Consider the following 128,137-nt stretch of genomic DNA (forward strand, 5'->3'; position numbering starts at 1 on the left):
AGTATTTAAAAGCAACTATCAAATATATCTATATACATTTCCCCATTAATGTATGAGGTTAACTTTATATAAACATTATTTAACAGTAATTACAAGCAACTCCCCAATATATCTACAGACATTTCACATTAATATATGGAGTTCTGAATGTACAAAAGCCAGAAGGTCTATGTAAAACCACCACTTATAAGAGATGAAAAAAGAGAATCAACTGATAGATATCATTATTTATGTTTCTCTTAACTTTCCCCTAAACTCCGAAGTGGAAGCTGTGAATCGGAAGCTGATGTCATTGTCTTTCTGTGTTTAAAATGTGTGGTCTACAGCTCCTCTTCAATCCCTTTATTCCTGTTTGGCTCCTTGATGAAGGTGTTAGCTGAAACGTTGGGCTTTGATTCAGCATAATGCTCTTTGAATAAAGAAGAAGATGATGAAATTGTTGTGATGTGTCAAGTGCCATGTAATTAATAAAGGCTTTTTCCTTATTATTCCATGTACTCCTTCCCCTCTGTTGTGATTGCTGAATTTTGTTCTTTTTCTTTTCTTTTTTTTTTTTGCCCATGTTTGAAGAAAAAGTCATATTGATACCTCCACCTTTATGAAAATACATTGTTTACCAAAAATAGTTTAACAGTTTTCTTTCCTCCATTATAAGTTTCATACAGGTGACTTTTTCAGGTGTCCAATTTTCAAATGATTCCCAAAACATTCTCTAGTGCAAACACATGAAAACAAATAAATGCTGTAATGTTTCAATATTAGTGTCCCAGAATTAGAGGTAGTTTCTTATTTTTTAACACCATTTTTATTGTGCTTTTAACAATTGGAACTTGGAAAAAACACAACTTTCTACATACAAAATATAAATTTTAAAATCATACATTTAGAATAAACAATACATGTCATACAACATAAATATATAATGCACAGAGAGATTTTAAGACATAACAGTAGAGAAAAAGAAAACAATAATGAATTTAAAAAGGTTAAATAATGATAAAAAAAATAGAATAAAGTGAAAAGTAAACTAATAAAAAGGGGTGGTCGTCTATATCCTTTGTCAATGAACTAATTGGTGTATCTATAGAGGGTCTGTCTGTTTCTGTAAATGGGTAATTAATAGTAAAGATGGTGGTAATCATATTAATTAATATTTCTGGTCTGGTTAAAGTTATTTATTAATGATACCGTATCTTATAAATGTATTGTTATTTATATCCGTTCCTTCAAAAATCAGTATTGTTTAGTTAAATATTGAACTAACTGGTTTGTTTTCTTTGAAGTTGTCATTCTCGCGACATCTTGTGGCTCTAGATGGGCAACGCAACCGTTAGGACAACCAACTCTCGCGATACTTGTTCTCGTTCCAAAGGTTTACCGCAGCCCCACTAGTGTTTCCACTCAAAACAAACTGCGGTCGGAAATGTTGGTCATGATGTTAGAAACCTGCTTTTTCTCCCGGTAAGAGACTTTGACATGCTGTTATTCGTGTTAAAATGTTAGATTTTATTCACTTTATTTCATATGAAGCAACTAAAGTCAAATTCAATGTTATTTTTGGAAGGTTTTTCGCTCGAGTCAACGAACTAACGTTAATGCATCTAAGTTACTGTAACTTAGGTGACTAATTGTTCACTTAATGTAACTAATGTACAAGCGTATTTACTCACTACTGTAAATTAAAGTAAGTAATCTTGAGGTACTTGTACTTTACTTGAGTATTTCCATGTGATGCTACTTTATACTTCCACTCCACTACATTTCAGAGGGAAATATTATACTTTCTACTCCACTACATTTATTTGACAGCTTTAGTTACTTTTCAGATGAAGATTTGACACAATGGATAATATAACAAGCTTTTAAAATACAACATATTGTTACAGATGAAAGTCAGGGTCACATTTCACATGTCTATGAGTTGTTAACAGCTCCACCAAATAGTGATTTTTCCCTCCAAACTTCTCACATGCTTTCATTTCAATAAATGTTCAAATGGTCCAATATTTCAGCAAAAATCAAAGATTAGAGAAAAAGTCTAAAAGCTGTATTTCAGAACTTTGTTTTTTCTTCTTTCCTCTCCCATTAATCATCTCACGACCCCTCAGATTTATCTGCTGACCCTTTGGAGGGGCCCGACCCCTTGGTTGGGAACCACTGGACTAAACTAGCTAACTGTATATAAAGTAGTGTAAACTAGCTCCACCTCCAGCAGCTACAACAGTAACATGCTGCTCTAACACTGATGCTTCACTATTAATAATCTAATGATGTCATATATAATAATATATCAGTCAGAGGGACCAAACCACTACTTTTACTGCAATACTTTAACTACATCAAGCTCATAATACTTATGTACTTTTACTGCAATACTTGAACTACATCAAGCTCATAATACTTATGTACTTTTACTGCAATACTTGAACTACATCAAGCTCATAATACTTATGTACTTTTACTGCAATACTTTAACTACATCAAGCTCATAATACTTATGTACTTTTACTGCAATACTTTAACTACATCAAGCTCATAATACTTATGTACTTTTACTGCAATACTTTAACTACATCAAGCTCATAATACTTATGTACTTTTACTGCAATACTTTAACTACATCAAGCTCATAATACTTATGTACTTTTACTGCAATACTTTAACTACATCAAGCTCATAATACTTATGTACTTTTACTGCAATACTTTAACTACATCAAGCTCATAATACTTATGTGCTTTTAAGTAGGATTGTTCATTCTTTTACTTGTAATGGAGTATTTTTACATTGTTGTATTGGTAAGTAACAGATCTGAATACTTCTTCTACTGTATATTTGTTGTCTATGTTCACTTCTCAGCTATTGTAATCATCACCAATATTATATAGTTAAAACAGCAACACAATATGCTCATAATTATGTTATACACAGAGAAGATGCAATGATAGACGCCAAAATATATATATATATATATGTATATATATATATATATATATAGTCATTTACATATTCATGGTTCTCTTTGTATTTGTATTTATTTAGACAGTGATGAACATCACACCCTGATGAAGATGATGATGATGGTGACAGAAAACAGTTGATGTGTTGTGAGGAGGAGGAGGAGGAGGAGGATGAAGTTGAGGGCGAACCGCAAGCAGCTGCTGTTTCTATCCAGAGAAACATCTGGAAACTTCCAGAAAGAAGGAACGCTGCAAGTTGGACGACAGGAGAAGAGAGGTCTGATTCTTTTCTCCTCCGTTCTGTTTCTTTTTTCTCGTCTTCTGTTCGGTTCCTTTCTGTTCTCTCATGTTCTGTCTCCCTCTCTTCTCTTTCCCTCCTCCCTCTCTCTCTCTCAGCTGCCTTGCTCAGCGACTCCTCGGCAGCCGTCTTTATCTATTTCCATTGCCTGACTCACTCTGACTTTACTTCCCGGAACGTCTGTGTGTCCAACAGTAGAATTACTTCCTGTATGTTTAAAAAACATGTTAAACAGAGTTTAACAGGGCATTAAATATGTTTTTCTGAGCCAATGCTTTTATCTTCTCAGCTCTCACTGACAGGTTTTGTCGGCTGAGGGGAAACCTGCTGTTCATCATGAAGAAACAGGTGAGAGACGGAGAGACGGGAACGAGTTTCTTCTACTTTAATCTGAACATGAGAGAAATATTAACCCTAAATGTGTGTGTGCAGGATGGTGAGCTAGAAGAGGTGTTGCTGTTGGAGAGATGCGAGGTTTTGAAGCTTCCAGAGGATGACAGACGACTGGCTGTCAGTACGTAACACACACACACACACACACACACACACACACACACACACACACACACACACACACACTTTTAATTATCAGTTAGTCTACCGATTGTTTTCTGTATTAATTATTTGGTTTATAATGTCCAGAAAACAGTGAAAATTATCTGTCAGAGTTTCCTAAAGTGTGATACAATACAATACGATCAACAGCTAGGGGTAATTTGTTTGGTGCATCTTGTACACACAACACAATAACATACAAACAAACAAGTAAATAATACAATATTCAACACACAAAAGGAATCAAATACACCAGCGAGCTGTATGTTGAATAAGAATCCATAAATACGATCGATAAATAAGCTTGATAAACAAAATAAAAAGATCAGATAAAGACAACAGTGATGATGGTGGCGACGCCTGTTTAGTTCAACCAACAGTCCAAAATCCAAAAATAAAGATTTTTAATCACATAAGATGTAAGAAAAACAACAAATCCTCACAAATGACAAGCTGGAACAGGGGAATTTTTTTCATTTTTACCTTAAATAATGACTTAAAAGTGAATCAGTTATCAAAATAGTTGCAGATTATTTTTCTTTTCTACGGTTATTTATGCTCACAGTTAAGTAAAAGCAGTAAAATGTGTGTATTCAGGCTTTGAGAGCGGCGACCCTCCTGTGCTGCTGCAGTTTAGCAGCTGTTCAGATTGTGAGTCCTGGCTGGCGGCACTGAGGGACGCCAACACTGACACACTGAGGCGACGCATCACGCAGCTCTACGCACTCATAAACAAACACGCACGACTGCACGACGCGCCGGAGGAGACAGAAAGGCTGGAAGACGATGGAAGAGCAGGTGAGTGTTTATCATTTAAAACATATTTAAAGTATTATTAAAGCCCCAAACTGCATTTTTTACCATGTTAATTGCTGTTATATCCACATATATAACCAAAGAGTTCACCAGCAGATCATTAGTTTTCTTCTTTCATTAAGAATTTAGGTTTAGTTGTCATCCAGTGTTATTATTTTACTTTAATACCTGAATTTGGGAGTGATGGCGGGTTTAAATCCCTCAGCAAACTTGAGTCGATTGAGCCATTTTGCCTCTAACTTTCCCAACCTGTAAAAACTCAGAAGGACAAAGTGAAAAGTCTTTGTCAGCTGTAGATAAGAGTTAATAAGTTAGCAGATGACAGCGTTAACAACAGCAACACTCGTTAAATATATGACTTTTTCAGCATAAATGTTCATCCCTGATCTTGGAAACTGTAAAAAAAGAAAGGTAAAAGGGGGAAATCCACTGAATTTCCACATGGGGTGTTTCCAGATGTTGGGGAGAACTGCTGCAATCTGGAAACAAAAGTAGTATAAAGCTGTTTGTGACTCAATCACAGGGAGGGAGCCGTGTGAAGTCTGATAAATTACCTGATGGAAACTCTGTCATCTTGTGGTTTTGTAAAGTTACTGAAAAGTACCTTAACCCTTTCATGCATGAATTATGATAACCTCAGTCAGGATGTTTCTATTCCTCTTTAGGCATGAAAAAAAATACATTTTTTTTAAACACGCATTTTTCAAGGAGTTTGTCCAACTTAGTGGACAGATGATTAATTGTCATTTTCTTCCAACATAAAATCAATACTTGGAAATTTTAACAGTTGTATTACTCCTTAGTTGTGACTTGATGTTACAAAATTTTATTTACCTGTGAGGGTCTATTACTATAGAAGGATTGGCAAGATATCCCTGAGCGGTTGAGTATTTCCGGCCGGCAGGCGGCCATCTTGGTTGTGAGAAATTTGTGTTGCACTTACAAAGGCTGGCCAATGGATGGCAGCGTATGGGATGACACACTAGAGTCCACTGTGTTGGCTGATGTGCAACTATACCATTAAAACACCATGCATATATAAGAAAATGGCTTTTGAACAGTTGTCCACTGTAGTGACCACTATAAATGAAAGGGTTAAATGTAGAGAAAAAAACACCACACGCTTAATTTCAGATTTCAAAACTTTACATCGATCTTTGTTGAAGTAAACACACAAAACAAGAAAAGCTACTTCCAGAGAAAGCAGCCCTGAGCAGAGCTGAGGTTTCTTGATGTCGGCGTCTCTGAGACTCACCAACCAGGACGTGAAACAACAAGATATACAGTTTATATATTTATAGTTTATATATGAGCTCAACAGATGAGGCAAATGATGGCAAACGCCTGGGTTAAGTCCAGAATCAGCAGCCTGGATTAGCGGTCATGACAGTTTTGAATTCAAACCACTATTATTGAAAGATAACAGATATTATTTTACATCATTGTAATGTGAAAACAGTAAGACTCCAGTTTTAATGACATGATATTAAAAAGTAAAGCTGTAATGTATGACAGGACAACATCGTCACCTGATTGGCAGGTTTACACTCAAGAAAATGAACATTTTGCATATTACTAAAAGTGATGATCATATGTGACCTGTGGTTCAAGTTAATCTTACACGTATTTATTTATTAAATGTCTTAAATGTCTTGGGTTTAAAGGGGACATATGCTGCGTTTTGTGGTTTTTACACTGTTACGATATCGGATGTTAAACAGGGTCAAAGTTCCAAATCTTGAGGTGAACATTCATAGAAATGCTCCCTGCAAGTCAAAATCCAGGGCTTCAACCTGCTCTGAACGCTTTGTTAGCAAAATTACCTTCACTTCCTCCTTGTGATGACGTTAAATTGGTCACACATGCCCACAAATGGCTGTCCGTATTGTAGTCATTCTTGCTAAAGTTGTTCTGTTTTCCACTCTAATATTTCAGATCCAGCTCCAAAATGTACAGATGTATTTGAGTTTATATTTTGAGTGAAGAACGAGAAAAAGAAGTGAAATCCTGCTACTATAGTTTGCTTACGTAGCCTCCTGAGCTGGAGTAAGCTTCCTGAAGCTGACCAATCAGAACAGAGTGGGCTCATCAGGAGGCGGGGCCTTAAAGAGACAGGAGCTAAAACGGCCTGTTTCAGACAGAGGCTGAACTGAGGGGCTGCATGAAGGACCAGTAGAAGATAAATAAGGAGTTTTTAACTGGAAATCATGCAACGATATTCCAGTAGAGCCCCAGAATATTAATATAGAGCTGGAAATGTGCTGAATATGTGTCCTTTAATATAGCTGAGTTTGTGGTTTTGATGTCCACTGAGTGATGTAATGTTGTTTTGTGGCCACAAGGTGGAGCCGCACCTGCTGCTAAAGTCTCTCCACTGCACCTGACTGTCGGTATGTAACACACACACACACATAAACACACACAAACACACACAAACACACACAAACACACACAAACACACACAAACACACTGCTGTTTCATCACATTCCTTTCTTTCCCTTTCTCTCAGAGTGTCGAGGTGTTGTTGCCGTGGCAGCCAGAGTTCAGGTTCAAGTGTGTGTGATCGACATGCACACCCACACACTCAGGAAACACTGCTGCACCGAGATAGCGGAGGTACTCGCGCACACACACACACACACACACACAAACACACACTTTATAACACACTTATCAGGCTGTATTTGAAAGTGTGTGCGTGTGTTTCAGGGACCGGATGACTCTGTGTTTCGAACATCTGTGTGTTTCCGTGGCGACTACCCTCTCGACCATAACAGCAGGATCAAAGTCAACGTTTACAATGCGGAGGAGCCGATGACACACACTACAGTAAGTGTGTATGTATGTGTGTGTGTGTGTTTCTGTATAGTTTTGTATGTGTGTTTAGATGTGTCAGAGTGCGTGTGTGTGTGTGTTTAAGAGGATTAGGGCAGAGGATGTGTACATGTGTAACACCACTGGTGGTAGCTTTTCAACACACACACACACACACACACACAGAGAGAGAGAGAGAGAGGGAGGCGGTTGGGAGGGTGAAACGAGGACGGCCACAGTGAGGAAAGTGAGATTTTTAGATGAATAGATGTTTCCGTTTTTTCGGGCTTTTTTCTCTTTTTCCGTTCTGCCAAACTCAACGCCGACCGGCCCACCAGGCGCTCCGCTAATCTGCATATTACCCATGATGCCGATGGGTTTTTTTTAATCTCGTCAGCCATCACGAAAGAGGAGGAGGAGGAGGAGGAGGAAGAGGAGGGGGGGAAGAGGAGGAGGTGATAGAGAGACCGGAGAGACACTCTGCCCGATGTGTGTGTTCGTCTTTTCAGCTGAGATAAAGAGACATAAAATCACACAGAAACAGCAGACGAGGAAACCGAAGAGGGATTTTAAGTCGATTTTTCACGACTGACTGACGGATTTCCTCCTGTTTCTGGGTTAATGGACGCTCTCTGCTCTTCTTCCTCTTCATCTCTATTTAATTTTCTCTGTTTTTTTTTTTTTATTTTAATGTCTGTAAATGCATCATGTGGCAGGAAGAGAAGAGAAATAGTCTCTTAGCTGCTGCTGCTGCTGCTTCACAGTCAGTCAGTTATTTGTCTCTATGATGCTGAATTCAATAGTACAGTAAGCTTTAATTTCAATGATGCATTCAGGTACAAGTGGGAAAGTGTCGGAGTTATTGTAGTTACTCAGATTGCAACGAGTAACTTTGCTCAGAAAACTCAAATTTCAGTAGAAACTTCAGTACTTTTTGGTATCGACTGAAAATTTGCTTGTAAAATATCAAAAACTGCCAAAGAATATCAGGTCAGATTCATAGTTTAATTAAATTATTCTTCAGTCAGACAGTTTAAGATTGTTTTATGGTCAAAGTTCTTGTAGTGCAGCTTGTGTTTTGATTAAAATATATTAGATATAATCTGTTTTCTTCTATATTGGCACCAAAACTACAGTATCATATTGGCAATAATATCAAAATACAAAGTCCTATTAATTGTCTTTGTTTTCAAGAATTTAGTTTTTTGGTTTTTTTTTTTTACATAGAAAGCAACCAGCAGAAGGAGATCACAGGCCAGAGGTCAGAGGTCACAGCATCCTGACGACAGACAGGATAAAACCCTGAAAAATATCAGGACTTTTAGAGAGACAGGTGGATAAAATGTTATTTGTATACAAGAATAAAGACGTCAAAGAATAATTTCTCAGTTGGAATTTCTTGTATTTAAAAGCACAGCTGCACTTTGTAGGAAAGATTTAAATTATACAGATAACTTGATACTATTTAAAGCTCTTTGACACTTTAGTAGCTCAATAAATGTTCTTGATAGTATTAAATAAACACTTTATATTGTAACTTTTTACTATTTTTACTCTGGTAGGTGAGCGTGCAGCAGAGAGTGAGACACGTTTAAGTTTTTGTTTTCGGGGTGAAGAAGTGGACATCAGCTGGTAATTAAAGTCTCCGGCTGATGTAAGAAAACAGGAAGTACAAACGAGCAGGAAGTAAACAAAGAAGAAGAGCAGAAACAGATAGGAAGAAGAAGGGGTTGTTGTTGTCGTTTCTTTTTTTTCTGGGGGATGCAGAGACAGATGATGAAGTGTTTCTGTCCATCAAGAGACAACAGCTCCTCTGCTGGACAGGTAGGGGAGTGCACACACACACACATACACACACACACACACACACACACACACACACACACACACACACACACAAACACACAGACTGAAAATATGACAGAATTGTTTGAGTTGTCAGTTTAGTTTGTGTTTGTTTCTGGATTTAATGGGGATTAGCTTGTAATCTTAAAAGCCTCTTGTTTTTATCCAGGAACTCAATGATTAGCTCAGTGTGTGTTTGTGTGTGTGTGTGTGTGTGTGTGTGTGTGTGTTTGTGTGTGTGTGTGTTATTGCTTAAAACCACAGTTGCAAACTAGGAAATGTAGCAACAGTTTGCTAATAATGTCTCAATATCCTGTTTGTTTGTTTCTGTCTGTTGCTCTCTCTGTTAGTGGTTCTGTTTTCAGCGACTTTTCAAGAATTTGCATTTATTGCTTCCAGGCAGCCGTTCGTTTCAGTGCCGAAGTAGTCGATTCATCAATTAATGAATAAACAACCAACCACTTAAATAATAAAACGTGTTAGTTCCAGTTTTTTCAAATTTTATAAACCAACGGTTAACTGAAAATTAACTGCAGCTGTAATTGTTCTCACTTTGTGTGAAAATCAAACTGTAAAGACCTGAAACTCACTGCAGATGAATAAACCATCATTACTATGTTTAGTCAGCTTTCAGTCAGCTGACAAACAGCATTAAAAAAAAAAAAACCCCTCCAAAATAACCATCTTGCATCGTCACAAAGTTCATGTTTAGTTCTCTTTCAACATAGTTCATCAGTATTTTGCTTGTCAGTGTGTCAAGTGTCAATTTTTGGACTTCCTTGATCCTTCCAGATATCACTTCTTAGTCATAGACTTGTTTTAAATGCAACTGTTCTCTACATCCACATGTCTCTGGCTACCATTATATATAGAAATTCATACAAATTCTTCGGAATTTTTGGACAGCAGACTCATCATTCAAGATTCATAGTCAGCCTAGTTAGTCAACATCTAACTAGGTTTATTGTCTTACCTAAAACTGTTATTCAGTCAACTTTTATGGCTGCTAAGTTGGGCTGTAATCAACCAAAGAAAATTTTGGTCGACCAAAATCATAAATAATCTTCAATTAATCGATTAGTCGAACATTTTTCCATTCTCTATTTCTCTGTTTAGCGTCTTCAGGTTATGCTAACCCATTGTTGCTAACTTTGGAGCTAACCCCCTTCACTTTTCCAGCACTTGGGGAAACAACAGACTTTTTAGCATTTATTAACTGACACACTGTAGTCTGTACTGTACATTTACTGCCAGACTGACAACTTACTACTAACCTTTTCCTCTGCCCCGCTCGTATCCACCGTCACTTTCTAGCAGCTCGCTCTTTCCCACTCGCTACGCAAACATACTAATGTTAAGCACTGTCCTATTCCTGAACAGTTACACTACCGATAGTGTCTCAGGCAACAGCAGTTGACTCACGTACCGAACTCAACTCCCAAACGCTATTGATTTCCGAATGAATGGATATTTGGTGTTAATTTTGGCATTAAAAATATTTTTTTGGTTTAGTTGGACGAGAGCATATCAACCAACTAACCGACCAGTCGACCGGGAGACTACAGCCCTACTGCTGAGATATTCTCTGCTGTTACGCTTCCCTTATTATCACTTCAACAAGTAAACCCTGCTAATCACAGTGCGTTACACTTCATCACTGACAGATTTCATACTCATCACTGCTCTCTGTATCACAAAGTTTGATAGATTATTTCATTATTGACAGGATCACGATCTATAAAACTCTACTGCTAAAGCTTCCAAACTACCTCATATCAATAAACTCATATATGCCTCATGTACGCACTAATCTTGGCTAATTAGTTTCTCTAATAATCGGCCAACAACCCAAAGATATTTAGTTTATTGTCACAGAACACTGAAGAAGCCAGAAGAAGAAGCTGGAACCAAAGAAGTTTGGCTTTTTTTTTTCTCAAAACGATTATCGGAATAGGTTGTGATTCATTTTCTCCTGATTGACTAATCGGTTAATCAGCTCTAAAATAATAATCCACAAACTGCCCTCAGACTAAATTCTTTCTCTGTTTATGACTGTAAATGTTTCTCTGGAAAAACAGATCTTGATCTCTGAAAAATTATATTCTCTTAAATATTCATCTGATGATTCAAATCCTCCATTATTATCATTCGACAGGAATAGAATACAGTAGAATCAAATGGGAATACAAGAATGAAAAACATTAAAAAAATATCAAGAAACAACTTTTAGATTTCATTTTATTTCATATATTTAGTTTTACTTCCAAGTAAATGTACTGTTCATAGGTGTGTGTGTGTGTGTGTGTGTGTGAATGTTTCAGCGTGTGTTGGATGATTTGAGTGCTTTCGCTCGTCAAGGTAATCCTCTGAGCTTCTGATTATCGTCATAGCAACAGAGTGATTTTAATGCCGTTGCAATGAGGACTTTTGGTACATGGCCTTGACCTTCTAGTGACAAGTGTGTGTGTGTGTGTGTGTGGATGCCAGACAGAATGGGCCATTTATTAATTAATATTACAGTACATTAGGAAGCAGCTTAAAACAGTGCAACAGGCCTTTATGTAACTTTGAGCACAACACGTCCTGCATATAATTCAGGGCTGTTTAGGAAATGATGAGCTAAAACTTAGAGAGCAAAAATACTGCAGATTTTCAAACAAGATGAGGTTTCAACCAGCAGAAACCAATCTCTAACCAAAGGGAAGAAGTTGAGGCTGCATGAAAGACTTTAGGTACATCCAGTCGGGTAGTTAACTAAATAAAGTCATCAAAGCTAACCCTAACCCTAACCCTAACCCTAATCTCTAACCCTAACCCTAACCCTAACCCTAACCCTAATCTCTAACCCTAATCTCTAACCCTAACCCTAACCCTAACCCTAATCTCTAACCCTAACCCTAACCCTAACCCTAATCTCTAACCCTAACCCTAACCCTAACCCTAATCTCTAACCCTAATCTCGAACCATAACCCTAATCTCTAACCAAAGGGAGGAAGTTGAGGCTGCATGAAGACTTTAAGTACATCCAGTTGGGTAGTTAACTAAATAAAGTCATCATTCCTTATAATATCAACGTCAACAACTTGAACAGGTTTCTACTTTTTTCATCCCTCCTCTTCATGCTGCACATTAAAATATCTCACGCTCTGTCTCTCTCTCTTTAAATCTTCGAGCTTGTGTGGCTTGAATGATAATGATATTGATATTGAATGATATCGAGGGCAAAATCTTCAGTCAGACATCGGGGGGGGGGGGGGATCAAGTAGGTTTGAGGTTTTAGGCTTATCTCTGACTTTTAGCTACTTAAATAAAAATGTCTGAGAGCTCTGATGGAGCTCAGGATTCATCCGTAGGGGCTGTTTTATTACAGACAATTCCACCGTATAAACCTGAATCTGTGCATAACAGCTGATCTGTATAGATGTGTAGCAGAACACAGAGCGTCAATTCGTTTCAGCTGCTGTGTGATGCTGCAGCCAGCTGTGGGCAACGAACAGAACATCGGTACTGATGTTTCTGCAAAATCCTGGATACATTCATTGACACCTGAACAACATTATTGTAAGATTCAGACATTAACACGTTTCAGACCTGCCTGAGTCACATTAATTAATAGCTGTAGTCTATTCTGAGGGACATATCAGCAGATTATGTTATAGATGCGAAATACTAGAAAAAAGCAAAACACATGAAAATTGTCTTGTGATTGTGGAGAGCTCTGTTAATTAAAGACATGCAATTTTATGCTCTCTGCAGTTTTCATTATGGACCGATCTGTGTGCTGCAATGTGGAGAAAAACCTGAAACACTGGAGATCGCTCTGCTCACTCAAACAGATGCAAAATGGGCAAAAAAAGGGCAAATTGCACTCAGCTGCAAAACTTTATGGGGGTGTTCGCGCCGTCGTATCTTGAACAAAACATATTTTGTGAATAGGACCTTAAAACGGGGCAGATTACGGTGCTATTAGCAGGCGCAATCCATTCTTACAGTACAGAGCCTCCATTCAGGAAAAGGTGGGCGATGCATTAATATACAGGTACTATCATTGTTTTTTAATGAGTATACTGTAGATGTCATTAAGGGTTTGTTAAAAAACTTAGTCTCATATCTGCATCAAAGTTAAATGATGCAATTTAGCTGTATCATACCTCAAAAATATGTCAGTATTTCATCATGTACATCCGTGTTTGTGCATTGATGTTGACAGAAACCTCCAGCCTCCAAAGCAAGTCAGGAACATTTTGCCCAGAACTGAGCTACTTATGGCAGTACATCCTACTCAAGCTGTTTACACAGATGTTTCAGTCAAAACCTTTTTAGGTTATACAGGGTGCAGGTCTTTGAGTCCTAACTCTACCTTGGACACTAACCTCAGGGCAAAGTCCCCCTGGCTTTCCGCCAAGCAGAAATGTAAAAACACATCACTTCCTGTGCATTTCTCTCAAACAACAAGTGAGAAACCACCTATGAATTCAAATATAGCTTCGATCACTGCTTGGTTAGAACAATACAAACCTACAGAAAGTGTTAAAACAGACTCTCTCTCTCTCTCTCTCTCTCTCTTAGAGGAGCTTTCTAGGTTTCACCTCCTTCTCAATCAGAGATCTGCTCAGGTCGAAGGAGCCTCACATCTCTCTCAGCCTCAGGTAAACACACCTTCAGTTCTCCTGTATTCACCTGTTCTCATTCATGCATCATCAAAAGACACGTGTTTCCTTAAATTCTCTCTTCAACCTAACTTTATCAACATCCCACGTATTTTGTCTCCTATTTTAGTGTCACCTTGTCTCAGTCTATCCCTGAACATACTGTTACTCCTCAAAATCTAATTACCATTAAACTCAACTTAAAGTTTAAACTCAACTGAAACAAAAAACAAATCCTAAATCCACCTTAAAGTCATTTAAAATCCCCAACCACTCAAAAATGTTTTCACATCCTGGTCCAGTATTCGACTTACACAAGTGTGATGTGGAAACTTGAAGCCTAAAGTGCACTCAGAGTAGACTTTTTATGAAGTAAGAGACAAATATTGTGAAGCAGTTAGAAGTCTGAAATGAAATATATTTAGGCCTACATATTTACAGATTCTGGATTTGGGTTAGGGTTAGAGTTAGGGTTACCATATCAGACAAATTATTATTCAAAGAAAAGTGTTTTATATATATCTTGAAACATGTCTGGAGGAGATCTGTAAACTAATTTCAAGGTTTCTTTAAGTTTTACTGTACACACCTTTAACCACCATACATATTCGCTGTGCCACATTTTTTCATTTGCATTTTTTTTTCATTTTCATTTCATGTTAAAGAAACATTTGCAGGGAATGAAATGCATGTCACTAAGCCGTCACAGAGGTCCAGGAGTTGTCATCTGATTGGCTGTTGCCAGGATACCTGTAGCCAGAGGAGGAAGTGAGAAGGGTACAGTGTGGCTCCACCCCCGTAGAGAGTAGAAAATTGCAATCTCTTCCTGTTTTTAAATCACAATATCTTCAGAGAGAGAGCATTAGGCCACAGAGTAAGACAGGGAAAAAAAAGAAAGGACTGAAAGACACTAACAAAGAGGGAGAGAGTGAGTGGAAGAGAGGGTGAATGCCAGGTATAAGCAGGTAGTGTACAGAAGGTGTGTCATGGCATGTTGCATCCAGGTGTGTTTGATTACTAACACATACCAGGCACAGCTTGGCAGATCTTTGTGCAGCTGCTTGGTGTTTTTCACAGTTGGAGAGACATGTGAGCTTTGTCTTTCTGATTATTTTTTCTTTATGGTTTGCCTTTCTAATTATCTTTTTACATGAACATGTTAGCTTTGTCTAGCTAATTTAGTTATTTTATTCATGTTTAGCTTTGCTTTGTCAGTTATCTTGTTTTTAGTTAGCTTTGTCTTGCAAGCAAATGATCTTGTTTCTAGTTAACTTTATCTTGCAAGTTGATTATCATGTTTCTAGTTATCGTTGTCTTTCTAGTTATATTGTTTCCTGTTAACTTGTTTTTACTAGTTATCTTGTTTCTAGTCAACTGTCTTGCTAGTTTTCTTGTTTCTACTTAAGTTTATCTTGCTAGTTAGTTATCTTGTTTCTAGTCAACTTTAGCTTGCTTGTTAGTTATGTTGTTTCTAGTTAACTTTTTCTTGCAAGTTGATTATCATGTTTCTAGTTATCGTCTTGCTATTTATCTTGTTTCTAGTTAACTTTTTTTACTAGTTATCTTGTTTCTAGTCAAATGTCTTGCTAGTTTTCTTGTTTCTACTTAACTTAATCTTGCTAATTATCTTGTTTCTAGTTAGCTTTATCTTGCTAGTTTACCTTGTTTCTAGTCAACTTTAGCTTGCTCGCTAGTTATCTTGTTTCTAGTTAACTTTATCTTTCAAGTTAGTTATCTTGTTTCTTGTTAGCTTTATCTTGCTAGTTATTGTGTTACCAGTTAGCTTTTCTCATTAGTTATCTGGTCTTCTTTTCTTGTTAGTCGTCTTGCTTGCTATCTTGCTCCTGTTGTTATCTGCTTTTCGATTTAGCATTTTACTGCTAATTATCTTGTTTCTAGTCACCTTATTTATTGTTTATTTCCAGTTCAATTTGTGTTGCTAGTTATTTTGTTTGCAGTTAGATTTTTTTTGTTATCTTGTTTCTGGTTAACATTGTCTTTCTAGTTATCTTGTTCTTAGTTAACTTTGTCTTGCTAGTCATCTTATTTCTAGTTAGCTTTGTCTTGATAACTGCTTAGGCAGGCTAGCTTTGTCAGACTGACTGACTGATTCATTTTCAGCATAGTTTCTCTTCTAAGTAATCTTTTAAAAAAGTTGCATAAGCTATCTAGCTTTGTCTTGCTAGTTATCCCCAATATTTTTAAAAGCTGCATAAGATAGCCAGCTGTGTCTCACTAGTTATCTTTTATTTGGTTTGTTAACTTTTTGTGGTATTTATAGTTCCCTAATTATTCCCTAATTTATCCTGATAGTTATTTCTTTCTCAGAGAAGCCAGACATCTATCTTAGGTAGCTAGTAAGGTCGGGTTGGGTTAATAAGGTTGGGAATGGGTTGCCCTGACGTCTGTCAACTTTACCTGTATGCGAATTCTTTTCCTCAAGTTTAGTGTATTTTCGCCCTGCCAGTTTCCAAACATGGAACTGAACTGAGCTGAAAGATGGATAGGGAGAAGAAGTGAAAGGTCAGGAGAGTTTGTCTTAAATATATTTAATTAAATAACAGCAATTTACCACAGAGGATAATTTTTCTGCCCTCTTGAAGGTTAACCTCTTCCTTAACACTCACTTATTTTTATGTATGAACATCAAAAGTCTCTTTCTTTCTTCATCAGGACGATGGATGGAGTAAACGAGGTCGGGGAGGTGAAGGTGTCCCGTCTGCAGATGGAGGGAGAGAGCGACGATAAAACTCCTCCTGAACACAAGGTAAAGGAAGAAAAATACTGTACGTTGTTTTCCGTTTGTTCCCTTCACCCTCAACTGTCCTCTTGCTTATTGTACATGTTTAACATAGAAGTGTCACAATTCAATACTTTGCTCTGTGGTTATATTTAGGTTTAGTTGGGTTTCATTGATGTATATGTACAGTTGTGTCTTTTATCTCCATTTCACTCACTTTTTGCCTTCTGTCTCTCACTCCAGTGTCCTGCGCTGTGTGATTGTCTTCACGGCTCTGTCCACGACAGAGAAAACAGTCCAATGATGAGAGCGGGTGAGAAACATGCACACAGCAGTTTCGTACAACATTATATAGCCTATTGTAGAGGTTCAGATTAACATGTACATTTCTATGCCTTTATATGACTTTTTCCTCTTTATGTGTGTTCAGTGCTGTGTGCTCAGGTGTGTAAGGTGTACAGGTTTCAGACGGAGGATCAGAGGTGGCTGCTGGTCAGGGAACAGATGTCGGAAACGCCGCTTTCTTTCTCTTTACCCAAACAGCTTCTGAAAACGCTCATACACCAGCACACAAGCAGGTGTGTGTGTGTGTGTGTTACTATATTCAGTTCAACAAACTGAATCTGAGAGCTCTTTGTTGTCGTGCAGAAAGTGATCGGTTTGATTTTCCTACTTAAAAAATGATTTAATAAACTAAAGATAACTCTCTCTCAGGGTCCAAGAGGTGAAGGAGCTCGGTGACCTTTCACCTCACTGGGATGGGCTCCGCCATGATGTCATCAACCACTGCAACCATCTGCTTGGTTGTTATCAGGAAACACTCACCGAGCTTGACAAACTCTCAGGTGAGGTCAATTAAACGGCCACACAATCAGATTTTAGCTTTTACACAGATACTCATCATCCCTTAAAGGAATAGTTTGACATTTTAGGAAATATGCTTTTGTTTTCTTGTCAAGAGTTAGATGTCTGTCTCTCATGTCTGTACGGTAAATATGAAGCTACAGCCAGCTGCCGGTTAGCTTAGTGCAGCATAAAGACACAAACAGCTAGTGTGGCTCTGTCCAAAGGTAGTTAAATCCACCTAACAGCACCTCTGAAGCCAAATAATTATCATATCTCATATCATATCATGTCATGTTTTTTTTAAATCAGTGCAAAACCAAAGTGTAAAATTGATGCAGGACTATTTCTTGGCCAGGGGCAGAGATTTCCTGGAGTCCTGGAGTCATTATGAGGTTGACAGGCAACCAGTGTTGACTCCAGGAAGTCAAGCCCAAAACTATTCCTTTAAAAATATTGCCAATAGAATTGTTATTTTACCTTGTTGTATTGTCAGGGAATATTTTTCCCCCATTTTTTTAATCATGTTTTTCATTTTTCAAACAGTCTCGTCCTGTTTTAAGTCAAGCACCAGTAAGTCAGTCAGACACCTTCAGTTTGTTCCAACCAACCTGCACTCACAGAGGATGGAGGTCACCTGCCCAGGCAGCACAGGTACATTCAGGAGCTGTTTTTGTGTTGTTTTTTGTATTGTTTAGTCTTTTTTTCTCCTGCCTGATTTCACTTTCATTCATTTCTTTTTCTCCATTTTCCTTTTTTCTTCTGCATTGTATAGATGCCTTCATTATCTCATCTCTCTCTCTCCAGGTGTGTGGTATGACGTTATAACATTTGGTGCTCCAACTGATCACCATCAGGCCTTCAAACATGGAGGATTGAAGAGACTGCTCAACAAACACACAAACCACAGGGACAGGTGTGTGTCATTTAGAGGTTTCCTTTCACATAACATCTGTGAGACTTAATTAGTTTAGTGATCATTATTAATAATTTACAGATTAATTGATTAGATGCTGATATTTCTGGATTTTTATTCTCTTCTTCTGGTCTAATGAGAAACAAAAAAGCCTTTGTACTCCTCTCTCTCTTCTCTCTCCATTCATCCCTCCATCTGTGTTATACTGTGTATCTTTTCTATTCATACTCTCTTCCTCTCCATCCATCTCTTTATATTGTTGTCTGTTGGTTAATCTCTATAATCTCAGCTCTTTCAGGATTAGTGACGCCGCATTGCAGATTAACACACAAATACGTTGCATTTTGTTGAGTTATTTTGACTCAGTCTACATACAACAGCTATAAGATGAAAAAAGGAAAAGATAATGCTCTCAAATTGCCTTTTCGGTGAGAATTCAAGTCATATGTGGCTTGGATCCTATAGATTTTAGAGATATTGTTTAATATATTTGTTTTCTTGTCTAAAACTGCATGGTTTTCACAGATCTTAAAAGTAATACTCCACTCAAAATGTATGTTCAGAAACACTCCTGTACTGGAAAAGTTTACTCTTTCACAGCTTGGTTTCACAGTGGACATAATAGATTCCAACAATGATTTCATCCAAAAAAACCCTTTTGAATTTGTGTGTTCACACATGAAAAAACTTTTCACACAGCTTCGCTCACCTTTAACAACAGCTGGTTGACAGAACCATGATTGGATTTATTTCTGTTGAATTGTTTTGTCCTGCTGTGGCCTCTTCTATTATTCATCTGGTGTTAACATCATTTAAAGCAACATACCAGTGTTCCTGCAAGGTTCAACTCCATAACTACAAATCATGTGTACTTTACATTTCTGGAGATCATTTTCAAATGCATGCTGTACAGCTTTAGATTTTTTAAAATGTATTTTTCCTTCAGTTCCAGACAGACATTGGTTTCTGTTCCACAAATCCATTTGCAGACCTTCAAAACCTGCCAGTTTACACCGCTGCAACTTTTCCCTGCAACATTCTAAGTAATTTAAAGGTTAAATCATAGACTGTAAAAAATATGGACGTATCACCCATTGGTTTGTGGACTGCAGTTTTGAAGCCTCGAGTTGTTAGCGATTTCTCCATGGCTATCTTGGATTTCACCGTCGCCATGTTTGATTTTTGGAGCCAGAAGTAACCATATTTGTATGAGAGGGTGGAGCTGACCATAGTGCTAGCTGCTAGCTTGGTTAGCACAGTGCATTCATGACAATCTATGGTTAACAGCTATAATACTAATGTTAATGCTAATTTTCACTAGCCAAAAAGGGGCCTAAAACCATTAAAACAAAATATGCTTACTGGGAAAACTGAACATCTGACTCATTGGTGGGTCTTTTATTACAACCAAACGCTGAAACAATACTTTTTTTAGGTGACCAAAATGTTACAATTAACTTTCATGAACTGAAAACATGCTGTGAAATAGTAGCAGCTACACTTATATGCCATGGTTACATTACATAATCAATGTTGTCACCGTGGTAGTGACCGTGTGTCAGTTACAACATAGCCACGCCCTAAAGCATACGCTGCTTCAGTTTTGTAATCCTTCAGTGAACATCAGCAAGTTTTTGCTGGACTTTAATAGTTGTAACCCACAGAAGACAATCTACAAATGTGTACCATGATTATCAAATATTTCACTATCCACAAACATATATTTTTTTATTTGTGTTGTGTAAAGTCATATCCACAAAAATACAGAGTAATTTGCAAATATGCATAACTTACTAAACACGTATTTTAACGTACATAAAAATGACATAGGTTTTACAAATGTAAATAGTTTCACCCCAAAAATACACGTAAAGTAATATTTACGCATTTGTGGATTCATTTGTACATGTGAAACAGGTTTTGCACATTTGTGGATCGCTTCCTGTCAGTTTGTGGGCCATGTGACATTTGTGACTTCCCTGCTATTTGTTTGGATTTTTGTCCCATTTGTACTGCAGCAGAACTGTAGAAAAAAATCCACAAATGTGAGGTATGCAGTTACTAGCCACACCAGCAGGTGGTGACATTCCCGCACATGAGCTGACGGAACTACAGTCTGTACTGGAGGAAGGCTAAAACAAGAGTCTACCTAGCATCTGCAAAAAGGAGACAACAAGGAGAAGAACAGCAGCCTGGCTTCAATCACAAGGTGAAATACAAAGTGTCGTGATTCAAGATCGAGTTCATCATATTGTCATCTCCAGGTGAGTGTGCTGTGCTGTGCTTGCTTAATGATGTTACCTACAGTTTGCTAACTTAGTGTTAGCTGTGGTAGTTTTGTACAAGCTAGCTCATGTTAGATCATTTAGTTCAGGTAAGCAGCAATAGATGCTGACAACTGTAAACTTGCATGGCCTATGTTATTGTATGGCCAGTTTAGACCAAAGATTCACTTCAAGATGAGTTGAAACTAGCAGCTACATGCAATGCGCCAGTCTGCAATCTTCGGAAACCTGCCAGTTTACACTGCTGCAACTTTTCCCTGCAACATTCTAAGTAATTTAAAGGTTAAATCATAGACTGTAAAAAATATGGACGTATCACCCATTGGTTTGTGGACTGCAGTTTTGAAGCCTCGAGTTGTTAGCGATTTCTCCATGGCTATCTTGGATTTCACCGTCGCCATGTTTGATTTTTGGAGCCAGAAGTAACCATATTTGTATGAGAGGGTGGAGCTGACCATAGTGCTAGCTGCTAGCTTGGTTAGCACAGTGCATTCATGACAATCTATGGTTAACAGCTATAATACTAATGTTAATGCTAATTTTCACTAGCCAAAAAGGGGCCTAAAACCATTAAAACAAAATATGCTTACCGGGAAAACTGAGAATCTGACTCATTGGTGGGTCTTTTATTACAACCAAACGCTGAAACAATACTTTTTTTAGGCGACCAAAATGTTACAATTAACTTTCATGAACTGAAAACATGCTGTGAAATAGTAGCAGCTACACTTATATGCCATGGTTACATTACATAATCAATGTTGTCACCGTGGTAGTGACCGTGTGTCAGTTACAACATAGCCACGCCCTAAAGCATACGCTGCTTTATCGTCTATGAGACCATAAACTCATTAGGAAAGTGTTTACTGAGGCAATAAATCAAGAGAGAAGTAAGGTCATTTTCTCATACAATCGGACTTCTTTTTGCAGCCGGTGGAAACTTAGTTATTGTTTAAATATTTTAGAAATGAAATTTGCCATCCCTTTTTTTTCCCTCCCCGTCCTCTCAACATCCTGATCTCTCCTGTCCCAGATGTTACCATCAGTGGACTCCAAGCCAACATCAACACTGCATTGTGCTGCTGCTGATTTTTGACACTTCGACATGTGGACTGGAGGAGCCGGGAATGAAACCGCTGATCTTCCAAGTAGTGGATGACCCGGTCCACCTCCTGAGCCACAGTCACCCACATATGATACATTTGTAATCCATAATACATTAAACATTGCAACTCAAATACTAGTCTACTGCATATTGATTTACTTTTTATAACTGCAAATTAATACTACTTGATTAGAAGTCACTTTAAGTTTATTCAATCATAGTACTTAAAAGTGAACCACAATAAATTCAAAGTGCAATACTATTGTATTTATTTACATTATGCTTAGTAAAACAGATATTTGTATTACATACAAATATAGATCGTTAGATTGATAGATTGTCTATCAAGAGTATTTAAAGAAAACTTTGTAAAAGTGCATTCCAGTGTACTTATAGCATACTTTTACGTAAAATTATTATAGTGCGCATAAAGGTATTGCACTTGTACACTTTTTGGTATTAAAAAGTAATACACTCAATGAATACATTAAAGAATAACTATAAAGGTACTGTATATGAATGTACTTATTATAAGAGCAGTTAAATACAACTTGAAGAAAGTCAACTTTAAGACAGAACATTAAAACACAAAGTAAATACGCCTTTTTCCATATTTAAATTTAAAACAAAAAGTAATAATGTGCTTTAAATGCACTTTCGGCTGTTTACATTTTAAGTACACTTAAGTGTATTTTTAAATTTACAAGGGAAAAGTTGAGGATGAGTCAACAAACAACTTTTTTTTGTTGTTTTATTGTTTTTTTATTGTTGAAGCCAGGCTGCTGTCTTTCTCCTTGTCTCCTTGTTGCACATATCAGGTAGTCTCTTGTTCTTCAGTGTTCTTCCATCAGCTCATATGGGGGAATGTCACCACCTGCTGGTGTAACTAGTAACTGCACCTCATGTTTGTGGATTTTTTTCTACAGTTCTGCAGTACAAATGGGACAAAAATCAACAAAGAAATAGGAGGGAGGTCACAAATGTCACATGGCCCACAAACTGACAGGAAGCAATCTACAAATGTGCAAAACCCGTTTCACATGTACAAATGGATCCACAAACACATAAATGTTTGTAGAAGAAGTTATGTGTATTTTTTAATTGCTCTGTTTTTTTGTGGATATGACTTTACACAACACAAATAAAAAAAATACATGTTTGTGGATAGTGAAATATAATATATTGTGAATTTTGTGGGTTACAACTATTAAAGTCCAATAAAAACTTCCATGAACATCAAGTCGGCATTCGTCTCTGTCAAAGTTACTGCAGGTTTTTCTGTTATTTTAAAAGTATTATTTTCTATGAATATATCCAGCCATAAATTAAGTTTGATTTTAACACAGAACTACAAATGATAATTCATGTAATTGTAGGGATGGGAAAATATATTGAAATTTGATATATTGTGATACAAAACATGACTATACGTATAATTTTGTCTCTCTATACCAGCTACTTTTCACTGTGCTGCTATGATAACAGAGAAGAAGTCACAAGCCAGCCATTAGCAACTCTACATGATTCCTGTCACCCATTACGTACTTTAGGAAAAAAGGAAGGAAAATCCGTTACATGCAGCCGTTTTGCTGTGTTGTTTTGGTTGTTTGAGGGATGGAAGCATTGCTGTTGAGTGATTTGTAAGAAATGAATAGAAACCAATGGCTGCTTGAAATGGTAGGAAAAATACATCCTCTAATTTAAAACACATCAGCATAGTTTGAAGAATGGTTCGCTGTGATGTAAAGTATACAGGATTTGTAGAAAATGAGGTAAAACATAGAAAACCACTGGTACAGTCCTTTTAAACATGACCTGGAGCTGCTCACAGTTGATAGCAGTTCAACAGCTTTCATGAACACTCTTAAGTGAAGGTTTGTTTACAGTACACTTTATTCCTCTCTCTTCTCTCCAGCTCTATCTCTTACTCTCAGGAGGAAAGCTCCAGAGCGAGGGAGCTGCTGGCCAGCGTGGCCCAGCTGCAGCCTCTGGTCTTCGGGCTCGCTGAGGAGCTGCTGTCCGTCTCTCTGGAGCTGAACACCAGCCGGCTGCTGCAGGTCCTGGACAGCCTGGCTCAACAGGTGAGGAGGGCACAAACACATAAATAACACATTGTGCACAGACGGGTCAACATTAAGTCTTCACTTCTTCTTCCTCCCCCTCCTTCTCACCCAGACAGAGCAGTTTGTTCATGCGCTCAAAGACGAGCTGGTGAAAAACGCCCTGCTGGCTATCCACAAACAATACTCAGCCCACTGCAACAACAGCAGCCACGTCCACAGCAACGGGCTACTCTGTGACAACTCACCAGCCAATCAGGAGGGACGGCCTTCACTACATAAGGCGGAGTACGACGAGGAGGAGTGGGTAAGTTGGAGCGTGTGTGTGAAAGAGATCTCAACTCGCTTTAGACATTTTTGTTTTCATAAATGTGTGTGTTTGTGTAGGACAGGACGTGGGCGAATGTCGCCAAGAGCCTCAACTGCATCTTCGCCATGGTTGACCGGATAAAGGGACGAGAGGACCGCCCCCCGGAGATGACATCATCAGAGCAGCAGGAAGCCACGGGGGACACAAACTCTCAGAACACTGGTGGGACAATTATTTCAGGTTTCTGCACTTTTTAAACAAAGTCTACAAATAGTCAGAGCAGTTTATTTTTTTAACTGAAGTGTTGCTGTGCTAGAAAATATCTCGTCATCATGAAATCAGGAGTGAACAGATCATCAGTTCGTCCTTTACACACAAAATCTCAAGTTCAGTTGAATGAAACCTCAAAAAATGGTTCTTCTTCACTTCATTCTGGAGTTATTTTACTGATTAGCCTGATCGGATCGCAACACTTTTGATTTATTGATGAAAAATACAGCAGAGAAACTAAAGTTATGAACTTGTCTGTGTCCTCCAGCCTCCTCCTCTTCCCCCTCTACGCCCTCCTGGCAGGAGGAGCTGCTCCCCCTGGTGGTCACTCTCAGGGATTGTGTGCGCGAGGCGGTGGGGAAGGCCCGAGCCGCCATGACCTTTGTGGTCCTGCAGGGGGCGGTGGCTGCGACTATTGCCCAGGGGCCTGTGCAGCTCGTCCAGAGACGCCACGCCGTCTTCAGCCAGGCGGTGAGAGACAGAGAGAGAGATGCTGTGTGAATCAAGTCATTATTTTTATATTCATATTAAAATAATTAAAGGATCCAACAGTGTTTTGGTGTTTATAGAAATCACTGGTGTTTTCATCAGTGATGTTTTTGCCATTATATAGGGGTTCCAGCAGAGAAATATCCAACTTCTCTCTAGAAATGCAGTCAGTTCATTTTTAGTCTCAGCTCTATTTTGGGGTTTTCACCATGACTTATCAGAGGAGATAAGTTCCTTAGCTTTAAACTAATTAACTTAAACTCAATTCAGAATGTATTGGGGAAAAAAGTTTGTCCAGCAGGTGATCATCCAGGTGTTTGAGCGTCAGTGATGCTTGCGCTGCTCTGCTTCTGGGGTGACTTTTTCTTTACCACCTAATTGTGACTGATGGAGCCGTTTCTCTCTACTTTTCCCAACTTTCTTTTTTCCTCCAAGTTGTTTTTATTTCTCAAAATACACAGAATTTATAAGAGTGAGTTTATTTCAGCGTCTGGATCCTCTCTATTCATGACACTTCAGTCTGTAGAACAGACAAACATTGGTACCCTTCCACCTTGTTTCAAAAAAACTAAATTTTCTCTGCATTAAGTTGAAACTGATGGAAGTATGTGGTATCCATCATTCTTTATTTAACAGTGAATATAACTGAAAGTTTGCTTTTGATTTACAACTTAACATTTTATTTATTATCAGACCGAATGGATCAAATTCTGATCATGTAGAGTCGTTTCGCAGGGGTTGTCACACTCAAATAATATATCCACCATTTTACAGCCACTCCGTTTCCCATGATTGTGCAGGAAAAAAGGTTTTTGAGCCCCCGTCGGACCAGGAAGTTGTAAGTCCACGGTTTGGCCACTATGTCAAATTGGCTTCAAAGTCCAGCACACTTCCTAGGGGGCTTGGTTCCATGTGGGACCCCATCTTTTTTTTCAAAGTTTACTTCCACTACTTTGTAAGTGGACGAGCAGCAGAGATGAAAGCTGTCATTGTGAGCCAATGAAGTGCTACCAGGTCTCAACCACAATCCAGAACTCTTGTGTCCGGTGCTTTCTTCTCTCCACACAACACCCCATCACACACCAAGAAACACAACACAGAGTCCCAGGGTGTGTAGAGAGGCCTCAGCATGCGTGGGTTACATATACATGAAGGGAAGCAAAATATTGTTCCTCAGGGATGCTCTGGTACCTCCTGCTGGATGGTAGGAGGTTGAGGAGGCTGTGGCAGGAGTGGGTGGGGTCCTTCATGATGCTGAGGGCCCTGTGGGTACATTGTGCTTCATAAGTGTGTTGTATGGAGGGGAGAAAAGGAGAGAGGGACAGGATTTCAGGCCTAAGTCGGAAAAAGCCTATTTTTCTATGCAGATGACATCCCTCTCTCTCTCTCTCTCTCTCTCTCTCTCTCTCTCTCTCTCTCTCTCTCTCTCTCTCTCTCTCTCTCTCTCTTTCAGCTCTCAGCAGTAGTTTGTGGTTTCTTGTTGAAGCTGTATGGAGGTCTTGAGGATTCAGAGTTTCTGCAGCAGCTTCACACTGCAGGAGTCCTGGTTCAGTTTGAAGCCCTGCTCAGCACCTACGGTACTCAAACACACACACACACACACACACACACATATAGACAAGATCACACACTACACAATACTGTATGTTCATGGTGTGTACGTGTGCGTCAGGTGACGAGGTGGGGATGCTGGAGGACATGGAGGTGGGCGTGGCCGACCTGAGCAGAGTTGTGTTTACTGTCACGGAAGCAAAAACAGAACAACCGGACGACCTGCTGCCGAAGCTACACGGAACATGGTAGGAAACACACACACACACACACACACACAGACACACACACACACACACACACACACACACACACACACACACACACACAGAAGAGAACTCCCTCAGCACTGATTGTGTCCATCTCCATCCAGGGGCAGTTTGGTCGTCGAGGTCCCGTTGCCCCCAGAAACGTTCACGTTGTTGCCACAGGAACTAAAAGATGGTTGTTTGATACAAATTCACCCTGTTCTCTTCAATATTGGAATAAACCAACAGCAGAGTCTGGCTGAGAGGTACACACACACACACACACACACAAACTGAAAAAACTGAAAACAAACTGAAGTTTATCTGTATCACATGATCATTTTCTGGCGGCAAACATGTTTCATCTGTCCAGTCCTGCCAATATTTGACTTACTGTAGATGAGACATCTTTATGTCTTTTAGGTGTAAGTATTAGCCAAACATATGGTGGGAAAATATCAGATATGGAAATCTTTTTAAAGTGTAACGTCACCACCAGGTCTGAGCATAACTCCACCCACTGTCGACTACGTCAGCATTGGCTCCGCCTTTTTTCAGGGCTGATTTTAAACAGCAGATGACAGTTTTAGCCATTTACAACCCATGAAATGTTGATTTTTATAAATCAGGTGTCGATGTGAACACCAGCATTATTGCGTTTCATCACAGTATGCAGTACCTCTTTAAAAAAATGGTGTCTCATTACTAATCTGAACCTTTTTTACTCAACAATCCTTAAACTAAATTTTCTTATATTTGGAGCTTTTACAGATTATTAAAATATCTCCGTGGCAGCTAATAGAAGTCTTTTGTTTTCACTATAAATGAAAACTGAGTATCTGCAGGTATTAAAGTCTTAAAAAGTATTGAATGCAGTTTCCTCAAAAAAAAAAAAAAAGGCCTAAGAAGGTATTAAAGCCTTAAATTTCATTTGCTTGAATGTTTTCTCTTGCCTGTTGTAGACAATAACATTAGTTATAAAATGTTTTTGTATCTGATTGAAGTTGAAAAACTTAAATTGATTGATTCTTTTCTATTAGTTAATCTATCCATCGGTTTAGGTCCAGGTGACATTAATTAAATTAATTATATGATATGGGATTATTATCATACAGCTGTGAAGTACTGATAGAAATGGTTCCAGGCTCTTGTTCCTACTGGTTTTCCATCATACTCTCATACATTTGCCAGATATTAAAATACATTCTAGGGAGTATTAAAAAGTAAAAAAAAAGTATTAAAAGTCTTAAATTTAACTTTGTGAACTTGCAGAAACTCTGGATTTTCTGAGGTCCAATCTGCCTGCCATCAACTTGGCTAAACACAGCAGGACATCAGTTTATTTCCTGCTAAACATTTTATTCTGTTGAGTCAGAAACAGGCTGATTTTGTTCTCATATGATTTTCTAAACGGCCCTTTAAAGGTGTAAACAAAGTTTTCAGTATGAAATCGATCGTCTTTAGGCTGAGAAACATCTTGTCAGTTTTGGTGGAATTATTCACTAGTTGACACTAACTTTGTGTTTGTGTGTTTCAGGTTTGGTGACAGCTCCCTGCAGGAGAGAGTGAACCAACAGAGCTGTGAGCGTCTTAAAGCTTACTGTTACACACTGAGAGACAGACTGCCTGAGATGGGTAAAACTCTGAGAGCTGCTGTCATTTTAAAGATTTTATACTTAACTACATCTCAACTCATTACCTTTATTTTGCCGCTTGAGACAGCGAGTTTGTTATCTATATGTTCGTCTGTGGATTTCATTAACTTCTGTTCCATAATCATCGCCTTCATGACACACAAACAGAATGACGACATGAAGAAGACATCAGGACAATTTTACTGTAGTCAGAGCGTGACAACCGATCCGAACTGGTCTCTCTCTCTCTCTCTCTCTCCAGCTGGTGTCCAGTCGCTGTCAGACTTGTTGTCGTCTCTGGATCGCAGCGTCGAAGCCAGGAAGAGGAAGAACGTGGAGGTTCTGTGGATCGCTGCCATGGTGAGACTGTCTGTGAAATAAAATCTGTAGAAAATAAAACTAGGATATTTAAGAATAACGAAAGGTTGGACTCTAACATCTAAATGTGTTGCCACCTTGTTAAGATGTGATTTTTAAGTCCTTTGAATTTCTTCAAACAAGACGTTAAAGCAGGACATGTGTGTGTGTGTGTGTGTTTTTGTGTGCAGGTGTGTCGGAAAGTGAACGGCGTGCGTCTGACCAGCTGTAAAAGTGCGAAGGACCGCACGGCAATGTCGGTGACACTGGAGCAGTGTGTGTTACTGCGAGAGCGACACGCGCTCAGCCAACAGCACTTCAGCACTGCACTGGACTGCATGAGGAGGTGTGTGTGTCCTTGCTATAAAAACTTGACCTCTACCTCACGTCTTCGTCTTTTCTTTCCTTTGTCTATTATTCTTTCCTTTTATTTTTATGTTGCAGAACATTTTCAGTTTAACTTCTTTTTCTCTTTTCTTTTTCTTTTCATTCATTCTTCAATTTTTTCCCCACATTTCTTGCTTTCTACTTTGCTTTCTTTCTTGTTTTTGGATCATCTGTTCTCTATTTTTCTCTTCTTTCCATCCTTCTTCTGTCACCTTCTATTCACACACACACACACACACACACACTCACACCTCCACCTCTAGGTCTCGTCTGTCCTGGGGGCAGATGCTGGGCTGTTATTCCCCATCAGGGCTCACTGTTTCTGGGTTAGATGCAGGGGAGCAGCCCTCAGGTCTCCAGAGCTCCTGGCTCCCGCAGTCTTTGGCCCCTAAAGCTCCCAGACGACACCTGTACCCAGTGGCCTTCCTCCTGGTGACCTCTCACCTCCTGGTTCTTTGGCTCATCCTCAGCCTGGTCATACTGCTGGCCAAATACCAGTAGACCAACACAGACAGACAGGGAACACTGGGCATAAAGTGGGCTACTTTACTGGGGAATTTGTATTTATACATGGTTCTTGGACTCTGGTATTTGTTTGTATTGCTGCTTGTGATCAATCACACTGTTCATTTGTGTGCATGTGTATTTCTGCGATGTTGTGTGTGTGCAGGGAGGGCTGCAGGATGGAGAACGTGCAGAAGAACGTGGGCAACAGGAGGTTCGCCTTCAGCAGCGTCCAGCTCCTCACCTTCCCCAAACTGTACAGACCTCCAGACGGCAGCTACGGATAGAAACACTCACAGAGCGTTTTGTTTGTTTTATACAGATTTTTTTTTTATCATAAGATTGTTTGATGTTTTATGTAAAGTGTATGTTGTGTTATTTACAAATGTAAATGTTTTTCTGTTAATAATGACCCCTATGTGCTGTCAAATGTGGCTGCAGATGTTTCATTCACAAACATGTTTCTGCAATAAATTAATACTTGAGAGCTACCTGATTATTTTCTGTCAATTATAAAATAAATCAAACCGAACAGAGAATAATACTTAACTATTGCAGGGTCAAATCCAGGGCTGCAACTAACAGTTAGTCATTATTGATTCATAATTTTATCTATAAAATGTCAAAAAATAGAGAAAAATGCATGTTGCCTGTTGCAACCAACAGTCCAAAACTCATATACAATTTACTATCATGTATGAAAAAGTAAAAGTAAATTTTTACTTTAAAGAATGATTAAAATGAGTATTTGATTATCAAAATAGTTGTAGATTTATTTTCTGTTGATCAACAAATCAATGAATTCACTAATTTTTGCAACTCTAGTCAGAATAATCTCTTTAACAACACACATTCTCCCCAGTTTTTCCAGAAATCAACCAGTGTTCATACACTGGGACAATACCAGGGTCAACTACCCTGGTATTATCCTCAGTTTGTAATCATCAGTGATCAAACAAATACTTGTTTAAGAATATGCACCATGTAATAAAAATGTCTTCATCACATATTCAAGACACCTTAACCTTATGATTGGGTTATCCAGGTAATTCAACTCAAACAAAAGAAGGTGAAACTGAAGTTTCTTGGTGATAACATAATAAGGTATAATAATAAAATTTGATGGATTTGTATTATTCCTTGTGTGCAGCAGCTGTTTTTCTGCTGGACGGCAGGGTGTCACTGCCCGGGATTAATGCACACACACACTAACACACACACACTCAGTCAGACTGAATGAGACATAATAAGACAAAGTCAAACCAGAGATTAAATGTTTTGTCCTTGAAAATAAACAAACATATAAGGGATATTAAGGACTCAGTGTGCTTCAATTAAAGTACTCGTCAGGTCGGGTTAGGGTCGCACCTCACACCTGTCTGACCTCAGTTGGTGAATCCAACAATTCAACTATTTCTGGAACTTTGTGAAACTCTGTGTCACATGACAGTAAACTTAATTATTTTCTGTTTTTTTTAGATGATCAGATGAAACAAGACATTAAAATACATCAGCTTGGACTCTAAGAAATAAGCATTTTTCACTATTTCGGATTAATGGATAATGAAAATGATCATTTGTTGCAAGCTGCTGTAGTGGTTAAAAAAACGTTGATATCTAATCAGACACAATCAAATCAAATCAAACATGAGTGAGTTTTATTTCCAGGTCAATGTTTTGAATAAAACAGAATAACAAAGCTGGCTCATGCGGAACTGTTTTGTTTTTAATTTGTAATGAACATAAATGGACATTAATATTCCACATAATTAAAAGAGGCAACAGCTAGCTTAGTATATCTCAGTAGCTGCTATGTCAGATTTTGACTTTACAATTTACAATTACAATTTACAAATTCACTCAGTAGAGCTGATACAACACAAACAGGGATCTGGACAGGAGGGAACAACACTAGTAAGTGCCATAAAGCTAAGTTTAAGTCCAATAAGACATAGGTGCCAACAGACAGAGGGTGCACAGTTTTTCTTTTTTTTTTTGTTTCCTCTACCTTCAGTCCATCAAATGCAGAGGCATTCATGAAAGAGCTGTGTCTTTAGTCTTAGTCTTTTCTTAAAGATTGAGAGGGACTCTGCAGATCGAACAGAGTTTGGTAACTTGTTCCACCACCGGGGAACTACAGAGGAGAAGAGTCTAGCTAGCAACTTGGGGCCCTGTTGTGGTGGTGGTACCAGGTGCCTTTGATTGGCAGAGCATAGTGAGCAGGAGGGAGTGTAGACCTGAATCAGGTAGGTGGGAGCTGTTTTAGTTGCTGTTTTGTAAGCGAGAGTCGGGGTTTAGAATGTGATGTGGGCAGCAACTGGGAGCCAGTGGAGGGATATCAACAGCGGGGTGACGTGCTGTTTTGGTCTGGTTGAAGACCAGTCGTGCCGCCGCATTCTAGATCATCTGTAGAGGTTTGAATTCATTTGAGGGAAAGGCCTCCCCGCAAGTAGTGCAGTAGGAGTTGCAGTAGTCAATGTGTGATATTATGCGAACCTGTACCAGGAGTTGTGCTGCATGCTCAGATAGGTAGGGTCTGATCTTCCTGATGTTGTACAGGGCAAACTGACACGACCGAGCAATTGAGGCCACGTGAACCTTTAAGGTTAGTTGGTCATCGATCATGACACCCAAGTTTCGGGCAGACTTTGTGTGTGAGTTGGGTTGGTTCAAACTGGATGCTGATGTGTTGTTGTATAAAGGAACTGGCTGGGATGACAGCATATGTGGTCTTCCAGTGGGAAAGATAGGAAGCGCTGGGTATCGTCAGCATAGCAATGGTATGAGAAACCATGGGAGCGGGTGATTTCGCCAAGTGAGGTGGTGTGTATTGAGAAAAAAGGGGACCAAGCACTGACACTTGAGGAACCCCTGTGGATAAGCCATGCGGTTTGGACACTTCTCCCCTTCAAGATACTCCAAAATATCTCCCTGAGAGATAGGACATGAACCAGCGGAGGGTGGATCCTGAGATACCAAGCTCAGTGAGTGTGGAGAGGAGGATTTGGTGGTTAATGGTGTCAAAGGCAGCTGACAGATCTAGAAGCAACAGAGCTGAGGATTGACCAGCAGCTCTAGCTGAATGTAGTGATACCATAACCAACATGAGTGCAGTCTCGGGCGAGTGCCCCTGCTTAAAGCTAGACTGATTGGGGTTATACAAGTTGTTCTCAGAAAGCAATTCAGAGATTTGGTGAAAGACCAAAGAGACCACCCTCTCTCTTTCTCTCTCAACCCAACCGGTCAAAGCAGATGGCCGCCCACCAAGAGCCTGGTTCTGCTTGAGGTTTCTACTCGTTAAAGGGGAGTTTTTCCTTACTGTTGTCGCTAAGTGCTTGCTCATGGGGGAATTGTTGGGTCTCTCTCTCTGTAAATTGAAGAGTATGGTCTAGACCTGCTCTATGTGAAAAGTGCTTGAGATCACTTTTGTTGTGATTTGGCGCTATATAAATAAAAATTGATTGACTGATTGATTGATTAAGTAAGGAAACAGGAAAAGAGAAGTGAACTATGACCACCACTGAGCTTTGGTCACATGGGCGCTAACTGATTCTCAATTTAGGACTGGCAGCCCTCAGTTTGTAAAGAAACTCAAGTTTAAACAACACTGTTATTAAATGCTGTTCAATTACCCCCATTAACGATGTTACACTACTCATACTCTCAGCAATTCTATGACTTAGATCAACATGGAACTCAAGGCAAAAAATGAAAAACTTCCAGAGTAGAAGTGAACTATGACCAATCACTGAGCTTAAAATTTGGTCACATGGACTGCTAGTGGCAAGATGCTTGATTTACAAACATGTTTCTGCTATAAATGACCAGCACCCTCTGGCTTAAAAGCTAGCGTATGGAAGCATTTTAGCTTCCATGAAGTTGAAGGGAAAAGTGACCTGGACAAGAGCCACACTGTTTGCAAGCTGTATCTGACTAAACTTTAGATATTTTGGGAGCACGAGAAACAGGAGAAACCACATTTCACATTTCCACCCGGAGCTGGAGGTAAAACAGCCGGGTGTAGTTGCTGCCAACCAGAGAATAATTGAACAACTGATAACAAAGTTTCCACCCTATTCGGAAAGGGCGAAGCCAATCACAAACTCGATCGCAACTTTTATTGCCAAGGATTTGCCCTAACCCTTACTCAGTCAGAGAACCAGGACTTTTGTGCGACGTGGCACACTTTGTAGCTAAGCTACAACATCCCATTTCGACAGTCTTTTACTGACACAGCGATACTCCAACTCTACAAGACAGTTACAGTTAGTGCCCATGCTTGACTGAACTTGTGGAGGATGTCCAGGCTCTGCTGTAAGGCCTCTTTGGAGGGAGACAGGAGAACCAGGTCATCAGCAAACATCAGACATTTGACCGCTGTGTCCTGCAGAGTCACACCAGGAGCTGTGGATGTTTGCAGTTGTTCTGCAAATGTATTTATATATATGTTGAAGAAGGTTGGGCTCAAATTGCAGCCCTGTTTCACCCCACGATACTATTTGATGGTTCTTTTGCTTCCATTGTAGGATAAAGTCCCTGCATGTTTTGAAGGCAGACAGCGCAAGCCTCAAACAACAGACGAGCTCTTTCTTCAACACCCCAGGAATGCTGGCCAATAAAGTGAGAGTCACAAACTCCTCACTGACCAGACCATCTAAACAACCTCCTGTAAACAGAAAGGATCAGATAAGGAACCCCCATCTCCTGCATGGTCACCAAACCAGGCCACTGACCCAAACCATCTTTGATCCTTCAAGCTACAAGAGCCAGCAAGATAGGAAGACCAATTCAAAACACGGTGTGAATTGATAGTACCATTTGGATAAAAGAACCCCACCATTAGTTATCATAACTCACCTCTAAGAGCCAGTCTCACATAGAGATGAACTTGCACCAACTTTAATCCCAGTGTGGATTTTGATTTTGAGGACTTGAGCGACCAAACCAAGAACTGATCACTGGGCAAACCAGCATAAGGCACAAGACATGCTGCACAATACGCCATGCCCCAGTGACATACAGACACTCACAGACATTTACCTGAACACAAACACACACACACACACACCCTCAAATGGCATGGACCCCTGCCGTTTGCTGTCAGACCAAAGACCAGAGGACTGTAAAACTCATGGATTAGTTTTAGATTTTGACTAAGGACAATTATTGTTGTATGTTGATAAGGTTTTTATCATATATGTGTCGTTATGTACTTTGGTTTGACTTCCACTGCCTTAAAGCCAAGACACGTACCACTAACATAATCCCATCATCCATGATAACACTATCATGTTTAGAACCATTCTGCTTGTTTCACTCTCAGAACACTAAAGCAACTATCCAAATTGCAAAAATTAGGATCATGCAATTGTTAAATTGTAAATACTTTGATTAATGGAGTAAGCGTATTCAGGAACTGTACCCGCCTGTCCATGAACAGGAGGGGACTGACTCTGCTCCCCCAGAACTCTATAACCCCTGGGATTGGCTAGGATGCACCTTCTGGGCAGGCAGACTGAAACTTTAAACTCTTATCTGAGACTCTGGGCTGTTTTTGGGCTGCTTGATGCTGGTTGCTGGTTCTTCCTGCTTTCTGCCATGCCAGTGGAAAGCTTGCAGTTTGCTAGTCTGAAGATGTGACTCAGAGCATCTTCTGAATCTGGAGTCATGAGTTGAGAATCAAGCCTAGGAGAGCATGAAAGCATAAACCAGGAGCTCTCTTCCAATGGAACCTTTTCAAAGCCGGACTGGCCGACTCCCTCATTACTACCAGATCCAGACTCCAGCTCCTCACCCCAGCACATCGGACTCCATTCTGCGCAAGAAGCCACCTCAGGGAGCAAGCAAGTATTCGTACAAAACCTTCATCAACTTGCTCAAACCCTGGTGCTTTCATGATTTGTAACTTCAATTGGCAATTTAGAACTAAGCTGTTGTACCGTTGATCTGACTCGCTGCTTCTCAGTCAACAGTCAGCTCATCTGTTTATCAGGTTTTTTCATACTCATAACTGCGCAATAAATAACTCTGCATCATGCATTTCAGTCATTCACTAGCCATAGCCTTGTGTACCAGTTTCCCTTTCCCTCTTGTGTCTTGTTTGTAAAATGTTGAAGTGTTTAGTACTTGTAGCTGTAGTATTAGAAATAAACATACATGTAACTAAAGTGAACTTGTTTGTGTTTTCTAGTGCTTGCATCTCAGTCACTTGACATTAAAAGACCTATACCCTTGAAAAATCATAATTAAGATAAATAACAATCATAATTCTAATTGACCTCTCTTGTGTGTCCAACAAGGAGGACTATTCCCCTATTATTATACCTACTCTAATATGAGTTATGTCACTGGACAAATAATTTAATGATGGAGTTGTACACAATAATAATTCATAATTCACGCCATAAAATCGTTAAGATATTTGAGTGCACAAATTCCTACATCATTTTAATTGCACATTTGTTATTCAAATACATTATTTTAATTAAATCATAGGTTTTACCCCCTATACCACTCCCTAATAATCAACAAAAGAGCCCATCATGCCAAATACAGTCAAAGGCCTTTTTGAAATCTAAAAACCATGAATACATTTTATTTTTATTTTGGTACACGTGTGTTAAACACAGCACACATACATTAACCAATCTAACCCCTACTCCTACTCTAAAGGTCAGAGGTCACGTAACTCCCATGAACACTTTACACAGCGCTCATGTTCCTGTCCAAAAGTTTTTTAAAATCTATTTTAAGTTCATCAATCTGTGCACTCAGTTTATGATTTTGTTTGCAGAGTAAGGAAACAAGAAGCTGTTGTTTTTTTATGAGCTAGCGCCACCAGCAGGAAACAAACATGACCAAAACAGATATCAAACAGCTGATTTATTCATCTGACTCATAGAATAATGTTTTAACAATGATTACATTTTAAAGGTTTTGAAATAAACAACAGTGAAATGTAAACTCATTAAAGCTTCACTTGAACAGCTGAAGAAGAAGAAGTGAATATTTAAACAAGTCAAAAGAAAAACCTGTCAAACATCTGGTTGCAGAAAAAGCTCATGCTTGGTCCTAGCAGCTGTGGTTGCCATGACGACACATCATCATACAGTCTCTGCTGATGGAAAGCTCACAATTTTAAAAAAACAGGATATGTGGTGGCTGTGATGGGAAACCTGCTGGGTCATCCATCACTGTAGGACTGATTAAAATACAGTTTGTCTGGAATCCCAGTCTGACCTCTGACATCATTGGCACCAAAGACATCACAGCGCTGAAGTGGCTCTGTGTTTAAACTTCCAATTAACATAATTAAAATAGTAATAATGAAAAAGAAAGTAATGACCTGTCTGCTTAATGGAAAGGCAAAGTCATGATGGAAGGATGAAAGATAAACTAATTTTTTGTTGTTTCCTAAAAGTTTGGGAAAAGTTTTTTTTTTTGTTCTAACAGCGGAGGATGCTCCTTATTATGCATCATCACAAAACGTTAAGACACATTCAGATGAATTTCATTGGTATCAGCTTATTTTCAAATGCATTCATCTTAATCTTCCTTGTTGCTTAAAACAATTCCTTGTTTCGCTCTAATCAGATCCTCTTTATGAATCTCTTTGTCTCCTTGGGAGTTGGTAACAATTTATGTTTCAGGCTCTTTCTGATTGGAATAATTTACCTGTATTTGTTTGTTGTCATTAAGTGGTTGATTTAAATATGATTGTTCTCTTAACACAAATAGCACGTTTTCAAAATCTAATTACCATTAAATTAAATTCAATTGTCTGTAAAACCACCAAAAACAAATCCTGAATCCACCTTAAACTCATTTAAACTAGTTTCAAGCTTTCTTTGAGTTACTTTAAATGCTGTTACTTTTCCCCCATTGATGATGTTACGCTACTCACACTTTCAGCAATTCTATGACGTGGATCAACATGAAACTCAAGTTGAAAAATGAAAACGCTTCCAGGGTAGAAGTAATCTACAACCAAGCACTGAGCTTAAAAATTGGTCACATGGGCCGCTAATGGCAAAGACACTGATTCTAAAGTTACAGCTGGCAGACCTCAGTTTGTAGAGAAACTCAGGATAGAACAACACTGTTATTAAAGGCATGAAGAGACGGGGGACACCACTGATCTGCCTCTAAAATATGTTCAACACAATGTTGAGTGACTGCATCGGTGGGATTTTAAGGACCTACCATGAGCAAAAGTTTTCCCACATTATTCACACCAGTACGGCTTCTCTCCAGTGTGCATGCGTTGGTGCCGTTTTAGATTACTGTCTTGAGAGAAAGTTTTCCCACATTGCTCACACCAGTACGGCTTCTCTCCAGTGTGAATGCGTTGGTGCCTTTTTAGAGTACTGTCTGTAGTGAAAGTTCTCCCACATTGCTCACACCAGTACGGCTTCTCTCCAGTGTGAATGCGTTGGTGCCTTTTTAGATTACTGTCTGTAGTGAAAGTTCTCCCACAGTGTTCACACCAGTACGGCTTCTCTCCAGTGTGAATACGTTGGTGGCTTATTAGATTACTGTCTTTAGTAAAAGTTTTCCCACATAGTTCACACCGGTACGGCTTCTCTCCAGTGTGGATACGTAGGTGGACTATCAGATGACTGACTGTAGTGAAAGTGTTCCCACACTGCTCACAGCTGTACGGCTTTTCTCCAGTATGAATGTATTGGTGGCTTTTTAGATTACTGTATTCAGAGAAAGTTTTCCCACATTGTTCACACCGGTACGGCTTCTCTCCAGTGTGAATGCGTTGGTGGCTTTTTAGATGAGTGACTGTATTGAAAGCTTTCCCACACTGGTCACAGCTTGGACGTTTCTCTCCTGTATGAACTTTCTGATGAATCTTTAAATATTTCGATGTCGTGAAGGCTTTGTTACAGTGCTGACAGCAGTGATGTTTGAGTCTCTGTCTTCTTGTTTGTTTCTATGACAACAGACAAACACACAGAGTAAGAGAGAGAGAGAGAGATGACATGGTGGAGCGTGTGATCTAAAACCATAAATAGAGTTGCATTATGGTAAATGTAGGACCCAGAGACAATCTGTGAAACTTCACTTCTTCTTTCCCGTTTGTTTCATAATTTGTAATACATTTTTTCGTAATAAATACCTGCCCAATCATATTTAAGAGAAAGATGATTGACGTGGCTATCTGGCCAAGCTGACTTCACAATACTTACTCTCCCCCATGAGAAAACAATGCACTGCACTTTGCTTTTAGCTAGAATGAGAATTCAAATTAGCCTGATATGGTTTGAAAGTTACTAATAATTAGCAGACTTGGGTACACCATCCAAATCTGTATTAATCACGGAGTGGATAAGTAGCTCAAAAGTGTAGCATAGCAATGCCAATGCTAACCGTTTCATGTAAGTAAATGAAAGATGCCAAAGCACTTAGTTTCGTAGTCTGGAAGGTATAGTTCAATAAAAACAGATATGTGTGGTCTACTCTAGTCTGCTAGTTAGCCAATTAGTCAAGATAACTAGTAGACCACTGGGGTAATTGATAATAAGCTCAAAAGTATTGAATAGAAAAGCTAATGCTAACCATGTCATGTAAGTGCATGGAAGACGCTAAAATGATTAGCATCATACTCCGGGAGGTATAGTTAAATAAAAACACAGATTTGGGTGGTCTAACTTGTTTTGCTAGTTAGTCGATTAGCCAAGCTTTCTAACCAAGTAGGGTCTATTTGATACATTTGGTATTTTATTCCATATCAGCAAAACATTTTACTGAATGAATAGAAAATAAAGTGGTACTTAAGCTGAAAGTGAACTGACAATCAAACGTGATCTGAGCACGCCCAAGCAGTCCTGAGAAATTGTTTGAGCAGCCAAATGAGCTGTTTTTGAGCTAAGTTTTCTAATTAGTTATGAATGTTAATTTTCATTCAGATTTTTGTGGATGCTTAATGAGACACTCAACTTTGATATCATATATGTATTTTTGTGATTTTTTTGTCTTTTGTTGTGCGCGCTCCCACAAGAGGCGGGCTTTTACACATATGATGTGCTGCGCATGCGCTGTGAAGGGAACCGCAAAAGTCTTTGAACATAAAGTAAACATTACAGCATTATTTTCTAACTTTGTTAATATTACTCAACAAGGTGAGACCAGGAAAAACTGACGAGGCTGAAGTTGGCTTCCGATTCACAGCCTCCGATTGTAATTTTCCGGTCCACCTTAACAGTGGCATAACACCTGTAGATGGCGTTGTTCGGTCATTTTCGAGCTAATTCATGAAGTGAATAACGTAACAAATAGTGGGGGAATAAAATGAGGATGATTAGTAGACTGTAATTGTCCTAATTTCTGATCATTTTAACTGTAGCATATTTTTCTTTTTGCCTTTACTCAGGGTAAACTGCTTTTCAGTCTTATTGCTATCTCTGCCTATTTGCTGTGGTCTTATCTGCTCAATATTAAAACGCCTAAACAAAGTAATACTCCAGTATGACAGGAGATGTCAAAGGGTATCACAATCCTGAGTTTCATTCATTTTTACTGTAGTATTTTCTCTTAATGATCTCAAACCCTTTGTGATATTTGTGAAAATGCAAAAAATTGCGATTTCACTGCTTTTTTCCCCCATCCAGACCACATTAGACCAGGTCCAGATCAAAAACCACTAGACTTTGACCTGTCAAACCTGGACTAGATTATCATGGAGACTCCAGAGACTCATTAAAACACAGTTTCGGATTTGTGAAACTTTTATTCTATTCGTGAAAATGCAAAAAGGGGCGATTTCACTGATTTTCTCCCATCCAGGCCACATTAGACCAGGTCCAGATCACAAACCACTATACTTAGACCTGTCAAAGCTGTGCATCGGAAGCCAACTTTCGTAGTCTTTACACCCGATGAACTACGTGAAGACAAAGCCTAGAACTGTTTTAGTTTCCTTTTCTTCAGACTTTCTTTCAAACAACAAAATGAGACACACGGACCCTCGGGACTCGTCCTCGTGTCTTTAGGCTCGTTATGAAGCCGTTTAATCAAGAAAGTGAGCATCAAGTGAGTTGCTAGATTTACGAGCCCCACTCGCATTTACATGCCCCGTGCAATCGGGCTAGCCTTATTGTTGAACCATGCAAGTTTCAATCTTGTGCTTTGACTTTTATTAGTGGTGGTGCCCTTTGGTGTACATTTAGATAACATATTTAAAGATATTTACCAGAACAGGAACCCCGGGATTCCACCGGGCGTTCCGGCTCCGACGCGGTTTTGCTCCGTCCTCTGCACAGCGCCCTATTCCACCAGGAGCGTGTCAGAAGCGGAGCGTCTTCTCTATGGGGAGGTCTTCCGCCGTTTAAAGTCAGTTGCACTCCTACTACAGTAATTACAACAGCTTAGTCAAGGCTGATAAAGTAACTTAAGGCTACCGTAATTACTGCAGTAGCAGGGCAACTAAACTGCTCAAATTTAACTTGCTCAGCTTTCGTTGATTTGGTAATTTTCCTTGATTTTTGTGCTTCTACTGTGGTTAAGTAGGCTACGTATTTAATGGTTTCTTTGTTCGTCTGTTTTAATTGCGTTTATTGTTGATATACGACTAGGAGTCTGCACGGGGTGTTTCATTTTGAAAATTTACCGGATGCTCAATGCCGCTTCGGTGTCTGACTTCCTGCCCAACTCGATCCGCTCTGTGCTGCTTGTCGCGGCCTCCGTAAGAACCAGTCTAGGCACCCATCTTCAGCTCAGCGGAGCGGAGAGCCGCTTCTGAATTTAGGGGTAAGTCATCTAGATACAGCTGTACGTTCCTTACCAGTTGACATGAGGCCGGTTTTATACGAAGTCATGAACACTGACCTGTTCATTGGTGGTAGCACAGGGTGAGCCTGATTCTTCCATTTTAACGGGGTTGTTGGTAAGGTGCTCCAGGTTCTGGTTCTCCTCCATTCTGCTCTTGTGGTCGCCCTGAACGTAGAAATCCAGCAGGACTCTGACTGAGGGACTGCGTTCCTGTTCAGTTATAAATATCACCTCCGTGTTCTCGCGATCTCACAGCATCTCGCGGTCATTTGAACTTAGTTTGAGACGAACTGCATAGTTACCGTTACTAAGGTGGCGGATTAAAAAAAAAAAAGAAAAGAAAAAATCAAAATGGCTCTTTGATTTCCTTCAGATAAATCATACTGGACTGCAGCTTTGGGACAAAAGAATAATACAGAATAATGAGGTAAAAGAAGTTTCTTATAAACTAATTTCTCAGAATACACCCTGTAAAAACATATGTTGTAGAAAGATTTGAAGTTTAACAGGATGTAATGTGTTTTTTGTAATTCCTGCCCTGAAAAACGTGAATTTTGGAAACTTCCCGTGAACTAAAAAAATCTTAAAATGTGAATTTAAGGAATTTAAAGGACTTGCCTTCTACTCTAATGACACTAGAAATAATGAAATGGTTTAATGTGTCCTTTTATTTGACTGGGAAAACGTTTTACCCATAAAAGTAAATATTCAGCAAACAAACCCTCATTTATTTATTTAAAAAAAATCAGCTAAACACATCAGAAACCTATTGAAATAAAGTCAAAAGAACAATTCATACCTTAACATTTTATTTGTATTGCTTGTCTTTTCTATTCATGTATGAATGTTTATGAACACTTAAACTAGAATAAAAGTACAGAAGTATTTGTTGCAAAATATACTTAAAAAGTCAAAAGTGCTTATTATACAAAGTGGTTTTCTAATATTTATTATTAGTGCTGATTCATTGCAGCATTTTAATATGGTGAATGCAGAACTAATTTTAAAGATTTATACTGTACAAGTATACAAGTATTTGTTACAAATTTCTTTACTGTGATCGACAGAAAACGATCCTTTAATGTCACAGTGAAAACAGATCTATACAAAGTGATCTAAATTCATTACAAATATAAAGAATATATGTAAAATACATGTAGTGGGGTAGAAAATACAACATTTCCCTCTGAAATATGGTGCAGTAGAAGTAACAAAAATTATAAATACTCAAGTAAAGTACTTTTAAATTGTAGTTAAATGCAATACTTGAGTACATGTGCTTATTTACATTTGTGCACTGAAGCAGAACAATGAGGAAATGTGGACCACTCAGACTGTAATGATCTAAACCTGTTTACCATCTCTGCTGCTGAGTGAACAAAGATCAGAAAGATCAGGGACATTAAAGTCCAAGTGTGCTTCAAACAAAGTATTTATCAGTAAACAGTAACAGGAAACTGACAGAAGAGAATTATTTGGACTGTTGATCAGACAAAACAAGACATATTTATATTTTCTGACATTTTATGAACAACTAATTTCCTCAAAACTTATAATACTGATAGTGAACTATGCTGACATTGTTCAGTGTCAGATTTAACAGGCTGTGCAGATCTCTGCAGCTTTATACCAGGATGTTCTTTTTTATGCACCATCACAAAATGTTGGACACATTCAGATGAATTTCATTGGCATCAGCTTATTTTCAAATACATTTATCTTAATTTTCCTTGTTATTTAAAACAATTCTATGTTTCGCTGTGATCAGATCCTCTTTATGATTGTCTTCGTCTCCTAGGAAGTTGGTGAAAAAGCGCTAATGTTTCAGGCTCTTTCTGATTGGAATAATTTAACTGTAAATATTGTTCGCTGTCATTAAGTGGTTGATTTAAAAATATTTTGTTCTCTTGAAACAAATTGCACGTTTTCAAAATCTAATTACTATTAAACTGAACTCAATCGTCTGAACAACCACCAGAACGAAATCCTGAATCCACCTTAAACTCATTTAAACTAATTTGAAGCTTTCTTTAAGTTACTTTAAATGCTGTTACTTTTCCCCCATTAACAATGTTACGCTACTCACACTTTCAGCAATTCTATGACTTGGATCAACATGAAACTCAAGTTGAAAAATGAAAAAACTCCCAGAGTAGAAGTGAGCTATGACCAACCACTGTGCTTAAAATTTGGTCACATGGGCCGCTAATGGCATAGATGCTGGTTCTTAAGTTAGAGTTGGCATCTCTCAGTTTGTAGAGAAACTCAGGATAAAACAACACCGTTATTAAAGGCATGAAGAGACGAGTGGACACCACTGATCTGCCTCTAAAACATGTTCAACACGATGCTGAGTGACTGCATCTGTGTTTTTTTAAGGAACTACCACGAGTGAAAGTTTTCCCACATTGCCCACACCAGTATGGCTTCTCTCCAGTGTGAATGCGTTGGTGCCTTTTTAGAGTGCTGTCGTGAGAGAAAGTTTTCCCACATTGTCCACACCAGTATGGCTTCTGTCCAGTGTGAATGCGTTGGTGGCTTTTTAGCCATCTGTCTGTAGTGAAAGTTTTCCCACATTGGTCACAGTTGTATGGTTTCTCTCCAGTGTGAATGCGTTGGTGCCGTTTTAGATTACCTTCTATAGTGAAAGTTTTCCCACATTCATCACAGTAGTGCGGTTTCTCTCCAGTGTGAATGCGTTGGTGGATTTTTAGACCACTGCCTGTAGTGAAAGTTCTACCACATTGCTCACAGCTGTACGGTTTCTCTCCAGTATGAATGCATTGGTGCCGTTTTAGATTACCTTCTATAGTGAAAGTTTTCCCACATTGGTCACAGTAGTGCGGTTTCTCTCCAGTGTGAATGCGTTGGTGGATTTTTAGATTACTGCCTGTAGTGAAAGTTCTCCCACATTGCTCACAGCTGTACGGCTTCTCTCCAGTGTGAATATGTTGGTGGATTTTTAGACTACTATCGTGAGAGAAAGTTTTCCCACATTTCTCACACCAGTACGGCTTCTCTCCAGTGTGAATGCGTTGGTGGATTTTTAGATCACTGCCTGTAGTGAAAGTTCTCCCACATTGCTCACAGCTGTACGGCTTCTCTCCAGTGTGAATACGTTGGTGGATTTTTAGACTACTATCGTGAGAGAAAGTTTTCCCACATTTCTCACACCAGTACGGCTTCTCTCCATTGTGAATACGTTGGTGGACTTTTAGATGACTGACTGTATTGAAAGCTTTCCCACACTGGTCACAGCTTGGACGTTTCTCTCCTGTATGAACTTTCTGATGAATCTTTAAATGTCTTGATGTCGTGAAGGCTTTGTCACAGTGCTGACAGCAGTGATGTTTGAGTCCTTTTCTTCCTGTTTGTTTCTATGACAACAGACAAACACACAGAGAAAGAGAGAGAGAGATGACATGGTGGAGCAAGTGATCTAAAACTATAAAATGTTACATTAATGGTAAATGTAGGACCCACAGTGTTTGAAGCTTGCCACAGACTAAGTCAGGATATCTAAACCTCTCCTGACCTTTGTGTAAACAGTATTAGTTTTTCCCCATTCAGTAAAATGAAATGTGAACATTGACAGTCAAAAAAATGAGAAAAACAAAACAATCAGACAATTGCAGACAGATTGATAAATAGATCTAGGACAGCTAACATCAGAATTTGAGTACATTTTTGCCATTTTTTTCTGGAGTGAAGTAGAGACGACTAATAAATGTAAAGCGCTGCAAATGGAGGAGTAAATGCGATCAATAATGAGATCCTACATAGTGTCCACACATGTCAACATTGGGCTTTGAAAATAACGGTGACTTTCTTGGACCCCACCTGACCATCATTTTTGAATTATGAAAAGGGTTTCCTCTCTTGGCTTTTTGTAGGTGTCTCATCCGTTTCGTTAAGGTACAATTACTGAGGTCAACATTTTAACAGCTTAAGAAATCATCATGTTAATTAAAGCTGCAAGCAGCGATGAACGGGCCTTCGCACCCTTGCACACGTCAGTGCGTGGCGAAGTTGAAGGGCTTCTGTCACAGGCATCTAGATGTTTTCAGACCTGGGCTGACAGGTCGGACTTAAACATGTTAAGTTTGGTGCAGACTGGAGCATTTACAATAAAGTTATAGCAACTTCTTCTGTCATGGCGAAACATCAAATCTCAACAGTGCGAGGATGAGAATTTTCTGCTGGGTGAGACATGTCTGTCTCGCTCACACCTGTGTCAAAATGATGCAAGTTTTGGGCCCATTCACTTGAATATCAATTAGGAAATTGAAAACTCTTGATGAGTTTGTGTGTAAAACAAATTAATTTCCTAATTGTCATCAAGTCTATTTTTAGAAAAGACTTTTAACCCACATGACCTGGTCAAAGTTTGATTGACATGTGTACTGTCAGGTGTGTAGAGACAATAAGTAACTGCAGCTGGACACAGAAAAATACTCATATATTTGAATGGAGAGTGTGAGTGAACCGCTAGGTGCTTGGACCCTAATAAAGGAAAAACTGCAGTACAGAGCTACAAATTTTAGTTTTGATGGTATTTTTCTACAGCACTTCATCACTAAACTGTCACCCTAACTCCATTGAATTATAAATATAAGACCTATAATTATTGTAAAATAAATGATAATAACACCAAACTTCATACAAAGTTTGTATTTAATGTACTGTGTGTACATAGACCTTTCTGCTGTATCCTACAAAAATGAGCTGCATTCAACCTCCACACCAGTGGCGGCTGGTGACTCAAAAAATTGGGGAGAACAGGAGGAAAACCAACATACTGCATCAAACTATATCATTGTCACCCACCTGATGAAATCGGAGGGGTGGGGGGAAATTTTATATGCCAATAAAACAATTTGCTTGAGTGGTGTAGAGGCTGCTTCTTTAAAGACATTTAGCATTTAGGCAACATATTGTTTCTAAACAAAGAAGTGCTCATTTTACCAACAAAGTGAAATTCAAATTCAAATTTAATCTTTATTTAAGTAAATGAAAAGGAACAAAGACACAGAGTGTCATAGAAGAGAAGCAACAAACATCCTTGTATACCGCAACTGGTTTTGACCGATCCCGTATATTTCACCGAACACCATTCTTTTCATCAGCCCAGTTTCTTTCAAATAATGGAAAAATAAATAAACAAACAACAATATTTCACTAAACACTAGTTTCTTTCATAATGGAATAGACTGCCTAAGCTGATCTCAAATACATTTTTCAGACTCAGTTGTTCCACCTCAAAGCTTCCCTCTTTTCCTCTAATGATTCTCGTTGTCTACAGTATTCTTGACAGTGACAAATTATATGCGGCACTGATTTCTCTATTTGAGTGCTCACATAATCCTGACGGATGTTTGCCTATTAGCTAGAGTTTTACTTAGTTTGGTGTGTCCAACTCTCAGTCTTGTTAAAGTGCAATGTACGACATTCAGCCCCACTAGATGTTGCATTAGAGCAACAGCATCTCAGACAAAAACAAATGTACGTGTGGTTTATTTAATAAAGGAAAGAAGAAAGCGGCATCTGAACACACAGCTCACAAAACTGCGATCAAACTGTCAAACTAGGCAGTGCTGATCAAATATGGATCAAGATTCTGTTCCTCCTTTTTCATATTTTAGTGTACTCTTTAGCTGTAATATGAGAAACTTTGTGACCCGGCCGCAGGGAGGACAGAGAGGGTTACACATGCGCTAACATGCCGGCTCATTCATTAACATACACGCGCAACGGGACCGGCTTCCAGATCAAAGAACAGAGAAGCGTGGATAACAACACACATGGAGGGAGTGTGACTTCATTCTCTGCTCAGGACACCACTACTTCACTATATCTTTACATAGCAAATATTTGTTTGCTGACATTTAGTGGGGCTAAATATCATGTTTATGCTTACTGAGCCCATTTCTGGCTGCACTGCATAAAAGGTGTCATCCTGTTTGCTGTATCCCAACTGTGCTGCCACTCTTCAGTGATCTTTCTTTTGATTATTCCTTTTGCTTCAGATTTACTGAGTGTACTGATATCCACATAAAATGGATATCATAAAATTCATATTTTCAAATATGCACAGCATTTCATATATCTGAATATCTATAGTCTCCCTACTGTGAGGTGTAAATGACTGCTGTGACATTAATGCAGAACACACATCTGTACACAGAATAACCTTCTTACTTGTAACTCATCTATCCACTGTAATGCTGTTGCTAGTGCCATCCTCTCGACTGTGAAAACTGACAAATGATCCGATGTTCTTCTTTTAACAGAAAATTGTAAGGCCGGTATACTAAAAGCAAACCTGTGCTCCCTGTATTCGGATCCTTGGATCCATCTGTAGATACTGGGACTGCTAATGTACTTTTACTTGAGTAGGATTTTTCATGCAGAAGTTTTACTTGTAATTGGGTATTTTTATATTGTTGTATTGGTACTTTTACTTAAGTGAAGGATCTGAATACTTCTTCCAACACTACAGATATGTTTGAAACATGGACTACATGCCACCTGTTAGCAGCGCTTAAGGCACAGTGAAGCTTAGTATCTGACATTAACTAGAAATCCTGTTCAGGAACATTTAAGATGTCTGATTTCAGTTTGTCTTTTGTTGTGTGCGCTCCCACGAAAGGCGGGATTTTACATACGATGTACTGCGCATGCGCCATGCGCTGCGCGGGCGACCGCGAACATAAAGAAAACATTACAATATTATTTTCTAACTTTGTTCATATTACTCGCAACAAGGTGAAACCAGGAAACACTCAGACTTTTGTAGTTTTTACGCCCGAAAACTCCATGAAAACAAAGCCTGGAAGTGTTTTAGTTTCCTTTTTTTCAGACTTTATTTCAAACAAGATTGAGACACACGGACCCTCAAGACTCGTCCTCGTGTCTTTAGCCTCGTTACGAAGCCGTTTTATCATGAAATCATGAACACTGACCTGTTTATCGTTGGCAGTACAGGGTGAGCCTGATTCTTCCCTTTTAACGGGGTTGTCGGTTAGGTGCTCCGGGTTCTGGTTCACCTCCATTCTGCTCTTGTGGTCTTGTGGCGTCTCGCGGTCATTTGAACTTCGTTTGAGATGAACTGAGCCTTCGCTAAGCCCCGCCCTGCATGGTAACCGTTACTAAGGTGGCGGATTAAAAAAAAACAACAAAAAACAAAAGGGCTCCTTGATTTCCTTCACATAAATTATACTAGACTGCAGCTTTGGGACAAATGAATAATAAAGAATAATGAAGTAAAAGAAGTTTCTTAATAATAAAGTAAAAAACTAATCTCTCAGAATACACCCTGTAAAACATATATTGTAAAGAGATTTGAAGTTTAACAGGATGTAATGTGTGTTTTTTTGTAATTCCTGCCCTAAAACACTTTGAATTTTGGAAACTTCTTGTGGACTAAAAAAAAAAAGTGAATTTAAAGGACTTACCTTCTACTCTACTGACACCAGAAATAATGAAATGGTTTAATGTCAGTCCTTTCATTTTACTGGGAAAATGTTTTATTCATAAATAAATGTTCAGCAAACAAACCACTATTTATTTCAAAAATGAACTAAAAACATCAGAAACCTATTGGGTAAAAAAGTCAAAAGAACAATTCATACCTTAAGATTTAATTGTATTGCTTGTCTTTTCTATTAATTTATGAATGTTTATGTACACTTACATTAGAATGAAAGTACAGAAGTATTTGTTGCAAAGTGTACTTAAAATGTCAAAAGTACTCATGGATTTTCTAATATTTATTATATATTATTGGAATATTAGTACTGAGTCATTGCAGCATTTTACTATGGTGAATGCAGAGCTAATTTTAAAGATTTATACTGTTGCATAGTCTCAATTAGTGTTTTACATTTAAAATGTTAATCTGAAAAGTGGCTAAAGCTGTGAAAGAAATGCAGTGGAGTAAAAATACAATAACACAATACAATACATAGAATTTGTTACAAAATTTAAAGAACTAATAGTAAAAAGGAACTCATCCTAGAGAATGGCTCTACTCAGGGTTTTATTTTATATCTTTTATGGTTTATTGTTTTACAACATTGAATTAAAGGATATTCGATGTGGATTTTTTTTTTACTGTGATCAACAGAAAAAGATCATTTAAGGACACAGTGAAAACAGATCTCTACAAAGTGATCTAAATTCATGACAAATGTAAAATACATGTAGTGGAGTAGAAAATACAACATTTCCCTCTGAAATATGGTGCAGAAGTCACAAAAATTGGAAATACTCAAGTACCTTTAAATTGTAGTTAAATGCAGTACCTGAGTACATGCACTTATTTACATTTGAACACTGAAGCTGAACAATGAGGAGATGTGGACGACCCAGACTGTAATGATCTAAACCTGTTTACCGTCTCTGCTGCTGAGTGAACAAAGATCAGAAAGATCAGGGACATTAAAGTCTAAGTGTGCTTCAAACAAAGTACTTGTCAGGTCGTCACACAGAGTCTGAAAACTCCCCTAACATTTCACACCTTTCTGACCTCACAGTCGTTGAATCCAACAATTCAACTATTTCTGGAACCTTTGAAGCTTTTCTGTGTCACATGACAGTAAACTGAATTATTTGGGGATTTTGGACTGTTGATCAGACAAAACAAGACATTTGAAGACGACACCTTAAACTGCAAGAAATAAACATTTTTCAGTATTTTCACATTTTCTTACATTTTATGAACAACTAGTTGCCTCAAAACCTATATTACTGATAGTGAACTATGCTGATATTGCTAAACGTCAGATTTAACAGGCTGTGCAGATCTCCGCAGATTTGTATCAGGATGTTTCTTTTTTATGCACCACCACAAAATGTTGGACATTTTCAGATGAATTTCATTGGCATCAGCTTATTTTCAAATGTATTTATTTGAACTTTCCTCGTTGCTTAAAACAATTCTATGTTTCGCTCTGATCAGATCCTCTTTATGATTGTCTTTGTCTCCTAGGAAGTTGGTGAAAAAGCGCTAATGTTTCAGGCTCTTTCTGATTGGAATAATTTAACTGTAAATATTGTTCGCTGTCATTAAGTGGTTGATTTAAAAATATTTTGTTCTCTTGAAACAAATTGCACATTTTCAAAATCTAATTACTATTAAACTGAACTCAATCGTCTGAACAACCACCAGAACGAAATCCTGAATCCACCTTAAACTCATTTAAACTAATTTCAAGCTTTCTTTAAGTTACTTTAAATGCTGTTACTTTTCCCCCATTAACAATGTTACGCTACTCACACTTTCAGCAATACTATGACTTGGATCAACATGAAACTCAAGTTGAAAAATGAAAAAAATTTGGTCACATGGGCAGCTAATGGCATAGATGCTGGTTCTTAAGTTAGAGTTGGCATCTTTCAGTTTGTAGAGAAACTCAGGATAAAACAACACCGTTATTAAAGGCATGAAGAGACAGGTGGACACCACTGATCTGCCTCTAAAACATGTTCAACACGATGCTGAGTGACTGCATCTGTGTTTTTTTAAGGAACTACCACGAGTGAAAGTTTTCCCACATTGCCCACACCAGTATGGCTTCTGTCCAGTGTGAATGCGTTGGTGGCTTTTTAGATTACTGTCTGTACTGAAAGTTTTCCCACATTGGTCACAGTTGTATGGTTTCTCTCCAGTGTGAATGCGTTGATGGATTTTTAGATCACTGCCTGTAGTGAAGAATTTTCCACATTGGTCACACCAGTATGGCTTCTCTCCAGTGTGAATGCGTTGGTGCCTTTTTAGAGTGCTGTCGTGAGAGAAAGTTTTCCCACATTGCCCACACCAGTACGGCTTCTCTCCAGTGTGAATGCGTTGGTGCCTTTTTAGAGTGCTGTCTTGAGAGAAAGTTTTCCCACATTGTTCACACCAGTATGGCTTCTCTCCAGTGTGAATGCGTTGGTGGTCTTTTAGATAACCGTCTTGAGAGAAAGTTTTCCCACATTGTTCACACCAGTAAGGCTTCTCTCCAGTGTGAATGCGTTGGTGACTTTTTAGATAACTTTTTCTAGTGAAAGTTTTCCCACATTGCTCACAGTTGTACGGTTTCTCTCCAGTGTGAATGCGTTGGTGCCTTTTTAGAGTGCTGTCTTGAGAGAAAGTTTTCCCACATTGTTCACACCAGTATGGCTTCTCTCCAGTGTGAATGCGTTGGTGGTCTTTTAGATAACCGTCTTGAGAGAAAGTTTTCCCACATTGTTCACACCAGTATGGCTTCTCTCCAGTGTGAATGCGTTGGTGACTTTTTAGATAACTTTTTCTAGTGAAAGTTTTCCCACATTGCTCACAGTTGTACGGTTTCTCTCCAGTGTGAATACGTTGGTGGACTTTTAGATGAATGACTGTATTGAAAGCTTTCCCACACTGGTCACAGCTTGGACGTTTCTGTCCTGTATGAACTCTCTGATGAATCTTTAAATATTTCGATGTCGAGAAGGCTTTGTCACAGTGCTGACAGCAGTGATGTTTGAGTCTCTGTCTTCCTGTTTGTTTCTATGACAACAGACAAACACACAGAGAAAGAGAGAGAGATGACATGGTGGAACGAGTGATCTAAAACCATAAATAGAGTTGCATTATGGTAAATGTAGGACCCAGAGACAATCTGTGAAACTTCACTTCTTCTTTCCCGTTTGTTTCATTGACAGCTGTACAGACTGGTGGAGCAGGTGGTGAATTGATGAATGATGAAAGCAGCTAAATGTAGCAGGCAACTATTGTTTGTTTGATTTTGTCATTTGAAGTATGAATTGAAGTTATTATTTGAAGTTTTGCACTTGGCAGTTTATCTTTGCAATCGTTTTTATATTTGTATTAAGTATTCATTTTAACCTTTGTCTTAGTAAAGAGAGACAGTTCAGAGTAGTAAATGTTTACATTCGATTCAGTATGATTTTTTTTCTCCTTGAGACCTTAAGTGTCTATTGCAGTCAAATGGAAAGAGTAACTAAAAACAGCAATCTAGAATCAGATCTATGTATGTATTGAACTGAGAACTGATTATGATTCAAAAATCGGTTGTGAATAAAATCGTGACCCCGATAATTGGAATCAAATTGAAATGTGAAATTTCCTGAATGGTGCACCTCTAATAACTATATCCCGCCTACTGTGAGGTGTAACTGACGGCAGTGACATTAATGCAGAAGACAAAACGGTACACAGAATAATCTTTTTACTTGTAACTCACCTGTACACTGTAATGCTGTTGCAACTACCATCCTGACGACTGTGAAAACTGACAAATGATCTGATGTCCTTCTTTAAACAGAAACGTGTAAAGCCGGTATACTAAAAGCAAAACCTGTGCTCCCTGTGTTCAGATCCATCTGTATGGGACCAATAATGTACTTTTACTTAAGTAGGGTTTTCCATGCAGGAGTTTTACTTGTAATTGAGTATTTTTACATTGCTGTATTGGTATTTTTACTTAGGTAAAGGATCTGAATACTTCTTCCAACACTACAGATATGTTTGAAACATGGACTACATGCCACCTGTTAGCAGCGCTTAAGGCACAGTGAAGCTTAGTATCTGACATTAACTAGAAATCCTGTTCAGGAACATTTAAGATGTCTGATTTCAGTTTGTCTTTTGTTGTGTGCGCTCCCGCGAAAGGCGGGATTTTACATACGATGTATTGCGCATGCGCCATGCGCTGCGCGGGCGACCGCGAACATAAAGAAAACATTACAATATTATTTTCTAACTTTGTTCATATTACTCGCAACAAGGTGAAACCAGGAAACACTCAGACTTTTGTAGTTTTTACGCCCGAAAACTCCATGAAAACAAAGCCTGGAAGTGTTTTAGTTTCCTTTTTTTCAGACTTTATTTCAAACAAGATTGAGACACACGGACCCTCAAGACTCGTCCTCGTGTCTTTAGCCTCGTTACGAAGCCGTTTTATCATGAAATCATGAACACTGACCTGTTTCTCGTTGGTAGTACACGGTGAGCTTGATTCTTCCCCTTTAACGGGGTTGCCGGTTAGGTGCTCCGGGTTCTGGTTCACCTCCATTCTGCTCTTGTGGTCTTGTGGCGTCTCGCGGTTATTTGAACTTCGTTTGAGATGAACTGAGCCTTCGCTAAGCCCCGCCCTGCATGGTTACCGTTACTAAGGTGGCGGATTTAAAAAAAAACAAAAAACAAAAGGGCTCCTTGATTTCCTTCACATAAATTATACTAGACTGCAGCTTTGGGACAAATGAATAATAAAGAATAATGAAGTAAAAGAAGTTTCTTAATAAAATAAAAAACTAATTTCTCAGAATACACCCTGTAAAACATATATTGTAAAGAGATTTGAAGTTTAACAGGATGTAATGTGTGTTTTTTGTAATTCCTGCCCTAAAACACTTTGAATTTTGGAAACTTCTTGTGGACTAAAAAAAAAGTGAATTTAAAGGACTTACCTTCTACTCTACTGACACCAGAAATAATGAAATGGTTTAATGTCAGTCCTTTCATTTTACTGGGAAAATGTTTTATTCATTGAAATAAATGTTCAGCAAACAAACCACTATTTATTTCAAAAATGAACTAAAAACATCAGAAACCTATTGGGTAAAAAAGTCAAAAGAACAATTCATACCTTAAGATTTAATTGTATTGCTTGTCTTTTCTATTAATTTATGAATGTTTATGTACACTTACATTAGAATGAAAGTACAGAAGTATTTGTTGCAAAGTGTACTTAAAATGTCAAAAGTACTCATGGATTTTCTAATATTTATTATATATTATTGGAATATTAGTACTGAGTCATTGCAGCATTTTACTATGGTGAATGCAGAGCTAATTTTAAAGATTTATACTGTTGCATAGTCTCAATTAGTGTTTTACATTTAAAATGTTAATCTGAAAAGTGGCTAAAGATGTGAAAGAAATGCAGTGGAGTAAAAATACAATAACACAATACAATACATAGAATTTGTTACAAAATGAAAACAGATCTCTACAAAGTGATCTAAATTCATTACAAATGTAAAATACATGTAGTGGAGTAGAAAATACAACATTTCCCTCTGAAATATGGTGCAGAAGTCACAAAAATTGGAAATACTCAAGTACCTTTAAATTGTAGTTAAATGCAGTACCTGAGTACATGCACTTATTTACATTTGAACACTGAAGCTGAACAATGAGGAGATGTGGACGACCCAGACTGTAATGATCTAAACCTGTTTACCGTCTCTGCTGCTGACTGAACAAAGATCAGAAAGATCAGGGACATTAAAGTCTAAGTGTGCTTCAAACAAAGTACTTGTCAGGTCGTCACACAGAGTCTGAAAACTCCTCTAACATTTCACACCTTTCTGACCTCATAGTCGTTGAATCCAACAATTCAACTATTTCTGGAACCTTTGAAGCTCTTTATGATTCTCTTCGTCTCCTAGGAAGTTGGTGAAAAAGCGCTAATGTTTCAGGCTCTTTCTGATTGGAATAATTTAACTGTATATTGTTCGCTGTCATTAAGTGGTTGATTTAAAAATATTTTGTTCTCTTGAAACAAATTGCACATTTTCAAAATCTAATTACTATTAAACTGAACTCAATCGTCTGAACAACCACCTGAACGAAATCCTGAATCCACCTTAAACTCATTTAAACTAATTTGAAGCTTTCTTTAAGTTACTTTAAATGCTGTTACTTTTCCCCCATTAACAATGTTACGCTACTCACACTTTCAGCAATTCTATGACTTGGATCAACATGAAACTCAAGTTGAAAAATGAAAAAACTCCCAGAGTAGAAGTGAGCTATGACCAATCACTGTGCTTAAAATTTGGTGACATGGGCCGCTAATGGCATAGATGCTGGTTCTTAAGTTAAAGTTGGCATCTCTCAGTTTGTAGAGAAACTCAGGATAGAACAACACCGTTATTAAAGGCATGAAAAGACGAGTGGACACCACTGATCTGCCTCTAAAACATGTTCAACACGATGCTGAGTGACTGCATCTGTGTTTTTTTAAGGAACTACCACGAGTGAAAGTTTGCCCACATTGGTCACACCAGTACGGCTTCTCTCCAGTGTGAATGCGTTGGTGGCTTTTTAGAGTGCTGTCTTGAGAGAAAGTTTTCCCACATTGCCCACACCAGTACGGCTTCTCTCCAGTGTGAATGCGTTGGTGCCTTTTTAGAGTGCTGTCTTGAGAGAAAGTTTTCCCACATTGTTCACACCAGTACGGCTTCTCTCCAGTGTGAATGCGTTGGTGCCTTTTTAGAGTGCTGTCTTGAGAGAAATTTTTCCCACATTGTTTACACCAGTATGGCTTCTCTCCAGTGTGAATGCGTTGGTGGTCTTTTAGATTACCGTCTTTAGAGAAAGTTTTCCCACATTGTTCACACCAGTACGGCTTCTCTCCAGTGTGAATGCGTTGGTGGATTTTTAGATGATTTTTTCCAGTGAAAGCTTTCCCACATTGCTCACAGCTGTATGGATTCTCTCCATTGTGAATGCGTTGGTGCCTTTTTAGATTACTTTTTCTGGTGAAAGCTTTCCCACATTGCTCACAGTTGTACGGCTTCTCTCCAGTGTGAATGTGTCGATGGATATTTAGATGAGTGACTGTATTGAAAGTTTTCCCACATTGCTCACAGTTGTATGGTTTCTCTCTAGTATGAATACGTTGGTGGACTTTTAGATGAATGACTGTATTGAAAGCTTTCCCACACTGGTCACAGCTTGGACGTTTCTCTCCTGTATGAACTCTCTGATGAATCTTTAAATATTTCGATGTCGTGAAGGCTTTGTCACAGTGCTGACAGCAGTGATGTTTGAGTCTCTGTCTTCCTGTTTGTTTCTATGACAACAGACAAACACACAGAGAAAGAGAGAGAGATGACATGGTGGAGCGAGTGATCTAAAACCATAAATAGAGTTGCATTATGGTAAATGTAGGACCCAGAGACAATCTGTGAAACTTCACTTCTTCTTTCCCCTTTGTTTCATTGACAGCTGTACAGACTGGTGGAGCAGGTGGCGAATTGATGAATGATGAAAGCAGCTAAATGTAGCAGGCAACTATTGTTTGTTTGATTTTGTCATTTGAAGTATGAATTGAATTTATTATTTGAAGTTTTGCACTTGGCAGTTTATCTTTGCAATCATTTTTATATTTGTATTAGGTATTCATTTTAACCTTTGTCTTAGTAGAGAGAGACAGTTCAGAGTAGTAAATGTTTACATTTGATTCAGTATGATTTTTTTTTTCCTTGAGACCTTAAGTGTCTATTGCAGTCAAATGGAAAGAGTAACTAAAAACAGCAATCTAGAATCAGATCTATGTATGTATTGAACTGAGAACTGATTATGATCCAAAAATCGGTTGTGAATCAAATCGTGACCCCGATAATTGGAATCAAATTGAAATGTGAAATTTCCTGAATGGTGCACCTCTAATAACTATATCCCGCCTACTGTGAGGTGTAACTGACGGCAGTGACATTAATGCAGAAGACAAAACTGTACACAGAATAATCTTTTTACTTGTAACTCACCTGTACACTGTAATGCTGTTGCAACTACCATCCTGATGACTGTGAAAACTGACAAATGATCTGATGTCCTTCTTTAAACAGAAACGTGTAAGGCCGGTATACTAAAAGCAAAACCTGTGCTCCCTGTGTTCAGATCCATCTGTATGGGACCGATGATGTACTTTTATTTAAGTAGGGTTTTTCATGCAGGAGTTTTACTTGTAATTGAGTATTTTTACATTGCTGTATTGGTACTTTTACTTAGGTAAAGGATCTCTATCCTTCTTCCAACATTGCAGATACGTTTGAAACATGGACTATCTACCACGTGTTAGCAGCGCTGAAGGCACAGTGAAGCTCAGTATCTGTCATTAACGAGAAATCCTGTTCAGAAACATTTAAAATGTCTTATTACAATTTGTCTTTTGTTGTGCACGTAAAAGTCCTCAAACCTAGAACATTATTTTCTAACTTTGTTCATATTACTCACAACAAGGTGAAACCAGAAAACACTGAGACCTTTTGTAGTTTTTACGCCCGACAAACTCCGTGAACACAAAGCCCGGAAGTGTTTTAGTTTTCTATTTTTTTCTTTCAAACAACAGAATGAGACACATGGACCCTCGTGACTCGTTCTCGTGTCTTTGGTCTCATCATGAAGTCATGAACACTGACCTGTTTATCGGTGGTAGCACAGGGTGATCCTGATTCTTCCCTTTTAACAGGGTTGTTGGTAAGGTGCTCTGGGTTCTGGTTCTCCTCCATTCTGCTCTTGTGGTGGCCCTGGACGTAGAAATTCAGCAGGACTGTCTCTGACTGAGGGGCTGCTTCTCTGTCCAGTCAAAAATATCACCTCCGTGTTCTCGCGATATCACAGCGTCTCGCGGTCACTTGGAGCTCGTGTGAGATGAACTGAACCTTCGCTAAGCCCCGCCCTGCATAGTTACCGTTACTAAGGTGGCGGATTTTTTTAAAAATCAAAATGGCTTCTTGATTTCCTTCAGATAAATTATACTGGACTGCAGCGTTGGGACAAATGAATAATAAACAATAATGAGGTAAAAGAAGTTTCATATAAACTAATTTCTCAGAATACACCCTGTAAAAACATATGTTGCACAAAGATTTGAAGTTTAACAGCATGTAATGTGTGCTTTTTGTAATTGCTGACTTGGAAAAACTTGAATTTTGAAAACTTCCTGTGGACTAAAAAAACTTTTACTGTGAATTTAAAGAACTTAAAAGGACTTACCTTCTACTCTACTGACACTAGAAACAACAACATATTTAATATTTTACTCATAAAAGTAAATGTTCAGCAAATAAAACTACTATTTATTTATTTAAATAATGAACTAAAAACATCAGAAACTTATTGAAAAACAGTCAAAAGAACAATTCATACCTTAAAATGTTATTTGTATTGCTTGTCTTTTCTGTTAATGTATGAATGCTTATGTACACATACATTAGAATAAAAGTACAGAAATATCTGTTGCAAAATGTACTAAACATATCAAAAGTAAAAGTACTCATTATACAAAATGGTTTTGTAATATTTATTTTTCAGTAATAGATCCAATACTCCAAAACTTGAATATTAGTACTGATTCATTGCAGCATTTTAATATAGTGAATGCACAGCTAATTTTAAAGATTTATACTTTTGCATCGTCTCAATTAATGTTTTACATTTAAAATATTGACCTGAAAAGCAGCTACAGCTGTGACATGAATTTAGTGGAGTAAAAATACAATAACACAATACAATAAAAAGTGTTTGTTACAAAATTGAAAGCTTTAAAAGTAAAAGTGCTCATTCTTGAGAATGACTCCACTCAGTGTTTCACTATATATCTTTTATAGTATTGCCTTCTTGCCTTCTCTTTCAGCTCATTCAGAGCCATCCCAAAATGTCCCGTGGAATTGATATTCAAGCCTAAATATGTCAAATGTTTTGTATGCTCAATTTATATATTTCCTAATGTGAATTTATTTTTCAGGGAATTGGTTTGTTTTTCAAAGGTCAATATTTTGGTCTTCTCCATTTTTACAGTTAGTGCCCATGCTTGACTGAACTTGTGGAGGATGTCCAGGCTCTGCTGTAAGGCCTCTTTGGAGGGAGACAAGAGAACCAGGTCATCAGCAAACATCAGACATTTGACCTCTGTGTCCTGCAGAGTCACACCAGGAGCTGTGGATGTTTGCAGTTGTTCTGCAAATGTATTTATATATATGTTGAAGAAGGTTGGGCTCAAATTGCAGCCCTGTTTCACCCCATGATACTATTTGATGGCTCTTTTGTTTCCATTGTAGGATAAAGTCCCTGCATGTTTTGAAGGCAGACAGCACAAGCCTCAAACAACAGATGAGCTCTTTCTTCAACGCCCCAGGAATGCTGGCCAATAAAGTGAGAGTCACAAACTCCTCACTGACCAGACCATCTAAACAACCTCCTGTAAACAGAAAGGATCAGATAAGGAACCCCCATCTCCTGGATGGTCACCAAACCAGGCCACTGACCCAAACCATCTTTGATCCTTCAAGCTACAAGAGCCAGCAAGATAGGAAGACCAATTCAAACCACGGTGTGAATTGATAGTACCATTTGGATAAAAGAACCCCACCATTAGTTATTATAACTCACCTCTAAGAGCCAGTCTCACATAGAGATGAACTGGCACCAACTTTAATCCCACTTGGATTTTGATTTTGAGGACTTGAGTGACCAAGCCAAGAACTGATCACTGGGCAAACCAGCATAAGGCACAAGACATGCTGCACAGTATGCCATGCCCCAGTGACATACAGACACTCACAGACATTTACCTGAACACACACACACACACACCCTCAAATGGCATGGGCCCCTGCCGTTTGCTGTCAGACCAAAGAGCATTAAAATACAGTTTGTATGGAATCCCAGTCTGACCTCTGACATCATTGGCACCAAAGACATCACAGCCTCCTTCAGCTCTGTCCAACCTCTTGTTTAGATTAAATTAATTAAAATGAAACCATAACCTCCTTGTTGTTAGTGATTTCATGATGCGTTTGACTTCTTCAGTCTGAAGTGGCTCCGTGTTTAAACTTCCAATTAACATAATTAAAATAGTAATAATGAAAAAGAAAGTAATGACCTGTCTGCTTAATGGAAAGGCAAACTCATGATGGAAGGATGAAAGATAAACTAATTTTTTGTTGTTTCCTAAAAGTTTGGGAAAAGTTTTTTTTTGTTCTAACAGCGGAGGATGCTCTTTATTATGCATCATCACAAAACGTTAAGACACATTCAGATGAATTTCATTGGTATCAGTTTATTTTCAAATGCATTCATCTTAATCTTCCTTGTTGCTTAAAACAATTCCTTGTTTCGCTCTAATCAGATCCTCTTTATGAATCTCTTTGTCTCCTTGGGAGTTGGTAACAATTTATGTTTCAGGCTCTTTCTGATTGGAATAATTTACCTGTATTTGTTTGTTGTCATTAAGTGGTTGATTTAAATATGATTGTTCTCTTAACACAAATAGCATGTTTTCAAAATCTAATTGCCATTAAATTGAATTCAATTGTCTGTAAAACCACCAAAAACAAATCCTGAATCCACCTTAAACTCATTTAAACTAGTTTCAAGCTTTCTTTGAGTTACTTTAAATGCTGTTACTTTTCCCCCATTGACGATGTTACGCTACTCACACTTTCAGCAATTCCATGACTTGGATCAACATGAAACTCAAGTTGAAAAATGAAAACGCTTCCAGAGTAGAAATAATCTACAACTAAGCACTGAGCTTAAAAATTGGTCACATGGGCCGCTAATGGCAAAGACACTGATTCTAAAGTTACAGCTGGCAGACCTCAGTTTGTAGAGAAACTCAGGATAGAACAACACTGTTATTAAAGGCATGAAGAGACGGGTGGACACCACTGATCTGCCTCTAAAATATGTTCAACACGATGTTGAGTGACTGCATCGGTGGGATTTTAAGGACCTACCATGAGCAAAATTTTTCCCACATTATTCACACCAGTACGGCTTCTCTCCAGAGTGAATGCGTTGGTGCCTTTTTAGAGTACTGTCTGTAGTGAAAGTTCTCCCACATTTCCCCCATTCCCCACATAAATTAATACTAGACTGCAGGTTTGGGACAAATGAATAATAAAGAATAATGAAGTAAAAGAAGTTTCTTAATAAAATAAAAAAACTAATCTCTCAGAATACACCCTGTAAAACATATATTGTAAAGAGATTTGAAGTTTAACAGGATGTAATGTGTGTTTTTTGTAATTCCTGCCCTAAAACACTTTGAATTTTGGAAACTTCTTGTGGACTAAAAAAAAGTGAATTTAAAGGACTTACCTTCTACTCTACTGACACCAGAAATAATGAAATGGTTTAATGTCAGTCCTTTCATTTTACTGGGAAAATGTTTTATTCATTGAAATAAATGTTCAGCAAACAAACCACTATTTATTTCAAAAATGAACTAAAAACATCAGAAACCTATTGGGTAAAAAAGTCAAAAGAACAATTCATACCTTAAGATTTAATTGTATTGCTTGTCTTTTCTATTAATTTATGAATGTTTATGTACACTTACATTAGAATGAAAGTACAGAAGTATTTGTTGCAAAGTGTACTTAAAATGTCAAAAGTACTCATGGATTTTCTAATATTTATTATATATTATTGGAATATTAGTACTGAGTCATTGCAGCATTTTACTATGGTGAATGCAGAGCTAATTTTAAAGATTTATACTGTTGCATAGTCTCAATGAGTGTTTTACATTTAAAATGTTAATCTGAAAAGTGACTAAAGCTGTGAAAGAAATGCAGTGGAGTAAAAATACAGTAACACAATACAACACATAGAATTTGTTACAAAATTTAAAGAACTAATAGTAAAAAGGAACTCATCCTAGAGAATGGCTCTACTCAGGGTTTTATTTTATATCTTTTATGGTTTATTGTTTTACAACATTGAATTAAAGGATATTCGATGTGGATTTTTTTTTTACTGTGATCAACAGAAAAAGATCATTTAAGGACACAGTGAAAACAGATCTCTACAAAGTGATCTAAATTCATTACAAATGTAAAATACATGTAGTGGAGTAGAAAATACAACATTTCCCTCTGAAATATGGTGCAGAAGTCACAAAAATTGGAAATACTCAAGTACCTTTAAATTGTAGTTAAATGCAGTACCTGAGTACATGCGCTTATTTACATTTGAACATTGAAGCTGAACAATGAGGAGATGTGGACGACCCAGACTGTAATGATCTAAACCTGTTTACCATCTCTGCTGCTGACTGAACAAAGATCAGAAAGATCAGGGACATTAAAGTCCAAGTGTGCTTCGAACAAAGTACTTGTCAGGTCGTCACACAGAGTCTGAAAACTCCTCTAACATTTCACACCTTTCTGACCTCACAGTCGTTGAATCCAACAATTCAACTATTTCTGGAACCTTTGAAGCTTTTCTGTGTCACATGACAGTAAACTGAATTATTTGGGGATTTTGGACTGTTGATCAGACAAAACAAGACATTTGAAGACGACACCTTAAACTGCAAGAAATAAACATTTTTCAGTATTTTCATATTTTCTTACATTCTATGAACAACTAGTTGCCTCAAAACCTATATTACTGATAGTGAACTATGCTGATATTGCTAAACGTCAGATTTAACAAGCTGTGCAGATCTCCGCAGATTTGTATCAGGATGTTTCTTTTTTATGCACCACCACAAAATGTTGGACATTTTCAGATGAATTTCATTGGCATCAGCTTATTTTCAAATGTATTTATTTGAACTTTCCTCATTGCTTAAAACAATTCTATGTTTCGCTGTGATCAGATCCTCTTTATGATTCTCTTCGTCTCCTAGGAAGTTGTTGAAAAAGCGCTAATGTTTCAGGCTCTTTCTGATTGGAATAATTTAACTGTAAATATTGTTCGCTGTCATTAAGTGGTTGATTTAAAAATATTTTGTTCTCTTGAAACAAATTGCACATTTTCAAAATCTAATTACTATTAAACTGAACTCAATCGTCTGAACAACCACCTGAACGAAATCCTGAATCCACCTTAAACTCATTTAAACTAATTTGAAGCTTTCTTTAAGTTACTTTAAATGCTGTTACTTTTCCCCCATTAACAATGTTTCGCTACTCACACTTTCAGCAATTCTATGACTTGGATCAACATGAAACTCAAATTGAAAAATGAAAAAACTCCCAGAGTAGAAGTGAGCTATGACCAATCACTGTGCTTAAACTTTGGTCACATGGGCAGCTAATGGCAAAGATGCTGATTCTTAAGTTAAAGTTGGCATCTCTCAGTTTGTAGAGAAACTCAGGATAGAACAACACCGTTATTAAAGGCATGAAGAGACGGGTGGACACCACTGATCTGCCTCTAAAACATGTTCAACACGATGCTGAGTGACTGCATCTGTGTTTTTTTAAGGAACTACCATGAGTGAAAATTTTCCCACATTGCCCACACCAGTATGGCTTCTCTCCAGTGTGAATGCGTTGGTGGCTTTTTAGAGTGCTGTCTTGAGAGAAAGTTTTCCCACATTGTTCACACCAGTATGGCTTCTCTCCAGTGTGAATGCGTTGGTGCCTTTTTAGAGTACCGTCTTGAGAGAAAGTTTTCCCACATTGTTCACACCAGTAAGGCTTCTCTCCAGTGTGAATGCGTTGGTGGATTTTTAGAGTACTGTCTGTAGTGAAAGTTCTCCCGCATTGTTCACACCAGTATGGCTGCTCTCCAGTGTGAATGCGTTGGTGCCTTTTTAGAGTGCTTTCGTGAGAGAAAGTTTTCCCACATTGCCCACACCAGTACGGCTTCTCTCCAGTGTGAATGTGTCGATGGATATTTAGATGAGTGACTGTATTGAAAGTTTTCCCACATTGTTCACACCAGTATGGCTTCTCTCCAGTGTGAATGCGTTGGTGCCTTTTTAGATTACCGTCTTGAGAGAAAGTTTTCCCACATTGTTCACACCAGTAAGGCTTCTCTCCAGTGTGAATGCGTTGGTGGATTTTTCGATGATTTTTTCCAGTGAAAGCTTTCCCACATTGCTCACAGCTGTATGGATTCTCTCCAGTGTGAATGCGTTGGTGCCTTTTTAGATTACTTTTTCTGGTGAAAGCTTTCCCACATTGCTCACAGTTGTACGGCTTCTCTCCAGTGTGAATGCGTTGGTGGCTTTTTAGAGTGCTGTCTTGAGAGAAAGTTTTCCCACATTGTTCACACCAGTATGGCTTCTCTCCAGTGTGAATGCGTTGGTGCCTTTTTAGAGTACCGTCTTGAGAGAAAGTTTTCCCACATTGTTCACACCAGTAAGGCTTCTCTCCAGTGTGAATGCGTTGGTGGATTTTTAGAGTACTGTCTGTAGTGAAAGTTCTCCCGCATTGTTCACACCAGTATGGCTGCTCTCCAGTGTGAATGCGTTGGTGCCTTTTTAGAGTGCTTTCGTGAGAGAAAGTTTTCCCACATTGCCCACACCAGTACGGCTTCTCTCCAGTGTGAATGTGTCGATGGATATTTAGATGAGTGACTGTATTGAAAGTTTTCCCACATTGTTCACACCAGTATGGCTTCTCTCCAGTGTGAATGCGTTGGTGCCTTTTTAGATTACCGTCTTGAGAGAAAGTTTTCCCACATTGTTCACACCAGTAAGGCTTCTCTCCAGTGTGAATGCGTTGGTGGATTTTTAGATGATTTTTTCCAGTGAAAGCTTTCCCACATTGCTCACAGCTGTATGGATTCTCTCCAGTGTGAATGCGTTGGTGCCTTTTTAGATTACTTTTTCTGGTGAAAGCTTTCCCACATTGCTCACAGTTGTACGGCTTCTCTCCAGTGTGAATGTGTCGATGGATATTTAGATGAGTGACTGTATTGAAAGTTTTCCCACATTGCTCACAGTTGTACAGTTTCTCTCTAGTGTGAATACGTTGGTGGACTTTTAGATGAATGACTGTATTGAAAGCTATACCACACTGGTCACAGCTTGGACGTTTCTGTCCTGTATGGACTCTCTGATGAATCTTTAAATATTTCGATGTCGTGAAGGCTTTGTCACAGTGCTGACAGCAGTGATGTTTGAGTCTCTGTCTTCCTGTTTGTTTCTATGACAACAGACAAACACACAGAGAAAGAGAGAGAGATGACATGGTGGAGCGAGTGATCTAAAACCATAAATAGAGTTGCATTATGGTAAATGTAGGACCCAGAGACAATCTGTGACACTTCACTTCTTCTTTCCCGTTTGTTTCATTGACAGCTGTACAGACTGGTGGAGCAGGTGGTGAATTGATGAATGATGAAAGCAGCTGAATGTAGCAGGCAACTATTGTTTGTTTGATTTTGTCATTTGAAGTATGAATTGAATTTATTATTTGAAATTTTGCACTTGGCAGTTTATCTTTGCAATCATTTTTATATTTGTATTAAGTATTCATTTTAACCTTTGTCTTAGTAGAGAGAGACAGTTCAGAGTAGTAAATGTTTACATTTGATTCAGTATGATTTTTTTTCCTTGAGACCTTAAGTGTCTATTGCAGTCAAATGGAAAGAGTAACTAAAAACAGCAATTTAGAATCAGATCTATGTATGTATTGAACTGAGAACTGATTATGATTCAAAAATCGGTTGTGAATCAAATCGTGACCCTGATAATTGGAACCAAATTGAAATGTGAAATTTCCTGAATGGTGCACCTCTAATAACTATATCCCGCCTACTGTGAGGTGTAACTGACGGCAGTGACATTAATGCAGAAGACAAAACTGTACACAGAATAATCTTTTCACTTGTAACTCACCTGTACACTGTAATGCTGTTGCAACTACCATCCTGACGACTGTGAAAACTGACAAATGATCTGATGCCCTTCTTTAAACAGAAACTTGTAAGGCCGGTATACTAAAAGCAAAACCTGTGCTCCCTGTGTTCAGATCCATCTGTATGGGACCGATGATGTACTTTTATTTAAGTAGGGTTTTTCATGCAGGAGTTTTACTTGTAATTGAGTATTTTTACATTGCTGTATTGGTACTTTTACTTAGGTAAAGGATCTCTATCCTTCTTCCAACATTGCAGATACGTTTGAAACATGGACTATCTACCACGTGTTAGCAACGCTGAAGGCACATTGAAGCTCAGTATCTGTCATTTACGAGAAATCCTGTTAAGAAACATTTAAAATGTCTTATTACAGTTTGTCTTTTGTTGTGCGCGCTGTCTGATTTTACTACGATGTACTGCGCGTGCGCAACGCGGGGGAACGTAAAAGTCCTCAAACCTAGAACATTATTTTCTAACTTTGTTCATATTACTCGCAACAAGGTGAAACCAGAAAACACCGAGACCTTTTGTAGTTTTTACGCCCGACAAACTCCGTGAACACAAAGCCCGGAAGTGTTTTAGTTTTCTATTTTTTTCTTTCAAACAACAGAATGAGACACATGGACCCTCGTGACTCGTTCTCGTGTCTTTGGTCTCATCATGAAGTCATGAACACTGACCTGTTTATCGGTGGTAGCACAGGGTGATCCTGATTCTTCCCTTTTAACAGGGTTGTTGGTAAGGTGCTCTGGGTTCTGGTTCTCCTCCATTCTGCTCTTGTGGTGGCCCTGGACGTAGAAATTCAGCAGGACTGTCTCTGACTGAGGGGCTGCTTCTCTGTCCAGTCAAAAATATCACCTCCGTGTTCTCGCGATATCACAGCGTCTCGCGGTCACTTGGAGCTCGTGTGAGATGAACTGAACCTTCGCTAAGCCCCGCCCTGCATAGTTACCGTTACTAAGGTGGCGGATTTTTAAAAAAATCAAAATGGCTTCTTGATTTCCTTCAGATAAATTATACTGGACTGCAGCGTTGGGACAAATGAATAATAAACAATAATGAGGTAAAAGAAGTTTCTTATAAACTAATTTCTCAGAATACACCCTGTAAAAACATATGTTGCACAAAGATTTGAAGTTTAACAGCATGTAATGTGTGCTTTTTGTAATTGCTGACTTGGAAAAACTTGAATTTTGAAAACTTCCTGTGGACTAAAAAAACTTTTACTGTGAATTTAAAGAACTTAAAAGGACTTACCTTCTACTCTACTGACACTAGAAACAACAACATATTTAATATTTTACTCATAAAAGTAAATGTTCAGCAAATAAAACAACTATTTATTTATTTAAATAATGAACTAAAAACATCAGAAACTTATTGAAAAACAGTCAAAAGAACAATTCATACCTTAAAATGTTATTTGTATTGCTTGTCTTTTCTGTTAATGTATGAATGCTTATGTACACATACATTAGAATAAAAGTACAGAAATATCTGTTGTAAAATGTACTAAACATATCAAAAGTAAAAGTACTCATTATACAAAATGGTTTTCTAATATTTATTTTTCAGTAATAGATCCAATACTCCAAAACTTGAATATTAGTACTGATTCATTGCAGCATTTAGATATAGTGAATGCAGAGCTAATTTTAAAGATTTATACTGTTCCATAGTCTCAATTAATGTTTTACATTTAAAATATTGACCTGAAAAGCAGCTACAGCTGTGACATAAATTTAGTGGAGTAAAAATACAATAACACAATACAATAAAAAGTGTTTGTTACAAAATTGAAAGCTTTAAAAGTAAAAGTACTCATTCTTGAGAATGGCTCCACTCAGTGTTTCACTATATATCTTTTATAGTATTGCCTTCTTGCCTTCTCTTTCAGCTCATTCAGAGCCATCCCAAAATGTCCCGTGGAATTGATATTCAAGCCTAAATATGTCAAATGTTTTGTATGCTCAATTTGTATATTTCCTAATGTGAATTTATTTTTCAGGGAATTGGTTTGTTTTTCAAAGGTCAATATTTTGGTCTTCTCCATTTTTACAGTTAGTGCCCATGCTTGACTGAACTTGTGGAGGATGTCCAGGCTCTGCTGTAAGGCCTCTTTGGAGGGAGACAAGAGAACCAGGTCATCAGCAAACATCAGACATTTGACCTCTGTGTCCTGCAGAGTCACACCAGGAGCTGTGGATGTTTGCAGTTGTTCTGCAAATGTATTTATATATATGTTGAAGAAGGTTGGGCTCAAATTGCAGCCCTGTTTCACCCCATGATACTATTTGATGGCTCTTTTGTTTCCATTGTAGGATAAAGTCCCTGCATGTTTTGAAGGCAGACAGCACAAGCCTCAAACAACAGATGAGCTCTTTCTTCAACGCCCCAGGAATGCTGGCCAATAAAGTGAGAGTCCCAAACTCCTCACTGACCAGACCATCTAAACAACCTCCTGTAAACAGAAAGGATCAGATAAGGAACCCCCATCTCCTGGATGGTCACCAAACCAGGCCACTGACCCAAACCATCTTTGATCCTTCAAGCTACAAGAGCCAGCAAGATAGGAAGACCAATTCAAACCACGGTGTGAATTGATAGTACCATTTGGATAAAAGAACCCCACCATTAGTTATCATAACTCACCTCTAAGAGCCAGTCTCACATAGAGATGAACTGGCACCAACTTTAATCCCACTTGGATTTTGATTTTGAGGACTTGAGTGACCAAGCCAAGAACTGATCACTGGGCAAACCGGCATAAGGCACAAGACATGCTGCACAGTATGCCATGCCCCAGTGACATACAGACACTCACAGACATTTACCTGAACACACACACACACACACCCTCAAATGGCATGGGCCCCTGCCGTTTGCTGTCAGACCAAAGAGCATTAAAATACAGTTTGTATGGAATCCCAGTCTGACCTCTGACATCATTGGCACCAAAGACATCACAGCCTCCTTCAGCTCTGTCCAACCTCTTGTTTAGATTAAATTAATTAAAATGAAACCATAACCTCCTTGTTAGTGATTTCATGATGCGTTTGACTTCTTCAGTCTGAAGTGGCTCCGTGTTTAAACTTCCAATTAACATAATTAAAATAGTAATAATGAAAAAGAAAGTAATGACCTGTCTGCTTAATGGAAAGGCAAACTCATGATGGAAGGATGAAAGATAAACTAATTTTTTGTTGTTTCCTAAAAGTTTGGGAAAAGTTTTTTTTTGTTCTAACAGCGGAGGATGCTCTTTATTATGCATCATCACAAAACGTTAAGACACATTCAGATGAATTTCATTGGTATCAGTTTATTTTCAAATGCATTCATCTTAATCTTCCTTGTTGCTTAAAACAATTCCTTGTTTCGCTCTAATCAGATCCTCTTTATGAATCTCTTTGTCTCCTTGGGAGTTGGTAACAATTTATGTTTCAGGCTCTTTCTGATTGGAATAATTTACCTGTATTTGTTTGTTGTCATTAAGTGGTTGATTTAAATATGATTGTTCTCTTAACACAAATAGCATGTTTTCAAAATCTAATTGCCATTAAATTGAATTCAATTGTCTGTAAAACCACCAAAAACAAATCCTGAATCCACCTTAAACTCATTTAAACTAGTTTCAAGCTTTCTTTGAGTTACTTTAAATGCTGTTACTTTTCCCCCATTGACGATGTTACGCTACTCACACTTTCAGCAATTCCATGACTTGGATCAACATGAAACTCAAGTTGAAAAATGAAAACGCTTCCAGAGTAGAAATAATCTACAACTAAGCACTGAGCTTAAAAATTGGTCACATGGGCCGCTAATGGCAAAGACACTGATTCTAAAGTTACAGCTGGCAGACCTCAGTTTGTAGAGAAACTCAGGATAGAACAACACTGTTATTAAAGGCATGAAGAGACGGGTGGACACCACTGATCTGCCTCTAAAATATGTTCAACACGATGTTGAGTGACTGCATCGGTGGGATTTTAAGGACCTACCATGAGCAAAATTTTTCCCACATTATTCACACCAGTACGGCTTCTCTCCAGAGTGAATGCGTTGGTGCCTTTTTAGAGTACTGTCTGTAGTGAAAGTTCTCCCACATTTCCCCCATTCCCCACATAAATTAATACTAGACTGCAGGTTTGGGACAAATGAATAATAAAGAATAATGAAGTAAAAGAAGTTTCTTAATAAAATAAAAAAACTAATCTCTCAGAATACACCCTGTAAAACATATATTGTAAAGAGATTTGAAGTTTAACAGGATGTAATGTGTGTTTTTTGTAATTCCTGCCCTAAAACACTTTGAATTTTGGAAACTTCTTGTGGACTAAAAAAAAGTGAATTTAAAGGACTTACCTTCTACTCTACTGACACCAGAAATAATGAAATGGTTTAATGTCAGTCCTTTCATTTTACTGGGAAAATGTTTTATTCATTGAAATAAATGTTCAGCAAACAAACCACTATTTATTTCAAAAATGAACTAAAAACATCAGAAACCTATTGGGTAAAAAAGTCAAAAGAACAATTCATACCTTAAGATTTAATTGTATTGCTTGTCTTTTCTATTAATTTATGAATGTTTATGTACACTTACATTAGAATGAAAGTACAGAAGTATTTGTTGCAAAGTGTACTTAAAATGTCAAAAGTACTCATGGATTTTCTAATATTTATTATATATTATTGGAATATTAGTACTGAGTCATTGCAGCATTTTACTATGGTGAATGCAGAGCTAATTTTAAAGATTTATACTGTTGCATAGTCTCAATGAGTGTTTTACATTTAAAATGTTAATCTGAAAAGTGGCTAAAGCTGTGAAAGAAATGCAGTGGAGTAAAAATACAGTAACACAATACAACACATAGAATTTGTTACAAAATTTAAAGAACTAATAGTAAAAAGGAACTCATCCTAGAGAATGGCTCTACTCAGGGTTTTATTTTATATCTTTTATGGTTTATTGTTTTACAACATTGAATTAAAGGATATTCGATGTGGATTTTTTTTTTACTGTGATCAACAGAAAAAGATCATTTAAGGACACAGTGAAAACAGATCTCTACAAAGTGATCTAAATTCATTACAAATGTAAAATACATGTAGTGGAGTAGAAAATACAACATTTCCCTCTGAAATATGGTGCAGAAGTCACAAAAATTGGAAATACTCAAGTACCTTTAAATTGTAGTTAAATGCAGTACCTGAGTACATGCGCTTATTTACATTTGAACATTGAAGCTGAACAATGAGGAGATGTGGACGACCCAGACTGTAATGATCTAAACCTGTTTACCATCTCTGCTGCTGACTGAACAAAGATCAGAAAGATCAGGGACATTAAAGTCCAAGTGTGCTTCAAACAAAGTACTTGTCAGGTCGTCACACAGAGTCTGAAAACTCCTCTAACATTTCACACCTTTCTGACCTCACAGTCGTTGAATCCAACAATTCAACTATTTCTGGAACCTTTGAAGCTTTTCTGTGTCACATGACAGTAAACTGAATTATTTGGGGATTTTGGACTGTTGATCAGACAAAACAAGACATTTGAAGACGACACCTTAAACTGCAAGAAATAAACATTTTTCAGTATTTTCATATTTTCTTACATTCTATGAACAACTAGTTGCCTCAAAACCTATATTACTGATAGTGAACTATGCTGATATTGCTAAACGTCAGATTTAACAAGCTGTGCAGATCTCCGCAGATTTGTATCAGGATGTTTCTTTTTTATGCACCACCACAAAATGTTGGACATTTTCAGATGAATTTCATTGGCATCAGCTTATTTTCAAATGTATTTATTTGAACTTTCCTCATTGCTTAAAACAATTCTATGTTTCGCTGTGATCAGATCCTCTTTATGATTCTCTTCGTCTCCTAGGAAGTTGTTGAAAAAGCGCTAATGTTTCAGGCTCTTTCTGATTGGAATAATTTAACTGTAAATATTGTTCGCTGTCATTAAGTGGTTGATTTAAAAATATTTTGTTCTCTTGAAACAAATTGCACATTTTCAAAATCTAATTACTATTAAACTGAACTCAATCGTCTGAACAACCACCTGAACGAAATCCTGAATCCACCTTAAACTCATTTAAACTAATTTCAAGCTTTCTTTAAGTTACTTTAAATGCTGTTACTTTTCCCCCATTAACAATGTTACGCTACTCACACTTTCAGCAATTCTATGACTTGGATCAACATGAAACTCAAGTTGAAAAATGAAAAAACTCCCAGAGTAGAAGTGAGCTATGACCAATCACTGTGCTTAAACTTTGGTCACATGGGCAGCTAATGGCAAAGATGCTGATTCTTAAGTTAAAGTTGGCATCTCTCAGTTTGTAGAGAAACTCAGGATAGAACAACACCGTTATTAAAGGCATGAAGAGACGGGTGGACACCACTGATCTGCCTCTAAAACATGTTCAACACGATGCTGAGTGACTGCATCTGTGTTTTTTTAAGGAACTACCATGAGTGAAAATTTTCCCACATTGCCCACACCAGTATGGCTTCTCTCCAGTGTGAATGCGTTGGTGGCTTTTTAGAGTGCTGTCTTGAGAGAAAGTTTTCCCACATTGTTCACACCAGTATGGCTTCTCTCCAGTGTGAATGCGTTGGTGCCTTTTTAGAGTACCGTCTTGAGAGAAAGTTTTCCCACATTGTTCACACCAGTAAGGCTTCTCTCCAGTGTGAATGCGTTGGTGGATTTTTAGAGTACTGTCTGTAGTGAAAGTTCTCCCGCATTGTTCACACCAGTATGGCTGCTCTCCAGTGTGAATGCGTTGGTGCCTTTTTAGAGTGCTTTCGTGAGAGAAAGTTTTCCCACATTGCCCACACCAGTACGGCTTCTCTCCAGTGTGAATGTGTCGATGCATATTTAGATGAGTGACTGTATTGAAAGTTTTCCCACATTGTTCACACCAGTATGGCTTCTCTCCAGTGTGAATGCGTTGGTGCCTTTTTAGATTACCGTCTTGAGAGAAAGTTTTCCCACATTGTTCACACCAGTAAGGCTTCTCTCCAGTGTGAATGCGTTGGTGGATTTTTCGATGATTTTTTCCAGTGAAAGCTTTCCCACATTGCTCACAGCTGTATGGATTCTCTCCAGTGTGAATGCGTTGGTGCCTTTTTAGATTACTTTTTCTGGTGAAAGCTTTCCCACATTGCTCACAGTTGTACGGCTTCTCTCCAGTGTGAATGCGTTGGTGGCTTTTTAGAGTGCTGTCTTGAGAGAAAGTTTTCCCACATTGTTCACACCAGTATGGCTCCTCTCCAGTGTGAATGCGTTGGTGCCTTTTTAGAGTACCGTCTTGAGAGAAAGTTTTCCCACATTGTTCACACCAGTAAGGCTTCTCTCCAGTGTGAATGCGTTGGTGGATTTTTAGAGTACTGTCTGTAGTGAAAGTTCTCCCGCATTGTTCACACCAGTATGGCTGCTCTCCAGTGTGAATGCGTTGGTGCCTTTTTAGAGTGCTTTCGTGAGAGAAAGTTTTCCCACATTGCCCACACCAGTACGGCTTCTCTCCAGTATGAATGTGTCGATGGATATTTAGATGAGTGACTGTATTGAAAGTTTTCCCACATTGTTCACACCAGTATGGCTTCTCTCCAGTGTGAATGCGTTGGTGCCTTTTTAGATTACCGTCTTGAGAGAAAGTTTTCCCACATTGTTCACACCAGTAAGGCTTCTCTCCAGTGTGAATGCGTTGGTGGATTTTTAGATGATTTTTTCCAGTGAAAGCTTTCCCACATTGCTCACAGCTGTATGGATTCTCTCCAGTGTGAATGCGTTGGTGCCTTTTTAGATTACTTTTTCTGGTGAAAGCTTTCCCACATTGCTCACAGTTGTACGGCTTCTCTCCAGTGTGAATGTGTCGATGGATATTTAGATGAGTGACTGTATTGAAAGTTTTCCCACATTGCTCACAGTTGTACAGTTTCTCTCTAGTGTGAATACGTTGGTGGACTTTTAGATGAATGACTGTATTGAAAGCTATACCACACTGGTCACAGCTTGGACGTTTCTGTCCTGTATGGACTCTCTGATGAATCTTTAAATATTTCGATGTCGTGAAGGCTTTGTCACAGTGCTGACAGCAGTGATGTTTGAGTCTCTGTCTTCCTGTTTGTTTCTATGACAACAGACAAACACACAGAGAAAGAGAGAGAGATGACATGGTGGAGCGAGTGATCTAAAACCATAAATAGAGTTGCATTATGGTAAATGTAGGACCCAGAGACAATCTGTGACACTTCACTTCTTCTTTCCCGTTTGTTTCATTGACAGCTGTACAGACTGGTGGAGCAGGTGGTGAATTGATGAATGATGAAAGCAGCTGAATGTAGCAGGCAACTATTGTTTGTTTGATTTTGTCATTTGAAGTATGAATTGAATTTATTATTTGAAATTTTGCACTTGGCAGTTTATCTTTGCAATCATTTTTATATTTGTATTAAGTATTCATTTTAACCTTTGTCTTAGTAGAGAGAGACAGTTCAGAGTAGTAAATGTTTACATTTGATTCAGTATGATTTTTTTTCCTTGAGACCTTAAGTGTCTATTGCAGTCAAATGGAAAGAGTAACTAAAAACAGCAATTTAGAATCAGATCTATGTATGTATTGAACTGAGAACTGATTATGATTCAAAAATCGGTTGTGAATCAAATCGTGACCCCGATAATTGGAACCAAATTGAAATGTGAAATTTCCTGAATGGTGCACCTCTAATAACTATATCCCGCCTACTGTGAGGTGTAACTGACGGCAGTGACATTAATGCAGAAGACAAAACTGTACACAGAATAATCTTTTCACTTGTAACTCACCTGTACACTGTAATGCTGTTGCAACTACCATCCTGACGACTGTGAAAACTGACAAATGATCTGATGCCCTTCTTTAAACAGAAACTTGTAAGGCCGGTATACTAAAAGCAAAACCTGTGCTCCCTGTGTTCAGATCCATCTGTATGGGACCGATGATGTACTTTTATTTAAGTAGGGTTTTTCATGCAGGAGTTTTACTTGTAATTGAGTATTTTTACATTGCTGTATTGGTACTTTTACTTAGGTAAAGGATCTCTATCCTTCTTCCAACATTGCAGATACGTTTGAAACATGGACTATCTACCACGTGTTAGCAACGCTGAAGGCACATTGAAGCTCAGTATCTGTCATTTACGAGAAATCCTGTTAAGAAACATTTAAAATGTCTTATTACAGTTTGTCTTTTGTTGTGCGCGCTGTCTGATTTTACTACGATGTACTGCGCGTGCGCAACGCGGGGGAACGTAAAAGTCCTCAAACCTAGAACATTATTTTCTAACTTTGTTCATATTACTCGCAACAAGGTGAAACCAGAAAACACCGAGACCTTTTGTAGTTTTTACGCCCGACAAACTCCGTGAACACAAAGCCCGGAAGTGTTTTAGTTTTCTATTTTTTTCTTTCAAACAACAGAATGAGACACATGGACCCTCGTGACTCGTTCTCGTGTCTTTGGTCTCATCATGAAGTCATGAACACTGACCTGTTTATCGGTGGTAGCACAGGGTGATCCTGATTCTTCCCTTTTAACAGGGTTGTTGGTAAGGTGCTCTGGGTTCTGGTTCTCCTCCATTCTGCTCTTGTGGTGGCCCTGGACGTAGAAATTCAGCAGGACTGTCTCTGACTGAGGGGCTGCTTCTCTGTCCAGTCAAAAATATCACCTCCGTGTTCTCGCGATACCACAGCGTCTCGCGGTCACTTGGAGCTCGTGTGAGATGAACTGAACCTTCGCTAAGCCCCGCCCTGCATAGTTACCGTTACTAAGGTGGCGGATTTTTAAAAAAATCAAAATGGCTTCTTGATTTCCTTCAGATAAATTATACTGGACTGCAGCGTTGGGACAAATGAATAATAAACAATAATGAGGTAAAAGAAGTTTCTTATAAACTAATTTCTCAGAATACACCCTGTAAAAACATATGTTGCACAAAGATTTGAAGTTTAACAGCATGTAATGTGTGCTTTTTGTAATTGCTGACTTGGAAAAACTTGAATTTTGAAAACTTCCTGTGGACTAAAAAAACTTTTACTGTGAATTTAAAGAACTTAAAAGGACTTACCTTCTACTCTACTGACACTAGAAACAACAACATATTTAATATTTTACTCATAAAAGTAAATGTTCAGCAAATAAAACAACTATTTATTTATTTAAATAATGAACTAAAAACATCAGAAACTTATTGAAAAACAGTCAAAAGAACAATTCATACCTTAAAATGTTATTTGTATTGCTTGTCTTTTCTGTTAATGTATGAATGCTTATGTACACATACATTAGAATAAAAGTACAGAAATATCTGTTGCAAAATGTACTAAACATATCAAAAGTAAAAGTACTCATTATACAAAATGGTTTTCTAATATTTATTTTTCAGTAATAGATCCAATACTCCAAAACTTGAATATTAGTACTGATTCATTGCAGCATTTAGATATAGTGAATGCAGAGCTAATTTTAAAGATTTATACTGTTCCATAGTCTCAATTAATGTTTTACATTTAAAATATTGACCTGAAAAGCAGCTACAGCTGTGACATAAATTTAGTGGAGTAAAAATACAATAACACAATACAATAAAAAGTGTTTGTTACAAAATTGAAAGCTTTAAAAGTAAAAGTACTCATTCTTGAGAATGGCTCCACTCAGTGTTTCACTATATATCTTTTATAGTATTGCCTTCTTGCCTTCTCTTTCAGCTCATTCAGAGCCATCCCAAAATGTCCCGTGGAATTGATATTCAAGCCTAAATATGTCAAATGTTTTGTATGCTCAATTTGTATATTTCCTAATGTGAATTTATTTTTCAGGGAATTGGTTTGTTTTTCAAAGGTCAATATTTTGGTCTTCTCCATTTTTACAGTTAGTGCCCATGCTTGACTGAACTTGTGGAGGATGTCCAGGCTCTGCTGTAAGGCCTCTTTGGAGGGAGACAAGAGAACCAGGTCATCAGCAAACATCAGACATTTGACCTCTGTGTCCTGCAGAGTCACACCAGGAGCTGTGGATGTTTGCAGTTGTTCTGCAAATGTATTTATATATATGTTGAAGAAGGTTGGGCTCAAATTGCAGCCCTGTTTCACCCCATGATACTATTTGATGGCTCTTTTGTTTCCATTGTAGGATAAAGTCCCTGCATGTTTTGAAGGCAGACAGCACAAGCCTCAAACAACAGATGAGCTCTTTCTTCAACGCCCCAGGAATGCTGGCCAATAAAGTGAGAGTCCCAAACTCCTCACTGACCAGACCATCTAAACAACCTCCTGTAAACAGAAAGGATCAGATAAGGAACCCCCATCTCCTGGATGGTCACCAAACCAGGCCACTGACCCAAACCATCTTTGATCCTTCAAGCTACAAGAGCCAGCAAGATAGGAAGACCAATTCAAACCACGGTGTGAATTGATAGTACCATTTGGATAAAAGAACCCCACCATTAGTTATCATAACTCACCTCTAAGAGCCAGTCTCACATAGAGATGAACTGGCACCAACTTTAATCCCACTTGGATTTTGATTTTGAGGACTTGAGTGACCAAGCCAAGAACTGATCACTGGGCAAACCAGCATAAGGCACAAGACATGCTGCACAGTATGCCATGCCCCAGTGACATACAGACACTCACAGACATTTACCTGAACACACACACACACACACACCCTCAAATGGCATGGACCCCTGCCGTTTGCAGTCAGACCAAAGAGGATTAAAATACAGTTTGTATGGAATCCCAGTCTGACCTCTGACATCATTGGCACCAAAGACATCACAGCCTCCTTCAGCTCTGTCCAACCTCTTGTTTAGATTAAATTAATTAAAATGAAACCATAACCTCCTTGTTGTTAGTGATTTCATGATGCGTTTGACTTCTTCAGTCTGAAGTGGCTCCGTGTTTAAACTTCCAATTAACATAATTAAAATAGTAATAATGAAAAAGAAAGTAATGACCTGTCTGCTTAATGGAAAGGCAAACTCATGATGGAAGGATGAAAGATAAACTAATTTTTTGTTGTTTCCTAAAAGTTTGGGAAAAGTTTTTTTTTGTTCTAACAGCGGAGGATGCTCTTTATTATGCATCATCACAAAACGTTAAGACACATTCAGATGAATTTCATTGGTATCAGTTTATTTTCAAATGCATTCATCTTAATCTTCCTTGTTGCTTAAAACAATTCCTTGTTTCGCTCTAATCAGATCCTCTTTATGAATCTCTTTGTCTCCTTGGGAGTTGGTAACAATTTATGTTTCAGGCTCTTTCTGATTGGAATAATTTACCTGTATTTGTTTGTTGTCATTAAGTGGTTGATTTAAATATGATTGTTCTCTTAACACAAATAGCATGTTTTCAAAATCTAATTGCCATTAAATTGAATTCAATTGTCTGTAAAACCACCAAAAACAAATCCTGAATCCACCTTAAACTCATTTAAACTAGTTTCAAGCTTTCTTTGAGTTACTTTAAATGCTGTTACTTTTCCCCCATTGACGATGTTACGCTACTCACACTTTCAGCAATTCCATGACTTGGATCAACATGAAACTCAAGTTGAAAAATGAAAACGCTTCCAGAGTAGAAATAATCTACAACTAAGCACTGAGCTTAAAAATTGGTCACATGGGCCGCTAATGGCAAAGACACTGATTCTAAAGTTACAGCTGGCAGACCTCAGTTTGTAGAGAAACTCAGGATAGAACAACACTGTTATTAAAGGCATGAAGAGACGGGTGGACACCACTGATCTGCCTCTAAAATATGTTCAACACGATGTTGAGTGACTGCATCGGTGGGATTTTAAGGACCTACCATGAGCAAAATTTTTCCCACATTATTCACACCAGTACGGCTTCTCTCCAGAGTGAATGCGTTGGTGCCTTTTTAGAGTACTGTCTGTAGTGAAAGTTCTCCCACATTTCCCCCATTCCCCACATAAATTAATACTAGACTGCAGGTTTGGGACAAATGAATAATAAAGAATAATGAAGTAAAAGAAGTTTCTTAATAAAATAAAAAAACTAATCTCTCAGAATACACCCTGTAAAACATATATTGTAAAGAGATTTGAAGTTTAACAGGATGTAATGTGTGTTTTTTGTAATTCCTGCCCTAAAACACTTTGAATTTTGGAAACTTCTTGTGGACTAAAAAAAAGTGAATTTAAAGGACTTACCTTCTACTCTACTGACACCAGAAATAATGAAATGGTTTAATGTCAGTCCTTTCATTTTACTGGGAAAATGTTTTATTCATTGAAATAAATGTTCAGCAAACAAACCACTATTTATTTCAAAAATGAACTAAAAACATCAGAAACCTATTGGGTAAAAAAGTCAAAAGAACAATTCATACCTTAAGATTTAATTGTATTGCTTGTCTTTTCTATTAATTTATGAATGTTTATGTACACTTACATTAGAATGAAAGTACAGAAGTATTTGTTGCAAAGTGTACTTAAAATGTCAAAAGTACTCATGGATTTTCTAATATTTATTATATATTATTGGAATATTAGTACTGAGTCATTGCAGCATTTTACTATGGTGAATGCAGAGCTAATTTTAAAGATTTATACTGTTGCATAGTCTCAATGAGTGTTTTACATTTAAAATGTTAATCTGAAAAGTGGCTAAAGCTGTGAAAGAAATGCAGTGGAGTAAAAATACAGTAACACAATACAACACATAGAATTTGTTACAAAATTTAAAGAACTAATAGTAAAAAGGAACTCATCCTAGAGAATGGCTCTACTCAGGGTTTTATTTTATATCTTTTATGGTTTATTGTTTTACAACACTGAATTAAAGGATATTCGATGTGGATTTTTTTTTTACTGTGATCAACAGAAAAAGATCATTTAAGGACACAGTGAAAACAGATCTCTACAAAGTGATCTAAATTCATTACAAATGTAAAATACATGTAGTGGAGTAGAAAATACAACATTTCCCTCTGAAATATGGTGCAGAAGTCACAAAAATTGGAAATACTCAAGTACCTTTAAATTGTAGTTAAATGCAGTACCTGAGTACATGCGCTTATTTACATTTGAACATTGAAGCTGAACAATGAGGAGATGTGGACGACCCAGACTGTAATGATCTAAACCTGTTTACCATCTCTGCTGCTGACTGAACAAAGATCAGAAAGATCAGGGACATTAAAGTCCAAGTGTGCTTCGAACAAAGTACTTGTCAGGTCGTCACACAGAGTCTGAAAACTCCTCTAACATTTCACACCTTTCTGACCTCACAGTCGTTGAATCCAACAATTCAACTATTTCTGGAACCTTTGAAGCTTTTCTGTGTCACATGACAGTAAACTGAATTATTTGGGGATTTTGGACTGTTGATCAGACAAAACAAGACATTTGAAGACAACACCTTAAACTGCAAGAAATAAACATTTTTCAGTATTTTCATATTTTCTTACATTCTATGAACAACTAGTTGCCTCAAAACCTATATTACTGATAGTGAACTATGCTGATATTGCTAAACGTCAGATTTAACAAGCTGTGCAGATCTCCGCAGATTTGTATCAGGATGTTTCTTTTTTATGCACCACCACAAAATGTTGGACATTTTCAGATGAATTTCATTGGCATCAGCTTATTTTCAAATGTATTTATTTGAACTTTCCTCATTGCTTAAAACAATTCTATGTTTCGCTGTGATCAGATCCTCTTTATGATTCTCTTCGTCTCCTAGGAAGTTGTTGAAAAAGCGCTAATGTTTCAGGCTCTTTCTGATTGGAATAATTTAACTGTAAATATTGTTCGCTGTCATTAAGTGGTTGATTTAAAAATATTTTGTTCTCTTGAAACAAATTGCACATTTTCAAAATCTAATTACTATTAAACTGAACTCAATCGTCTGAACAACCACCTGAACGAAATCCTGAATCCACCTTAAACTCATTTAAACTAATTTGAAGCTTTCTTTAAGTTACTTTAAATGCTGTTACTTTTCCCCCATTAACAATGTTTCGCTACTCACACTTTCAGCAATTCTATGACTTGGATCAACATGAAACTCAAATTGAAAAATGAAAAAACTCCCAGAGTAGAAGTGAGCTATGACCAATCACTGTGCTTAAACTTTGGTCACATGGGCAGCTAATGGCAAAGATGCTGATTCTTAAGTTAAAGTTGGCATCTCTCAGTTTGTAGAGAAACTCAGGATAGAACAACACCGTTATTAAAGGCATGAAGAGACGGGTGGACACCACTGATCTGCCTCTAAAACATGTTCAACACGATGCTGAGTGACTGCATCTGTGTTTTTTTAAGGAACTACCATGAGTGAAAATTTTCCCACATTGCCCACACCAGTATGGCTTCTCTCCAGTGTGAATGCGTTGGTGGCTTTTTAGAGTGCTGTCTTGAGAGAAAGTTTTCCCACATTGTTCACACCAGTATGGCTTCTCTCCAGTGTGAATGCGTTGGTGCCTTTTTAGAGTACCGTCTTGAGAGAAAGTTTTCCCACATTGTTCACACCAGTAAGGCTTCTCTCCAGTGTGAATGCGTTGGTGGATTTTTAGAGTACTGTCTGTAGTGAAAGTTCTCCCGCATTGTTCACACCAGTATGGCTGCTCTCCAGTGTGAATGCGTTGGTGCCTTTTTAGAGTGCTTTCGTGAGAGAAAGTTTTCCCACATTGCCCACACCAGTACGGCTTCTCTCCAGTGTGAATGTGTCGATGCATATTTAGATGAGTGACTGTATTGAAAGTTTTCCCACATTGTTCACACCAGTATGGCTTCTCTCCAGTGTGAATGCGTTGGTGCCTTTTTAGATTACCGTCTTGAGAGAAAGTTTTCCCACATTGTTCACACCAGTAAGGCTTCTCTCCAGTGTGAATGCGTTGGTGGATTTTTCGATGATTTTTTCCAGTGAAAGCTTTCCCACATTGCGTTGGTGCCTTTTTAGATGACTTTTTCTAGTGAAAGCTTTCCCACATTGCTCACAGTTGTACGGCTTCTCTCCAGTGTGAATGTGTCGATGGATATTTAGATGAATGACTGTATTGAAAGTTTTCCCACATTGCTCACAGTTGTACGGTTTCTCTCCAGTGTGAATACGTTGGTGGACTTTTAGATGAATGACTGTATTGAAAGCTTTCCCACACTGGTCACAGCTTGGACGTTTCTCTCCTGTATGAACTCTCTGATGAATCTTTAAATATTTCGATGTCGTGAAGGCTTTGTCACAGTGCTGACAGCAGTGATGTTTGAGTCTCTGTCTTCCTGTTTGTTTCTATGACAACAGAGAAAGAGAGAGAGAGAGAGATGACATGGTGGTGCGAGTGATCTAAAACCATAAATAGAGTTGCATTATGGTAAATGTAGAGACAATCTGTGACACTTCACTTCTTCTTTCCCCTTTGTTTCATTGACAGCTGTACAGACTGGTGGAGCAGGTGGCGAATTGATGAATGATGAAAGCAGCTAAATGTAGCAGGCAACTATTGTTTGTTTGATTTTGTCATTTGAAGTATGGATTGAATTTATTATTTGACGTTTTGCACTTGGCAGTTTATCTTTGCAATCATTTTTATATTTGTATTAAGTATTCATTTTAACCTTTGTCTTAGTAGAGAGAGACAGTTCAGAGTAGTAAATGTTTACATTTGATTCAGTATGATTTTTAGAATTCTAGAATCAGATCTATGTATGTATTGAATTGAGAACTGATTATGATTCAAAAATCGTTTTGAATCACAAATCGGTTGTGAATCAAATCGTGACCCCGATAATTGGCATCAAATTGAAATGTGAAATTTCCTGAATGGTGCACCTCTAATAACTATATCCAGCCTACTGTGAGGTGTAACTGACGGCAGTGACATTAATGCAGAAGACAAAACTGTACGCAGAATAATCTTTTCACTTGTAACTCACCTGTACACTGTAATACTGTTGCAACTACCATCCTGATGACTGTGAAAACTGACAAATGATCTGATGTCCTTCTTTAAACAGAAATGTGTAAGGCCGGTATACTAAAAGCAAAACCTGTGCTCCCTGTGTTCAGATCCATCTGTATGGGACCGATAATGTACTTTTATTTAAGTAGGGTTTTTCATGCAGGAGTTTTACTTGTAATTGAGTATTTTTACATTGCTGTATTGGTACTTTTACTTAGGTACAGGATCTCTATCCTTCTTCCAACACTGCAGATATATTTGAAACATGGACTATCTACCACGTGTTAGCAGCGCTGAAGGCACAGTGAAGCTCAGTATCTGTCATTAACGAGAAATCCTGTTCAGAAACATTTAAAATGTCTTATTACAATTTGTCTTTTGTTGTGCGCGCTCCTGCGAAAGGCGGGATTTTACTACGATGTACTGCGCGTGCGCAACGCGGGGGAACGTAAAAGTCCTCAAACCTAGAACATTATTTTCTAACTTTGTTCATATTACTCGCAACAAGGTGAAACCAGAAAACACTGAGACCTTTTGTAGTTTTTACGCCCGACAAACTCCGTGAACACAAAGCCCGGAAGTGTTTTAGTTTTCCATTTTTTTCTTTCAAACAACAGAATGAGACACATGGACCCTCGTGACTCGTTCTCGTGTCTTTGGTCTCATCATGAAGTCATGAACACTGACCTGTTTATCGGTGGTAGCACAGGGTGATCCTGATTCTTCCCTTTTAACAGGGTTGTTGGTAAGGTGCTCTGGGTTCTGGTTCTCCTCCATTCTGCTCTTGTGGTGGCCCTGGACGTAGAAATTCAGCAGGACTGTCTCTGACTGAGGGGCTGCTTCTCTGTCCAGTCAAAAATATCACCTCCGTGTTCTCGCGATATCACAGCGTCTCGCGGTCACTTGGAGCTCGTGTGAGATGAACTGAACCTTCGCTAAGCCCCGCCCTGCATAGTTACCGTTACTAAGGTGGCGGATTTTTTTAAAAATCAAAATGGCTTCTTGATTTCCTTCAGATAAATTATACTGGACTGCAGCGTTGGGACAAATGAATAATAAACAATAATGAGGTAAAAGAAGTTTCATATAAACTAATTTCTCAGAATACACCCTGTAAAAACATATGTTGCACAAAGATTTGAAGTTTAACAGCATGTAATGTGTGCTTTTTGTAATTCCTGACTTGGAAAAACTTGAATTTTGAAAACTTCCTGTGGACTAAAAAAACTTTTACTGTGAATTTAAAGAACTTAAAAGGACTTACCTTCTACTCTACTGACACTAGAAACAACAACATATTTAATATTTTACTCATAAAAGTAAATGTTCAGCAAATAAAACAACTATTTATTTATTTAAATAATGAACTAAAAACATCAGAAACTTATTGAAAAACAGTCAAAAGAACAACTCATACCTAAATTTTATTTGTATTGCTTGTCTTTTCTGTTAATGTATGAATGCTTATGTACACATACATTAGAATAAAAGTACAGAAATATCTGTTGCAAAATGTACTAAACATATCAAAAGCAAAAGTACTCATTGTACAAAATGGTTTTGTAATATTTATTTTTCAGTAATAGATCCAATACTCCAAAACTTGAATATTAGTACTGATTCATTGCAGCATTTTAATATAGTGAATGCACAGCTAATTTTAAAGATTTATACTTTTGCATCGTCTCAATTAATGTTTTACATTTAAAATATTGACCTGAAAAGCAGCTACAGCTGTGACATAAATTTAGTGGAGTAAAAATACAATAACACAATACAATAAAAAGTGTTTGTTACAAAATTGAAAGCTTTAAAAGTAAAAGTGCTCATTCTTGAGAATGACTCCACTCAGTGTTTCACTTTATATCTTTTATAGTATTGCCTTCTTGCCTTCTCTTTCAGCTCATTCAGAGCCATCCCAAAATGTCCCGTGGAATTGATATTCAAGCCTAAATATGTCAAATGTTTTGTATGCTCAATTTGTATATTTCCTAATGTGAATTTATTTTTCAGGGAATTGGTTTGTTTTTCAAAGGTCAATATTTTGGTCTTCTCCATTTTTACAGTTAGTGCCCATGCTTGACTGAACTTGTGGAGGATGTCCAGGCTCTGCTGTAAGGCCTCTTTGGAGGGAGACAAGAGAACCAGGTCATCAGCAAACATCAGACATTTGACCTCTGTGTCCTGCAGAGTCACACCAGGAGCTGTGGATGTTTGCAGTTGTTCTGCAAATGTATTTATATATATGTTGAAGAAGGTTGGGCTCAAATTGCAGCCCTGTTTCACCCCACGATACTATTTGATGGTTCTTTTGTTTCCATTGTAGGATAAAGTCCCTGCATGTTTTGAAGGCAGACAGCACAAGCCTCAAACAACAGATGAGCTCTTTCTTCAACGCCCCAGGAATGCTGGCCAATAAAGTGAGAGTCCCAAACTCCTCACTGACCAGACCATCTAAACAACCTCCTGTAAACAGAAAGGATCAGATAAGGAACCCCCATCTCCTGCATGGTCACCAAACCAGGCCACTGACCCAAACCATCTTTGATCCTTCAAGCTACAAGAGCAAGATAGGAAGACCAATTCAAACCCTGGTGTGAATTGATAGAACCATTTGGATAAAAGAACCCCACCATTGGTTATCATAACTCACCTCTAAGAGCCAGTCTCACATAGAGATGAACTGGCACCAGCTTTAATCCCACTGTGGATTTTGATTTTGAGGACTTGAGTGACCAAGCCAAGAACTGATCACTGGGCAAACCAGCATAAGGCACAAGACATGCTGCACAGTATGCCATGCCCCAGTGACATACAGACACTCACAGACATTTACCTGAACACAAACACACACACACACACACACACACCCTCAAATGGCATGGACCCCTGCCGTTTGAAGTCAGACCAAAGAGGATTAAAATACAGTTTGTATGGAATCCTAGTCTGACCTCTGACATCATTGGCACCAAAGACATCACAGCCTCCTTCAGCTCTCTCCAACCTCTTGTTTAGATTAAATTAATTAAAATGAAACCATAACCTCCTTGTTAGTGATTTCATGATGCGTTTGACTTCTTCAGTCTGAAGTGGTTCCGTGTTTAAACTTCCAATTAACATAATTAAAATAGTAATAATGAAAAAGAAAGTAATAACCTGTCTGCTTAATGGAAAGGCAAAGTCATGATGGAAGGATGAAAGATAAACTAATTTTTTGTTGTTTCCTAAAAGTTTGGGAAAAGTTTTTTTTTGTCCTAACAGCGGAGGATGCTCTTTATTATGCATCATCACAAAACGTTAAGACACATTCAGATGAATGTCATTGGTATCAGTTTATTTTCAAATGCATTCATCTTAATCTTCCTTGTTGCTTAAAACAATTCTTTGTTTCGCTCTAATCAGATCCTCTTTATGAATCTCTTTGTCTCCTTGGGAGTTGGTAACAATTTATGTTTCAGGCTCTTTCTGATTGGAATAATTTACCTGTATTTGTTCGTTCCTGTTCATCACATCCGTGTTCTCGCGACCTCACAGCATCTCGCGGTCATTTGAATTTAGTTTGAGATGAACTGCATAGTTACCGTTACTAAGGTGGCGGATTAAAAAAAAAAAAAGAAAAGAAAAAATCAAAATGGCTCTTTGATTTCCTTCAGATAAATCATACTGGACTGCAGCTTTGGGACAAAAGAATAATACAGAATAATGAGGTAAAAGAAGTTTCTTATAAACTAATTTCTCAGAATACACCCTGTACAAACATATGTTGTAGAAAGATTTGAAGTTTAACAGGATGTTATGTGTTTTTTGTAATTCCTGCCCTGAAAAACGTGAATTTTGGAAACTTCCCGTGAACTAAAAAAATCTTAAAATGTGAATTTGAGGAATTTAAAGGACTTGCCTTCTACTCTAATGACACTAGAAATAATGAAATGGTTTAATGTGTCCTTTTATTTGACTGGGAAAACGTTTTACTCATAAAAGTAAATATTCAGCAAACAAACCCTCATTTATTTATTTAAAAAAAAATCAGCTAAACACATCAGAAACCTATTGAAATAAAGTCAATAGAACAATTCATACCTTAACATTTTATTTGTATTGCTTGTCTTTTCTATTCATGTATGAATGTTTATGAACACTTAAACTAGAATAAAAGTACAGAAGTATTTGTTGCAAAATATACTTAAAAAGTCAAAAGTGCTTATTATACAAAGTGGTTTTCTAATATTTATTATTAGTGCTGATTCATTGCAGCATTTTAATATGGTGAATGCAGAACTAATTTTAAAGATTTATACTGTACAAGTATACAAGTATTTGTTACAAATTTCTTTACTGTGATCGACAGAAAACGATCCTTTAATGTCACAGTGAAAACAGATCTATACAAAGTGATCTAAATTCATTACAAATATAAAGAATATATGTAAAATACATGTAGTGGGGTAGAAAATACAACATTTCCCTCTGAAATATGGTGCAGTAGAAGTAACAAAAATTAGAAATACTCAAGTAAAGTACTTTTAAATTGTAGTTAAATGCAGTACTTGAGTACATGTGCTTATTTACATTTGTGCACTGAAGCAGAACAATGAGGAGATGTGGACCACTCAGACTGTAATGATCTAAACCTGTTTGCCATCTCTGCTGCTGAGTGAACAAAGATCAGAAAGATCAGGGACATTAAAGTCCAAGTGTGCTTCAAACAAAGTATTTATCAGTAAACAGTAACAGGAAACTGACAGAAGAGAATTATTTGGACTGTTGATCAGACAAAACAAGACATATTTATATTTTCTGACATTTTATGAACAACTAATTTCCTCAAAACTTATAATACTGATAGTGAACTATGCTGACATTGTTCAGTGTCAGATTTAACAGGCTGTGCAGATCTCTGCAGCTTTATACCAGGATGTTCTTTTTTATGCACCATCACAAAATGTTGGACACATTCAGATGAATTTCATTGGCATCAGCTTATTTTCAAATACATTCATCTTAATTTTCCTTGTTATTTAAAACAATTCTATGTTTCACTCTGATCAGATCCTCTTTATGATTGTCTTCGTCTCCTAGGAAGTTGTTGAAAAAGCGCTAATGGTTCAGGCTCTTTCTGATTGGAATAATTTAACTGTAAATATTGTTCGCTGTCATTAAGTGGTTGATTTAAAAATATTTTGTTCTCTTGAAACAAATTGCACGTTTTCAAAATCTAATTACTATTAAACTGAACTCAATCGTCTGAACAACCACCATAAAGAAATCCTGAATCCACCTTAAACTCATTTAAACTAATTTCAAGCTTTCTTTAAGTTACTTTAAATGCTGTTACTTTTCCCCCATTAACAATGTTTCGCTACTCACATTTTCAGCAATTCTATGACTTGGATCAACATGAAACTCAAGTTGAAAAATGAAAAAACTCCCAGAGTAGAAGTGAGCTATGACCAATCACTGTGCTTAAAAATTGGTCACATGGGCCGCTAATGGCATAGATGCTGATTCTTAAGTTAAAGTTGGCATCTCTCAGTTTGTAGAGAAACTCAGGATAAAACAACACCGTTATTAAAGGCATGAAGAGACGAGTGGACACCACTGATCTGCCTCTAAAACATGTTCAACACGATGCTGAGTGACTGCATCTGTGTTTTTTTAAGGAACTACCATGAGTGAAAGTTTTCCCACATTGCTCACACTCGTACGGCTTCTCTCCAGTGTGAATGCGTTGGTGGCTTTTTAGCCATCTGTCTGTAGTGAAAGTTTTCCCACATCGGTCACAGTTGTATGGTTTCTCTCCAGTGTGAATGCGTTGGTGGATTTTTAGATCACTGCCTGTAGTGAAAGTTCTCCCACATTGCTCACAGCTGTATGGTTTCTCTCCAGTATGAATGCGTTGGTGCCGTTTTAGATTACCTTCTATAGTGAAAGTTTTCCCACATTCATCACAGTAGTGCGGTTTCTCTCCAGTGTGAATGCGTTGGTGGATTTTTAGATGACTGCCTCTAGTGAAGAATTTCCCACATTGGTCACACCAGTACGGCTTCTCTCCAGTGTGAATGCGTTGGTGGATTTCTAGACCACTGCCTGTAGTGAAAGTTCTCCCACATTGCTCACAGCTGTATGGTTTCTCTCCAGTATGAATGCGTTGGTGCCGTTTTAGATTACCCTCTATAGTGAAAGTTTTCCCACATTCATCACAGTAGTGCGGTTTCTCTCCAGTGTGAATGCGTTGGTGGCTTTTTAGATGACTGCCTCTAGTGAAGAATTTCCCACACTGGTCACACCAGTACGGCTTCTCTCCAGTGTGAATGCGTTGGTGGATTTTTAGACCACTGCCTGTAGTGAAAGTTCTCCCACATTGCTCACAGCTGTACGGTTTCTCTCCGGTGTGAATGCGTTGGTGGATTTTTAGATCACTGCCTGTAGTGAAAGTTCTTCCACATTGCTCACAGCTGTACGGTTTCTCTCCATTGTGAATGCGTTGGTGCCGTTTTAGATTACTGTCTGTAGTGAAAGCTTTCCCACATTTGTCACAGCTGTACGGCTTCTCTCCAGTGTGAATATGTTGGTGGATTTTTAGACTACTATCGTTAGAGAAAGTTTTCCCACATTTCTCACACCAGTACGGCTTCTCTCCAGTGTGAATACGTTGGTGGACTTTTAGATGACTGACTGTATTGAAAGCTTTCCCACACTGGTCACAGCTTGGACGTTTCTCTCCTGTATGAACTTTCTGATGAATCTTTAAATGTCTTGATGTCGTGAAGGCTTTGTCACAGTGCTGACAGCAGTGATGTTTGAGTCCTTTTCTTCCTGTTTGTTTCTATGACAACAGACAAACACACAGAGAAAGAGAGAGAGAGATGACATGGTGGAGCAAGTGATCTAAAACTATAAAATGTTACATTAATGGTAAATGTAGGACCCACAGTGTTTGAAGCTTGCCACAGACTAAGTCAGGATATCTAGACCTCTCCTGACCTTTGTGTAAACAGTATTAGTTTTTCCCCATTCAGTAAAATGAAACATGAACATTGACAGTCAAAAAAATGAGAAAAACAAAACAATCAGACAATTGCAGACAGATTGATAAATAGATCTAGTACAGCTAACATCAGAATTTGAGTACATTTTTGCCATTTTTTTCTGGAGTGAAGTAGAGACGACTAATAAATGTAAAGCGCTGCAAATGGAGGAGTAAATGCAATCAATAATGAGATCCTACATAGTGTCCATACATGTCAACATTGGGCTTTGAAAATAACGGTGACTTTCTTGGACCCCACCTGACCATCATTTTTGAATTATGAAAAGAGTTTCCTCTCTTGGCTTTTTGTAGGTGTCTCATTCATTTCGTTAAGGTACAATTACTGAGGTCAACATTTTAACAGCTTAAGAAATCATCATGTTAATTAAAGCTGCAAGCAGCGATGAACGGGCCTTCGCACCCTTGCGCACGTCAGGGCGTGGCGAAGTTGAAGGGCTTCTGTCACAGGCATCTAGATGTTTTCAGACCTGGGAGCATTTACAATAAAGTTATAGCAACTTCTTCTGTCTTGGCGAAACATCAAATCTCAACAGTGCGAGGATGAGAATTTTCTGCAGGGTGAGACATGTCTGTCTCGCTCACACCTGTGTCAAAATGATGTTTCTTTTGATTATTCCTTTTGCTTCAGATTTACTGAGTGTACTGATATCCACATACATGTTATCATAAAATTCATATTTTCAAATATGCACAGCATTTCATATATCTGAATATCTATAGTCTCCCTACTGTGAGGTGTAAATGACTGCTGTAACATTAATGCAGAACACAAATCTGTACACAGAATAACCTTCTTACTTGTAACTCATCTATCCACTGTAATGCTGTTGCTAGTGCCATCCTCTCGACTGTGAAAACTGACAAATGATCCGATGTTCTTCTTTTAACAGAAAATTGTAAGGCCGGTATACTAAAAGCAAACCTGTGCTCCCTGTATTCGGATCCTTGGATCCATCTGTAGATACTGGGACTGCTAATGTACTTTTACTTGAGTAGGATTTTTCATGCAGAAGTTTTACTTGTAATTGGGTATTTTTATATTGTTGTATTGGTACTTTTACTTAAGTGAAGGATCTGAATACTTCTTCCAACTCTACAGATATGTTTGAAACATGGACTACATGCCACCTGTTAGCAGCACTTAAGGCACAGTGAAGCTTAGTATCTGACATTAACTAGAAATCCTGTTCAGGAACATTTAAGATGTCTGATTTCAGTTTGTCTTTTGTTGTGTGCGCTCCCGCGAAAGGCGGGATTTTACATACGATGTATTGCGCATGCGCCATGCGCTGCGCGGGGGACCGCAAACATAAAGAAAACATTACAATATTATTTTCTAACTTTGTTCATATTACTCGCAACAAGGTGAAACCAGGAAACACTCAGACTTTTGTAGTTTTTACGCCCGAAAACTCCATGAAAACAAAGCCTGGAAGTGTTTTAGTTTCCTTTTTTTCAGACTTTATTTCAAACAAGATTGAGACACGCGGACCCTCAAGACTCGTCCTCGTGTCTTTAGCCTCGTTACGAAGCCGTTTTATCATGAAATCATGAACACTGACCTGTTTATCGTTGGTAGTACACGGTGAGCTTGATTCTTCCCTTTTAACGGGGTTGCCGGTTAGGTGCTCCGGGTTCTGGTTCACCTCCATTCTGCTCTTGTGGTCTTGTGGCGTCTCGCGGTCATTTGAACTTCGTTTGAGATGAACTGAGCCTTCGCTAAGCCCCGCCCTGCATGGTTACCGTTACTAAGGTGGCGGATTTAAAAAAAAACAAAAAACAAAAGGGCTCCTTGATTTCCTTCACATAAATTATACTAGACTGCAGCTTTGGGACAAATGAATAATAAGGAATAATGAAGTAAAAGAAGTTTCTTAATAAAATAAAAAACTAATCTCTCAGAATACACCCTGTAAAACATGTAAAGAGATTTGAAGTTTAACAGGATGTAATGTGTGTTTTTTGTAATTCCTGCCCTAAAACACTTTGAATTTTGGAAACTTCTTGTGGACTAAAAAAAAAAGTGAATTTAAAGGACTTACCTTCTACTCTACTGACACCAGAAATAATGAAATGGTTTAATGTCAGTCCTTTCATTTTACTGGGAAAATGTTTTATTCATTGAAATAAATATTCAGCAAACAAACCACTATTTATTTCAAAAATGAACTAAAAACATCAGAAACCTATTGGGTAAAAAAGTCAAAAGAACAATTCATACCTTAAGATTTAATTGTATTGCTTGTCTTTTCTATTAATTTATGAATGTTTATGTACACTTACATTAGAATGAAAGTACAGAAGTATTTGTTGCAAAGTGTACTTAAAATGTCAAAAGTACTCATACAAAATGGATTTTCTAATATTTATTATATATTATTGGAATATTAGTACTGAGTCATTGCAGCATTTTACTATGGTGAATGCAGAGCTAATTTTAAAGATTTATACTGTTGCATAGTATCAATTAGTGTTTTACATTTAAAATGTTAATCTGAAAAGTGGCTAAAGCTGTGAAAGAAATGCAGTGGAGTAAAAATACAATAACACAATACAATACATAGAATTTGTTACAAAATGAAAACAGATCTCTACAAAGTGATCTAAATTCATTACAAATGTAAAATACATGTAGTGGAGTAGAAAATACAACATTTCCCTCTGAAATATGGTGCAGAAGTCACAAAAATTGGAAATACTCAAGTACCTTTAAATTGTAGTTAAATGCAGTACCTGAGTACATGCGCTTATTTACATTTGAACATTGAAGCTGAACAATGAGGAGATGTGGACGACCCAGACTGTAATGATCTAAACCTGTTTACCATCTCTGCTGCTGACTGAACAAAGATCAGAAAGATCAGGGACATTAAAGTCTAAGTGTGCTTCAAACAAAGTACTTGTCAGGTCGTCACACAGAGTCTGAAAACTCCCCTAACATTTCACACCTTTCTGACCTCACAGTCGTTGAATCCAACAATTCAACTATTTCTGGAACCTTTGAAGCTTTTCTGTGTCACATGACAGTAAACTGAATTATTTGTGGATTTTGGACTGTTGATCAGACAAAACAAGACATTTGAAGACGACACCTTAAACTGCAAGAAATAAACATTTTTCAGTATTTTCATATTTTCTTACATTTTATGAACAACTAGTTGCCTCAAAACCTATATTACTGATAGTGAACTATGCTGATATTGCTAAACGTCAGATTTAACAGGCTGTGCAGATCTCCGCAGATTTGTATCAGGATATTTCTTTTTTATGCACCACCACAAAATGTTGGACATTTTCAGATGAATTTCATTGGCATCAGCTTATTTTCAAATGTATTTATTTGAACTTTCCTCGTTGCTTAAAACAATTCTATGTTTCGCTCTGATCAGATCCTCTTTATGATTGTCTTCGTCTCCTAGGAAGTTGTTGAAAAAGCGCTAATGTTTCAGGCTCTTTCTGATTGGAATAATTTAACTGTAAATATTGTTCGCTGTCATTAAGTGGTTGATTTAAAAATATTTTGTTCTCTTGAAACAAATTGCACATTTTCAAAATCTAATTACTATTAAACTGAACTCAATCGTCTGAACAACCACCTGAACGAAATCCTGAATCCACCTTAAACTCATTTAAACTAATTTCAAGCTTTCTTTAAGTTACTTTAAATGCTGTTACTTTTCCCCCATTAACAATGTTACGCTACTCACACTTTCAGCAATTCTATGACTTGGATCAACATGAAACTCAAGTTGAAAAATGAAAAAACTCCCAGAGTAGAAGTGAGCTATGACCAACCACTGTGCTTAAAATTTGGTGACATGGGCCGCTAATGGCATAGATGCTGGTTCTTAAGTTAAAGTTGGCATCTCTCAGTAAGAAACTCAGGATAGAACAACACCGTTATTAAAGGCATGAAAAGACGAGTGGACACCACTGATCTGCCTCTAAAACATGTTCAACACAATGCTGAGTGACTGCATCTGTGTCTTTTTAAGGAACTACCACGAGTGAAAGTTTTCCCACATTGCCCACACCAGTATGGCTTCTGTCCAGTGTGAATGCGTTGGTGGATTATTAGATTATTAGCGTGAGTGAAAGTTTTCCCACATTGCTCACACTCGTATGGCTTCTGTCCAGTGTGAATGCGTTGGTGGCTTTTTAGCCATCTGTCTGTAGTGAAAGTTTTCCCACATTGGTCACAGTTGTATGGTTTCTCTCCAGTGTGAATGCGTTGGTGGATTTTTAGATCACTGCCTGTAGTGAAGAATTTTCCACATTGGTCACACCAGTACGGCTTCTCTCCAGTGTGAATGCGTTGGTGCCGTTTTAGATTACTGTCTATAGTGAAAGCTTTCCCACATTCGTCACAGTGGTACAGTTTCTCTCCAGTGTGAATGCGTTGGTGCCGTTGTAGATCACTGCCTGTAGTGAAAGTTCTCCCACATTGCTCACAGCTGTACGGTTTCTCTCCAGTGTGAATGCGTTGGTGCTGTTTTAGATCACTGCCTGTAGTGAAAGTTCTCCCACATTGCTCACAGTTGTACGGCTTCTCTCCAGTGTGAATGCGTTGGTGGATTTTTAGACTACTATCGTGAGAGAAAGTTTTCCCACATTTCTCACACCAGTACGGCTTCTCTCCAGTGTGAGTGCGTTGGTGGACTTTTAGATGACTGACTGTATTGAAAGCTTTCCCACACTGGTCACAGCTTGGACGTTTCTCTCCTGTATGAACTTTCTGATGAATCTTTAAATATTTCGATGTCGTGAAGGCTTTGTCACAGTGCTGACAGCAGTGATGTTTGAGTCTCTGTCTTCCTGTTTGTTTCTATGACAACAGACAAACACACAGAGAAAGAGAGAGAGATGACATGGTGGAGCGAGTGATGAAAGCAGCTAAATGTAGCAGGCAACTATTGTTTGTTTGATTTTGTCATTTGAAGTATGAATTGAATTTATTATTTGAAGTTTTGCACTTGGCAGTTTATCTTTGCAATCATTTTTATATCTGTATTAAGTATTCATTTTACCCTTTGTCTTAGTAGAGAGAGACAGTTCAGAGTAGTAAATGTTTACATTCGATTCAGTATGATTTTTTTTTTCCTTGAGACCTTAAGTGTCTATTGCAGTCAAATGGAAAGAGTAACTAAAAACAGCAATCTAGAATCAGATCTATGTATGTATTGAACTGAGAACTGATTATGATCCAAAAATCGGTTGTGAATCAAATCGTGACCCCGATAATTGGAATCAAATTGAAATGTGAAATTTCCTGAATGGTGCACCTCTAATAACTATATCCCGCCTACTGTGAGGTGTAACTGACGGCAGTGACATTAATGCAGAAGACAGAACTGTACACAGAATAATCTTTTTACTTGTAACTCACCTGTACACTGTAATACTGTTGCAACTACCATCCTGTCAACTGTGAAAACTGACAAATGATCTGATGTCCTTCTTTAAACAGAAACTTGTAAGGCCGGTATACTAAAAGCAAAACCTGTGCTCCCTGTGTTCAGATCCATCTGTATGGGACCGATAATGTACTTTTACTTAAGTAGGGTTTTTCGTGCAGGAGTTTTACTTGTAATTGAGTATTTTTACATTGCTGTATTGGTACTTTTACTTAGGTAAAGGATCTCTATCCTTCTTCCAACATTGCAGATACGTTTGAAACATGGACTATCTACCACGTGTTAGCAACGCTGAAGGCACATTGAAGCTCAGTATCTGTCATTTACGAGAAATCCTGTTCAGAAACATTTAAAATGTCTTATTACAGTTTGTCTTTTGTTGTGCGCGCTGTCTGATTTCACTACGGTGTACTGCGCGTGCGCAACGCGGGGGAACGTAAAAGTCCTCAAACCTAGAACATTATTTTCTAACTTTGTTCATATTACTCACAACAAGGTGAAACCAGAAAACACCGAGACCTTTTGTAGTTTTTACGCCCGACAAACTCCGTGAACACAAAGCCCGGAAGTGTTTTAGTTTTCTATTTTTTTCTTTCAAACAACAGAATGAGACACATGGACCCTCGTGACTCGTTCTCGTGTCTTTGGTCTCATCATGAAGTCATGAACACTGACCTGTTTATCGGTGGTAGCACAGGGTGAGCCTGATTCTTCCCTTTTAACAGGATTGTTGGTAAGGTGCTCTGGGTTCTGGTTCTCCTCCATTCTGCTCTTGTGGTCGCCCTGGACGTAGAAATCCAGCAGGACTGTCTCTGACTGAGGGACTGCTTCTCTGTCCAGTCAAAAATATCACCTCCGTGTTCTCGCGATATTACAGCGTCTCGCGATCACTTGGAGCTTGTGTGAGATGAACTGAACCTTCGCTAAGCCCCGCCCTGCATAGTTACCGTTACTAAGGTGGCGGATTTTTAAAAAAATCAAAATGGCTTCTTGATTTCCTTCAGATAAATTATACTGGACTGCAGCGTTGGGACAAATGAATAATAAACAATAATGAGGTAAAAGAAGTTTCTTATAAACTAATTTCTCAGAATACACCCTGTAAAAACATATGTTGCACAAAGATTTGAAGTTTAACAGCATGTAATGTGTGCTTTTTGTAATTCCTGACCTGAAAAACTTGAATTTTGGAAACTTCCGGTGGACTAAAAAAACTTTTACTGTGAATTTAAAGAACTTAAAAGGACTTACCTTCTACTCTACTGACACTAGAAACAACAACGTTTTAATGTCAGTCTTTTTATTGTACTGTGACAATATTTTACTCATAAAAGTGAATGTTGAGCAAATAAAACAACTATTTATTTATTTAAATAATGAACTAAAAACATCAGAAACTTATTGAAAAACAGTCAAAAGAACAACTCATACCTAAATTTTATTTGTATTGCTTGTCTTTTCTGTTAATGTATGAATGCTTATGTACACATACATTAGAATAAAAGTACAGAAGTATCTGTTGCTAAATGTACTAAACGTATCAAAAGTAAAAGTACTCATTATACAAAATGGTTTTGTAATATTTATTTTTCAGTAATAGATCCAATACTCCAAAACTTGAATATTAGTACTGATTCATTGCAGCATTTTAATATAGTGAATGCAGAGCTAATTTTAAAGATTTATACTGTTGCATAGTCTCAATTAATGTTTTACATTTAAAATATTGACCTGAAAAGCAGCTACAGCTGTGACATAAATTTAGTGGAGTAAAAATACAATAACACAATACAATAAAAAGTGTTTGTTACAAAATTGAAAGCTTTAAAAGTAAAAGTGCTCATTCTTGAGAATGGCTCCACTCAGTGTTTCACTATATATCTTTTATAGTATTGCCTTCTTGCCTTCTCTTTCAGCTCATTCAGAGCCATCCCAAAATGTCCCGTGGAATTGATATTCAAGCCTAAATATGTCAAATGTTTTGTATGCTCAATTTGTATATTTCCTAATGTGAATTTATTTTTCAGGGAATTGGTTTGTTTTTCAAAGGTCAATATTTTGGTCTTCTCCATTTTTACAGTTAGTGCCCATGCTTGACTGAACTTGTGGAGGATGTCCAGGCTCTGCTGTAAGGCCTCTTTGGAGGGAGACAAGAGAACCAGGTCATCAGCAAACATCAGACATTTGACCTCTGTGTCCTGCAGAGTCACACCAGGAGCTGTGAATGTTTGCAGTTGTTCTGCAAATGTATTTATATATATGTTGAAGAAAGTTGGGCTCAAATTGCAGCCCTGTTTCACCCCATGATACTATTTGATGGCTCTTTTGTTTCCATTGTAGGATAAAGTCCCTGCATGTTTTGAAGGCAGACAGCACAAGCCTCAAACAACAGATGAGCTCTTTCTTCAACACCCCAGGAATGCTGGCCAATAAAGTGAGAGTCCCAAACTCCTCACTGACCAGACCATCTAAACAACCTCCTGCAAACAGAAAGGATCAGATAAGGAACCCCCATCTCCTGGATGGTCACCAAACCAGGCCACTGACCCAAACCATCTTTGATCCTTCAAGCTACAAGAGCCAGCAAGATAGGAAGACCAATTCAAACCACGGTGTGAATTGATAGTACCATTTGGATAAAAGAACCCCACCATTAGTTATTATAACTCACCTCTAAGAGCCAGTCTCACATAAAGACGAACTGGCACCAACTTTAATCCCACTGTGGATTTTGATTTTGAGGACTTGAGTGACCAAGCCAAGAACTGATCACTGGGCAAACCAGCAAAAGGCACAAGACATGCTGCACAATATGCCATGCCCCAGTAACATACAGACACTCACAGACATTTACCTGAACACACACACACACACACACACACACACACACACACACACACCCTCAAATGGCATGGACCCCTGCCCTTTGCTGTCAGACCAAAGACCAGAGGAGTGTAAAACTCATGGATTAGTTTTAGATTTTGACTAAGGACAATTATTGTTGTATGTTGATAAGGTGTTTATTAGACTTTTATTCCACTGCCTTAAAGCCAAGACACGTACCACTAACATAATCCCATCATCCATGATAACACTATCATGTTTAGTACTGTTCTGCTTGTTTCACTCTCAGAACTCTAAAGCAACTATCCAAATTGCAAAAATTAGGATCATGCAATTGTTAAATTGTAAATACTTTGATTAATGGAGTAAGTGTATTCAGGAACTGTACCCGCCTGTCCATGAACAGGAGGGGACTGACTCTGCTCCCCCAGAACTCTATAACCCCTGGCATTGGCTAGGATGCACCTTCTGGGCAGGCAGACTGAAACTTAAAACTCTTATCTGAGACTCTGGGCTGTTTTTGAGCTGCTGTTTGCTGTTTTAGGCTGTGTTTTAAGCTGTTTCTAGGCAGCTCTTTTGGGCTGCTTGATGCTGGTTCTTCCTGCTTTCTGCCATGCCAGTGGAAAGCTTTCAGTTTGCTAGTCCGAAGATGTGACTCAGAGCATCTTCTGAATCTGGAGTCATGAGTTGAGAATCAAGCCTAGGAGAGCATGAGAGCATAAACCAGGAGCATTCTTCCAATGGAACCTTTTCAAAGCCGGACCGGCCGACTCACTCATCACTACCAGATCCACACTCCAGCTCCTCACCCCAGCACATCGGACTCCATTCTCTGCAAGAAGCCACCTCAGGGAGCAAGCAAGTATTCGCACAAAACCTTCATCAACTTGCTTAAACCCTGGTGCTTTCATGATTTGTAACTTCAATTGGCAATTTAGAACTAAGCTGTACCGTTGATCTGACTCGCTGCTTCTCAGTCAACAGTCAGCTCATCTGTTTATCAGGTTTTTTCATACTCATAACTGCACAATAAATAACTCTGCATCATGCATTTCAGTCATTCACTAGCCATAGCCTTGTGTACCAGTTTCCCTTTCCCTCTTGTGTCTTGTTTGTAAAATGTTGAAGTGTTTAGTACTTGTAGCTGTAGTATTAGAAATAAACGTATATATAAAAGTGAACTTGTGTTTTCTTGTGCTGGCATCTCACTTGACATTAAAAGACCTATACCCTTGAAAAATCATAATTAAGAAAAATAACAATCATAATTCTAATTGACCTCTCTTGTGTGTCCAAAAAGGAGGACTATTCCCCTATTATTATACCTACTCTAATATGAGTTATGTCACTGGACAGATAATTTCATGGTGGAGTTGTGCACAATAATAATTCATAATTCACACCATAAAATCATTAAGATATTTGAGTGCACAAATTCCTACACCATTTTAATTGCACATTTGTTATTCAAATACATTATTTTAATTAAATCATAGGTTTTACCCCCTATACCACTCCCTAATAATCAACAAAAGAGCCCATCATGCCAAATACAGTCAAAGGCCTTTTTGAAATCTAAAAACCATGAATACATTTTATTTTTATTTTGGTACACGTGTGTTAAACACAGCACACATACATTAACCAATCTAACCCCTACTCCTACTCTAAAGGTCAGAGGTCACGTAACTCCCATGAACACTTTACACAGCACTCATGTTCCTGTCCAAAAGTTTTTTAAAATCTATTTTAAGTTCATCAATCTGTGCACTCAGTTTATGATTTTGTTTGCAGAGTAAGGAAACAAGAAGCTGTTGTTTTTTTATGAGCTAGTGCCACCAGCAGGAAACAAACATGACCAAAACAGATATCAAACAGCTGATTTATTCATCTGACTCATAGAATAATGTTTTAACAATGATTACATTTTAAAGGTTTTGAAATAAACAGTGAAATGTAAACTCATTAAAGCTTCACTTGAACAGCTGAAGAAGAAGAAGAAGAAGAAGAAGAAGAAGAAGAAGAAGAAGAAGAAGTGAATATTTCTCATTTCAGGTCAAACTGAAAACAAGTCAAAAGAAAAACCTGTCAAACATCTGGTTAGAGAAAAAGCTCATGCTCAGTCCTAGCAGCTGTGGTTGCCATGAAGACGCATCATCATATAGTCTCTGCTGATGGAAGTTTGGGAAACGTTCTTTTTTTCGTCCTAACAGCAGAACAAAGTTTCAACACGTTGGCTAAAAGCGACAAGTGTTGTTCACTACAAACATATAAAAAATATATAAAATTACATCATGTCTTATTCATTAAAGGTAGATCTGAACAGTACAGTACTTGACTACACATAGTTATATTCCAGCACTGAAGTAGAACAATGAGGAGGTGTGGACGACTCAGACTGTAATGATCTAAACCTGTTTACCAACTCTGCTGCTGACTGAACAAAGATCAGAAAGATTAGGGATATTAAAGTCTCAGTGTGCTTCAAACAAAGTATTTGTCAGGTCATTACACTGAGTCTGAAAACTCCCCTAACATCTCACAACTGTCTGACCTCACAGTTGTTGAATCCAACAATTCAACTAGGGTAGGGAACTAGGGAATCCAACTGGGCTGCTTATGGCAAAGACACTGATTCTAAAGTTACAGCTGGCAGACCTCAGTTTGTAGAGAAACTCAGGATAGAACAACACTGTTATAAAGGGCATGAAGAGACGGGGGACACCACTGATCTGCCTCTAAAATATGTTCAACACGATGTTGAGTGACTGCATCGGTGGGATTTTAAGGACCTACCATGAGCATAAGTTTTCCCACATTGTTCACACCAGTACAGCTTCTCTCCAGTGTGCATGCGTTGGTGCCGTTTTAGATTACTGTCTGTAGTGAAAGCTTTCCCACATTGTTCACACCAGTACGGCTTCTCTCCAGTGTGAATGCGTTGGTGCCTTTTTAGATTACTGTCTTGAGAGAAAGTTTTCCCACATTGTTCACACCAGTATGGCTTCTCTCCAGTGTGAATGCGTTGGTGGCTTTTTAGAGTACTGTCTGTAGTGAAAGTTCTCCCACAGTGTTCACACCAGTATGGCTTCTCTCCAGTGTGAATGCGTTGGTGGCTTTTTAGATTACTGTCTGTAGTGAAAGTTCTCCCACAGTGTTCACACCAGTACGGCTTCTCTCCAGTGTGAATGTGTTGGTGGATTGTCAGGTGTCTGGCTGTGGTGAAATTTTTCCCACACTGCTGACAGTTGTATGGCTTCTCTCCAGTGTGAATGCCTTGGTGGCTTTTTAGATTACTGTCTGTAGTGAAAGTTCTCCCACAGTGTTCACACCAGTACGGCTTCTCTCCAGTGTGAATGCGTTGGTGGTTTTTTAGATTACTATATTGAGAGAAAGTTTTCCCACATTGTTCACACCAGTATGGTTTCTCTCCAGTGTGAATGCGTTGGTGGATTTTTAGACAACTGTAATCAGTGAACGTTTTCCCACATTGCTCACATGAGTATGGCTTCTCTCCAGTGTGAATGCGTTGGTGGTTTTTCAGACAACTGTCTCTAGTAAAAGCTTTCCCACATTGCTCACAGCTGTATGGCTTCTCTCCAGTGTGAATGCGTTGGTGCCTTTTTAGATGACTTTTTCTAGTGAAAGCTTTCCCACATTGCTCACAGTTGTACGGCTTCTCTCCAGTGTGAATGTGTCGATGGATATTTAGATGAGTGACTGTATTGAACGTTTTCCCACATTGCTCACAGTTGTACGGCTTCTCTCCAGTGTGAATACGTTGGTGGACTTTTAGATGAGTGACTGTATTGAAAGTTTTCCCACACTGGTCACAGCTTGGACGTTTCTGTCCTGTATGAACTTTCTGATGAATCTTTAAATATTTCGATGTCGTGAAGGCTTTGTCACAGTGCTGACAGCAGTGATGTTTGAGTCTCTGTCTTCCTGTTTGTTTCTATGACAACAGACAAACACACAGAGAAAGAGAGAGAGAGATGACATGGTAAAGCGAGTGATCTAAAACCATAAATAGAGTTGCATTATAGTAAATTTATATGACTGATAGTGAACTATGCTGACATTGTTCAATGTGAGATGTAACAGGCTGTGCAGATCGCTGCAGATTTGTACCTGGATGCTCCTTATTATGCATCATCATGAAATGTTAAGACACATTCAAATGAATGTCATTGGTATCAGCTTATTTTCAAATGCATTTATCTTAATCTTCTTTGTTGCTTAAAACAATTCCTTGTTTCGCTCTGATCAGATCCTCTTTATGAATCTCTTTGTCTCCTTGGGAGTTGGTAACAATTTATGTTTCAGACTCTTTCTGATTGGAATAATTAACCTGTATTTGTTCGTTGTCATTAACTGGTTGATTTAAAAATGATTGTTCTCTTAAAACAAATAGCATATTTTCAAAATCTGTGGGAAATCTCAAAAACACACAGAGAAAGAGAGAGAGAGATGACATGGTAAAGCGAGTGATCTAAAACCATAAATAGAGTTGCATTATGGTAAATGTAGGACCCAGAGACAATCTGTGAAACTTCACTTCTTCTTTCCCCTTTGTTTCATTGACAGCTGTACAGACTGGTGGAGCAGGTGGTGAATTGATGAATGATGAAAGCAGCTAAATGTAGCAGGCAACTATTGTTTGTTTGATTTTGTCATTTGAAGTATGAATTGAAGCTATTATTTGAAGTTTTGCACTTGGCAGTTTATCTTTGCAATCGTTTTTATATTTGTATTAAGTATTCATTTTACCCTTTGTCTTAGTAGAGAGAGACAGTTCAGAGTAGTAAATGTTTACATTCGATTCAGTATGATTTTTTTTCCTTGAGACCTTAAGTGTCTACTGCAGTCAAATGGAAAGAGTAACTAAAAACAGCAATTTAGAATCAAATCTATGAATGTATTGAATTGAGAACTGATTTTGAATCAAAAATCGTTTAGAACCGCAAATTGTTCATGAATCGAATTGTGACCCCAAGAAACGGAATGAAATTGAGTTGTGAGATTCCCTGAATCATGCAACCCTAATAACTATATCCTGCATACTATGAGGTGTAACTGACGGCAGTGACATTAATACAGAACATGAATCTGTACACAGAATAATCTTTTTACTTGTAACTCACCTGTATACAGTAATACTGTTGCAACTGCCATCCTGTCAACTGTGAAAACTGACAAATGATCTGATGTCCTTCTTTAAACAGAAACTTGTAAGGCCAGTATACTAAAAGCAAAACCTGTGCTCCCTGTGTGCAGATCCATCTGTATGGGACCGATAATATACTTTTACTTAAGTAGGGTTTTCCATACAGGACTTTTACGTGTAATTGAGCATTTTTGCACTGTATTGTTTGTATTATATTTTAATATCATATTGATGTTTTAATTTAAGTTAAGGATCTGAACACTTCTTCGAACACTGCAGATATGTTTGAAACATGGACTACATGTCCCCTGTTAGCAGCGCTGAAGGCACAGTGAAGCTCAGTATCTGACATTAACTAGAAATCCTGTTCAGAAACATTTAAAATGTCTTATTACAGTTTGTCTTTTGTTGTGCGCGCTCCCGCGAAAGGCGGGATTTTACTACGATGTACTGCGTATGCGCAAATCTAAAGTAAACAACAGAACATTATTTTCTAACTTTGTTCATATTACTCGCAACAAGGTGAAACCAGAAAACACTGAGACCTTTTGTAGTTTTTACGCCCGACAAACTCCGTGAACACAAAGCCCGGAAGTGTTTTAGTTTTCTATTTTTTTCTTTCAAACAACAGAATGAGACACATGGACCCTCGTGACTCGTTCTCGTGTCTTTGGTCTCATCATGAAGTCATGAACACTGACCTGTTTATCGGTGGTAGCACAGGGTGAGCCTGATTCCTCCCTTTTAACAGGGTTGTTGGTAAGGTGCTCTGGGTTCTGGTTCTCCTCCATTCTGCTCTTGTGGTCGCCCTGGACGTAGAAATCCAGCAGGACTGTCTCTGACTGAGGAACTGCTTCTCTGTCCAGTCAAAAATATCACCTCCGTGTTCTCGCGATATTACAGCGTCTCGCGGTCACTTGGAGCTCGTGTGAGATGAACTGAACCTTCGCTAAGCCCCGCCCTGCATAGTTACCGTTACTAAGGTGGCGGATTTTTTTTAAAATCAAAATGTCTTCTTTATTTCCTTCAGATAAATTATACTGGACTGCAGCGTTGGGACAAATGAATAACAAACAATAATGAGGTAAAAGACGTTTTTTATAAACTAATTTCTCAGAATACACCCTGTAAAAACATATGTTGCACAAAGATTTGAAGTTTAACAGCATGTAATGTGTGCTTTTTGTAATTCCTGACCTGAAAAACTTGAATTTTGGAAACTTCCTGTGGACTAAAAAAACTTTTACTGTGAATTTAAAGAACTTAAAAGGACTTACCTTCTACTCTACTGACACTAGAAACAACAACGTTTTAATGTCAGTCTTTTTATTGTACTGTGACAATATTTTACTCATAAAAGTGAATGTTGAGCAAATAAAACAACTATTTATTTATTTAAATAATGAACTAAAAACATCAGAAACTTATTGAAAAACAGTCAAAAGAACAACTCATACCTAAATTTTATTTGTATTGCTTGTCTTTTCTGTTAATGTATGAATGCTTATGTACACATACATTAGAATAAAAGTACAGAAGTATCTGTTGCTAAATGTACTAAACGTATCAAAAGTAAAAGTACTCATTATACAAAATGGTTTTGTAATATTTATTTTTCAGTAATAGATCCAATACTCCAAAACTTGAATATTAGTACTGATTCATTGCAGCATTTTAATATAGTGAATGCAGAGCTAATTTAAAAGATTTATACTGTTGCATAGTCTCAATTAATGTTTTACATTTAAAATATTGACCTGAAAAGCAGCTACAGCTGTGACATAAATTTAGTGGAGTAAAAATACAATAACACAATACAATAAAAAGTGTTTGTTACAAAATTGAAAGCTTTAAAAGTAAAAGTACTCATTCTTGAGAATGACTCCACTCAGTGTTTCACTATATATCTTTTATAGTATTGGGAGGGGATTGGGGCTGGTGTGCCAGCTGTTGACAATCCTCACAGTTTGAGGGAAGAGGCTGTTGAAGAGACTGGTATAGGAGGCCCTGATGCTCTGGTGCCTCCTACTGGATGGTAGCAGGATGAGGAGGCTGTGGCAGGGGTGGGTGGGGTCCTTCATGATGCTGAGGGCCTTGTGGGTGCACCGTGTTTCATAGATATGAAGATGTGACTCAGAGCATCTTCTGAATCTGGAGTCATGAGTTGAGAATCAAGCCTAGGAGAGCATGAGAGCATAAACCAGGAGCTCTCTTCCAATGGAACCTTTTCAAAGCCGGACTGGCCGACTCCCTCATTACTACCAGATCCAGACTCCAGCTCCTCACCCCAGCACATCGGACTCCATTCTGCGCCAGAAGCCACCTCAGGGAGCAAGCAAGTATTCGTACAAAACCTTCATCAACTTGCTTAAACCCTGGTGCTTTCATGATTTGTAACTTCAATCGACAATTTAGAACTAAGCTGTTGTACCGTTGATCTGACTCACTGCTTCTCAGTCAACAGTCATCTGTTTATCAGGTTTTTTCATACTCATATACTGTGTTAAACACAGCACACATACATTAACCAATCTAACCCCCACTCCTTCTACTCTAAAGGTCAGAGGTCACGTAACTGCCATGAACACTTTACACAGCACTCATGTTCCTGTCCAAAAGTTTTTTAAAATCTATTTTAAGTTCATCAATCTGTGCACTCAGTTTATGATTTTGTTTGCAGAGTAAGGAAACAAGAAGCAGTTATTTTTTTTATGAGCTAGCGCCACCAGCAGGAAACAAACATGACCAAAACAGATATCAAACAGCTGATTTATTCATCTGACTCATAGAATAATGTTTTAACAATGATTACATTTTAAAAGGTTTTGAAATAAAACAACAATGAAAAGTAAACTCATTAAAGCTTCACTTGAACAGCTGAAGAAAAAGAAGAAGTGAATATTTCTCATTTCAGGTCAAACTGAAAACAAGTCAAAAGAAAAACCTGTCAAACATCTGGTTAGAGAAAAAGCTCATGCTCAGTCCTAGCAGCTGTGGTTGCCATGAAGACGCATCATCATATAGTCTCTGCTGATGGAAGTTTGGGAAACGTTCTTTTTTTCGTTCTAACAGCAGAACAAAGTTTCAACACGTTGGCTAAAAGCGACAAGTGTTGTTCACTACAAACATAAAAAAATATATAAAATTACATCATGTCTTATTCATTAAAGGTAGATCCAACAGTACAGTACTTCGCTACACATGGTTAGTTATATTCCAGCACTGAAGTAGAACAATGAGGAGGTGTTGACGACTCAGACTGTAATGATTTGTTTACCAACTCTGCTACTGACTGAACAAAGATCAGAAAGATTAGGGATATTAAAGTCTCAGTGTGCTTCAAACAAAGTATTCGTCAGGTCGTCACACTGAGTCTGAAAACTCCCCTAACATCTCACAACTGTCTGACCTCACAGTTGTTGAATCCAACAATTCAACTATCTCTGGAACCTTTGAAGCTTTTCTATGTCACATGACAGTAAACTGAATTAGTTGGGGATTTTGGATTGTTGATCAGACAAAACAAGACATGAAGACGTCACCTTAGACTGTAAGAAATAACAGGCATGTTTCGGTATTTTCATATTTTTCTGACATTTTATGAACTAATTGCCTCAAAATTTATATGACTGGTAGTGAACTATGCTGACATTATTCAATGTGAGATGTAACAGGCTGTGCAGATCTCTGCAGATTTGTACCTGGATGCTCCTTATTATGCATCATCATGAAATGTTAAGACACATTCAAATGAATTTCATTGTTATCAACTTATTTTCAAATGCATTTATCTTAATCTTCCTTGTTTCTTAAAACAATTCCTTGTTTCGCTCTAATCAGATCCTCTTTATGAATCTCTTTGTCTCCTTGGGAGTTGATAACAATTTATGTTTCAGGCTCTTTCTGATTGGAATAATTAACCTGTATTTGTTCGTTGTCATTAAATGGTTGATTTAAAAATGATTGTTCTCTTAACACAAATAGCACATTTTCAAAATCTAATTACCATTAAACTGAACTCAATTGTCTGCAAAACCACCAAAAACAAATCCTGAATCCACCTTAAACTCATTTAAACTAGTTTCAAGCTTTCTTTGAGTTACTTTAAATGCTGTTACTTTCCCCCATTGATGATGTTACGCTACTCACACTTTCAGCAATTCTATGATGTGGATCAACATGAAACTCAAGTTGAAAAATGAAAACGCTTCCAGGGTAGAAGTAATCTACAACCAAGCACTGAGCTTAAAAATTGGTCACATGGGCCGCTAATGGCAAAGACACTGATTCTAAAGTTTCAGCTGGCAGACCTCAGTTTGTAGAGAAACTCAGGATAGAACAACACTGTTATTAAAGGCATGAAGAGACGGGGGACACCACTGATCTGCCTCTAAAATATGTTCAACACGATGTTGAGTGACTGCATCGGTGGGATTTTAAGGACCTACCATGAGCAAAATTTTTCCCACATTTGTCACACCAGTACGGCTTCTCTCCGGTGTGAATGCGTTGGTGCCGTTTTAGAGTACTGTCTTGAGAGAAAGTTTTCCCACATTGCTCACACCAGTACGGCTTCTCTCCAGTGTGAATGCGTTGGTGCCTTTTTAGAGTACTGTCTGTAGTGAAAGTTTTCCCACATTGTTCACACCAGTACGGCTTCTCTCCAGTATGAATGCGTTGGTGCCTTTTTCGATTACTGTCTGTAGTGAAAGTTCTCCCACAGTGTTCACACCAGTACGGCTTCTCTCCAGTGTGAATGCGTTGGTGGCTTATTAGATTACTGTCGTTAGTAAAACTTTTACCACATAGTTCACACCGGTACGGCTTCTCTCCAGTGTGGATACGTTGGTGGACTATCAGATGACTGACTGTAGTGAAAGTGTTCCCACACTGCTCACAGCTGTACGGCTTTTCTCCAGTGTGAATGTATTGGTGGCTTTTTAGATTACTGTATTGAGAGAAAGTTTTCCCACATTGTTTACATCTGTATGGCTTCTCTCCAGTGTGAATGCGTTGGTGGCTTTTTAGATGAGTGACTGTATTGAAAGCTTTCCCACACTGGTCACAGCTTGGACGTTTCTGTCCTGTATGAACTTTCTGATGAATCTTTAAATATTTCGATGTCGAGAAGGCTTTGTCACAGTGCTGACAGCAGTGATGTTTGAGTCTCTGTCTTCCTGTTTGTTTCTATGACAACAGACAAACACACAGAGAAAGAGAGAGAGAGATGACATGGTAAAGTGAGTGATCTAAAACCATAAATAGAGTTGCATTATAGTAAATGTAAGACTCATAGACAATCTGTGAAACTTCACTTCTTCTTTCCCCTTTGTTTCATTGACAGCTGTACAGACTGGTGGAGCAGGTGGCGAATTGATGAATGATGAAAGCAGCTGAATGTAGCAGGCAACTATTGTTTGTTTGATTTTGTCATTTGAAGTATGAATTGAATTTATTATTTGAAGTTTTGCACTTGGCAGTTTATCTTTGCAATCGTTTTTATATTTGTATTAAGTATTCATTTAACCTTTGTCTTAGTAGAGAGAGACAGTTCAGAGTAGTAAATGTTTACATTTGATTCAGTATGATTTTTTTTCCCTTGAGACCTTAAGTGTCTACTGCAGTCAAATGGAAAGAGTAACTAAAAACAGCAATCTAGAATCAGATCTATGTATGTATTGAATTGAGAATTGATTATGATTCAAAAATCGTTTTGAATCAAAAATCGTTCGTGAATCAAATCGTGACCCCGATAATTGGAATCAAATTGAAATGTGAAATTTCCTGAATGGTGCACCTCTAATAACTATATCCCGCCTACTGTGAGGTGTAACTGACGGCAGTGACATTAATGCAGAAGACAAAACTGTACACAGAATAATCTTTTTACTTGTAACTCACCTGTACACTGTAATGCTGTTGCAACTACCATCCTGATGACTGTGAAAACTGACAAATGATCTGATGCCCTTCTTTAAACAGAAACTTGTAAGGCCGGTATACTAAAAGCAAAACCTGTGCTCCATGTATTCGGATCCTTGGATCCATCTGTAGATACTGGGACTGCTAATGTACTTTTACTTAAGTAGGATTTTTCATGCAGAAGTTTTACTTGTAATTGAGTATTTTTACATTGCTGTATTGGTACTTTTACTTAATTGACCCGCGAGACTCGTCCTCGTGTCTTTAGCCTCGTTATGAAGCCGGTTTTATCATGAAGTCATGAACACTGACCTGTTTATCGGTGGTAGCAGAGGGTGAGTCTGGTTCTTCCCTTTTACCGGGGTTGTAGATAAGGTGCTCCGGGTTCTGGTTCTCCTCCATTCTGCTCTTATGGTAGTCCTGGTGGTTGAAATCCAGCAAGACTTTCTGACTGATGACATGTGTTGCTGCCCGATTTGAATCGCTACCCGATTTATATCACGCATGGGCATCACTGCTCGATCTATACCGCGCATGCGCGTAAACTGACAGCTACGTACGGCAAGTCCTTTGGACAAACAACACTAGAGTTGAGTTTAACGGTTTCTATCACTGCTCGGCACCTGACGTGACCACAGTACTACTACATCCACAAAAATGAAAACTTTCGAGTATCATCAACTTTTGAGAGATTACATCTGTAACGATGTATTTCACCCCAGTCTTTCCAGGATGGAGCGAAGTGAAATGCACCGTGCCGCTTCCAACTATATAATTAAAGGTAACTTAAGCTCATTCGGCCAGTATGCACAGTAGGTTAAGTTAACATTTTCCCGGGCAAATTAGTATATGGTGACCAGACGTTGTCCCGGTTACCGTTACTAAGATGGTGGATTTTTTAAATCAAAATGGCTCCTTGATTTCCTTCAGATAAATTATACTGGACTGCAGCTTTGGGGTAAATGAATAATAAAGAATAATGAGGTAAAAGAGGTTTCTAGAGTACACCCTGTATAAACATATGTTGTAGACAGATTTGAAGTTTAACACGATAAAATGTGTTTTTTAAAAATTCCTGCCCTGAAACACTTGAATTTTGGAAACTTTCTTTGGACTAAAAAAAAACTTCTAATGTGAATTTAAAGAATTTAAAGGACTTACCATCTACTCTGATGAAACTAGAAACACTGACATTTTAATGTCAGTCCTTTTATTATACTGGGACAATATTTTACTTCTAAAAGTAAATGTTCAGCAAATAAAACCACTATTTATTTATAAATGAACTAAAAACATCAGAAACAGTCAAAAGAACAATTCATAAATTCAAAATTTTATTTGTATTGCTTGTTTTTACTATTAATGTTTATGTACACTTATATTAGTATAAAAGTACAGAAGTATCTGTTGCAAAATGTACTAAACATATCAAAAGTAAAAGTACTCATTCTACAAAATGATTTTCTAATATTTCTTTTATGTTACTCGAATATTAGTACTGATTCATTGCAGCATTTTAATATGGTGAATGCAGAGCTAATTTTAAAGATTCATACTGTTGCATAATCTAAATTGATATGTTTTACATTTAAAATATTGACCCGAAAAGCAGCTACAGCTGTGACATAAATTTAGTGGAGTAAAAATACAATAACACAATACAATAAAAAGTATTCGTTACAAAATTGAAAGTACCAAAAGTAAAAGTACTCATTCTAAAGAATGGCTCACATAATCTTGATGGATGTCTCCCTATAAGATAAGAGTTTTATTTAGTTTGGTGTGTCCAACCCTCAGCCTTGTTAAGGTGCAGTATATGACATTCAGCCCCACTAGATGTTGAACTACAGCAACAGTATATCGGACAAAAATAAATGCACACGTTGTTTACTCAATAAAGTAGGAAAATAAAAGAAAGCAGCATCTGAACAAACAGCTCACAAAACTCTAAATTAACTGTCAAAGTTCACACCTACCCTAGAGACGTGTGTATAACTATTTAGTTGTTATTTAGAGTTATGTTTTAACTTATCTCTGTGGTGCAACTGCTTTATGATCTGTGCAGCTCTTTGGTAATTTACTGCTGGCTCTAATGTCTGTGTAGCATCTTGATATCTTGACAACGTCATAGCACAGATTCAATGTAAAGTGTAAGCTTTACGCTATATTCAGTGAGTGATAATGGTGGTGGGGTAATGTGTTTGGGGGGAAGGGTGAGGAGGGGTTTGATATCAATGATCAATACAATAATAATAATAATGTCTTTAAAATGGTAAATGTCATAACTGTTTCATGGTCAGACTTCCTTTTGTTCAAGTTAGAGCAGTCCTCTACATTTTGCTGAACATAATTTTACTGTGTGAGTGAAACATTGGTAATGATCTGGAAAAAAAGTAATTTCAAACTTTTCTTTCTATGTTGTGCTATCAAAATTATATTTACATGGAATGCAGTGGTAATGGTAAATTAAAATAAATCAATGACTACAGGAGTAAATTTTTTTACATATTTACTATAAGATTATGCATGGTAGTTGTATTAAAAAACATTAGAACTGTGTTCCTGACGACATTCCTGTGCTTGCTTAAGAAAACAACAAGAGGTTACTTCAAGTCATGAAAACCCTCTAAACCTATCTGCGGTAAGACATGAGGAGGCAGTACCGCTGCTCTGCATATGCAGAGTACGCAGAGCGTGTGGGGCCTCAAGTACCAGGCGGGGGCCCCCAAAATTAAGGTTGATAAAAACGTCATGATAATTATCACATTACTACATTTTAACACAAATTGTAGTAGTAAGTAGTAAGTTCTTTAGCGTGAGTGAAGACACAAAGCTCACAATTTGTAATACCTTAAAGTCCAAAAAATAAAAAATAAAAAATCCTATTCTTAATTCTTATAAGGAAAATCAGAATTGCCAAAAATCCCATAAAACTGCTATCAGTGCATCATTAATATTAATATGAAATCACAGCTGTGTCATTTTTGTTAAATGTAGACTTTTTTTATTTGTATGTCAGCTCTTTGACCTTTGGCCAGATTGGAGCACTGGAGCCCATCTTGGGACTTGACTCAGACTTGACTAAGGGCCCCCATGACCAATTATGCTTAGGGCCTCCAAATGGTTAGCAGTGGCCCTGTGAGGAGGAGCGGCGTCTCGAGCCAAAAGGGACAAGGCGTGAGGTGCTACAGGCCGCAGCCGGACCTTATTGCGTTATGAAGAACAGTTTTATCATGAAGTCATGAGCACTGACCTGTTTATGGGTGGTAGCAGAGGTTGAGCCTGATTCTTCCCTTTTAACGGGGTTGTCGGTGCATTGTTCCGAGTTATGGCTCTCCTCCATTCCGCTCTTGTAGTGGTCCTGGAAGGTGAAATCCAGCAGGTCTCCTCTGTAATTGCTGTACTGTTCCCCTTCTTCCTTGGGTTTCAACAGAAGCTTGCGTCCTAAATGTTGCACTACTGCCATCTTCTGGACTTAGTTAGCTCCTACAGCCTCCAGTATGTCAGATAGCACTTTCTGCCTTGCCCCCTATCACCACACTCCAGTATATTTTTTACTCTTGCTCCTGTTAGCCCTAATCTTTTCATTTCTTCCGTCATGTCCTTTCTCTCAGCTTCATATTCCCTGCAATTAACAAGAACATGCCCTACAGTTTCTGACACCTGGCAATAAAACCAGTTGGATGCTTCCCTATAATGTGAAATGTACTATTCAGATTACTGTGTCCTATTCTTAACCTACTCATGATTGTCTCCTCTTTTGTATTTCCTTCCCTACTTCTCACAATACCAATTCTATTTTGAATGGAATGGAAATGTCTCCCTCATGTCTCCTGATTCCAGTGCTGTTGTCACTCTTTATTAATTTCTTTTCATACAACACCCTTTCCTTCTGATTTTGAGAGACTAATATCACAGGTGCAGGTTGAGGAGCTGGTCTGGCCAGAGCAGTATCATAGGTGATTTGATGTTGAGGGAGGGAGGCTCTGCTGACAGAAGGGGCTCTCTGGATGTGGGGTGCAGGAGGCTGTGGGTGGGGGCAGTGAGGTGGAGCAAGGTGAGTAGGGCTGGGCTGTGATGGTATGTTTCTTGGGCATCTGGAGGTCCTATAGAGTGTTCTTGTGTACTTGTGAAACGTCATCAGTCACAGCCCAAGTACTTTTCCAATTCCAGGCAAGTACAAACCAAATGCCATGTGTCCGTCCTTCATGATCTTTTATCTTAAAACAAACTGCACATTTTCAGTAAAGCTATCACTGACTGTGTACCATTGATTTGACTCACAGCTTCTCAGTTAACAGTCGTCTCATCTGTCTATCAGGTCTCTCTCACCAACTACACAATAGATAACTTTGCATCATTCATTACGTGTGTGTAGCTAAAAGTGAAGTTGGTGTTTTCTTGTGCATGCATCTCAGTAACTTACCTTAAAAGACCTATCCCCTCACAGAATCATAATTAATCATCATTTTAATTGACCTCTCTTGTGTGGCCAACAACAGGGACCATTTCCCTATTTTTATACATCGCTTGATTCACTCTGACTTTATTTCCTGGAACACCTGTGTGCCCAACAGTAAACCAACTTCCTGAATGTTTAACAAACATTTCATTTTAAACAGAATTTAATGAGCATATCTCTTAGCAGTAAATATGTTTTTGAGCCACTGCACAATGACAAATCTTCTCAGCTTTCACTGACAGGTTTTGTCGGTTTTGTCGGAATCCTGCTGTTCATCATGAAGAAACAGGTAAGAAACAGAGAGATGGGAATGAGTTTTTATACTTTAATCTGAACATGAGAGAAATATTAACCAGTTATTGCAGTTAAGTCAGCTAAACTAAACTAATACCAGGACACAAGATTTTTATTTCTTTTGATGTTTTCACATCACAAACGATGAACAACAACATTAAAACAAGAGTCTTGCAGGTAAAACATGTTTAGTGTGGGGTTGCTGTTCTGAAGGTGCGCTTGATTTGACTGTAACTGCAATAACTGGGCAGAGATAAGCCTCCTGAATTTGAACCCCAAATGCTGTCAAAACTTTCATTTACAAGTTCCAAAGGTTGGAACTCTTCTGTTATTGAGTTTGTTTTTATCCTGTTTGATTGATTGGTTTATCTCTTTGTTTTCATTTGTGTTTGTCTGACATGACACATCTCAAGGGGTTTACCCAGATTTAATACATTCACTACAATCAATGGTGGAAATAATGATTAGTTGCAGCCATGGTTAACTTTTTTAAAAACTATTTCTGTATGTGTGAACAACCAAGTGCAACATCAGTAATATGTTTGAGGAGAAACTGTCCAAAAATGTGTTCATTTAAAGACCATCACATCTTCTTCATTCTCTCTGGGCTCACTTTTGATTTTCTGACACAATCGGACAACACGTTGTACTAACTCATTCTGTTGGAGCTTAAAAACACTAACAATATATAAAATACTAGAGCATGATATTGAAAACAAGACACAATCAGGTCAAAGTGGAGCTTAGAATTAGGTGGATAGTTAAACGAGGAACATTGGGAAAACACATATAAAGCAATACATAAAACAACAATTGGATTTATTTGAGGGAGTACTCAAGGATAATATGCACAAGATTCTTTATCACGCCAAAAATACAATCAAAATTTACAATATACATTAAACCAGACTGTTGGAGAAGCTGTGGTGAAAAGAAAGATAAATCACTTGCATGTGTTCTTTTTCTGCCCATTACTAAAAGTGTCCAAGCAACTATTGGCCCAAATACACAAGAGACCTTGATTATAAGACAGGCTCCTTTCCAACACCTATTTTTGGAAAATATTTTGACTACTTGCATCATACTAGTTACATACTCACACAATCTCCTACCAGGCTCTAAGAAGCAGTCAAAGATGATTTCCTCCAGCAGTTAGCATTTATAAGACTGCCTGTTTGTCTTTTTGAGCTTATCATCTGAAACAGTGGTATTTGACAGCCTGACATATTCCGTTTCTGCAGTAGAGACATTGGAAGACGCTTTCTTTTGCACAAGCCTTCAGAAACTCCTGCAGCTTAAACTGGACTAACCAAACACTTTTAGGGCTGACTGACTCTAACACACTCACTATAGACAGACTTAAAGACACTCACTAGCCTAGCAACATTAAGGCTACAAACAGCCCATAATGTAATGCTCTGTGTAGCAGTCAGTTTTACACCGATGCTTTATCCATTCAAAAAGATCTGATGTTGTGAACATGTAATTGTCTAGACCCCAAGTTTAAGACTACCCCACTTTTTCAGACATATTTCCAGAAAAAAGAAGTCTTATATATCAGCACCAATATGGTCATTATAACCTCTTTCATAAAAAATTTTCAAATTAAACAGGCACTTGAACCAAAATGTATTATTTTAGGTAAATCACCATCTGAACTCACATTAGAAATAGACAGATACCTCTAAAGGATACTTAGAATTGCAGTTATGAAACAGATAATGAGGAACTGGTTAAAACCTACTCCACCATCATATAACAACTGGAAGTCAAATGTAAACAGCATTTTAAAAATGGCAAGAATAACTTGTTGAATCAGAAATGAAGAACTAGAATATTTGAAATGGTGGAATAAAGGGATTAAATATGTGGATCACAATTAAAAAACATTAAAGGATTTATTCTGAAAGGAGGCAGATGCCGAGCTATAAAATAAGGATTCAACCTTGAAGAGTTTGAAGAGTCAAAGACGTAATCAAATCAAATATTTGACATGGATAAATTACTTAAACAGTGAGCTAATTTTTAATTTTATTTATTTATTTGCTTTAACTATTTTCTTTGTGTATGTCTGTTGGTTTGTACAGATGTGTATGTATATAAGTGTTTTTATACATGTATATGTACAGTATACTGGATATATGTATGTGCTCCATATTGCCTACGTTTTCCCCCTCATTCTTTTCCTCCTTTTCATTTTACTTCATTTTTTTACTGTCATTTTTTTCACTATAAAATATATAAATAAAGAATGCTTGTATGAATGAAAGTATGAACATATGTAAGCAAATGTAAATCTACGTAAACTTTTGCAATGAAGTATAAAAAAACACACTAACAAAAATGGTCAGATGCAATATCAGGTGTTTTAACTGCTTCAAAATAACATTCAATAATAAAAAATGACACCAATGTAAATTAATATAAATACTAAAGATCATTAAGAAAAACTTGACACAAGAAAGAAAACATTTACTGGTAGGTATATTTAGATGTCTCACTGGAAACCTAACAAGGCCCCTTACCAATATTCAATCCCATCTAACTATAAAGGAACGAATCTCTGTATGTCTGTCTGTTGTGCGTTATGTGTGCTTTGCGTATTTCGACAACCGTTCATCCAATCGACTTGACACTTGGCAGATGTATTGCTGAGGACCCACGGAAGAGCAGTGTCTAGTCTGAAGTAGTTTGGATGAGGGATTCTCGAGAAATATATAAAAATACCTCATAAACAACACGGATTTGCTTCTTCTTCTGCCCGTGGAGTCAATAAGTGTAAATACGGACAGCACCACTCTGCCATTGCAACCCACATTGTGGTCTGAGGGGGGATGACATCCATAGTGATAAAAACGCATTGAAAAAGTTCAGAGAGTGAAGCTCTACTATTCTCGTTCCTCACGCAAACATAGTGCAGGGTGTCTCAGGCACATTTTGATTTAGCACTGCAGTTCATCCGATCAACTTCAGCTCAGCTCAAAATTGTAGTCTCCCAATAGCCTGCATGTGAGACGTTTACCAATGTAAATTGTTGTGTCTACCGATAGTCTGCATGAGAATCGTTTAAGGAACAATGGTAAATTGTAGCATCTATGCATAGCCTGCATTTGAGGCATTTAGGGAACATCGGTAAAATGTTGCATCTACCGATAGTCTGCATGAGAGGTGTTTAGGGGACAGGCGCTGTTCTCTCTGGGTATTGAGAAATTGGCCCATTCCGAACAGGCACATTTCGAACGGGCACTGTACTAGTAAGTTTAACAACCAAAAACAAAATTATATATACATGCACAGAGCAGTATAGAGTAAAGATGCATCGATTGCAATTTTCTAGGACGATTCTGATTTTCAATTTTTTAAAAGTCAGACCTGCCAATTCTGATTTTTGCCAATTCTGTTTTTTTTTCCTTTATAAGAATTTAATAAGAAAGAAAGATCTTTCTTGAACCATAGTGCAGCTATGTGCGTGATACGAATATGAGACTGATCGGGCAGGTCACCTGTCATGGCTGATCAGCTGAAAACCTGCCATTTTCAATCGATGCATCTCTAGTACAGATTTGCAAGCTGAGAGGAGCTATTTCAGGCATAAAAACGCTGTTAATTTTTCCCCATTGACAATGTTACATGACTCACACTTTGAGCACTTCTACAACTTGGATCAACATGACAACTCAAGGTAAAAAATGAAAAAAACTTTCAGAGTAGAAGTGAACTATGACCAATCATTGAGCTGAAACTGTGGTCACCTGAGCGGCTAATGGCATACATGCTGATTCTAAACTTAGATTTTGCGGCCCTCAGTTTGTAGAGAGGCTCAGAATAGAACAACACGGTTACTAAAGGCATGGAGAGGAGACAGGAGGACACCACTAACCTGCCTCTAAAACATGTTCAACACGATGCTGAGTGACTGCATTTGTGGGTTTTTACGGAACTACCATCATCGAAAGTTTTCCCATATTGTTCACACCAGTACGTTTTTTTCTCCAGTGTGAATGCGTTGGTGCCTTTTTAGATTACTGTCTGTAATGAACGTTTTCCCACATTGCTCACACCAGTACGGCTTCTCTCCAGTGTGAATGCGTTGATGGCGTTTTAGAGTACTGTCTTGAGTGAAGGTTTTCCCACATTGCTCACACCAGTACGGCTTCTCTCCAGTGTGAATACGTTGGTGGCTTTTTAGGTTACTATCTTTATTGAAAGTCTTCCCACATTGCTTACACCAGTACGGCTTCTCTCCAATGTGAATGCGTTGGTGGCTTTTTAGATTACTGTCTTGAGTGAAAGTCTTCCCACATTGCTTACACCAGTACGGCTTCTCTCCAATGTGAATGCGTTGGTGGCTTTTTAGATTACTGTCTTGAGTAAAGGTTTTCCCACATTGCTCGCACCAGTACGGCTTCTCTCCAGTGTGAATACGTTGGTGGCTTTTTAGATTACTGTCTTGAGTGAAGGTTTTCCCACATTGCTCACACCAGTACGGCTTCTCTCCAGTGTGGATACGTTGGTGGCTTTTTAGATTACTGTCTTGAGAGAAAGTTTTCCCACAGTACTCACACCAGTATGGCTTCTCTCCAGTGTGAGTGCGTTGGTGGCTTTTTAGATTACTGTCTGTAGTGAAAGTTTTCCCACACTGGTCACACCTGTGAAGTTTTTCTCCTGTGTGAACTTTCTGATGAATCTTCAAATATGTTGATGTCCTGAAGGCTTTGTCACAGTGCTGACAGCAGTGATGTTTGAGTCCCTTTCTTCTTGTTTGTTTCTATGACAACAGACAAACACACAGAAAAAGGGAGAGAGTTAGTGAGACGACTTGGTGGATGAGTGATCTAAAACCATGAATAGAGTTGCATTATGGGAAATGTAGGATCCAGTTTTGAAGCTTTGAAGCTCAGTTTTTGAAGCTTGACCCCGACCACCGACAGGTTATCTAGACCTCGCCTGACCTTTGTGCGAAGACTTTAGTTTTCTGTTCTGTTCAGTAAAATAAAATATTACAGTCCAAAAAAAAATGACATTGGTCATTTGCATATACTATCCACATTACAATGATACAATCTTGGTTGAAAATCAGTAGTTTGTCTTTAAGGGCGATATACAGCCTTTTTCTCAGTTTTCTCTAGTCATAGGGCACCAATTTCAAAAATAATTGCACATTTCCCCTACATAGACCTAGTTTTAAGAAATCATCATATTCACAGCTGTGTGTTTATGTACTTTTACTTAATTAAGTAGGGTTTTTCATGCAGGACTTTAACTTGTAATGGAGTATTTTTACATTGCTGTTACTTTTACTTTCAGTGTACTGTGCATGGGCCAGGTGGGAGAATTGTAAATTCCTCAAACAAAAAAAAGTAAACAAAGATTATTTTCTAGCTTTTTTCATAACAAGGTGAAACCAGGATACACTGAAAACAAAAAAACTCTGAACACAAAACCTGGAAGTAGTTTAATTTCCTTTTTTCAGACTTTCTCTCCAACAACAGAATGAACAAATGATACACAACCCTCGGCACTCATCCTCATGTCTTTAGTGTTGTTATAAAGCCGGTTTTATCATGAAGTCATGAACACTGACCTGTTTATTGGTGGTAGCAGAGGGTGAGCCTGATTCTTCCCTTTTAACAGGGTTGTTGGTGTGGTGCTCCGGGTTCTGGTTCTCCTCCATTCCGCTGTTGTAGTGGTCCTGGTCGGTGAAATCCAGCAGGTCTCCTCTCTGACTGATGGACTGTTCCTCTTCTTCTTCTTTTTCCTTTTTTATGTCGGGTGGCAACCAGTGTTGAGGTGCATTACTGCCACCCACTATGTTGTTGGAGTGTGAACCAGAGTTATCTATCCCCTTAAACAAAGAAACACAAGGAAAAAAAAAATCAATATTTCACTGAACACTAAATTCTTTTGTTCAGTCCAATTTTTTTCAAATAATGGAACAGACTGCCTAACCTGACCGCTAATACATTTTTCAGACTTTGTTTTTCAACTCAAAGCTTCCCTCTTTTATGATTCTCTTCAACAGTATTTTTGGCAGTGACAAATTATATACTGCACTGGTTCCTCTATTTAACAGTGCTCACATAATCCTGATGGATGTTGGCCTATTAAGTGCAGTGTTTTATTTAGTTTGGTGTGTCCAACCCTCACTGTGCCCACTTATGGCTGCACCTCATAAAGGTGTCGTCCTGTGTTTGCTTTATCCCAACTGTGCTGCCACTCTAGATCGCTAGTGACGTGCAAAGCAATTCAATTTTATTTATATAGCACCAAATCACAACAGAAGTTATCTCAGGGCACTTTCAATATAGAGCAGGTCTAGAGTGTACTCTTTAATTTACAGAGACCCTACGTTCCCCCATGAGCAAACATTTGGCACCAGCAGCGAGGAAAAACTCCCCTTTAACAGGAAGAAACCTCAAGCAGAACCGGGCTCTAGGTGGGCGGCCATCTGCCTTGGCCAGTTGGGTTGATAGAAAGAGGGAGGGGGAGAGAGAGACAGACAAGCACAATAACAACAATAATAATGATAGAAATATAGCTAATAATAATAGCAATAGTAATAGCGGGTGTGGGTGAAGGACCACGGCAGTACAGGGTCCGCAGCTACGATCCACAGAAGCTTGTGATCTGTGAAATGAACCTTTGAAACGAGAAAGCACAAAAACTCCGGGAAAGAAGCCAAGTTAGTAACATGCATTAATGGTATGAATGTGTACAGATGGAGAGGGGGAGGAGGAGAGAGGAGCTCAGTGCATCATGGGAAGTCCCCTGTCAGTCTAAGCCTATAACAGCATAACTAAGGGCTGGTCCAAGGCCCTGACTATAAACTTTATCAAAAAGGAAAGTTTTAAGCCTACTCTTAAACATAGAGAGGGTGTCTGCCCCCTGGACTGAATCTGGAAGATGGTTCCACAAGAGAGGAGCCTGATAGATGAAGGTTCTGCCTCCCGTTCTACTACTAGACTGAAGGAACCACCAGTGATCCTGCATTCTGGGAGCACAGTGTTCTAGTGGGGTATTAGGGTACTATGAGCTCTTAAAGATATGATGGTGCCTGACCATTACAGGCTTTGTAAGTGAGGAGAAGGATTTTAAAATTCTATTCTGGATTTTACAGGAAGCCAATGCAGCGAAGCTAAAATGGGAGAAATAAGATCTCTTTTCTTAGTTTTTGTCAGTACATGTGCAGCTGCATTCTGGACCAGCTGGAGAGTCTTTAGAGACTTGTTAGGGCAGCCTGAAAGTAAAGAATTGCAATAATCCAGCCAAGAAGTAACAAATGTGTGGACTAGTTTTTCTGCATCATTTTGAGACAGGATGTGTCTGATTTTTGCAATGTTACGTAGGTGAAAAAAGGCAGTGTTCCAAATCATTCAGTGCTTGACCGGCGATCCGACTGCGAAGCCCCACTCACTGAGCTGAATCACGGCCGAACGATGTATATTCTTTGTCATCCCCGGTGCTGGTGGCGCTAACAGCTAACCTCCACTCTAGAAAAGCCTCCCCTAAACCTATAGTGTATGATATCATATTTTGTTAAGCACCTTGTAACTCTTTGAAAGGTGACACACACGCTCCGTTCAGTGAGTGTAACCTTATATTCAATTCAATGAGCTTATGAACGTTTTGAGAACAAAGCATCAAAATAAAATGTATCCAAATATTTCGACAGTACAAATAACAATAATATGATCATTAACACAACATTAAGATTGATGAGTGTCAAGTCATTCGTTTGCAGGAGGAATGGGGTGTGTTCAAGACAACAAATACAGTGCTGATTCATATTGAATTCATAAACTTCCAGTGAACCCCGTTTTTTAAAAAAAATGCATAGAAATTGTATTCAAGTTGTAAGCACATGAACTTTTTTGCTTCCTTGGGACAGTTCTATACACTGTGTGCAAAAAGTAAAATGTACATAGCAGATGTGCAAAAGATATGCAATCACTTTTGTGCAAAAAGTATGTATCTCTCTCTCCCCTCCCCCTCCCTTCTTTCTCTCTCAACCCAAGGCAGATGGCCAAGGCAGATGGCCGCCCACCTGGAGCCCGGTTCTGCTTGAGGTTTCTTCTTGTTAAAGGGGAGTTTTTCCTCGCTGCTGTCACCAAATGTTTGCTCATGGGGGGAATGTTGGGTAAATTAAAGAGTACGGTCTAGACCTGCTCTATATGAAAAGTGTCCTGAGATGACTTCTGTTGTGATTTGGTGCTATATATATATAAAAAAAAAAATTGACTACTGTGGGTGATGAGAGTAACTGCATGGAGGTGGGTAAGGTGACACGGGTTGGCCTTTACAAGCACACACTATCCTAAATAATAAATTGAAAGCACATATATTCACACTACCTGCATGCAAAGCAAGGCACTATAACCAAGTATACACGCAGCTTGATTTCTGTCAGCAAAAATGTTAATGTGCTTACAACATGATTAGAATTTTAAATTTAAATTTTAATTTAAAAACCGTCTTGAACACATCTCATTCCTCCTGCCAATGAATGACACGAATCACTCCTCAGTGAGTGAGTGTATCCCTGCGAAGTGATTCACGTTGCTAACATTTAGTTGTACTGAGTCAACAACATTGGTCTTGGACTGCAATCCAGATATATGACAACCTTATCTATACTGATATATGGATAGGATAACATTTAACGTTATACGCACACAATATCATACAATAGTAGGTTTAGGGGAGGCTTTTTTTTTTTTTTTTAGAGTAGACGTTAGCTCCAGTGTTAGCCGTTAGCTCTGCTAGCACTGGTTATCATGAGGAATATACACCGCTTGGCCGTGTTTCAGTTCAGTGAGTAGGACTACGCAGTCAAATTATGTTAATCTGAGCATCCCTGTTGGCTATTCAGTAGGAAGTACTTGTACCCGTAGGTTTGATTTGTAGCTGTAAACTTGGGATTCACACATACAATTGAGTTCTGTGTGAACCTTTTAGATGTGTAACTGCAAACCTTTGTTCAAATCTTCTTTATGCACTCATACATTGTAAATTATATGTGCAAATCTTTTTGTTCACAAAATGTCATGTGCAGCTATAGATCTCCTTAAGGATTCAAAAGTTAAATCTGTTCGTTCAGATATTTTAGACATTCAAACATTTGAATGTATTCATACAAAATGTCACACATTCAGATATAGTGATACACACAATACCTATGACGCTAATTTTATCCGATAGAAGACATGAACACTGACCTGTTTATTGGTGGCAGCAGAAGGTGAGCCTGATTCTTCCTTTTTAACGGGGTTGTCGGTGCAGTGCTCCGGACTCTGGTTCTCCAGGTTCTGGTTCTCCTCCCTTCCGTTCTTGTAGTGGTCCTGGGCGGTAAAATCCAGCAGGTCTCCTCTCTGACTGACAGATTGTTCTTCTCTTTCCTCTTTTATGTCGGGTGGCGACCAGCACTGAGGCACATTACTGACACCTACTATGTTGTTGGAGTGTGAACCAGAGTTATCTATCCCCTTAAACAAACAAACACAAGAAAAAGATCAAATAAATAAATAAAAAAACAAAATTTCACTAAACGATAAATTATTTGGTTCAGTCCAGTTTCTGTCAATAATCTCAGACTGTTCTGCTCCAAGCTTTTCTCTGTTCCTCTTAGATGATTTTCATTCTCAACAGTATTTTTGGCAGTGACAAATTACATGCTGCACTGGTTCCTCTATTTAACAGTGCTTGCATAATCCTGACGGATGTTTGTCTATTAAATGCAGTGTTTCATTTAGAGCACACCCAGCCTTGTTAAGATGTTCTCCTCTTTGGTGCTCCTTTAATTTGACCTCACTGTGGCTGCAAATGAAATGTCCACGATCTTCTCATGTTTCAGAGCCTGTTTTGCCGACGTGTCCACAATTTCATTGCCCTTTATCCCTCTGTGGGCTGGTATCCACATAAATGTTATCATAATACTCATATTTTCAATTCTGCACAGCGTTTCATATATCTCATTAACCATATCCTGCCTACTGCAAGGCGTAAATTACTGCAATGACATTAAAAGGTATAATGTGCAAGATTTCGCCAGAATTTCGGTTTATAACATTCCAAAATTAACTAAAATTATCAGAATGTGAAGAGGTAATAGTTTTGATGTTATGTCAAACACCTGTATGTATTGTGTTGCGGAGATATTACTAAAGTTAGCATGCGAACCACCTAGCCTCAGCCTGTACTGTCTTGTAATACCACTTTTTACCACAAGGGCGATAGTGAGTCACTGTAGCATCCAGTCTGCCCTCAGTCCAACATGAAAGGAAGTAGTGCCACCTTAGTTACAGCGGAGCCAGGCTGAATGCTGCTGAAGTTTTCGTTGTAGAACTGTTAATATGTCACTTTATAACATCTTAATATTAACTATGTAGACTCTCAATATGTGGTCAGTTCATCCAACAGCCTATTTGAAAAGTTACACTGATGTGGGAGCAGCCGGCTGCTACTGCAGATGGGGAATCATCAGCTTTTCAGGTCACCTGATCTGACAACCTGCACTGGGTTGCACCAGCTATGTGAAAGCTGGCCATTTGGCATCATAGCAGATAAGCTAGATCGATATTGAAATATTATATCAATAAATTAGGTTTCTACTGGATTACTGTGTTGTACAATGGCAGCAATTAATGATGCTGTGCAGCAGAAAAACTGCTGTTTTACCATTAGTGAGTTCTACGACATTTTATGATTCACAACTACCCTAGAGACGTGTGTGTAACTATTTAGTTGTTACTTAAGAGTTATGTTGCAACTTATCTCTATGGTGCAACTGCTGTCTGATCTGTGCAGATCTTTACTGCTGGCTCCATTGTCTCTGAAGCATTTTGATATCTTGACAACACCATAGCACATATTCACTGTAAACAGTAAGCTTCACGCTATATTCAGTGAGGTGGGTGATATGGTGCATCCTATTTGTTTGGACCAGGTGGCCAATTCTTACACATTGAACCTTTAATGCAAAACACGAGTCTGTACAAAAAAAAAAAATAACCCTTTTAATTTGTAACTCGTCTCGCGACTGTAATGCTGTTGCAACTGCCATCATCTCAACTGTGTAAACTGACAAATGATCTGATGTTGGTTTAACAGAATCTTGTAAGACTGGTCTACTAAAAGCAAAACCTGTGCTTCCTGGATATACCGGGACTGCTAATGTACTTTTACTTAAGGTAGGATTTTTCATGCAGGAAAATGATTCATGGAAACGGGTTGAGAAATGTAAATGTTATAGTGCTTTTATCAAGAAAAAGTGCAGCTCCCCCCGTTTACCTGTATTTGTTTAAAGGCAATCTAAACGGCCCAATATGGTGGCGGCGATGATGCAGTGTCTATGTATAGGCCTATATGTATGTATAATTCTAAATAAAAAAAATGTAGTGATTAACAAATCTGTAATATCTGTGTAAAGAATAATATTCCCTCAATGCAAATGTTCTGGTCTCCTATTTATGGTGTCTTGAATTGGAAAAAGGAATGGAGAATGTCAAACAAATACTGTATTAACAACAAAAGAGGTGTCATTTAAAATTTTACATAGAATATATCCTGTAAAGCTCATTCTGGAAAGGTTTAAACTGAATATTAATTATTATTGTGATTTCTGTGGTCTAAACAAAGGCACAACCTTTCACCTATTTTTGCATTTTGGATTGATATGCAAAACTTTCTATCTAGTAAAACAGGTCAAATGGAAATTCCATGTACATAAAATGAAAAAAAAAAGAAAACCAAACTTTACCTTATTTCTAATTGATATTATGAATAAATGAACTATTACAATTCTCTAGTCAAACTGGAAAATAGAAAAGCAACAAAGACCTGAACAATATTTGAAACATAAAATTATCGACTGTATTACTTAATTACTAATCTGTGCCCCTTTATTTATTCATCTATTTATTTCCCTATGTATTATTTTGCTTTTATTGTATGTAAAAAGCTTCTTGCACAATCCCTTTATCGAATGTTTTTTTTAATTTTATTGTTTATGTCATAACTGGCACTTTATTTCCTCTTTTTGTTCTTTAAACTTGTTTATGTTCCTGTTGTTTAAATTTGACTGTTGTCAATAAAGTTGAAGGAGAAAAAAAAGTATATATGTCTATGAGCGACATTCAGTCCTCTTCTCTAGCGTCCTGAGATCACCATCGCAACCGCAGCCTCACGCACGCGGACATCACCCGTTAATTCAAACACCACTTAAACTATAACACCCTCGAGACTCGTCCTCGTGTCTTTAGTCTCGTTATGAAGCCGTTTTATCATGAAGTCATGAACACTGACCTGTTTATCGGTGGTAGCAGAGGGTGAGCCTGATTCTTCCTCTTTAACGGGGTTGTCGGTGCGGTGCTCCGGGTTCTGGTTCTCCTCCATGCCGTTCCTGTAGTGGTCCTGGTCCGTCAAATCCAGCAGGTCTCCTCCCTGACTGACAGACTGCACTTCTGTTCAGTCTCAAATACCACATCCGTGTTCTCGCGATCTCACAGCATCTCGCGATCATTTGAATACATCCTTCGCTAAGCACCGCCCCGCTTAGTTACCGTTGCTTAGGTGGCGGATTCATTTATTTATTAAAAAAAAAACAAAATGGCTCCTTGATTTCCTTCAGATAAACTATACTATATAAAAGTAAATGGACAACAAACAAACAGCAATTTATTTGTTTCAAAAATGAACTAAAAATATCAGAAATCTCTTGAAAAAAAAGTCAAAAACCAATTTAGACCTTAAATTTAATTTGTATTTCTTGTCTTTTCTATTAATGCATGAATGTTTATGTACAATTGAATTAGAATAAAAGTACAGAAGTACTGGTTGCAAAATGTACCTAAAGTATCAAAAGTAAAAGTTTATTATTATACAAAATGGCTTTCCAATATTTAATATATTATTGATCTGAAAAGCTGCTACAGCTGTGAAATAAATGTAGTGGGGTAAAAATAAAACAACACAATACAATAAAATGTATTTGTTACAACATTTAAAGTATTAAAAGTAAAGGTAATCATTCTGCAGAATGGCTCCATTTATTATATTTATAAATATACGTTTTATATTTTTATGTTTTTGCTTCTACATGACGTTTTATATACCTGATATGCTTTTATAGATTGTTGCTATTTTATAAACATCAGTTTATTCTTGTGGTTTATATTTAATGCCAGCATGCAAGCCAAATCCCCTTCAGGCGAATAAAAGTTGAAGTAATACTTTCAAACCAAGTAACATTTTAATAGACTTTTAAACTACAATTTTTACATTGTGGGCCTGATTTTTTCACTCACGTGAAGAATATGAATTAGCAGTGTCAAAAATCCATGAATGGCTTGTTTTAAATTGTTAAATCTTTGGTAGTTTCAATATTTTGCCACTAGAGAGCAGCACTGCCATCTCTCTGTCTCAACCACGGTCCCAGCAATAGAAAGTGACTGTCGAGGTCAGATATTGTACCAAAAAGCTCTTCTTACTCTGTGAAAAATACGCAGTAATAATGCCTGGACAGCTTAAAAGTAGCAAGTAAAGCTTCTTTTCCTACAGATTTGTAGCTGCTTCCTGAAAACTTAACACAAAACCATTCACATAAATACACAAGCAACAAAACGTGAGCCGCACTTCACATCTGGAGACAAAATCAAGTTTCTTCGTGGATACTTGTGATGTAAAAACGTACCACAATGTTTAAATTTACTTTAAAGGACTTACCAAAGGACTACCATTAAAGAATCTTTTATTAACAAATAAGGATGCTCCATATAAAAAAAGATGTTTTGCTAAAGGTATTTCTTAAAGGAGACAATAGTACTGTTTAATGCAAAAACATAAAACAGTATAATTTCATTAGTAAGTACTTTTCATGATAGATGATTGTACTTTTTTTTTTAAAAACTCCAACAGCAATGTATCCTACTTTTTAATTTAATTTTATTCCCAAATTATCAACACCAATACATTTTACATTAAATGAGGTCACTTATAAACCAGATGATGATGATGATGATGATGATGATGGTTGGTGGGTTGGCTTGGATCCAGGTGACCTGTGTGAATTGTTTGAACAGCAGATTAAGGGCTCCTGCTGTGTTGCCACACCAGCTGTTAACCTGCGTTTCCACGGTGATTAACGCAGCTTCGTTAACAATATCACTCAGCAGGAGGGATATAGTGTGTGTGTGTGTGTGTGT

General features: G+C 38.0%; 5 protein-coding genes, 5 long non-coding RNA genes and 1 pseudogene across 29 annotated transcripts; 5 read left to right on the top strand and 6 right to left on the bottom strand.

Moving 5' to 3' along the window:
* Positions 1–1,353: 1,353 nt before the first annotated feature.
* On the top strand, positions 1,354–30,129 carry LOC122974075 (type II inositol 3,4-bisphosphate 4-phosphatase-like). 4 transcript variants are annotated; one of them, XM_044341946.1, is made up of 26 exons: positions 1,354–1,461; positions 3,043–3,237; positions 3,548–3,606; positions 3,691–3,772; positions 4,411–4,611; positions 6,972–7,019; positions 7,140–7,246; positions 7,340–7,459; positions 13,860–13,939; positions 16,613–16,706; positions 16,923–16,992; positions 17,110–17,257; positions 17,394–17,524; positions 18,069–18,176; positions 18,330–18,438; positions 23,744–23,909; positions 24,004–24,195; positions 24,276–24,438; positions 24,737–24,939; positions 26,411–26,534; positions 26,630–26,756; positions 26,882–27,022; positions 28,294–28,391; positions 28,653–28,750; positions 28,939–29,093; positions 29,805–30,129. In XM_044341946.1, the coding sequence occupies exons 2-26, from the start codon at positions 3,132–3,134 to the stop codon at positions 29,923–29,925; spliced, it is 3,051 nt and encodes a 1,016-aa protein (XP_044197881.1). In that variant the 5' UTR covers positions 1,354–1,461; positions 3,043–3,131; the 3' UTR covers positions 29,926–30,129. The 4 variants fall into 4 exon arrangements, with proteins under 4 accessions (XP_044197881.1, XP_044197878.1, XP_044197879.1 ...); XM_044341943.1 differs by lacking the exon at positions 29,805–30,129 and adding an exon at positions 29,398–29,798; XM_044341944.1 differs by lacking the exon at positions 29,805–30,129 and adding an exon at positions 29,398–29,798 and having other exon boundaries at positions 24,276–24,420.
* A 6,376-nt stretch (positions 30,130–36,505) lies between these two features.
* LOC122974198 lies at positions 36,506–41,658 on the bottom strand (annotated as a pseudogene).
* A 465-nt stretch (positions 41,659–42,123) lies between these two features.
* LOC122974205 (zinc finger protein 239-like) lies at positions 42,124–53,782 on the bottom strand. Its single transcript, XM_044342175.1, has 3 exons — positions 53,380–53,782; positions 44,304–44,793; positions 42,124–44,051 (listed from the first exon to the last, which is right to left on the bottom strand). Exons 1-3 carry the CDS (start codon positions 53,467–53,469, stop codon positions 43,756–43,758), a joined length of 876 nt encoding a protein of 291 aa, XP_044198110.1. The 5' UTR covers positions 53,470–53,782; the 3' UTR covers positions 42,124–43,755.
* Positions 51,627–53,373, bottom strand: LOC122974342. Its single transcript, XR_006400353.1, has 2 exons — positions 52,639–53,373; positions 51,627–51,941 (listed from the first exon to the last, which is right to left on the bottom strand). It is a non-coding gene; the product is annotated as an uncharacterized LOC122974342 (long non-coding RNA).
* A 1,056-nt stretch (positions 53,783–54,838) lies between the features above and the next one.
* LOC122974163 (zinc finger protein 239-like) lies at positions 54,839–66,677 on the bottom strand. 3 transcript variants are annotated; one of them, XM_044342110.1, is made up of 3 exons: positions 66,479–66,677; positions 63,450–65,080; positions 54,839–56,137 (listed from the first exon to the last, which is right to left on the bottom strand). In XM_044342110.1, the coding sequence occupies exons 1-3, from the start codon at positions 66,566–66,568 to the stop codon at positions 55,387–55,389; spliced, it is 2,472 nt and encodes an 823-aa protein (XP_044198045.1). In that variant the 5' UTR covers positions 66,569–66,677; the 3' UTR covers positions 54,839–55,386. The 3 variants fall into 3 exon arrangements, with proteins under 3 accessions (XP_044198045.1, XP_044198044.1, XP_044198043.1); XM_044342108.1 differs by lacking the exon at positions 54,839–56,137 and having other exon boundaries at positions 63,859–63,964; positions 64,128–65,080; XM_044342109.1 differs by lacking the exons at positions 63,450–65,080; positions 66,479–66,677 and adding an exon at positions 57,608–57,799 and having other exon boundaries at positions 54,839–56,256.
* On the top strand, positions 57,904–60,046 carry LOC122974305. The gene is made up of 2 exons (XR_006400306.1): positions 57,904–57,990; positions 58,989–60,046. It is a non-coding gene; the product is annotated as an uncharacterized LOC122974305 (long non-coding RNA).
* A 98-nt stretch (positions 66,678–66,775) lies between the features above and the next one.
* LOC122974309 lies at positions 66,776–68,914 on the top strand. The gene is made up of 2 exons (XR_006400310.1): positions 66,776–66,861; positions 67,860–68,914. It is a non-coding gene; the product is annotated as an uncharacterized LOC122974309 (long non-coding RNA).
* A 2,724-nt stretch (positions 68,915–71,638) lies between these two features.
* Positions 71,639–75,536, bottom strand: LOC122974134 (zinc finger protein 239-like). Of its 2 annotated transcripts, none has more exons than XM_044342052.1 (3): positions 75,347–75,536; positions 73,016–73,948; positions 71,639–72,679 (listed from the first exon to the last, which is right to left on the bottom strand). In XM_044342052.1, exons 1-3 carry the CDS (start codon positions 75,434–75,436, stop codon positions 72,239–72,241), a joined length of 1,464 nt encoding a protein of 487 aa, XP_044197987.1. In that variant the 5' UTR covers positions 75,437–75,536; the 3' UTR covers positions 71,639–72,238. The 2 variants fall into 2 exon arrangements, with proteins under 2 accessions (XP_044197987.1, XP_044197988.1); XM_044342053.1 differs by lacking the exon at positions 71,639–72,679 and adding an exon at positions 72,727–72,832 and having other exon boundaries at positions 72,996–73,948.
* Positions 75,537–75,563: 27 nt separating this feature from the next.
* LOC122974304 lies at positions 75,564–77,787 on the top strand. Of its 2 annotated transcripts, none has more exons than XR_006400305.1 (3): positions 75,564–75,729; positions 76,728–76,894; positions 76,988–77,787. It is a non-coding gene; the product is annotated as an uncharacterized LOC122974304 (long non-coding RNA). The 2 variants fall into 2 exon arrangements; XR_006400304.1 differs by having other exon boundaries at positions 76,728–76,809.
* Positions 77,788–80,511: 2,724 nt separating this feature from the next.
* Positions 80,512–126,420, bottom strand: LOC122974121 (zinc finger protein 239-like). 11 transcript variants are annotated; one of them, XR_006400237.1, is made up of 6 exons: positions 126,240–126,420; positions 123,155–123,421; positions 119,524–119,784; positions 118,505–118,707; positions 107,572–108,329; positions 93,141–93,704 (listed from the first exon to the last, which is right to left on the bottom strand). XR_006400237.1 is itself a non-coding variant. In XM_044342024.1 (6 exons), the coding sequence occupies exons 1-6, from the start codon at positions 126,327–126,329 to the stop codon at positions 106,193–106,195; spliced, it is 1,575 nt and encodes a 524-aa protein (XP_044197959.1). In that variant the 5' UTR covers positions 126,330–126,418; the 3' UTR covers positions 106,017–106,192. The 11 variants fall into 11 exon arrangements, 9 of the variants coding, with proteins under 9 accessions (XP_044197968.1, XP_044197966.1, XP_044197965.1 ...); XM_044342024.1 differs by lacking the exon at positions 93,141–93,704 and adding an exon at positions 106,017–106,326 and having other exon boundaries at positions 107,710–108,329; positions 126,240–126,418; XM_044342033.1 differs by lacking the exons at positions 93,141–93,704; positions 107,572–108,329; positions 118,505–118,707; ... (1 more) ...; positions 123,155–123,421; positions 126,240–126,420 and adding exons at positions 80,512–81,729; positions 81,780–82,021; positions 88,426–89,601; positions 93,812–94,661; positions 95,926–96,134.
* Positions 83,769–97,636, top strand: LOC122974301. Of its 3 annotated transcripts, none has more exons than XR_006400299.1 (4): positions 83,769–83,855; positions 84,852–86,492; positions 97,331–97,412; positions 97,591–97,636. It is a non-coding gene; the product is annotated as an uncharacterized LOC122974301 (long non-coding RNA). The 3 variants fall into 3 exon arrangements; XR_006400300.1 differs by having other exon boundaries at positions 84,852–85,018; positions 85,112–86,492; positions 97,331–97,636; XR_006400298.1 differs by having other exon boundaries at positions 84,852–84,933; positions 85,112–86,492; positions 97,331–97,636.
* Positions 126,421–128,137: the final 1,717 nt, after the last annotated feature.

The sequence above is a fragment of the Thunnus albacares genome, chromosome 22, assembly GCF_914725855.1.
Source record: "Thunnus albacares chromosome 22, fThuAlb1.1, whole genome shotgun sequence".
In the NCBI taxonomy this organism is placed as follows: Eukaryota; Metazoa; Chordata; class Actinopteri; order Scombriformes; family Scombridae; genus Thunnus; species Thunnus albacares.

Excerpts from the sequence above, each read along its gene's own strand:
- LOC122974075 (XM_044341943.1), top strand. The coding sequence starts at position 3,132 with ATGAAGTTGAGGGCGAACCGCAAGCAGCTGCTGTTTCTATCCAGAGAA. Across the intron at positions 13,940-16,612 it reads CACATCTCTCTCAGCCTCAG|GACGATGGATGGAGTAAACG; the intron begins GTAAACACACCT and ends TTTCTTCATCAG. Across the intron at positions 16,707-16,922 it reads AAACTCCTCCTGAACACAAG|TGTCCTGCGCTGTGTGATTG; the intron begins GTAAAGGAAGAA and ends CTCTCACTCCAG.
- LOC122974205 (XM_044342175.1), bottom strand. The coding sequence starts at position 53,469 with ATGGAGGTGAACCAGAACCCGGAGCACCTAACCGGCAACCCCGTTAAA. Across the intron at positions 44,794-53,379 it reads GTACTACCAACGAGAAACAG|AAACAAACAGGAAGAAAAGG; the intron begins GTCAGTGTTCAT and ends CTGTTGTCATAG. Across the intron at positions 44,052-44,303 it reads GAGAACTTTCACTACAGGCA|GTAATCTAAAACGGCACCAA; the intron begins GTAATCTAAAAA and ends TCACTATAGAAG.
- LOC122974163 (XM_044342110.1), bottom strand. The coding sequence starts at position 66,568 with ATGGAGGAGAACCAGAACCCAGAGCACCTTACCAACAACCCTGTTAAA. Across the intron at positions 65,081-66,478 it reads GTGCTACCACCGATAAACAG|AAACAAACAGGAAGACAGAG; the intron begins GTCAGTGTTCAT and ends CTGTTGTCATAG. Across the intron at positions 56,138-63,449 it reads ACTGGAGAGAAGCCATACTG|CTGTGACCAGTGTGGGAAAG; the intron begins GTGTGGGCAATG and ends GAAACGTCCAAG.
- LOC122974134 (XM_044342052.1), bottom strand. The coding sequence starts at position 75,436 with ATGGAGGAGAACCAGAACCCAGAGCACCTTACCAACAACCCTGTTAAA. Across the intron at positions 73,949-75,346 it reads GTGCTACCACCGATAAACAG|AAACAAACAGGAAGACAGAG; the intron begins GTCAGTGTTCAT and ends CTGTTGTCATAG. Across the intron at positions 72,680-73,015 it reads CTCTAAAAAGCCACCAACGC|ATTCACACTGGAGAGAAGCC; the intron begins ATTCACACTGGA and ends ATGCATCGACAC.
- LOC122974121 (XM_044342033.1), bottom strand. The coding sequence starts at position 96,015 with ATGGAGGAGAACCAGAACCCAGAGCACCTTACCAACAATCCTGTTAAA. Across the intron at positions 94,662-95,925 it reads GTGCTACCACCGATAAACAG|AAACAAACAGGAAGACAGAG; the intron begins GTCAGTGTTCAT and ends CTGTTGTCATAG. Across the intron at positions 89,602-93,811 it reads CTTAAAAAGACACAGATGCA|GAAGAAAAGGACTCAAACAT; the intron begins GTCACTCAGCAT and ends AGAAACAAACAG.